The sequence below is a fragment of the Cryptomeria japonica genome, chromosome 7 (genome assembly GCF_030272615.1).
Source record: "Cryptomeria japonica chromosome 7, Sugi_1.0, whole genome shotgun sequence".
Classification (NCBI taxonomy): domain Eukaryota; kingdom Viridiplantae; phylum Streptophyta; class Pinopsida; order Cupressales; family Cupressaceae; genus Cryptomeria; species Cryptomeria japonica.
In genome coordinates, this window is record NC_081411.1 from 862,264,122 (window position 1) to 862,408,300 (window position 144,179).

At 37.9% G+C, this 144,179-nt stretch overlaps 1 protein-coding gene across 2 annotated transcripts; it reads left to right on the plus strand.

Moving 5' to 3' along the window:
• Positions 1-36,877: 36,877 nt before the first annotated feature.
• On the plus strand, positions 36,878-110,193 carry LOC131047042 (uncharacterized). 2 transcript variants are annotated; one of them, XM_057980841.2, is made up of 7 exons: positions 36,878-37,131; positions 44,603-44,680; positions 81,477-81,525; positions 81,767-81,872; positions 100,583-100,635; positions 100,754-100,816; positions 109,225-110,193. In XM_057980841.2, exons 1-7 carry the CDS (start codon positions 37,076-37,078, stop codon positions 109,552-109,554), a joined length of 735 nt encoding a protein of 244 aa, XP_057836824.1. In that variant the 5' UTR covers positions 36,878-37,075; the 3' UTR covers positions 109,555-110,193. The 2 variants fall into 2 exon arrangements, with proteins under 2 accessions (XP_057836824.1, XP_057836823.1); XM_057980840.2 differs by having other exon boundaries at positions 36,891-37,131; positions 81,477-81,558.
• The last annotated feature ends 33,986 nt before the right edge of the window (positions 110,194-144,179 follow it).

Consider the following 144,179-nt stretch of genomic DNA (forward strand, 5'->3'; position numbering starts at 1 on the left):
ATTTTGATATATATTGTAGTAAGCTGAAAAGGGTATCCAAAAAGATATTTTTTTTTGGAAGTTATTTGGGAAAAATTGGAGAAACTGAATTAATTCAGCCTCAAGTGGGCTAATTGGGGCTCTAGGGCTAGTAGCAGGCATAGTGGGGTTTAAGAGCATGGAGAAGTCTTGAAACCTTAAAAATAATTGAAACTTGTTTAATTGGGTTGGAATAAGTTGTTGAAGACACTAGGAGTCATAGTGGAGAGTTGGGTATTGATTTGCCCCTTTGAAGCCTTAAGGTGCCTTGGAAACACTAGGCAAATGCAAGGAGTGTGAAGCACTTGAAAACATATTTTATTGAAGTCACCTAAAACCCCTGAACCTCTACATCAACCTTGAACTGTGAAAAGAGGTTGATTAGGAAGAGGTGAAGTTGGAGAAGGACAAGCACCTTGGAAAAGAAAAAGTGGTTTGATATGTTCATTCACATTAATCATATTGATTAACCTTTTAGATGCATTATTCTTGTTTGAAAGTTTAGGCAAAGACATAAAGTCATCAAGGGCATCATCCAATAAATCATGGTCATAGTGATTGAAAGGCTTATCTTTGGACTCAAAAGGAGACATAACATCATAGAGGGAATCATGGGAATCGACTATGTTTCTAGATCTAGTGGAGGAGTTAATAGGAATGTACCCATGAGAGGGATCATTCAATTTATCTTTCTCATCACCACGAAATGGCATAGTAACAAGGTTGATTTTTTTTGGCAAAATGAGGGTTTAGAAGGCTTAGGGTTCAAAAAATCATCTAGAGATTCATCTAATTCATCCTTACTAAACTCATAATCAACAAAATTGCATACATCATCAAAAGCATGAACATCTTGCAAACAGAAATCTGACATTTTGAAATGAAAATTACATGAAATTTAAACACACAATGTAAGGAAAATGAAAGAAACCTATCTTCTTTTTTTAATGTTTTGAAAGCAAATGAAATTGGATTCACGTCGAGTTCACCAAAGATGTGTGGGGGAAAAAGTGAGACTAAGTATGGAAACCCTAATCCCACTCTCATACACACTCATGGAATATGAAAGAGCCTAGGGAGGTAACGCATGTCAACTACTTCTTATGAGAAAGAGAGAGTCATGGATTACCTCTTAGTTTTTCTATTCCTTTGTTGTAAATTAGAGAGAGGAATGATGCAAAATGCAGTCTAACCTATAAAGCAAGTAAGCAAGCAAATCCTAATCCGAGAATGCAGATCAAAGAACAACCGATACACTGCTGCAAAGTATAGATCAAAAGTCAAAATCAGAGGTGCACATATGTCTGAAATCTGAGCAGAAATGTCTTGGACCAGGGTGCCACACTACTATCTTGATTCTGCAATTCTGGAGCTGAAACTGAAAGGAGGGATTCTGATATCTGCAAAGTGTTGTTTTGTCAAGTCCTACTGACAGAGGGAAGGACCATGGCGCCATGACACTATCCTAGGAAGGAATAGGGTGCCATGCCCCTATCCTTGGGGTTTCTACCAAGATCTGCAACCCAGAACTGTCCCTGTGTGCTCTTCCGATCTTGAAACTTCCAGTGACGCTCGGATCCAAACCTGTACCTGAAACTAAAAAAGAGGGTTTGGGGTGGCTATTTAGGGTTTTACCTTAATCAAACCCCTGTGTTGGTGATTTACACCTTCATGAATAGTCGATAATATACTGAAAAAGTGTGTGCAAGAACCTTGTGTGTGTGCAAGTTCCTAAGGATGAAAGTAAACAACCTAGAGGAACCCTAAAAAGTAAACCCTAATTGCTTATAATTGACAAAGTAAATGCTCTAAATCCATGATGCAAAGTGATCTAAAGCATGACTGTGAATCAAAATGAATCTTATGCAAAGACATGAAAACAACATGAAACCATACCCAACCCCAAGGGAGAGGTACAAGCCAATCGTCAGTCGATGATCTCTTATTATTCTTTTACATCTTCCAAAGCCCCTAATTGATAAAATGATGCTTGATGAATGTTGAATGTTGTTGAAGACTTCAAAGATCTACTCTTTCACTACAAAGAAGGCTCTAATGCTCCAAAAACCTTCTCTTAGATTCTTAGAAATCAACCCTTTTAAATGAAGAAAGAGAGCTCTTAACATTATTATATCATAGGATTGTGCTCCCGAAATTTTGGGGAAAAGGCCATAGACCGTGTGCATTCCCGCCACAGTCTGACCAACTTTTCACCAAATTTTTTGGGGCCATTAGATATGATGATATTAGAGCATATCCCAAAGTTATAGCTAATTTTGAGATGTTTTGATATGTGAAATCGGGCCTAAACAGTCAAAATAAGACATTCCAAACTTTGTGTAGTGACTTTGCGCATGATCAAAGGTTGTTAGCAAAATTGTTTACTAGAACATTAAGGGATAGAGCTTTGCAATGGTATTGTTCTTTTCCTTCTTATTCTATTACTTCTTTTCAACAAGTGGCTAATGCTTTTATATAACAATTTCACAATAACATTGGTCCTAAAGTTACTTTGATTGATTTAATGCATTGTAAACAAGGAGTTAAAGAAAAAGTGACTGGTTTTATTGGTAGATATAAGCATTTGTATTCTCATATTTCTTTTCATGTGCATGATCAAGCCAATCAAAATATTTTCATTGCTAATTTACAAAAAGACATTAAGGATAAACTTCCTTTCCGCAGTTGTGCGTAGTACTTCACAATTATCAACTGATTGTGAGTCAATTGGAACAATCATCTTCTTCCATGGCTCTGAGTGATAAGGGTGATGGTTCTCAACAACCATTTTTTAATTTGAAACCAAACAAAGGATTCATCAAGTTCAACGACAACAAAAACAACAACAACATTCAAGTAGCAACCACTATAGGTGTACCTCCTTTGTCTAAATTCTTTAAATGAGAAAAATAGTTTACTCCTTTGAATGAACCTATGCATAGCATTATGTCTCGATTAATACAAAAGAATGTGTTAAAACTTTCCCAAATCAAACCAATTGATCCATAGAAAATAACTTCCCCTTATTTTGATGCTAAATCCTTTTGTCAATATCATTATCAACTGGTCATGATACTGAAAAATGTTTTTCATTGAGAAGTAAGATTCGAGAATTGATTGATAACAATACTATATATGTGGTGGGTGTGAATGATAAAGGAAACAAATACGTAGATCCTCCTAATCAAAATCTTCAAATTTTGATTGATCCTTTACCATCCCATTCCACTAATGTGATTGAAACTGATCATCTTGCTTTCTCTCCCAATGACATGACAACTGAATCTAATAGCATGGTGAACCTTGTAGATCAACAAGAACCTCCTAACGATTGCGCATAACATTTGATCCTAGTAAGACCATTAAAGCAACTGATGGCCCATTATACATAAGTGCAAAAATCAAAGGTATACTCATTAGAGGAGTCCTTATTGATCCCGCTTGCATGGTTAATGTGATAATTGAAGAATTTATTTATACTTTACAATTGCATCAAGTGATATATGATGATACTGATGTGATAATTGAAGTTTTTGATGGCTTCTCTTGTCCTGCTATTGGTTCTATAACACTTCCTATTGATGTTGGCACTAAATGCTTAGATGTTCAATTTGCTATCATTCCTACATCTAATCAATTTTGCGTGAAGTTGGGACATCCATGGCTCTCTTCCATGAAAGCGATCACTTCTACTAGTCACAAGTGTTTGAAATTTCCTCATAATGATAAAATCATAACTATTAATCATAGCATATTTCAACCTACACTAAGGCATGGAGATGTTTGTCTTGATTATTTTTTGTCCAAACAATTGAAGCCACTTGAACCTATAAGTGATGCTCTTTTTAGATCATATCAAAACTGGAAAAATGAAATGATTTTCTCCTCGAGTAAACCTAGAAATCCAACACTTAGCATTCCTCCTGATGAGCATATACCTCTTCTCGAGGATAAGATTGTTCTTCCTCCTAAGGAAATAAATAATATTCTTCCCAAGGAGGCATCTATTCCTTCTCCTAAAGAGAAGAGTGTCCTTTCACCCAAGAAAAGAGATATTCCTCTTCCTAAAGAAGAATCCATTCCTTCTCCTATGGATGAGTCTCCTCTTCCTCCCAAAGGTAGAAAAACTCTTCCTCCTAAAAAACAAACTATCCCTCCTAAGGCTAGACATATCCCTCCTCCTCGTGATGGACCTAGTGTCCTTCCTACACCTCCTATCCCTCCTTTATATGGTTTGGTTCCTCCTCCTTCATCTTATAAAGAGAAGTGAACGACCTCTCCCATTGTCCAACCTAAAAGACCTCAACCCATTCATCCTTCCTTAAAAGAAGAAATGAAGCTTATATTTGATGAACCTAAACCTCCTCAACCTTCAACCAAAACTAGAGGAAACCATTATGAGAGAGAACGTCGACAAAGACGTTGTGCTAGAGCTCATGAATTGCCTTCCCAAACCATTTCTTCTCCCAAAACACCAACTGTTGACTGTTGGCTTTTTGGCATTAAGTTGTCATTAATGTCAACTAGCTTGGCAAGGTCACTGGTAAGTAAGAAGGGGTAACTAATATGATGGCAATACACATGAGAGTGAGCAAATAGAAGGAAGGCTTACCGATAAGGCATAAACTGGGATGAAGGTTGCGTGTGTGTTAGCATGTTGAGTGGAAACCGGTAAAGCAATAAACCGGTTTGGAGGTTGGCTGCCTGTTTATAATGAAGAGGCAAAATGTTAAAGTAATCACAATCCACCGAAGGTGAAGATGTGCTATCAGTGTAGTGTGCACTACCGGTTAGCAGAAGGAGTAGGTATCACCGGCAAAGGCGTGTACCACTATGAGTTTGTTGAATGTTCAAGTATGAATCGACAGTGTGTCGGTGAGCTAAGTGATTGACCATTGTGATGCCATGTGGAGTTGAGGTGGCAAACATGTAGAGGTCGGTGAAGCCTCCATCGACATGGTTGTTGAAACATCTAGTCAACATTAATGAAACAACCACAAATCATGGGATTGTAACTAACTGATGCGGCTCGAGGAAGAAAGAACTATAGAGGAAGATCAGGGAGTAATCGGCACCCAGATCAATGCAAAGGAAATTAGATTGCAAGAAGACCTCGAAAAGGAAATAATTGAGCGCTTTATGAGTTGACAAATTTCAAGGTGGAAAATCATGTACGAGATTGCTATCTTTAGCAAGTATGCATTGGATAATGGAAAATATCTACAAATGCATTCCTGGAGTACAGGTGATCGATCCAAGATAGACTGGATCAGATCTCATGAAGATTGTGTCGGGTAAAGGAAACCCTAACCGCTTAGTGTTTGAATGCATTCTTGAAGGGAAACCATGGTGATAAATAGATGAGCTCGAAACAGAGCAAGGAGATGTTGAAGAGAAGAAAAAGAGAGAAGAGAGATTAAGTGCAAAAGAGGATCATTTTGCCGTAGAATTTATTCTAAGAAAGTTGCAGAGTAAGTGAGCAAGAAAACTGGTGAGAGGGTTTAACCAACAGTGATTGAGTACCGGTATAACTGTAGTATAACAATTGAGTAAACCAATGAGGTGTGGTAGAGAAAGATAGCATCCAAGTGTGACACAGTGTGTTGTGAGATTGTGTGTGTGTGTGTGTGTGTGTGTGTGTGTGTGTGTGTGTGTGTGTGTGTGTGTGTGTGTGTGTGTGTGTGTGTGTGTGTGTGTGTGTGTGTGTGTTAGAGAGAGAGAGAGAGGCCAAGAATCAGAGAGAGTAATCTCACAACCGGTGATATGAGATTCAGTGGAGGAGAAAAGACAATCAACCGACAGTAAGATATTTGATCAAGAGTTGCAGAATTCATTTGCAACAAAAAGCCTTAACTGTATCTAAATTGTATTTCAATATACATTGCCAAGTTGGAGATTGGTGCTCCTTGGGTTGGTGCCCTAAATCTTTGTAATCTAGTGTTTTACTTGTGAGGCTGGATTGGAGCAATAGTCTCCAACATCATTTCTCACCGAGATTTTTCCAATATTGGGTTTTCCTCGTATATCTGGTGTTGTGGGTTGCATTTGTGTGATTGATCTCTTTGGTTTTTCTTTTGCTTCACCAGTTTGATTGTTTAGTGCTTAAGTTAATAATCGGTATTCTAAAGTTACTTTGAAAAGTCAAAAAGTTTAGGAACCACTTATTCACCCCCTCTCTCAATGGTACTTTGTGTTCAACAATTGGTATTAGAGCCTAGGTTCCCAGTTATTTCTAAAAACTTAAATAGATTCTAGACTTAGAACACAATGGCAAGAAATGAGTCTGCTTCCTCAAAAGCCCCCATGTTTGATGGATCCAACTATGCCTTATGGAGCAGAAGAATGGAGACCTATATTTCCTCTCTGGGTTTTGATGTGTGGATGTCTGTCAAGAATGGGTATGTTGTTCCTTGTGTTCCTCCCACTGATCTGGATGCCAAAAAGGAGTATGAGAACAATGCAAAGGTCAAACATGCTATCTTGAGCGGGCTGCCTGATAATGAGTTTGTCAAAGTCATGCACTATGTATCAGTCAAGGAGACTTGGGATAAAATGCAAGGGTTATTTGAAGGAGATGCAAAAGTCGAAGAGGCCAAGGGGCCAACTTGAAGGCATCAAGATGAAAGATGATGAAAAGATTGTAGACTACCTTCACATATTTGATGAAACTATGAACACCATCAGAGGACTTGGAGAATAAATTGCAGATGAGATTCTTGTCAAGAAGGTACTTAGATCTCTCACACCCAAGTATGATACTAAGGTGTCTGCCATAGAAGAAGCCAAGGATTTGAGGACTTTTACAATGGATGAGTTATTTGGCTCACTGATAGCCTATGAGATGAGAACAATTGGTGATACTTCCTTAAGGAAAGAAGCAACATTCAACACCACCAAAAAGGGCAAAGAAGTGGCTACTCATAAAGAATCCAGTGAAGACTCTGATGCAAAAGTAGCAAACTTTGTCTGGAAGCTCAAAAAAGGATCCGACCGGTATAAAGGAAAGCTACCACTTAAATGTTTCAATTGTGGTAAGGTCAAACACTTTGCTGCAAAATGTCCCCACAAAGAAACCAATGGAGATGAGCCAAGAGAGTTCAACAAATTTGTTGGCAAAGATAGAGAAAGAAACGTCTACCGATAAGGAAGGAGAGGCTATCAGGAATGAGAACAACCTATATACTATTGAGGATGATACAACAAATGAAAAAAATGCATCAGAAGATTATTATCATGAGAATGATAGAAAAGTCAATCTCTTCATGACGCTTGATGCACCAGTTGATGAAGTTGAGGATATTGAAGCTGAAGTGGATTTGGAAGGTGAGATTATCAGTTCTCTCGAGGAATTGAGTAAAATAAGAAGAGAACTCAAAAAGGTCAAGCTTGCTGTAGTAGATAAACAATATCTCTTGAAGCAATCCTTGGATGAGTCCAGTCAAGTTATATCTGTATACGGTGAAAATGGATAAACAACAACATCGAAAGACCAAATGAATTCAACCATAAAACCCTAGCCTAACAACAACAAAGATCCACCATAACATATGAAGATTACCTAAGACAATGCAAATCAAATGAAATCATAAAGATTGTACCACCACATGTCGAGTAGGGTTTGGATCTTCATTCTTCCTATCTCCATTGATCTTGCTTTATATATTTGCTCTCAGATTTTATGTGCACAAGAGCTCAACAAAGAACGAAAGTGTGGTTGCAAGTAGGATCGCATATGAAAGTGCAAAGGCACAGTGTAGTCGAGTAATCAAGTAGTTAGGGTTTGATAATGAAGGAAGCATCTCCTTATATAGAAGACACTATAAGAAATGGAGGGATAAGATTGAGAGGTGTAAAAGATAAATGGTCAGCTATGATTAGAGGGTAGGTAGAGAAAATAAGAAAATAATGAGAGGGTAGGTAGTGTATGAATTAAGAGATAAATGACACGTGTCATAGGTAGAAAAGGTTAATGAATTAATTAAATAAATAAAGATTTATCTAATTAATAGAAGAAGTGGGATCAATTAAATAAATAAAATATTTATTTAATTTAGGAAAAGGGTAATTTAAATAAATAAATGTATTTATTTAAATGAGAAATAAGGCTAGAAGAGGATAAATGAATTAATTAAATAAATAAAGATTTATTTAATTAATAGAAGAATTAGGCTTAGATAATTAAATAAATAAAATATTTATTTAATTAGACTGAACAATTTTAGGTGTCTACATTTTGCCCCTCTTTGAGACAATGCAGCTTGTTGTGTTGTTTCAAAGAGGATAATATGAACTGATACAAAGTTGCCCCAAGATGGGAATGATATGCCCCCTCGAGAGATTGGATGAAAATGTCTGGAAAGATCGTGAACAATCTCTTGATAAGAAAGAAAGGCTAGAAAGGGTTGACCAGATAAGATAAAGTGATAGAGTCACGGGATAATGAAGACTGACTCGGGTGAGGGCTAGGGCAGTCTATAAAATAGACTATGAGGGGAATACATCCTCATTGTCATCTACACATCCAAGAGATCAGAGCACAGAGAGAGAATTGAGCAGCAGCAGTCAGCAGCGATGGCATTGGTGCACAGATTCGATCGCGTTCGTCGATTTCAGAGGCCAGCAAATGCAGGAGAGCTGGTAAGTACCACAAAAACCTCCTTGTACTTTGTCGCATTAATTGTTGTCATAAATCCATGCTAGGTAGTGAAATAAATGTGCTTTAGGATAATGTCAAAAACGTGTAGGCGCATTTGTGTTGGTGCCAAGCGCATCTATGTTGGCTAGGCGCGTTTGCGTTTGTGCCAGGCACGTCTATGCTGGGAAAAGCGTCTGTGCCAGATGCGAGCGCGTTTGCGTTGTGCAGGCACGTTTGTAAAATGTGGGTACGTCTGTGCAGGACAGGCACGTCTGTGCAGAGCATAGGCATGTGTGTGTATTTCAGGCACGTCTGTGCAGAGCAGGCGCGTTTGTGTAGTCTGTAAGCGCATTTATGTCATGAAGGCGTGTTTATGTCTTCAAGGTCAAATCGACAATTCTATGATGAACATACGTTGTCGATTGGATAAGCTGCTGAGAGGATACACTCAAGCAGGTCCTCTAGGGAAGACTAGGATAGATCGAGGCACTTTGTGATGAACAGTGAGTACCAAGACATAGTACTTTGTGATAAATAGTGAGTACCAATATGAGCAACACTTTGTGATGAACAATGAGTGTCAAATATGAGCAACACTTTGTGATGAATAGGGAGTGCAAATATGAGCAGCACTTTGTGATGAACAGGGAGTGCAAATATGAGCAGCACTTTGTGATGAACAGGGAGTGCAAAATACATAGTACTTTGTGATGAACAAAGAGTACCACTAGGAGCAGAAGCAACACTTTGTGATGAACAGTGAGTGTCACTGGGATAGATAGCAACACTTTGTGATGAACAGTGAGTGTCACTGGGATAGAAGCAACACTTTGTGATGAACAATGAGTGTCACTAGGATTGACATGATTGATTTGCTTGACTACAAGAGTACTTGCCTATGCTGGAGTCACGGGAGAAATTCCCATCGACTCAGAGGTTACGACCAAAGTTGACATTTGAGGACTGAGCTGCCATTGAGGTTATGGGTTTGAGATACATTTTGTATGTGCCTGAGTTTTGGGTGAACATGGGTTTGCTGACTGCGTTGGCTGAGAGATGGCACTCTAAGACATGCACATTTCATTTGCCTATGGGTGAGATGACAGTCACCTTGGAGGATGTTTACAAGATATTGAGGATACTAATCGATGGGGAGCTGATACCCTATGATCGAGATGGAGACAGGGAGGCCCTGAGATGAGTGTTCCAGGATTTGGGACTGGAGATGAGGGCTGGACACGTGGCATGGGACATGATGATAGCGACAGGACTGGCACTACCAGCAGTGTTAGGAGGAGTGATCAGTGGGTTCCAGTGTCCAGACAGGGCGACAGGGTTGGTTGTGGGCTGGGGGAGCATCTTGGAGACACTGGTTACACAACATACCAGATATGCCTGGGGACCGTGCGTGCTGACACACTTGTACTATGAGCTTCATCAGTTTGTTTATCATGGATCCATAGGATTGGGCTGCGGAGTTACATTATTGCAGGTTTGGGCATATGAGCATCTGTCAGTCACACGACCGATACATCTCAGAGGTCAGGGTCATGGACGTAGTTTTGTTCATTTATATGATATGATTACCTCACAGCCACAGATTGGTAGGTTGGAGCACTAGCGTCGAGTGATCGATGAGATTGACACTGTGATATGGAGGTTGTACCGCGAGTGCGAGCAGTGGGAGGATGATGCAGTGGATCTACCCTATACCTTCAGGAGCAAATATCTGATTGGGTGGACGCCCTATGTACTAGAGAGGCAGTTAGTGGACAGGGTATGCAGGCAGTTTGGCAGGATCCAGCGGATGCCACGGGGTTCTGGTATGTATGCGCGGACAGTGTGAGACCAGGCACACTTTGGGCCACTATTATCATATGATCAGGTCGTGATGCAGCTAGTAGAGATGGTGCCCATGTCATGGGATATGTGGCCTGAGATTGAGGATGCAGGGATGGATGCAGAGTATACTGCATATTGGGCTAAGCATCCATTTCCACGCCTGACAGACCTAGGGGAGCAGATAGATGGAGATGGTGGGGGAGATGAGGATGATGATGGAGATGGTGGGGGGAGAGGCTAACGGAGGAGGCGGGGTGTAGTTGGAGAGAGGAGGGTGGCTCCATGGAGAGAGGGTGGGGAGGAGAGGTAGGCTCGGGTGGTGAGGGGTCGCGGTGGATTGCCACTATAGGTGCCAGCAGCATAGGGTCCTAGATAGGTGCAGGGATAGGGACAGAGGCAGGTACAGGTACAGGCACAAGCACAGCCACCAGTACAGGGGGAGCCACAGGCACAGGCACAAGGGGTTGAGGAGGAGGAGGATGAGCTGTTTGAGCTGAGGGAGATCTACCAGGGACAGGTAGATGAGATCTAGGACCTGGAGAGGGAGACAGCTAGGCTCAAGAGATAGCTGAGGTATATTGAGCGGGAGCGAGATCAGGCTATCCAGTGCTATACTGAGGCTAAGACAGCACTGAGGGTTGGGAGGTAGGCGACAGAGGACACAGGGGCTGGATACGCCTATGTTCTGCGGGTAGGGGAGGGGATAGGTTATTGGCGAGACTTATACTACGGGGCAGTGCCACTAGAGCAACGAGTGAGGAGCTTCTGCAGACCATCACGGATAGTGATGGCTACTGGAGGGATTCAGAGGAGACAGGCGTCCAGCGGTGGGGTTATGGGTCCTCCACCACCACCAGATAGAGGGGGCAGGAGAGATGATCATGGGGTGGGTCCTTCTAGGGCTCAGACTCCGTCGAGGCCAGGCGGATTTGAGGGAGGGAGTTCATCATAGCCATAGAGGGCTCCCCATGTATCAGTTTTATACCATTTTGTATTATGATGTAGACACCTTTGGGTGATTGTAGCCATATGATTTTGACATCATTGTATCATGACACTTTTGTTTATATATGAGACGATTCATCCTTGCGACAACTATATGCATGTGTACCTATGTGATGAGATGTTTCATGATGTATGTTTCTATGTGATGAGATGTTTCATGATGTATGTTTCTATATGATGAGATGTTTCATGATGTATGTTTCTATATGATGCTAATGATATGGATGCAAATATGTACATGATGTAATCCAATATTTTTGTTCTTTTATGTTTTTTTATGCTATGCAAATGTGAATGTGAATGTATGAAATGCAAATGAATATGATAATGCAAATAACTATTTACATGATAAAAATGTAAGATGTGATAACATGTGTTGTGTGCAGGATGTGATACAATTGTGATATCTATATGTATGTATGAAATTCTTAACATGTGATAATGCAGGTGCAACTACATGAAATGCAATTTTTTTTGGTGTGTCATTATACTCAGTCATGTGATAACAGGCTACACGGACTCAAGAAGGATGATGGAAGTCGATCAAGAACGGGGGATGGAAGACAAAAGATATGAAAGTGAAAAGAGCTTCTTGTGCGTTATCATCATTGAGCTTTATTATGGCAAGTAGGTTATGACAATCGAGGTATATGTTCGACCCAGAAAGTCATTGTACCTGTTTGCATGGAGATAAGATAGTCGCAAACAAGGAATGCCCCAGTTCACACTAGACTCGCAACATCCTCATATCCTTGGACAAGTCATAGCATTACTAAGAGACAATCCATAGATAGCAAAGAAAAATAGGTGACGATACCCCATCCTCGCCTTTCTAGTCAAAGACATCCTAGAGATAGAATCTCTAGTCAGAGACATCCCGGAAAAGCTAAAAGACATGTCACCAAAAGATAAAATCAAAATAACACCAAGACTTGACACCAACATCCACTATAGTCCTCAAGTTTAGTGTCTCTTGTCACTTGTATAAGTTTTATTCGATTGTGGTCACAATGTTTACTTTCACAAAAAAGATAGATAGCACTGAACCATGATGTTGTCTAAGTCTGTTGAAAGATTTGATTTGTTCAAGCCCATTGTTACTGCTGTGTCCCATCTGAAACTGATTGAATCCATGAAACTGATACTTTATTGTGAAGAAGATGGAACTTTATTGTGGATTGGCGATGCAAATGCTGCTTTTATTACAGATTGTGCGCGGATAGATTGAAGAAAAGTAGAAGAACTGTACTCCTCAGAACGTGTGATGCTCTCAGTTCCACACCCATTACTAGACGGAGGATTTGCCTTGGCCATAGATAGGAGCTAATTTATTATGGATGGAAAGGGGTGAAAAGGGGGTTATTATGAATGATTTACCAATCTTGGGTAGATCAATAACAAGCCATGATGGGAATGGGTAAGTTTATTATGAATGAATAGGTTTTGAGTGTGTGCAAAGTGAAATGATGAAAGTGAATCCTGAAGGAGGGAGGAGCAATGTCTCTACGCATGACACTAGTGACCCAGTTTTCACCGTGGTACTTGTCTAGGGCGCCACTGAAGTGGTTTTCATCGTTGGACGAATTTGCCAGGTTTTCACCAAGTAACAATTTTTTTTATGTTTTATGATTTTTTTTTTGTATTTTTTAATTTTTTTAATTTTTTTGTATTTTTGTATTTTTTGTATTTTTTGATTTTTTGATTTTTTGTATTTTTAAATTGGGATACTCTGGAGAGCTATGTGTAAAACCTGCGAAGGTGCATGCTGTTGATAGAATCCTCCAAGGGTTCACCCTCTGTGGTTGAAAGTTGATATGCACCAAATCCATATGTTGTTGTGATGATGTAAGGACCAAGCCAGTTTGGTTCGAATTTGCCCTTCTTCTCTCTGTCTTATTGATTTTTAGGATTTTCTCTGAGAACCAAGTCACCTACCTCAAATGTGCGAGGCTTGACTTTATGATTGTAGCTGCGACTCGTTCGTTGTTGATAAGCTTTGAGATGATTAAAAGCAGTTTGTCTTCGTTCATCCAATAGTTCAAGTTCTTGTAAGTGAGAGACCTTGTAGTCTTCATCACTGATAATGTTTTGCAAAGAGACTCGTAAAGAGGGTAAATCAACCTCAATAGGCAAGATAGCTTCAGTGTCGTAGACAAGTGAATAAGGTGTAGCTCCTATAGGTGTGTGGTAAGCCCAAAGTGCGGGATTAAGTTGGATATGCCAATTACAGGCATCGTTGTCGACTGTCTTTTTCAATATTTTAAGGATTGTTTTATTAGACGCCTCAGCTTGACCATCACCTTGGGGATAATAAGGTGTGGAAAAATGATGGGTAATATGGAAGCTGTCACAGAGTTCATGAACATCCTGATTTTTGAAGGGACACCTGTTATCGGTGATGATGGAAACAGGAATACCGTATCGACAAATGATATAGTTGAGAATGAATGTAGCAACTTGTTTTCCAATGACTTGTATGAGAGGCACAGCTTCGATCCATTTTGTGAAATACTCTATGGCAGTAATGATGAATTTATGACCATTGGAAGATGGAGGGTGAATCTTGCCTATGAGATCGAGTCCCCACTGACAAAAGGGCCACAGAGTCGCAATTGGTTGAAGTTCTTGCGCTGACGCATGGATGAGGTCTCCATGAAGTTGACACTGCTTACTTGACAAACTGATATGAATCTTTTTCCATATTGGGACAGTAATATCCAGTCCTGATGAGTTTCTTGGCTAAGGTAGGACCACTGGAATGTGGAGGACATATCCCTTCATGTACTTCATGTACACAATTTGAACTTCGTTGCTTTCTAAACATCTAATAAGAGTGTCATTTGGACCTCGATGGTATAGGATATCGGCTAAAATGACGTATCAAGAAGATTGGCGAATGAAAGTGCGACGTTGGTTCTTGGATAGGTCAAGAGGTAGGATATTGTCACGAAGGTATGCAAAAATGGAATTGTATAACTAGGACTCAGGACCAACAACACATATCATCTCAGTAGGAGTGATTTCATATGAGGGAACCATTAGGTTATCCACCAAGAACTCATAGCGGGTCTCATTCGGTGGTAGATCAATTAGTGAAGCAATTGTAGCCATGACATCCGTAGCTCGATTCTGCTCTCTGGGTATCTGCTCTAAGTCTATCTTCGTGAAATGTTGTTTTAGGTCATCCACCATTCTTTTGTAAGGCATTAATTTATCATCCTTTGTTTGGTAGTCATTAGTTGCCTGACGAATTACAAGTTGAGAGTCCCCAAAAACACGAAGTTCCTAGATCTTCCACTGAACTGCAATCCGTAATCCAATTGTTAATGCCTCATATTCCGCTATGTTATTAGTGCAGGAAAATGATAATCGATATTATTTTGGTATAGAATCCCCTTGGGGAGTTATGAAGAGGATGCCAACTCCTGCCCCATGCTGTGTGTATGAGCCATCAAAGTATAGTTGCCAAGGCTTTGCATGTGACATTGTTAAAATGGATTCATTTGGAAATTCTGAAATTAGAGGAACATCATTTAACATGGGAGCATCTGCTAACTGATCTGCGATAGCTTGTCCTTTTATTGCTTTTCTGTCCACATACTCAATGTCGAATTCACTCAGGAGCATCGCCCATTTGGCAAGTCGCCTAGTAAGTGTTGCTTTATTGAGAAGGTATTTCAATGGATCGATCCTTGCAACCAACTTAGTCTTATGAGTTAGCATGTAATGTCATAATTTTTGCGAAGCAAAGACCACAGCGAGACATGTACGCTTAATTGGTGTGTAGTTTAGCTCATATCCCACCAATGTGCGACTGATATAATATACTAACTTTTCTTTGCCCTCAACAACTTGTTGTGCTAAGAGTACCCCCAATGCTGTTAAAGTAGCTGATATGTATAGTAATAGAGGTTGGTCCAGAACTGGTGGCATCAAAACTGGTGGATTCAGAAGATAATCTTTGAGTGTCTGGAAAGCTCATTGACAATTATCATCCCATTTGAATTTGATTTTTTTATGTAGCAAGTGTTGAAAAGGATTACACTTATCTACTAGTTGTGCTATGAATCTTCGTATGGACTGGAGTCTCCCTTGCAAAGATCAAAGTTGACTGATGTTTCATGGTGGTTGCATCTCTAGGATGGCCTTGGCTTTTGTTGGATCAGCTTCGATTCCTCTTTTTGATAGAATGAATCCTAAGAGCTTCCCGGAGGTTACTCCAAAGACACATTTCTTGGGGTTTAATCTTACTTTATACTTTTCCAAACGATCAAAGACGATTGAAAGTATGTCCAAATGTTTATCTATGTCTATTGATTTACCCAAGTGCTCGTCAACATAATCTTCCACAGTCACGTGCATGAGATCATGAAAGATAGTAGTCATGGCTCTTTGATATGTAGCATCTGCATTTTTTAGCCCAAAGGGCATAACATTCCAGCAAAAAGTTCCCCAAGGACAAGTGAATGCTATTTTGTGCTGGTCCTCGGATGCAATTTTTATTTGATTGTAACCAGAGAATCCATCCATCAAAGATAACATCGCATGACCTGCTATGAGATCGACAATCAAGTCAATATTTGGTAATGGAAAATCATCCTTAGGACAAGCTTTGTTGATGTCTCTGAAATCTGTACATATTCTGATACTACGATCTGGTTTACTGACAGGCACTAAGTTGGAGATCCATTTAGGATAATCAATTGGGCGTATGAATCCAACATCTAATAATTTATCAAGCTTTGCTTTGACTAATAATGTGACTTGTGGATGCATCTTTCTTAATTTCTGTTTCACTGGTTTTGCCCTCGGTTTAACTGTCAAATGATGCATTACCAAATCCGGATCCAATCCAGGCATATCAGCGTATGACCATGCAAAGTTGATTTGTCATTCTGTGAAGAAACTTATGAATTTTGACCTTTCTGACTCTGTCAAAGATTGAGCCAGGAATATGTTGTGTAGAACTTCTTCTGTGCCAATGTTTGTTTTGATAGTCTCCTTTACCAACATGGATGACTTTTCCTCATATGATGTTGGGAGAATGTCGAGCCTTCCATCTTCGGGTGCCTCAGAGAGATTTTCACCCTCAGATACATCCTTTCTTTTTACTTTTTTGGGGTCAGACAGCGCCACAATGTGGTTTTCGCCATAAGACCCTTGGTTTGTTTTTATTTTTATATTTTTGTGACTAGAAGGCCCGACACCCTCACAAAAATATGTCACACTATTGAGTTCTATAGTGTATCCCGCTTTATGGTCCCCAGGGGGAAGATCATCTCGTATGCCAAGATAGTCAATAAAAGCTTCATCATTTTGGAATGTGTCAAACTGTGCAGGTCCTTCGTGGTCCCAGTCAATAAGTTGGTGGTGAATAAGGGGAAGGCCTTTGATGTCTTCGTAGTTAGCAGGGCTAAGAGTGAAGATGCAGTTATATTCAAGTATGTCAAGGTAGTTATCAAGTTCATCGTTGGCACTCTCCTCATCAGTCTTGATCATGAATGAATCTAAATTATCATCACTAGTAGCGCATTCTGGGACAGGTGTTCTCATTCTATGTGATTTCAACCTAGGACCTAGAGGCAAGGACTGTATGGGATCCTTCGGGGTTGTTTCTTGACCAACTTTGAATTTTTCATAAAATTCCTTTTCTTCTGTGGGTTCATCAGGCTCTCTGAATGTCTTGGTGAGTTCATAGTCACTGGCGGATTTGTCTGAACCCCATTCCCATTAGTTGGAGTCTGTGGAATAGCCATTCTCTTGTTGAATTTTGGCAACTTTGATTTGTAATGCTTCTTCTGTCCTTTGAGTGTGGACCTTGGAAGTCACAAAACCAAGTCCCTTCAAGTGTTCCTTTTTGAATGCTAATTCAAGTTGTAAGGGTTCAATGATGCCTTCCTTTCTTAAGCCAAGAGGGCTTTTGCCATCATACCCAAATTTTTGTAGAATCTTGAATCCTTTGCCATACTTTTCACATGGTATGCTGATGTGATCTTGTGTATCATTTTCAAGGTCTTTGTAAAGCATTTTGTATAAGTCTTCCTCTTCCAGTTCACCCCATCTTTGAAAGATAGTAGGGTCCCATTTGAGTATAATGATAGATACCTGCTTATTAGGATGTGGTCTTCCATATTCTTTTGGTGAACTCATGACTTGTTGTAAGTACATGGTTTGATTCAAAATGTATTCACCCATGCCCTTGTCCCGAAATTTGCCTTTAAGCTCACCTTGTTTTGATGTCGAAGGTTTTAATGATTCGGGATCAATGTATGCAGAAGAAGGAACAACTTCCCTATTACTTGGGATGATCATTTTTAGTTTTTGGTCTCAAGTTATTCCAGTATATGAATGGATTAGGATCACTATTAACTGTTATCTCGACTCCATTGTGAGGAAACTTAATGCATTAGTGATACGTAGATGGGACTGCCCTCATTTCATGAATCCAAGGACATCCTAGTAATATATTGTATGTCAGATCTAGGTATAGGACTTGACAAACCACATCCTTCATAACTAGCCCAACTCTGAGAGGTAAGGTAACTGTGCCCTTGGATGAACGTTCTTCATCATCATATGCCTTGATGTTAATTTTGTTTGTAGAATTCACAGCTTTATCAGAATATCCCAATTGTTTAATAGTGCTCAATGTACAAATGTTTAGACCTGCTCCTCCATCTATCAGGACTCATTTTATTCGATGTTTGTGTATGAAGGCTTCGATGTGTAAAGGTGCATTATGTGGTTGGCTCATGGAGGCGTCGTCAGCTTCTGTGAATGTAAGGGAGTGTGGAATGGAAAGGTATCCCACCATGGCTTGAAACTGGTCCATGTTCAAATCAGTAGGGACATATGTGTCTCTTAAGATTTTGTCAAGAATAGCTTTATGTGTGGGGATATGCATAAGAGCTCAAGGATGGAGATAAGCGTGGGTGTCTTCCCTAACTATTCTACAAGGTCATACTCAGGCTTGGTTGATGACAAAGTGATGTTTTTAGCTGGAGCACCTTGCAAAGTGAATTTACCTCGATGAGTTGTAGCATTACATTCAGAGGTAGGTTCGAAAGAAGATCCAATGCCTTTTAGTACAATCTTGGGAGTTTGGGTAGAATTCTCAGGCATTTTGTCCTTAATGATAATGGTAGAGACATAATTGTCCACCGAGATGTGATTGATAGTTGAATCATAGTTATAAGATGCTCTGGTATAGTTGGTTTGGTCATCTGTGGCTTTAGACTTTCCCTTGTCATGTTTTGGGAATGGTTCCTTAAACATCTCATGTTCCTGGTTGGATGAATGTCCTTCAATCTCAATGTCACCTCTATCAATGGGATCTTGTATGATGTTCTTCAGTCTATGGTAATTTCTTGTCTCATGACCTTTTCTCTTATGAAATTCACAATATTCATCATCATTCCACCAATTTGGTTTGACCTTTGGCTCATATGGAGGAAAATCTAGAATTGTGATTACTTTGTTTGCCACTAGCTTCTTGAAAACTAACTCAAGTGGTTCTCCCAATGGAGTGTACTTCCTTCGTGACTTTGAAGTTGTTTGAGTATTCACCTAATTGCTTGTGGAGCTTGATCCAGAAAAAATGATTTTGGGTCGTACTGTATTGGCATCCACAACACCATCATTGACTGTGTTCTTGTTTTTATTCCAAAATCTTGGCTTGTCTTTTCCTTTAAAGTCATCTTTGTTTTCTTTGAATATCTTGATAATGCTTTGCTCAATTAGGACTTTCTCTGTTGCTAAGACTTTTTCAATGACGTCCTTGAAGGTGGGCAAACAAGCTTTTCTTAAGTCATAACCAATGTCTTTGTTAACGTTCTGAGTGAACATCTGTACCATTTGTTTTTGTGGAATTTCACAAGAGCATCTACTGGCTAGATTCCTCCATATTTGTAAAAATGATGAAAAAGATTCTCCATCCTTTTGCTTGGTGTTGCACAAGGTAGTGACTGATATGTTTGTCTCTATGTTGTATGAGAAATGTTGGATAAATGCCTCTGCTAAATCACCCCATGACTTAATTCCAGGTGGGAGCTGGGAGAACCATTCCATAGCTTGATCACCTAAGCTTTGTGGGAATAATCTCATCAAATATGTCTCTTCTGCTGCTACCTCAATGCAAGCTGTGAAAAATTGTCTTATGTGTGCCTTAGGATCCCCTTTTCCTCTATACTTATCAAACTTAGGCATCACAAAGTGTGTAGGAAATGGAGGCATCGAAATGCTCTTGTCAAATGGATAAGGACATATGTCTCTCATTGTGTATGTTGGCTTCGGTGTATTTATGTCCTCCATTTTCTTTTGCAAGTCCTTAATTTGTTGCTCCAAATTGTTCTTCGGTGGAGACCAACTTCTTAGACCATACCCCATGCCTAAACCATTGGGTGGAGGAGGAGCATGTTGCATATATGGATGATATTGATCATACACATGTTCATATCGAGGAGGTCTATAATGATGCTGCATATATGGACCACTTGGTATAGATTCATGATGAGGAATGGAATATCTGCTCTGTCCATGTATACCATACTCTATAGGAATGTCATGAGTTTTTTCTAGTGTGTTGCCCCCAAATTTGACACGGGGTTTCCTTGTGTCCAAATTTTGAGCATGCCTTTGAATGTCCAATTGCTTTGGTAGGTGATCCTTAGCATTGGTATGTGATTGAGTATATTTTTCTGCATAAGACTTCCATAATGGTTTGCAAAGATGAGTATCATATGCTTGACCATGTGCACGTTGGACTTCTAGTTTTTGAAACAAAGATGATGGTGATTCAGGCACCATATGTGGTCCTCTATTGCCTCCGCTATTAGGCCTCCTTTGATCCATGTTGAGTTGAGGTTGTTGCAAAGGTTGATTTTCCATTATTTGAGACATGTCAAAATCATGAGGGATCTTGGCTCCATTTTATGTCATCATTTGTAGAAAGTATTGTCTATCTCTCCTCATTATTTCCTCAACCAATTGATTGAAACGGGGATTCATAATGGTGTCTTCCACTTCTACTGAATGTACAAAAAAGTTGTCCATATTGTCATTGTGTGTATCATTGTTGTTTGTAGTGTCCATGTGCTCAACATTTGGAATGTTTCTATAAGCATCCATGTCAGGTAATGTGTTATGATCAGTATTGAAAAAGACATCATTGTCATACTCATAGACACTCATGTTTGCGGACTCTTGAGCCTCTTTAGTTTCTCTCCTAGATTTTTGGGAATGAGTTTCAACCATGAACTAGGTATTGACCAAGATGTGTGAGACTAGATGAAAATGGAAAGAGTATGGAAGACCAAAAGTTTGGATGGAATGTAAATGAATCTGAGGTGTACTTGCAATGTCCAAAGTGTAAGACCAAGTATGTATGTAGTAGAGTAGGTGTGACTTCCAAAGAGATGATAGTTTCTCTTGATGAGGTAAGTTGACCTTGACTCTAAGTAAGACCAAATGAGACCCAAAGGTGGTAGACCTTGATGAGGGACCACTTAGCAAAATGTTGTTGTATGTAGTATGTTGACAAAGTAAGATGAGGACAAGCAAGTGACCTTTTGACTCAAGTTTAGACAAATATGAATGTAATGTAAGGTGTACAACAATGATGGACTTTGTGAGACCCAAAGATAGGTTGAATGCTAGATGAAAACCTGAAGAGATAACCTACGAAGCTCAATAAGTCTGAAACTGACTGTTCTTGTTTGCTGAATTATGAAGGTTTTCAATCCTGAACACAGACGTGCCTGTATACTTCATAGACGCGCTTAAATGACACATACGCTATTCTGTCAGACACAGACGTGGTTCTATCAGACACAGACGTGTTTCTGAGATGCTGCAATGTTGCTCAAAAGACACAGACGTGTTTCTGCTCTTCACATACGCGTTTATATGACACAGACACGGGTCTGTCAGACACAGACGCGTTTCTGCAAACTTTGTGCAATTTTTCCAATCTGTGAAGTTTTGTTGTGACCAAATCTGAATGTTTGACTATTTTTCGTGAAAAGAGGGCACCGTGTTGATGAGGACTTAATGTTTGCAAGTGTTTAGACTCAAATGACTCAAAGAAAAGTGTGTTTTTTGATGTAAAATTGTTTTGCATACACTTTAAAACACAAAAGACACAATGTTTTGATGTTTGGTCTTGAATGTCTGATTGTTCAAAATAAGTCAAGCACAATTCTTATGGTTGGCCAAGACAATAGTTGTTGATCCCACATGGAGTTTCCCTTGAGGCTACGCTATTCAAAGCGGATACTTAGATGCTTGACCCCACTGGCTCCACCCTCGGCACTCACTTCTCGGGGCAGCCAAGCATCAGTCCCCATGAAAACTCCTCGTGGCGAACTTTGTATCTCTACTAAGAACCGTATGTGTGTGGGCCGCTACCAGAGGTCTGACCTCCTGCCCCAACAACTAGAAGGATTTTGGCTTCTAAAACAAAAATGTGCTAGTAAGGGCATCCGCTCACGTGGCCATACATGTGGCACTTTCAGCTCTGTAAATACAGAAGGCTCCCAGCCGGTAGGGGTTACACCCTATAAATGATCAAATAAATTTGATCAAATGGGTTTATGGGGAGACATAGTGTCGGTATGAACTAATCAGCACATGTTATCCATAGTTTTCACCATGGACACAATTATTTATAGTGGTTTGGAAGAAGATGGCTTTTCTTTTGCTACCACTTGGGTCGTTCTCTCCTCACTAGTAGTCCTAATGACCACATGGGGAGACATGCCCTCTAAAGATTAAACAAAAAGAGCCTATTGCTCAATACACAAAAGACAATGGTTCAATTTTAGTGCACCAATTGAAGTGTTTGCTAATCTATAAAAACAAGGCACATAATAAATATCAAAAACCTTTGCCAAGGTCCTGCAACAAAGATCTATTAGTAGCTTGGATTGTTTGAAATAATCACCCCTTCCTGCAAGCACACAAGTTAGGTAAATTTTAAATCCAAAAGACTTTGTGAAATAGGGGCCTTCAACAAAACAATTTTGCTTTCAAGACAAGCTGCACCAATTTCGTTAGCTAGATCTAAAAATGTTAGCTCAAAATAAACCAGATCTGAAATCCAAATGATGAAAAAACCGAATCAATGAAACCCAAAATGAAACACCTGCACACAGACTCAGTTATCAGAAACACAAACACTATAAAAATTCGCAGACACGCCTAAAGCCGACACAGACGCGGTTCCAAAACACAAACGTGGCTCCTGGACATAGACGCGCCTGAAAACTCCACAGACGTGACTAAGGCACACAGACGTGACTTTCAAAATCTGCAGAAAAATAAAATACTATCGAAGATGCAGACGCGATTCCAAATGTCGCAGACACGGCATAAATTCAAAAACGCGATCCGAAAGTACGCAAACGCGAAAATATCAAAATATTGTCGGAAATGTCAGATCTGCAACTTCAAAACACAAAATCTGCGACAAAAGATGTTAAATGCAAAAGGGACAAGAGTCCCACCGGGCGTGCCAAAATGTATACAATGAAAATGGATAAACAACAACATTGAAAGACCAAATGAATTCAACCACAAAACCCTAGCCTAACAACAACAAAGATCCACCATAATATATGAAGATTACCTAAGACAATGCAAATCAAATGAAATCATAAAGATTATACCATCACATGTCCAATAGGGTTTGGATCTCCATTCTTCCTATCTCCATTGATCTTGCTTGATATATTTGCTCTCAGATTTTATGTGCACAAGAGCTTAACAAAGAACAAAAGTGTGGTTGCAAGTAGGATTGCATATGAAAGTGCAAAGGCGTAGTGTAGTCGAGTAATCAAGTAGTTAGGGTTTGATAATGAAGGAAGCATCTCCTTATATAGAAGACACTATAAGAAATGAAGGGATAAGATTGAGAGGTGTAAAAGATAAATGGTCGGCTATGATTAGAAGGTAGGTAGAGAAAATAAGAAAATAATGAGAGGGTAGGTAGTGTATGAATTAAGAGATAAATGACATGTGTCATAGGTAGAAAAGGTTAATGGATTAATTAAATAAATAAAGATTTATCTAATTAATAGAAGAAGTGGGATCAATTAAATAAATAAAATATTTATTTAATTTAGGAAAAGGGTAATTTAAATAAATAAATAAATTTATTTAAATGAGAAATAAGGCTAGAAGAAGATAAATGAATTAATTAAATAAATAAAGATTTATTTAATTAATAGAAGAATTAGGCTTAGATAATTAAATAAATAAAATATTTATTTAATTAGACTGAACAATTTTAGGTGTCTACAATATCTAACTTGAAATTGTAGCTGGAAGAAACTAAGAGGATATGTGAAGCTACATCCTCTGATCTGAAAAGGAGCATCAAGAGTTGGAAGCATAAATAGTGAAGCTCAGAAAGGAGCTTGAAGAAAGTAAGGAAGAAATACAAGTAAGGAGCAAATATGAAGGCAACACCGAGGCTTTAGACAAGATGCTGAGCAAATAGAAACAATCCAAAGACACCGATGGCTTAGGCTTTGAAGAAGGTCAAAGTTCAACCAACAAAGATACATCTGACAAAGAAATAAAGTTCACCTCTTCAAATGAAGGTGAAGAAAAGAGGACATTCATGATAGACAAGGATACTGGTAAAAAGACATATGTAAATGTTGTTGGAAATCGCCACACAAACCGATATACACAAGCAATGAACTGGAGGCCACACTCTTCATACCAACATGCAAATCCAAGGAGAAATGCAACAGTTGACCATGAAGTAGTCACCAGAATCAACAACATGAAGGGAAGACCCCTGATGAGGCAGTCCTTTGCAGGACCAAGGCAACCTAACTGGTATGTTTCAAACTTTCATGGTTACTGTTACCGGTGTAACAAATTTGGGCATAGAATAGTTGATTGTAGATTAATCAATAAGCCCTCTACGAGTTATGAAAGTAGAAATCCATTTAAATGCACTTTGGGATATGAATATTGTCTATTATCATTGCAATGGATATGGTCATATGAGTTTTGAATGTAGGAAGAATAAACCGGTACCCTACAATAATTTTAAGGATTTTCCTTTAAATGAAGATGTAAAATGCTATAACTATCTAGAGTTTGGACACATCGCAAGGTTGTGTAAAAACATGAAGATAAAGAAGAAGAAGACAAATCCTGATCAAGAATCGGTAACTAAACCTAAGCACAATATAGTAGCTAACAAGAAGAAGGAAACCAAACTAGTATGGGTTGAGAAAGAAAAGGAAAAGGCAGAATCAAGTCTCATAGTGCAGACTGCCTTACATGCTGAAAGGAGAAATCTATGGGTTGTAGATAGTGGTTGCTCCAACCACATGACTGGTGACAAAAAGAAATTCATCAAACATGAAGACTGGAATGGTGGTTCAGTAAAGTTTGGAGACAACTCATCCATCAAAATAAAGGGAAAAGGCACTCTAAGTATTGATGGAAAATTGAAGGCGTGTGATGTATATTATGTGGAAGAGCTAAAGCACAATCTGCTGAGTGTGAGTCAAATGTGTGACAAAGGTTACAAATTCACCTTTGACTCAACCGGTTGCCAGATAAAGAAAGACAATACGGGTCAAGTTGTGGCAAAAGGAAAGAGAATGGATGGCAATGTTTATAATCTGAAGGAATGTTATGAGCCCCAATGCATGTTAGGACATGTCGATGAAAGTTGGTTGTGGCACCGAAGATTAGGCCACATAAACTTTGATAACCTAGTTGCGGTAAGCAGAAAGGGGTGTGTGAGGAATATTCCACCCATCATCAAACCGATAAGCACATTTTGTGATGAATGTGTGAAAGGTAAGCAAACTAAAGTGATCTTCTGGACAAAACAACACAACACCTCAAGACCACTTGAATTTGTGCATACAAATTTGTGTGGTCCAACTAGGACAAAAGCACTTGCAGGTGAAAGATAATTTATGCTCTTTATTGATGATTACTCAAGAATGACATGGGTCACCTTCCTAAAAGATAAGTCACAAGCATTTGAAAGATTCAAGATCTTTAGGAAGATGGTGGAGAAAGAAAGTGGGTGTAGGTTAAAATGCCTAAGATCAAACCAGGGTGGAGAGTTTACATCAAATGAATTTGAATATTATTGTGAAAAACATGGAATTAGAAGGCAATACTAAGCTCCTAGGACACCACAACAAAATGGTGTGGTAGAAAGGAAGAACGAGACAATTAAGGAGATGGCTAGAACCATGTTAAATGAGGCCAATCTGCCAGACACACATTGCAAGGAAGTTGTTCATACTACTGCATATATTTTGAATCGGGTTCAATTAAGAACAAACAACATAATGACGCCTTGTGAGTTGTCGTATGACCAGAAGCCATCAGTCAAATACTTCAAAGTATTTGGAAGTAAGTGTTTTATCAAGAAAGATATGGATGGTCTAAGAAGTTTTGACTCCAGGAGTGATGAAGGAATCTTCCTTGGTTACTCATCTAACAACAAGACCTACAAATGCTACTACAAAAGACTAAGAAGAGTCATTGAAAGTGTGCATGTAAAAGTTGATGAGGATATGCACAAAGGATGTCAACCGGTATGATGATTCCGACGATGAAAATGATGAAGCTCAGTCAAACAATGAACCAGAAGAAGAATCCAAGAAGGCTCCCAACCGATGTGTACAGCTGAATCACCCGGAAGAGCAAATTTTGGGAAATAAGAGTGATGATGTGCAAACTAGAAGAAGTCTTGCCCGGAATGATGAACAAGTCAACCTATGCCTCATGACTGAAGTTGAACCCAAAAAATTCAATGAGAGTAGCAAAAGACAAAAATGGATGGATGCCATGGAAGAAGAACTGCAACAGATTGAGAAGAACAAGACTTGGGAACTAATCCCTAGACCAGAAGACAAGAACATCATTGGCACAAAGTGGGTCTACCGGAATAAGATGAATGAAGAAGGGAAGATTCTTAGGCATAAAGATAGACTAGTGTGCAAAGGATACTCTCAGGTAGAGGGGATTGACTTTGAAGAAACATTTGCACCGATAGCTAGATTAGAAGCAATTAGAATGTTTCTAGCCTTCTCTGCCTACAAGGGTTATAAAGTATATCAAATGGATGTAAAATTTGCCTTCCTAAATGGAAATTTGAAAGAAGTGTACACGGAGCAACCAAAAGGGTTTCTGTTGCATGATGATGAAACATTTGTGTGTCAATTGAAGAAGGCCATGTATGGTCTAAAGCAAGCTCTTAGAGCATGGTATTCAAGATTAGATCAGTACTTGAAGGAGCAGAGATTCAAAAAGGGGAGTGTTGACAACAATCTGTACATAAAGAAAGATGGGAACCACATGATCATTGTGGTTGTGTATGTAGATGACATCATCTTTGGAGACAACAAGGACACCCTCTGCAAAGAATTTGTTGATCAGATGCAGTCAAAATTTGAGATGTCAATGCTTGGTGAATTGACATATTTCCTTGGTTTGCAGATACTGCAGTAAGACAAGGGAATCTTTATCTCACAAACCAAGTATGCAAAGGAAATGTTGAAGAAATTCCAACTGGAGGATTGTAAACATGTAAGTACCCCCATGGTGACCGACAGTAAATTGAGCAAGAATGATGAATCACTGGTGGTGGATTAGACTTTGTATAGATCCATGATAGGCAGTCTATTATATCTAACTACTTCTAGACTGGATATAGTGCAGGCAGTATGCATGGTGGCTAGGTTCCAAGCTGCACCTAAGTAGTCACATGTGAATTTTGTAAGTAGAATCTTTAGGTACCTACAAGGGACACTCAGTTATGGATTGTGGTATCCTCGACAAGGAGATCTTATCTTGGAAGCATACACTAATGCTGATTGGGCAAGTTGCATTGATGATTGAAAGAGCACACGTGGTGGTGAATTCTTTCTAGGTGACTAGTTGGTCTCATGGCATAGCAAGAAGCAGGACTCGGTCTCTCTATCTACTGCTAAAGCTGAATACATTGTTGTTGCTACATGTTTCTCTCAGGTGCTTTGGATGAAGCAGACCCTCAAAGACATATAGGTGGACATCACTGATCCTATTCTCATCCGGTGTGACAATTCGAGTGCAATCAACATAGTAAAGAATCTGGTGATGCATTCCAGAACAAAGCACATTCCTATCAAGTATCATTTTCTTAGACAGAAGGTTGAAGGAAAGGAGGTGAGGATGGATTATGTCCCTCACGGATAACAAGTAGAAGACATTTTTACCAAACCATTACTAGTAAGCCCTTTTGAGTACCTCCGACACAAGTTGGGAGTTGTGTCATCTACCTAGGAAGGATTTGTGTGGCTCAGGGGGAGTTCATAGCTATCAAAGGGGGAGCTCGGTATGGATCAAACGGGGAGAAATGTACTGGTATGAAGTGTCTTGCGATAAGTTGACATCAATGCCAAAGGGGGAGATTGTTGTTTTTTGGCATTAAGTTGTCATTGATGTCAACTAGCTTGGCAAGGTCACCGGTAAGTAAGAAGGGGTGACTGATATGATGGCAATACACATGAGAGTGAGCAGACAGAAGGAAGGCTTACCTGTAAGACATAAACTGAGATGAAGGTTGTGTGTGTGTTAACATGTTGAGTGGAAACCGGTAAAGCAATAAATCGGTCTGGAGGTTGGCTACTTGTTTATGATGAAGAGGCATAATGTTAAAGTAATCACAATCCACCGGAGGTGAATATGTGCTATCAGTGTAGTGTGCACCACCGGTTAGCAGAAGGAGTAGGTCTCACTAGTAAAGTCATGTACCACTATGAGTTTGTTGAATGTTCAAGTATGAATCGACTGTGTGTCAGTGAGCTAAGTGATTGACCGTTGTGATGCCATGTGGAGCTGAGGTGGCAAACATGCAGAGGTCGGTGAAGCCTCCATCAACATGGTTGTTGAAACATCTAGTTGACATTAATGAAACAACTGCAAATCACGAGATTGTAATTGATTGATGCGGCTCGAGGAAGAAAGAACTATAGAGGAAGATCAGGGATTAGTTGGTGCCTAGATCAATGCAAAGGAAATTATACTGCAAGAAGACCTCAAAAAGGAAACAGCTGAGTGCTTTATGAGTTGACAGATTTCAAGGTAGAAATTCATGTACAAGATTGCTATCTTTAGCAAGTATGCATTGGATAATGGAAAACGTGTACAGATGCATTCTTGGAGTATAGGTGATCAATCCAAGATAGACTGGATCAGATCTCATGAAAATTGTGTCGAGTAAAGAAAACCCTAACTGCTCAGTGTTTGAATGCATTCTTGGAGGGAAACCATTGTGATAAATAGATGAGCTCGAAACAGAGCAAGGGGATGCTGAAGAGAAGAAAAAGAGAGAAGAGAGCTTAAGTGCAAAAGAGGATCATTTTGCCTTAGAATTTATTCTAAGAAAGTTGTAGAGTGAGTGAGCAAGCAAACCGGTGAGAGGGTTTAACCGACAGTGATTGAGTACCGGTATAACTGTAGTATAATAGTTGGGCAAATCAATGAGGTGTGGTAGAACAAGACAACATCCAAGTGTGACACAGTGTGTTGTGTGTGTGTGTGGGAGAGAGAGAGAGAGAGAGAGAGAGAGAGAGAGAGAGAGAGAGAGAGAGAGAGAGAGAGAGAGAGAGAGAGTAGAGGCCAAGAATCAAAGAGAGTAATCTCACAACCGATGGTGTGAGATTTAGTGGAGGAGAAAATATAGTCAACCGACAGTAAGATATTTGATCAAGAGTTGCATAATTCATTTGCAACAAGAAGCCTTAACTATATCTAAATTTTATTTCAATATACATCACCAAGTTGGAGCTTGGTGCTCCTTGGGTTGGCGCACTGAAGCATAAGGGGTTGGTGCTCTAAATCCTTGTAATGCAATGTTTTACTTGTAGGCTGGATTGGAGTAGTAGTCTTCAGCAACATTTCTCACCGAGGTTTTTCCCATATTGGATTTCCCTCGTATATCTGGTGTCGTGGGTTGCATTTGTGTGATTGATCTCTTTGGTTTTTCTTTTGCTTCACCGATTTGATTGTTTAGTGCTTAAGTTAATAACCAATATTCAGAAGTTACTTTAAAAAGTAAAAAAGTATAGGAACCACTTATTCACCCCCCCTCTCAGTGGTACTCTGTGTTCAACATTGACATGATTCCATTTACTCCTAAACACAATATTCAACCTAATTCTCCAAGACACAAAATGCTTAAGACAAATGATAGTTCCAGTTGTATTCCTACTAGAGCTCCTATTCTTATTAATCTTGATGAAGAAATAGGCGAAAATGTTCTTAATGATGAAAATGTTAATACTAATATTTATGTTGATAATGACTTATCTGCAAAATTTTCAAAAACATTAATCCTAGCTTCTAGTAACGAACAAAGTGACTTATCATTAGAGCATGTTCATTGTTTGGAATGTGATAGCTCCATCTATTGTGCTCGATGTGGCTCCTCTTGTGTGTTGTCCACCTTCCCGAAATAATGATCAACAAGATCAAGGGGAGGATGACATTCTTGATTAGCTTCATTAGCATCGTAGAGTCTCTCTCTCTCCTCTCTTGCCTATTTGTGACATTCTTCTATTTGTTTCCCTATTCTTCTATTTGGTGTCCCTAGTGTTGTCTACTTGAGGACGATGCAAAGCATTGAGATCTCTTTTGGTCTCTCCCATGTTGACTCAAAAGACACTTGTGTTCCCTTCTTCCACGGTGGTTTCCTCCCTTTGGGGGATGAGGAAGATTCTATATATATATATATATATATATATATATATATATATATATATATATATATATATATATATATATATATATATATATATATATATATATATATATATATATATATATATATATATATATATATATATGAGTTATCATAAAAAGCATACTGACTCCAAAGTTGGGTGAAACCACCTCGTGCTTGTGTTTTGTGTTCATTATCCTTTGATTTATCCTCTCTTGGGGGCTAAATTATTGCGATAACGTGCTTGTCTTCTTTGGATGTATCCTACCTTAAATGAATTGCTCCTAATAAGGCATACACAATTGCTTTAACGTGGGGGCATACACTTTGCTCATGGTTCTCTTTTTTGATACTTAAAGTTACTTAGTGAACTTTGTCTTTGCTTTGTAATTTTTGGTGCTTCTTTTCATGATTCACAGTAAGAGAACCTTACTAGTTGTAGTCATGGTTCTCTATTTCTCTCATGATATTCTCTTTTACCTTATCGTTGAAGTCGTAAGATCCTAAAGTCCACTAGGGGCTTGGTGAATCTTGCATCCTTGATGTAGAGAAAGTCTTTCAATCTGAATTCCTTGTACTTTACCGACAACATTTGTGTAAGCTCCTACTTCCACTAAAGTGGGGGCTAAATGTAACGTCCTAAAATTGCACCCCTTGCAATTTTTTGATTGCATTTGGGTCTTCGCCTTAGTGTTTGCGCCCCTCGGCCCGATTAGAGACCTGAATATGATCATGCACATCAAAAATACATTGCAATTCAATATAGCACTCTGCCTGCACCTTCATTTTGCCCCAAAATAGGGCAGGAGCAACGCGTGGCGCCCTGGGATCCCCTGTTTGGGACCTATCTTAGGGTCCCTCCCTTTGGCTCATCTCAAATTAGAGCGGGAAAATCCTCCCCGTGTCGGCTCAAGTTGGAAAGCCAATCAATTAAATCCCATTGGCATGTATATAAGAGGGATTTCCCCCCTCATTTGATGGGTCATGAAATTCAATCAAGCATTCAGGCATTCAAGAGATCAAGCATTCGAGCATTCAAAACAGTCTTCCTTCAAGCTTTGGAGAAGCAATAGAAACAAGATTTCCAACATTGAAGAGGAGATCAACATTCTACTTCATGAAACCCTAATTCCATGTGAAGGCAAGCAAAAATTCAGAAGGAGGTATAAGCATTTCATTTTTAGTCAATTCAACATCCCCTCAAAGAGGAGGATTTATATTCAGTCATTTCATTTACATTACTTGAACCACTTGGTTAATTCCAAAACTGAGGTTTGATCTGAAGACAAACCCATATTCACAACACATTTCCCTTTCTTTTTGTGTGTAGGAAACAGGTATGCATTTGTACTTTTGGAATTAAGCTTTATTCGTAGAGACTGAAAAACCCTTTTCGACGCGCACAAAGTTCGGAGGATCGATAGGAGGTGATGCTCTGCAAAAAGGATGGTTAGGATGACAAACACCAACAAACAAGCAAGAAACCAACTGTTAGTGTTAGAAAATCAAAGATCAAACACTATCCTAAGCAAGCATATCAAGAAAGACACTAAAAGCAAAATAGAGAGCTTAACAAAGAAAATAAATGCTCTAAGACATCTCCAAATTCCTTCCACCATGCTTGTATCTTCTCCTCCCTTGTTCCTCTCCTCTCCAAGTTTCCAAATGAGTGTAGCTCTCACTAGCTTTTTGCACTAATCTGGATGTCTTATGGAGGTTCAAGATTGTAGAATGTATGATTATGAAAATGCAAATATGAACAAGTTAAAATGATATATTATCTAATTATCTAATATTAATTTTAGCCCAAAATGACAAATATAGATGATTATGCTAAATGCTCTCTAAATTTCACTATAAGTTAGATGCATACAAGATTTCAGGATCTGAATTATGAAGAAATGAGCTCTATTTATAGGTAAGATGGAGCAATGGATGGTTGAGATTGAGTAATCTCATCAAGGGTCAGGATTGATGGGTTTATGATCTATGTGAGGACTTTCAACCCAATCCCAGGATGACAAATGTCAACAAGAGATGGGTTGAGAGGAGAGGGAATAAGCATTAAATGCTTGACATGACTTGAGGGTTAACTTGGGAGGTAAGGTTAATGTTGAGTTGAAAGAATAAAGCCATTATCCAATAAATAATGTCTTTATCCAAAGGATAAACTCTTGTGCAAGAGTTGGTGAGGATAACCATGGTCAAAGCAATAAATGTTTGAAGAGACCCATGAGTCAAATGAGGGTTGATTTAGATGTAAAGTCTCTAACCATGGGGGCAAGTGGATTTAACCATAAATGGTTATGTAAGAGCCATTAATGGTCATATAAGAGCCATTGGTGGTTTGGAAGACTTTAGGGGTTAGCTTGTTGAACACATAAAACATTAATTGCTTTTCAAAGACTTTGGAGTATTTGAGAAGTGACTTCAAGTTGCTTAGGAATGTGACAATAATTAGGGATGGATTAGGCTAATTAAGAATGATTAGAAAGTGGTTAGAAGGGTCTATAAGGGGATTTATGATTGCAAGTGGATTTGGTGGGTGAGGGAAAATAGGATTTAAATTAAAATAAAATTAATTTATTTCAATTATGGTTGCAACTTGCATTTGTAGGAGAATGCAAGTGGGAGGATTTAATGATTTTAAATAAATATTTTATTTATTTATTTCAAAGAGGAAAAGGGTATTTAAATTAAATAAATAGGATTTATTCATTTAATTGATTGTGAATTTGGTTTAATGAATTAATTGAAATAAATTGAATAATTTATTTAATTAATAGGAGAATGTTGAGGATGAATTAATTAAATGTTAATTTAATTAACTGTTGGCTAGTGGGTTTATTAATCAAATAAATAGTAAATATTCATTTAATTAAATGGACATATTTATGTGACTATAGGAGGGTGCCCCTGTCTAGACACACGGTCCCTGCAACTTTTGTTGGATATCGCATAGAAGCTCTGAATCATCACTTATCAGATCCAGGTGCACAACTAAATCCTGAATTTGTAGCTCATTGTTTTCTCATACTTTGTTTTCATTTCCAGCACTTAATCTTAATTCAACTAGTCAACTTACAAAAGAGGGTCAATTGCACTCCAATCGCAATCGATCTACTTAGTATTTAGTCCTTACATCATTTAGGATTGGATCTAGTAGATTCATCCCCCTCTTTTGAATGTAAACCCCCCCTCAAGTGAAAATTGAACCTTAGTAAAGCTCCCACCTCTTCTCCCAAGTGGCAAATTGGCTAAGGTTCCCAATTTTCCACTTTACAACACACACACACACACACACACACACACACACACACACACACACACACACACACACACACACACACACACACACACACACACACACACACACACACATATACAAAAATGAAAAAAATATAAATACAAAAAGGATAGGAAGCAACAAAAACTTTTACACACGCACACACACATGTTTGTATATATGCATATGTGTGTACACACACACACACACACACAAAGCAAAAGTGAGTGTGTGAGTACATAATAAAATTAAGAAGGAATAAAAATCACACAACAATAAAATACACCACACTAAATAAAGAAAAATAAAAGTAAAAGTAGAAGAAATAGATCTAAATAGGAATAAAAAAACCAACAAACAAAATAAAAACCCAAATCAATAATGAAATAAGACAAGAGGCCACAAAAAACAACAAAGAGGAAGAGGCCAACCACCAATGGGGGAAGGGGGGGTGCAAAGAGTAAAAAGGGACCGGGGAGAGAGAGGAGTCAAGATGGGGGATGATGGAGGTTTCTAAGGATTGATAATGAGGGATGCCAAGAAAGACTTAAACTCCACCCTTCATCATGATTGAGGTTGGTGGGTTATTATTAATTTCAATTGCCTCATTGAGCTTCCTTTTAAAGAAGTTGTCCTCCTTAAATACTATTTGAGTGTCTTCTAAATAGATGTGGTGCTTGGTGGACACATAATGCTTAGCTAAAGCCAATTTAAGAATGCGCTCATGCTTGATGTCGACACCACACTCTTTGATTCTGGTGATGAAGGAGCGGTCAGTTTCACCTATATAGGGGGTTCCACAGGAGAAAACAACCTTGTAGACCCTAGACTCCAAAAAGGCATCCCTGGAGTCTTTAAGAAGGGGGATCTGTCATGCTTCCTATTGTTTCCCTTCCTTACATTGAGGGTATCTCCCACAAGGTCTCAAAAATTTTGCTCAAAAAAGGTCTTTGGTGTGCCTTCAAACCCTTGGCCACCTTAAAAAATAGGATACCCCCTCTTAAAGACTCTAGGGATGTCTTTTTGGAGTTTGGGGTCTACAAGGTTGTTTGCTCATGTGGAACCCCCTATATAGGTGAAACTGGCTGCTCCTTCATACTAGAATCAAAGAGCATGGTGTTGACATCAAGCATGAGCACATTCTTAAATCAACTTTAGTCGAGCATTCCGCATCCACCAAGCACCACATCTGTTTAGAAGACACTCAAATAGTGTTTAAGGAGGGAAAATTTACTTTAAAAGGAAGCTCAAGGAGGCAATTGAAATTAATAATAACCCCACCAACCTCAATTGCGATGAAGGGTGGAGTTTAAATCTTTCTTGGTATACCTTATTATCAATCCTTGGAGACCTCCATCATCCCCCATCTTGACTCCTCTCTCTCTCCGATCCCTTCTTCCTCTTTGCGCCCCCCCTCCCCCATTGGTGGTTGGCCTCTTCCTCTTCGTTGTTTTTCATGGCCTCTTGTTAACTCTTATTTCATTATTGATTTGGGTTTTTATTTTGTTTGTTGGTTTTTTTAATCCCTATTTAGATCTATTTCATCTCCTTTTACTTTTATTTTTCTTTATTTAGTGTGGTGTATTTTATTGTTGGTGTGATTTTTATTCCTTCTTAATTTTATTATGTTACCACACACTCACTTTTTCTTTGTATATATATATGTGTGTGTGTGTGTGTGTGTGTGTGTACACACACACACACACACACACTATATATATATATATGTGTGTGTGTGTGTGTGTGGGGGTGTAGTTTTTGTGTTGTTAGATTTCTTCATTTTTGTATATATATTTGTTTATGCATAGGTGCTCTTTAGTCTTTTTTTATTATTATACTTTTTACTTGTTTGGCCCTTCATTTTTTGAGTTTTTAATATTTATTATTATTTTTGGCCTTGTGTTCTCCTTGGTTTGCATGCTACACCTCTTTTTATTGATGCCTTGGTTTGCAAATCACTATCTTTCAACTCCTTAAACTCTCTTGCATCCTGATGATGAATCACAAAGTGTGATTTGAAATATTGATGGTTAAAAATCGCTCACACAATCTAAATCCACATTAATAGGAGCATTTATTACAAGAATACTTCAATTTAGAGCATTGAAAACAAAAACACATTTGTATTTAGAATTAACATAGAGGCCATTGCATTTTGTTTGTTGTTTTTGATCATTAGTCGAAGGCCACAAAGCCCACTCAATATGGGGGTTAATTGAGGAGAACTCGACACTTGCAATTTGGTAGCTTTTCTAAGTTATTTTTTAATATTGACATGCCGTTAGACTTTAGAGATAATACATAAGTAGGTTGTGGAAGTTTACTATATGCTATATTAGGCATTGACCGATTCCATGCTACTCGAGATTAACCTTGAGCCACCTAGAATCAACCTAAATTTTTTTTTAGATTTACAAGACACATTGAGATCACAATTTTCTAAACATTTTTGATCAATTCTACACATCTTAAACATCTATATTCCTTCATCAATTGTAAAATTAGACACTTATATTTTACACTTAATTTCTAAAACTAACATTTCAATTAATCATTTTCTTACTCAACTTCTTACTTAAAAACTAAATTAATTATACTTGGCCCGTCATCTCCAGGAACATTGAGTTCAATCTGAAAGCGACTGGTATACAAAGTGGTTTCACGTTGAATTGGAGGGCAATTTTTCTCTGTGGTGAAGATTTAGCAGTGACTGATGACCTCAGGATCCTTGAGAATGGTGATTTGGTGGATGGAAACGACTGGGGGTTTGGGCTGGGTGAAGAATGGTATCCAAATGACTACCGACTCCCTAAGGAGAAGGTAGAATCGACAACTCATTTGAATTGTGGCCTTGAATGTTCCATTGTCTTAGATGCGGCCAATGCGCTCGTGGATGATGCTTCCGATGACTCTCTGTGACTTCGATTGACTCTAAGCCCTCCGGTCTCTCTGCCTTTTGAGATTGTCTGTTTTTGTATTATGACCTCAGCATCTTTAAGAGGTCGATATATTGTTGTCCTCATCCAGTCCTGTGTTAATTTCTCTTTTCCATGGATTAGAGCTATGGTAGAGGGTTTTCTTCCTGATTCTTTCCCCCTACCGTTCTTACTAAATTAGACCTTGTATTCTCCTTCTTTTTTAATACAAGGGTGCTGCCCCTCTGCAGCTATTTACTTATTAAAAAAAACAAACTAAATTAATTATATTTTATTATTACTTAGATTATTTTAATTAAACTAATTTTTAAATTTTTTTTTTTACAATAATTAAAATAAATAAATCTTCTATGAGTTTTCAATAAATTCTCATAATATCACCACTCAAATGGAAAACTAGGTATAAGTTTTTAACCTTTTTGTGGACAAAGGAGGAAAGCGTTGTCATTACAACTACCATAATAGAAAGAGAGTAGTGAGGCAAACGAATACATGCTGGTTGAGTTCCTGCGGCTAATAGTTATTTGATCCTCTGTATTTTGAAAGAAAGGGAGTTCAATTTCTGATATTTTCCCTGTATTTTTTAAACAAAATCTTAAATCAACATGCAGCTTCCGCGGGAAGAATTGCCGGGCGCAGAAGCCCTGGCTTCATTTTGCAGGTATTATTGATAATTATTTTACTTTTCTTTTTCCAAAACCCTCGCGTTACAGGTAAAATAATCACTCAAGTATGAGTACTAACTAGATAGAATGCAATCATATGTATTCAATTCCATGCGCCATGCGCCGTGCGATCATTATGTTTTATTGACAACAGGAAATGTTTTAGCTGTATTTCTTGCTGTTAAATATTAATGTTCCGGTGAGAAGGTGTGGATGTTCCTGTAACTTTCAATGCATTCATTTATTAATAAAATAAATAAATCAGAAAACAAAATAACTGGAAGAAACTTTACATTTTGATGTTTTGTTGAAGGGTAAGGTGGAGCTATAACTATAGTGAAGGTTAAGGTTCAAAATTTGCTGGAAAAGTTTTCCAATCGTAGTAATTGGATTGTAAAGTTCTGGGTTGTTAAGGAAGGTATTTGAGCTTAGGTTGACTCTCGGTCGTTAGCTTCTAGTTGTGTGCGTTTAAATTTTAAAACGAGTTTCGTGAGTTTAGGATTGAAATGGGGCTGTTAGTTTTCTGTTGCCCTAATTTAAATTTTAAAGAGAGCTTCATAAACTTGAAATTATACTGAGGCCATTAGGCAGCAGGTATTTTAATTGAAAGAGGATGTTGTGAGTGTAGATTTGATCTGGAGCTGTTAGGAACTTTTTCGTTAGCTTAGATGTGAGTGGAGTCTCGGTAAACCACTAGGAAATCCATTAAAATTAACGCAAAGGAAAGTTATAAAGTGTTATAGAAATTTCATTAGCTTAGATTTGTGTAATGTGAATAGTTGTAAATAGCTGGCCTCTAAAACCTCTTAAAATTTGTTACAGAACAAATAATTGAATATTTAAAAAGTATTTCAGTTAACAAGAATTTAAAGAGCTCAGAATTTATAATATAAATAACAAGATAATAAAATAACTTAAATTAATTAAAAATAGTAATTAAATATTGTGATATCTTAACAAAGAAATAAAAACCTTACTTAGGTTTGAGTATGGTGTCAGAAGACAACTGTTAACAGCTGTAAAGTAATCGCAAGAGCATTGATTGTTAAAGTATCTTAGCATAAAGAAAATAGCAGATAAACTCATCACAAACGCAAGTAATTGAATGCATAGGTTTTAACAAACAAACAACTTGATGAGATCATAATTAAATATGATTTTAGTAGCAGGTATGCACCATTAACAGTATTTAGAAAGGAGGTATCTTACCAAATAGATGTAGATCACTTTTGCTCAGGTTTGAGCGTGTGTTATTAGTCGGATGATGAGCACCCCTTAATCATTTGCAGCTAGAATAATAAAATATTTCAGAGTGAAGGTATCTCAGCCCAGAAAAGGAACTGTATAGTTTATAAGCTTAGAATTGATCATAGTGTTAGTAGCCGGCTGGTAGCCCTCTCAAATTAATCTCGAAGTCATTTGATTGAGTATTTTAGGTATCTTAGCAAAAAATAAAAAAAGACACTTTTATCATATTAGATTTGTGTTGTGAACTTTTTAAAAATAATCACAAGGGCATGTGATTGAGACACAGGTTTTTTGGCAAACAAATTGGAACTTAGTTGGCTTAAAACCGTGTAAAGTTTCAGCAGCCAATTATAACTATATGCACTCTTCGTATGGCCCAAGGGCAAATAGTAATACTTATTAGCATGCTTATCAAGCCTCCTTGTTCAAGTTATCATGATACGAGAAAATGAGATTCATGGAAGTTACAGAATTCCTCACTCTTGAAATATCATAGGGAATTGGCATAAGAAACAACTAGTTAAAAAATAATTTTTTTTGGATGTTGAACCATACAAACTCAGTCAGAACTTTTGTGCAAGTCACTTGAATTGCTCTTGCAAAAGTTTGTTAAAGTTAAAACTTTAATAAACTAGAAAGATAAAATTTCATAAAAATAAGGAAGTTTTCCATTCCATAACATATTGACTCAAAAACATTAAAGATAAACATTAAAATATGTAATGAATAAGCCACCTTCATTGTAACCTAATAGTCAGTGTAAAGGTATAAATTGTGTAATCTACATTGAATCCCGCAATCTATAATTTTGTATGTACAAATTTTCTTTGATAGATTATAATTCCATTAAACACTTTCCATCTTAAGTATTGTTTTACTTTGAAAAAAATATGTAACCTAATAGTCAGTGTAAAGGTATAAATTCTGTAATCTACATTGAATCCCGCAATCTATAATTTTGTATGTACAAATTTTCTTTGATAGATTATAATTCCATTAAACACTTTCCATCTCAAGTATTGTTTTACTCTGAAAAAAAATATGTAACCTAATAGTTAGTGTAAAGGTATAAATTCTGTAATCTACATTGAATCCCGCAATCTATAATTTTGTATGTACAAATTTTCTTTGATAGATTATAATTCCATTAAACACTTTCCATCTTAAGTATTGTTTTACTAGAGAAAAAAATATGTTGCAATGAAGTGGCCATGGCTAAAAGACAGTAATTATGAATCAAACCTATGTCTGTGATTATTGTTTGATCATTGTTTTTGTTACTTTCTACAGTTTTTTTTGTTGCCAGGAATATACTTTGCTACAGACTTTATTGGCAATCATCATTGTTATACCACTTCTATTGTGGCATGCTATGACTGTCTTAAGACAGTGATGCAAGACAGGTCCTGCCTTCAAAACTTACAACGACCAAAAACCAATACAGAGATTCTAACACGTGGATTACAGTCTAGAAAATATATTCTAATTCCAATCAAATTCTTAACAAGCATACATTATTTCTGCAACTTAACATTTATAATCATGGCCTTCTATCGGCCTCTATTTTGTACAATCTTACTCCATGTCGAGTTTCACAATCTATTCTGCATTTGCCCACCCCTGCAAATGTCCCTACTATGCAGCCAACTTACTTCTCACCTCTCTTTGTATTCAAACCGAACACAAATTCCCCGTACTTGGTCCCGCTTTCCTTCACGATACCCTCTCCGCTTAACTTCTATCACAGCAAATAAGAACCCTATTCATCTCATTTGCAGCTTCCACCCTATTTTTCTTTCCTGCACAGCTCGTTCCTCTGCTATGTCATTTCTTCCTCTACCTTGATCGATACACTTTTACTATGCAACCCACACCATGCTGTAGTATCCCCAAATATGGGTGCTAAAAAAAGACAAAAAATTCTCCAAACAAGGGCATAAAATCTGGAATTTTTTTGGCATATAAATATGTTCATTTCAAACCCGGAATTCTGATCAGATTTCATATCTGATATATAGATATCAGATTATTTCTGAGCTTAGGAAAATACAACAAAAACCCTCATTACTGCCCAGAATTTTCAGAACTGAAATACATTGTCTTTCCTTAAACTTCTGAGAAAAAAACAGAGATTAATATGCAGATTTCAATACCAAAAATACCTCAGACCGGTTCAGAATGATTTCAAAACCCTAGCCGACCCTCAAAGTGGCTCTAAGGCTAAGCTCCCAAAATGGTCTATGCTAGGTCTGTTTTATGTGCTCCTTAGTAGCCTTCCACAAATTGCTCAGAAATTGATGGTTTGCAGCTGTAGATGATTCCAGATCTGAGTCTTCAGCTCTGAGATTCTCCTCCAATTTGGTCTCCAAACCTGATGAATGCTTACAGCCCAAAAATAATAATTAGCTAGGGTTTTACAATTTGGAATTCTTCCACCGAAACACAGTCTTCTGACTAGGGAGAGCTTGTATGTCTCACCGAAATCAGAGATACTTAAGGGTTTCAATCCTCAAGCCAAGATGCAGCAGCAATAAACAGAAATCTTCATCACATAATGATCTCAAAATGAGCCCTTAGGGTGTTTTATAACAACTTCTAAAAAGATGAATTAATCTTTACCCTTGATAGTCCACCTCTTAATCCAAGGCTCCAAAATAAAAACCTAAAATGTGCACCAATAAGAACTCTTGAAGCTGGGTGCCCACCACATTGGCTTTTGTCACATGTTTTAATTAAGTTACTTAAGTACATAAAAGAGGGGACAACTTAAGTCCCTTGGCTAGGCATGACTTAAAATTGCCTAAAAAGACGTGCCCAACTTAAAATAACTTAGGTTCACTTAAGTTGTATCAAAAGACGTGCACGCAGCTTAAAATTATAAATTAGAACAAGCCAAGGACTCCATATCTTACCCAATGATGCTCTACGTCTTCTTCCTCTTGGGTAATCCTAGGAATGGACAACCAAACTACGTCTAAGCGTCTTGATTTGAGTTGGGGACATTACACATGCCTCTTGGGTCGCAGCCGCACCCCTTCCCTAATTGCCTCCTCTGTATTTTGTTTGCATTGGTTTGCTGTTTGCATTCCTTCCATATTCTTCTCTCTTCTTGCTATTGGCATTACTATTGACTTATCAGCTTCATGGCTGTGTCTTTTCACTTTCTTCCATATGGAACAAAAGACCTGCATTCTTTTATTCCGCAACGCAGTTTTGGCTTTTCGATTTGTATTGAAACTGATGCAATGACCAATCCCATATTGTATGGGTATGCTGATACCAAGATATCCTGCAATCTTTCGTTTTGCCTTTTCGGTTCAATGCTTTTATCATTGCACTTGTATTCCCAGTTTTTGAGCTCCAAGTTAATTGGGCTTTAAATTGGTCATGCCAAGTATCTTGTTTAGAGGGTGAACTAAACGTGGCACTATAACTTTTATGGGTGATTATGAACTGTAATCGCCATTCGCAGTCCATTTGACCACATTTTGAGGCATTCTGTCAAATGTTTCATGCCTACGCTTTCACATTTTGCATACACGTATACCCAGGTAGTTGCAACTACAACATTTGACAAAACTTTTGTATGAATTGATGGAAGTCCATTTCCTGTTCCAAAGCTCACATTACAGGCTGCAAAGTAGCTGGTGAAGGTTGCGGAATTTGGCTTTATGCCCCTCATGAGTGTAGCCCATTTCTTTATTGGATGCGCAAACAAACTTATACCAAAGTGATGTGAGAGAGAATGATGGCAATCATTATACTTATGCTCATCCTTCCAAAGCTGTAATCTGCAACATGGTTATGAAGAGTGCCACTGAGAGCCTAGACACACCAAAACAAAATATCATTTTTTGGGTTGGTGCTGATTGCGGATACACCTACATGCTCCTGCACCAACCACGTTGAGTTTGAATTGCCAAGATCCTAAGACAAAAGGATCCAAAAGTCTCACGTATAATATTGTTTGAAACACAAGCTTGCCCATTATTGTGGTCTATAGATTTTTGTTACCTCAATTTTTGAAATTTTCATTTTCTTGCCCTAAGTCTAAAATCCTGGTTCCTATGTCGGTCTTTACCCCGACATGTTTACCCAACATTGCTAAGCCTTGTTTGCAGTCAGGCTTTTGTCGAGTCCTTGTACCCAATCGGCAAGTTAACAAGTTTTTGAATCTTTTCTTTTGGTTCGTAAGTTCAAGAAATCCCCGACTACCCTTAAAGCATATGCCTTTGCATCGGTCTTTGTAGTATATGAGTCTTTGTAGTTGGCTAGTTGGGAGATATTGGAACTTGTGTACCCTTCGCTAGCATAGTTCAGCAGTTCAACATTTCACCGACCACTTGATTCAAGGCATTTCCAACTCTCAAGGCGCTGTCTTTTTGTGACATCAGCTAGTTCAGTTCATTCATGACCATTGGGTGGTAGAAGACATGAGATGTGTGTTAGCACACTTTTCAAGAGAAGATGTAGTACCTTAGCTGTTAAAATGAAATGCAGTTAATACCTCAATCCTTAAAATGGTCGCCATCATTCTAATTTCTTTTTCATCCCAAGCATGCAACAACAAGAACTCTTAGTTTTCTGTGTCGTGAAAGAGGTTGCAGAGAAGCAAAGAGACAAGTTAGAATCAATTTACCTCATTTCTTTTACCTCCTCTCTTTAGGGCACTCTTTTCAGGTGAGCTGTTTTTAAGGTCTTAAATGTTTCTCTCATGGGCTTGTGTAGTATATTTACCCTCAGCCTTTGCAAACTCACTTGTTGAACTCTAGTACTACAAAATTTTTCTGGTTGATTGTTAATTGTGCTCGAAATTCTAATTCCCTCTAATGCCACCGGTAGTAGAAGATGGCCTTGATGGTATGAATAATGTAAATGAGGGAGACATATGTCTCTTGGATATTGGAGAAGAGTGCGGCATGGCTCTAGAAGGGTCATCTTTTTATTTTGAGATCTTGTTTAATTATCTTTATAACTGCTGTCCTCAAGAAGCCGTTACCCTTGGTGACAGTTATTAAAGCTTGGAATTACAACTTTAGCAACTGTATATTTTGTCTAGGGCCTTCGATTTTTCCTTAATCCTTTGTTATTGTACTTGTTCGTTCCAGTCCCAGTGATCTATTTTTTGGTCATTTGTGGACAGCAATATGTTTTTTGTCAGTTGTGGAATACATGTTCTTTCTTAGATTTTTTTCTGTAGAGTCAGTCTTTCCTGGCAATATATCTTAGTGTATTCAATAATATTCAGACACAATCACTGCTTAAAGACATTTGGAAAAGGCTGTACATTGTTGTGGTTTTGTAGATTTTCATGTAAGGTAACGACATATATCTTATTGCAAATGTTTGTTTTTGAGAGTGAATTGAACTAGAACATGTTCTTGTTACCTTTTCCCCCTGATTAACAAGTATGTTGCTGTACCATGTGGATGGTTCAAATTCTCCAGGTGATTGTGTAAGTGAATTTGATAGATCACACACTAATGCCAGAACATCTAACATGTGGATCTATGTTGTTTTCACCCATTTTCACTCACCACAAATGTGTTACCTGTATTTAACACTTGGTAGCATTTCTGTGCAGCTACTTGATAGTACATTTTGGTCATCTTGTGGACATTAATATATTTTTGGTCATTTGTGGACATTAATATATTTTCATTTGTGGGACATCAATGCATTTCTTTCTTTTCATTGGATCGGTTTTTCTTTGTAACCTAATTTTGAGTATCACAGAGTTGTTATGAATATGATAAAGATTTTTATATCCAGTTTTATATTTTTACTATGATACTATTGTCCTTAGGACTCCAGAAAATGCACTATTCAGTCTGAAAGCCTTTTTTATTTGTTTATTTTTGCATTAGCATAGTTGCAAAGTTGATGTATGTCCACTAGTCTTATAAATTGTTGTGTTCTGGTTTGCCCTCTTATCTGCATTTTTATTAGTAATTTTATCTAGGTTCCACGGGTCTTTTGAAAGACATCTAGTATTCTTTTGATGATTAAATGCTATGCTTCTGTTTTCCCGTATAGGGAATGTGAAATAAATTCCTTGCTTATTTTATTCATTGCCATGTTTTTCCTACAGAACAATAATTGTGGGGGAAACTATTATTTAGTTTTGGCTTTATGTGATCTTCTAATGGCAAGCTTTGTTTCATATTTATTAATTAGTAAGTGTTTTTATCATAATTATTTTTGTGTACTGGTCTTTAGGGAAGATGATGCAAAGTGTGAATTCACAGAGGAGCTCAGAGGTATTTTGGAGGTTATTTCTAGAACTGGAAAGTATTGGTATGTGCGTTTTCTTTTAGATAAAGAAAATTTTGATCAATAACTAATTCTGGGTGTCAGCTCATCTTTTATAAATATTTTAAAAAAGTTATCTTACAAAACAAATTGCACCGTAAGTCATAATGTTATTTGGTTCACAAAATACTTTCCAGTCATCTCTAAAACATGGTAAGCTGTTATTCAAAATGAAAATACACTTTCCATGATGTGTTTAATATGATTTTGACTATTTCTCAGATCTTTCCTTAAACTGGGCAATTCATTATCAAGTAAAAATCTTTCATATATCACGAGAACTCACTTTCTGAACATTTTTCTCTTAGAAGCTGCTGTAAGTGGAAAATTTGCCATGATAAAATGATTAAGGCCACATGATATGTGGGGACTTTCTTTAGGCTTGCACTTGTTCCAGATTCTAGGAGATTCCTGGGGACAACATTTTAAATTGCCACAACTCAAATGTGCTATATGCAGAAGCCAGAAACAAAATATCAATCAAGAATTCAGAAAAAGAATAATATTCCAAGATGATGCAGATGAACTAAATAAAAATGTAACATTATATTTATTGATGTGTAGTTGTAAATTTATGGCATTCTCTTGAAGGAGATGAATAGTTGTTTGTTGTTCTCAATCCTTGTCTGTTCTGTGATTTCTAATTGCCTACAAATGTGCATATAATCACACAATGCTACACAAGGAAGAGGAATTGTTGTGGAAGATGAAACGGTTGCTCTTCCATGGTTGATTCTTTGCCTTGTGTCAGCTGAGTCAAATGGGGGCTTGCCCCAGCCAAGATGAACAGGGACATTATCAGTACTCGGTGGTACTGCATGTGGAAGTTAAGTTCAGCATTTTGGACGAAACCAAGATACACTTAATGATGTTTGTTGCACTGTCAAGATAGTGCATGTGTTCAAGCTTTCCAGATTTTCTCATGCCACTAGAATTACTGTAGTATCTAGTGGAGCACCAAGTAGGGTGTTGTTGGATATAATATCTTGGTAATACCATAGGCCGCAAGAGGTAGTTTTACACAATCACAAATTATTCAAGATGATTGGGTGTTTCTGTAGACCATTAGATTAGGCTTAGCAGTTTTGCCAGCAATAGATCTGGAGCCACTATTTGGATCAGCTTTCAGATGGTCCCATTTATGTAACGAAATTGGGGGTTGTTTAAGCAATTTCAGAACATTTGATGTGTAATGAATATCATGACATGCTTTTTGATCTGACATGGATCAGACATGTTAGTAAAGTTGTCTAACATTAGTACCAAATGTACACTTGAAGACTTTTCCAATTGCAAGATCTCCATAAGACTCATTCTTAAGGCAAATAGCATAATTGGAGTTGCAGAGAACTCAGCAAGTTACAACTAGGACAGGAAGTTCCTTTGAGTGATTCAAAGACCCATGTGACTTCCAGAATGATAAAATAGTAGCACCAGTAATGCTTTTGATACCAACTGAAAATGTTATATTGTTTTGTCTGTGACCAAAAACATCACTGTTCAGTCTTCACATACAGTACAGTTTCATCTGCAGCAAAATTCTCCCAGATGAGACAAGAAGGCAGAACCTGTGGACAATAAAGAAGTTATAATGTTTAAGATTTTGTCTTGGTGTTCTGAAAGCTTTTTGGCAAAGTTGCGTGGACATGGATACAGATATGGTATCGGATAAGGATACAACAGTTTTTCAAGACCTATAATATGTATACAGCAAGATCCAACATTCATAAAACACACACACACTATATCGCAATTTTCTAAGCTATTAGAGAAGTATTTTATTACTTCAAACACAATGTAGACACATCATTGCTACATATTCCAAATCATTGATGTTTAAATATAGTTTTATCATTAAAATAAAATTCAAATAAATTAATAGTTTGATAGAATCACTTGCTATCAAAAATATCATCACCATTCTCTTGAAATTGGAGTTCTAGATCATCAAGATTCTCTGAAGTGTTAGGATAGTTGGATTGAGTGCGACCACCAACTAGACACTTAGAACCAAATGAAGATTCACCAAAGTATTCTCCTACCATGTCAAAAATTTCAACAATGGGATCGAAATGTGATAATGCATTTATGCATAGTTGAACTACTCGCCAAAAGCAAAAACTTGCCAAGGCCTGAAATAAATACTTGGCGAAAACGCGACAACTTAAAAAGTTGCTTAAATTTAATTAGAAATGCATTTGTTTAGCAAAATTCAATGAGGAGATGCATCCAATGAGTCAATTAATGAGTACACAAAAGAAACAAGCCGAGTCTAGATATAAATGATTGATTTAAATGCAAATTGGATACAAAATGGCATTCTCTTGTGGAATGCTGATGGCTGATAGACTGGAACAAAATGAAATAGCAAATTGTTTTTGTAAAACTAAAAGTAAATACTACATCAAATTATTTTACATCGACCTCTTCCCAGCTCTAGTGAAAACCAAGGGAGAAATAGAACTAGAGGGTCTAGTCATAGGAGTTCGATGTGGCTTCTCCACCTCGCCAAAATGGGATTGAGGAAGAGTGATAGGGAGATAGATACGTCTAAAATTTGGGGCAAATAAAGTGAGTGCGATAGAGAGAGAAAGAGAATGCTAATAGGAGCCTATTGATTATTGAAATTTGATTGTGTCTGAAAATTTAAAAGATCTTCTAAAACTTAGAATTTGCGTTATAACTCGTAGAGATTTGAAACCACTCTCAAATATCCTACCAATATATATATATATATATATATATGAAATATAACCTAAAGTATAAGAAAGGAAATGTGACTTAAATGTTATATTTCATGTATATATTTTGATGAAGAGAATGAGATTTACTTGAAAAAAAATAAATTAATTTTTGACATGTTTGGGCCTCTTTTTTTATGCAGCCGAGTTTTTGCCAGACTGGCCAAGATTTTTGATAAAACTCGGCAATTTTTTTTGTGCACGGCATAGATACTTACTGAGCAAAAAAACTCGTGAGTTTTTGAAAACTCGCCGAGTACTTTGCAAGTATTCCATCTATGCATTTATGGATACCTCAATGTTACTCATATCAGGTTTGTAATGCCCCCTTTTGGGAGGACACTAAATCTTGCCCACTATACTTGTAGAATTATTGCAGGTTATGTATTTTCAGTCTGTTGTGGTAATTTGGACAGGTTCAATTCGATGTTGTTCCCCTCTTTGAAAGTTGAACGTGTTGTCCTCATTTTTGAAATTCAAAAATTGAGGCAACCCCTATGAATTTTTCCTTAAAATTCATATTTTTATTCCTCTAAGGCATGTTTTTCAAGGCCGATACTTGTCTCGATTAGCCTCTAGTCATGTGTGCAAGTTTTGGTGGCCTTTGTCTAGGTTTCAGTTGTTTTTGGTTATTATTTTTGCCCTTTTTAGTGCGATTTCGGGTTTTGGAGTTGCTATATATTGCGAGTTAGGGGAACTTTTCAAAGGCATTGCAAGTTATTTCTCTTACTTGCAATTAGGTCCCTAGGACCTTGATAATATGATGAAACAATAAGGATCTGATCAACTACTGAGAGGGGGGGGGTTGAATCAGTAGATAGAAAACAAACTAAACTTTCACCAAATTAAATCCCAACTCAGAAACAACTTGCTAAGCTAACCAGTTTGGTCACTATATCAAAATCTGCAACTGCATTGTCGAACTTTACCGGTTGATCAAAACATCAATGATACAATGTAACAAATCTGAAAGTCACATACCATTTAACCAAAACATTAAACCATTTTACTAACATCAGTAATAGCTCATTTCAGATCACTTCCGGTCATCTAAACATATCTAAGTGGCTTTACCAGTTATTCAAATCAACCATATCAAAACATATCCACAAAATCATTCACCACTTGACACAATGATTTTTCACATGGAAACCGAAATGGGAAAAACCACGGTGGGGATGAATACCCACAAGTATTTTGAACTCTTTTGAAGTTCGCTCTGTTAGGAGCCAAGCCTTGTTAGAAGCTTATACAATAATGTCCTGTTAAGAACATATCCGGTTAGGGACCACCCGGTTAAGGGATTGACTACAATACCTTGTGGGAGGCAATACCCTATTAGGAGTAACCTCGGTAGAGGATTTCAAATCCAAGCTAATGGGTTACCTGGTTAGAGGATTTAAATAACACCTAGCCTGTTAAAGCTTACCCGGTTAGGGGATTTAACTGTTGTAATGGCTAGAGAACAACATGGTCTTTGCTGATCTTGTAATAGCATTGCTCTGCTTAATCAGATCCTTTTATGCTCCTATTTGCTTTCACAACATTCTGCAGACACTCCGTCTGGTTTGGCAACAATCACACTACCGCACTTAATCAAATTGCCAACGACAATTACAAACAACTCATCGACCTTAAATACAAATACAATGGGCCGGTAACACAACACAAAACATACAAATCTCATAGAGATTACAAACATATCGGTTCAATAATAACCGTTGGATTACACAACAATCAACTACACATTGTTCTAGACAACATCAACTGCTCCTGGATCACCGCACATAGGATCCTGTAGCTCATCACGCGTTTTCCACTTCATGCTATGCATTTGCTCATTCCCAAGATAAATGGTTATCTTCACGCGCCAAAACCACTTTGAAACTCATCACGTGCATCATGCATACATGGCATCTTCATCTCCGATCATCATTCAATCATAGATCATCACAACCGATTCACCAGGCTTCATCGGTTAGGGTTCTGCTTATCAACTGGTTAGGGTTACCGATTGATCACTTTGCTTGAATAACAATATCAATACCGGTTTCCATCACTGCTTTATTACCGGTTTGCATTCCATCACTGCTTTACTACCGGTTGCAATACAACTCCATTACCGGTTACTATTGACATAAATGACAACACTATACTTCATCAATGCAATCTTCATACAATGCCGACAGACCTAACTACAAGTAAGAGAGGTTTTTCTTTTTAAAAAAAAGAAAAGTTCATTAAAGTAAAAAGACTTGTAGTTGGGGTTCTAAGACCCGACTGCAAGTGAATAACTCTTTTCATAACATCAAATAATATTGCTTGTATTTGGGCTTTTGAAACCCAATTACAAGTGTATTTTTCGGAAGTGAAAGAAGTTGTATTTTGCTCTTGCGTTGGGCCTCCTAGAACTCGATGTTTTCCCTCTTCCTTTCTTATTGTCTTGCAATAAAGAAGGGTTTTGTTTCAGTCACATTTATAGTTTGTTTGAGGATGCATTTGGGTAGGACTCTTCTTCCTTTCCTATATGAGTCTTTCACGTTTGAGGTTTGTGCGTTTCCTTATCATCTTCGTGGGCTTTTCTCTTGAGGTGTAAGAGTTTATTTTGGCTCTTTCTTTTCGTTTCTTCTCTTTTATGTTTTTGCAATGCGTTTTTGTGATTTCCCTCCCTTGGTTCGCATATGTATGCCAAAAGTTGTTGAAATTTGAAATCGTCTTTTCTTGTGCATAGCCGTTGAACATCCATGTATTTGGGCTTTGTTGCAAGTGCCTAAGCATTCATAATAAGTGTTTGAAGCTTGTAGTGAGGGGTTTTGAATTCGATTGCAAGTGTTTCATTCACTTGTAAAGATTATTTTCTTTCCCACCAATGTAAGTTTATTCACTTGCAATCGGGTCCCTGAGGCCCGATTGCAAGTTGTTGACGTGGCTAAAGTCGTATTGCTACAACTCTCTCCGGCCAACGTAGAATAGAATGTATTCACTGAGTATCCTATCCTCTCTTGTATAAGGAAATCCCTAATGCCGTTTCAGTTGATCAAAGGGGGCAACCTCAAGGTTCCAAATGTCAGTTCATGATTGCGGGATAGCTCAATGGTTGATGTGTTTTGCTGGGAGCACAAGGGGACTTACGTTTGCAGCAAGCTGGTCTGCTGCAATTTTCAAACTGGGAAATAAAAGCAAAGGAGAAGGGTTTAGGAGATCCTAAGGACAACGATAAGAATGACTAGTGTAGCGGGTAGACAAATTTACATAAACAAATTTTTGTTTCACCAGAGAGACCCTCACAACTAGACAAGAACAATGTAATCTCCAAGGGATGAAGGATTTTCAGACCGGAGACACTCATTTAGGCATCCAATTCTGGTGTAGCCTAAGACGAACACCTGCAGTTGAACTAAGAACAGTAAGGTTGACCTACAATCAATAGGTCACCAATGGTATGAACCAAAAATGCATCAAATACCCTCCCACATTTTGTCATTAAAAATCATTGAACTCTAAAATTAATTAGCTGAAGGAAACCATGCAAACAAAAGAAAACAAAGACAACAAACACCATATTTCAATGTTCATATATTTGCTTCAGCTGCCATAACAACAATTTCTGCAGCATTTCTACTCTATTCCTAACTACTAAATTCTAACCTTATACAAAAACTCTAACTATCTAATTGGAATCTAACAATCTAACTCTAAAAATCCAACCCTTTACAAGAGAAAGGCCTCTACCTTTTATAGATTTTACAATTTTGAATCAAAGGCCAAAATTGACTGCATCGAAAAGCCCTGATCTGCCTTCTAGAAGCCTGACAACTTTAACCCATGCCTACTCAATTCTCAGCTATCCCCCCAACCACATTTCCAACTACCTACAACTGTTTGGCTTTAATCTGGTCAATCAGGTAGTTGGACACAACTGATATGTGTCCCTTTTATTTAAAATAAATTAGGTGGGTCCCACAGGTAGGTGTCTTTTTACAATAAACAATTTCAGTTTTTTAAACTGATTTTTTGGAATTTCTTCCAGCAGTGTATTCCCAAGAATGCACATTTGGTAGCATTTTGTGTTCTTGGTCTTCAATCTTGTTGGTAGATTTCGTCTTCTGGTCTAGTGATGGCGCGCTTCCCCGTGCTTCGCCGCTTTGATTCTGCGCTCCGCAATGCGTTCTTGGCTTCGATCGCAATTCTATCTTCTCGACGTCATTGATCTGCAAATAATCAATTTCGACTTGGATTAATCATTTTGAAAAATTAAATAAATTAATTTAACAAACATTAAGTTTAACTTTAAATGACCCTCTTTTCTAGTGAAATTCGGCCATTTAACTTGTAATGGGCAAAGTTTGGCTTTTATTAAAATGGCAAACTTTAATTTAAACGACCCCCTATATAGATGAAATTTCGGTCTTAGTTATGAAATGCGAGACTTCCATTTCTTCCCTTTCACTTTATATCATGATTTTGAACTTTACACTAAACTTAAGGGAGAAATTTGGTTGTCTCAGGTAAAACGCGAGATATTGAAATGGGCCCAAACTCGAGTTTGTTAGGTAGAATAAATAAATCGACCCCCTCCCCATTTTTATTTCATCTTTTCACTTTTTAGGGAGAAATTCAGGCTTTGAGGGGGAAATGAGAGAACTTTATTTCTCTCTCGCAAAACCTAAAGGAGGTCCGAGCTTTCTAATATGATTAAATTCTTGAATTTTTGTTTTGCAATCTTAATAGTCGCCAAATTTATAAAACGCCCCCTTTGGTTTAATTGCAAATTCGGTTACTTGGTTTAGAATGCGTTATTTTGTTTTGCTTCTCGCAAAACATTCAATGGGCCCAAGTTTGCCGTTTAATGCCCCCCTATTCACTAAATGAAGCTTCGGTCATTTTGTCAAAACAACGTGATTTTGGAGCTTGCCTTCATTTTCGGTTTTTTGAAGCTTAAAATGTGCACTTGATGTCTTCTTATTTTTGGCCTCTAAAGCTAGATTGCGTTAATTTGCACTCTTAGTTACTTTCGGCTAATTGAGGGAGTGTGCGAATTTAACCTTTTCATTTCATTTTCGGCTTAATGGGCGATTTTGTGAACTTGAACTTAGCTAAAGTTTTGACTAGATGAGGCCCTCTTGTGGTCTAGTGATGGCGCGCTTCCCTGTGCTTCGCCGCTTTGATTCTGTGCTCCGCAATGCGTTCTTGGCTTTGATCGCAATCCTATCTTCTTGACGTCATTGATCTGCAAATAATCAATTTCGACTTGGATTAATCGTTTTGAAAAATTAAATAAATTAATTTAACAAACATTAAATTTAACTTTAAATGACCCTCTTTTCTAGCGAAATTCGGCCATTTAACTTGTAATGGGCGAAGTTTGGCTTTTATTAAAATGGCCAACTTTAATTTAAACGACCCCCTATATAGATGAAATTTCGGGCTCAATTATGAAATACGAGACTTCCATTTCTTCCCTTTCACTTTATATCATGATTTTGAACTTTACACTGAACTTAAGGGAGAAATTTGGTTGTCTCAGGTAAAACGCGAGATATTGAAACGGGCCCGAACTCGGGTTTGTTAGGTAGAATAAATAAATCGACCGCCTCCCCATTTTTTATTTCATCTTTTCACTTTTTAGGGAGAAATTCAGGCTTTGAGGAGGAAATGAGAGAACTTTATTTCTCTCTCACCAAACCTAAAGGAGGTCCGAGCTTTCTAATATGATTAAATTCCTGAATTTTTGTTTTGCAATCTTAATAGTTGCCAAATTTATAAAACGCCCCTTTTGGTTTAATTGCAATTTCGGTTACTTGGTTTAGAATGCGTGATTTTGTTTTGCTTCTCGCAAAACATTCAATGGGCCTGAGTTTGCCGTTTAACGCCCCTATTCACTAAATGAAACTTTGGTCATTTTGTCAAAACAACGTGATTTTGGAGCTTGCTTTCATTTTCGGTTTTTTGAAGCTTAAGGTGTGAACTTGATGTCTTCTTATTTTCGGCCTTTAAAGCTAGATTGCGTTAATTTGCACTCTTAGTTACTTTCAGCTAATTGAGGGAGTGTGCGAATTTAACCTTTTCATTTCATTTTTGGCTTAATGGGCGATTTTGTGAACTTTAATTTAGCTAAAGTTTCGGCTAGATGAGCCCCTCTTGTGGCCTAGTGATGGTGCGCTTCCCTGTGCTTCGCCGCTTTGATTTTGCGCTCCGCAATGCGTTCTTGGCTTTGATCGCAATCCTATCTTCTCGACGTTGTTGATCTGCAAATAATCAATTTCGACTTGGATTAATCATTTTGAAAAATTAAATAAATTAATTTAACAAACATTAAATTTAACTTTAAATGACCCTCTTTTCGAGTAAAATTCGGCCATTTAACTTGTAATGGGCGAAGTTTGGCTTTTATTAAAATGGTGAACTTTAATTTAAACGATCCCCTATATAGATGAAATTTCGGGCTTAGTTATGAAATGCGAGACTTCCATTTCTTCCCTTTCACTTTATGTCATGATTTTGAACTTTACACTGAACTTAAAGGAGAAATTTGGTTGTCTCAATTAAAATGCGAGATATTGAAACGGGCCCAAACTTGGGTTTGTTAGGTAGAATAAATAAATCGACCCCCTCCCCATTTTTTATTTCATTTTTTCACTTTTTAGGGAGAAATTCAGGCTTTGAGGGGGAAATGAGAGAACTTTATCTCTCTCGCAAAACCTAAAGGAGGTCCGAGCTTTCTAATATGATTAAATTCCTGAATTTTTGTTTTGCAATCTTAATAGTCGCCAAATTTATAAAACGCCCCCTTTGGTTTAATTGCAAATTCGGTTACTTGGTTTAGAATGCGTGATTTTGTTTTGCTTCTCACAAAACATTCAATGGGCCCGAGTTTGCCATTTAACGCCCCTATTCACTAAATGAAACTTCGTTCATTTTGGCAAAACAGCATGATTTTGGAGCTTGCTTTCATTTTTCGGTTTTTTGAAGCTTAAAGTGCGAACTTGATGTCTTCTTATTTTCGGCCTTTAAAGCTAGATTGCGTTAATTTGCACTCTTAGTTACTTTTGGCTAATTGAGGGAGTGTGCAAATTTAAACTTTTCATTTCATTTTCGGCTTAATGGGCGATTTTTTGAACTTGAACTTAGCTAAAGTTTCGGCTAGATGAGCCCGTCTTGTGGTCTAGTGATGGCGCGCTTCCCCGTGCTTCGTCGCTTTGATTCTGCGCTCTGCAATGCGTTCTTGGCTTCGATCGCAATCTTATCTTCTCGACGTCGTTGATCTGCAAATAATCAATTTCGACTTGGATTAATCATTTTGAAAAATTAAATATATTAATTTAACAAACATTAAATTTAACTTTAAATGACCCTCTTTTCTAGTGAAATTCGGGCATTTAACTCGTAATGGGCGAAGTTTGACTTTTATTAAAATGGCGAACTTTAATTTAAACGACCCCCTATATAGATGAAATTTCGGGCTCAGTTATGAAATGCGAGACTTCCATTTCTTCCCTTTCACTTTATGTCATTATTTTGAACTTTACACTGAACTTAAGGGAGAAATTTGGTTGTCTCAGGTAAAACGCGAGATATTGAAACGGGCGCAAACTCGGGTTTGTTAGGTAGAATAAATAAATCGATCCCCTCCCCATTTTTCATTTCATTTGTTCACTTTTTTAGGGAGAAATTCAGGCTTTGAGGGGGAAATGAGAGAACTTTATTTCTCTCTCGCAAAACCTAAAGGAGGTCCGAGCTTTCTAATATGATTAAATTCCTGAATTTTTGTTTTGCAATCTTAATAGTCGCCAAATTTATAAAACGCCCCCTTTGGTTTAATTGCAAATTCGGTTACTTGGTTTAGAATGCGTTATTTTGTTTTGCTTCTTGCAAAACATTCAATGGGCCCAAGTTTGCCGATTAATGCCCCCCTATTCACTAAATGAAACTTCAGTCATTTTGTCAAAACAATGTGATTTTGGAGCTTGCCTTCATTTTTGGCCTTTAAAGCTAGATTGCGTTAATTTGCACTCTTAGTTACTTTCGTCTAATTGAGGGTGTGTGCGAATTTAACCTTTTCATTTCATTTTCGGCTTACTGGGTGATTTTGTGAACTTGAACTTAGCTAAAGTTTCTGCTAGATGAGCTCCTCTTGTGGTCTAGTGATGGCGCACTTCCCCGTGCTTCGCTGCTTTGATTCTGCGCTCCGCAATGCGTTCTTGGCTTCGATCGCAATCCTATCTTCTCAACGTCGTTGATCTGCAAATAATCAATTTCGACTTGGATTAATCATTTTGAAAAATTAAATAAATTAATTTAACAAACATTAAATTTAACTTTAAATGACCCTCTTTTCTAGTGAAATTCGGCCATTTAACTTGTAATGGGCGAAGTTTGGCTTTTATTAAAATGGCTAACTTTAATTTAAACGACCCCCTATATAGATGAAATTTCAGGCCCAGTTATGAAATGCGAGACTTCCATTTCTTCCCTTTCACTTTATGTCATGATTTTGAACTTTACACTGAACTCAAGGGAGAAATTCGGTTGTCTCAGGTAAATCGCGAGATATTGAAACGAGCCCAAACTTGGGTTTGTTAGGTAGAATAAATAAATCGACGCCCTCCCCATTTTTTATTTCATCTTTTCACTTTTTAGGGAGAAATTCAGGCTTTGAGGGGGAAATGAGAGAACTTTATTTCTCTCTCGCAAAACCTAAAGGAGGTCCGAGCTTTCTAATATGATTAAATTCCTGAATTTTTGTTTTGCAATCTTAATAGTCGCCAAATTTAAAAAATGCCCCCTTTGGTTTAATTGCAATTTCGGTTACTTGGTTTAGAATGCGTGATTTTGTTTTGCTTCTCACAAAACATTCAATGGGCCCGAGTTTGCCGTTTAACGCCCCTATTCACTAAATGAAACTATAGTCATTTTGTCAAAACAACATGATTTTGGAGCTTTCTTTCATTTTCGGTTTTTTGAAGCTTAAAGTGCGAACTTGATGTCTTCTTATTTTCGGCTTTTAAAGCTAGATTGCGTTAATTTGCACTCTTAGTTACTTTCGGCTAATTGAGGGAGTGTGTGAATTTAACCTTTTCATTTCATTTTCCGCTTACTGGGCGATTTTGTGAACTTGAACTTAGCTAAAGTTTCGGCTAGATGAGCCCTTCTTGTGGTCTAGTGATGGCGCCCTTCCCCGTGCTTCGCCGCTTTGATTCTGCACTCCACAATGCATTCTTGGCTTCGATCGCAATCCTATCTTCTTGACGTCGTTGATCTGCAAATAATCAATTTCGACTTGGATTAATCATTTTGAAAAATTAAATAAATTAATTTAACAAACATTAAATTTAACTTTAAATGACCCTCTTTTCTAGCGAAATTCGGCCATTTAACTTGTAATGGGCGAAGTTTGGCTTTTATTAAAATGGCGAACTTTAATTTGAACGACCCCCTATATAGATGAAATTTCGAGCTCAGTTATGAAATGCGAGACTTCCATTTCTTTGCTTTCACTTTATGTCATGATTTTGAACTTTACACTGAACTTAAGGGAGAAATTCGGTTGTCTTAGGTAAAACGCGAGATGTTGAAACGGGCCCAAACTCAGGTTTGTTAGGTAGAATAAATAAATCGACCCCCTCCCCATTTTTTATTTCATCTTTCCACTTTTTAGGGAGAAATTCAGGCTTTGAGGGGGAAATGAGATAACTTTATTTCTCTCTCGCAAAACCTAAAGGAGGTCCGAGCTTTCTAATATGATTAAATTCCTGAATTTTTGTTTTGCAATCTTAATAGTCGCCAAATTTATAAAATGCCCCCTTTGGTTTAATGGCAAATTCGGTTACTTGGTTTAGAATGCGTGATTTTGTTTTGCTTCTTGCAAAACATTCAATGGGCCCGAGTTTGCCGTTTAACGCCCCTATTCACTAAATGAAACTTCGGTCATTTTGTCAAAACAACGTGATTTTGGAGCTTGCTTTCATTTTCGGTTTTTTGAAGCTTAAAGTGCGAACTTGATGTCTTCTTATTTTCGGCCTTTAAAGCTAGATTGCGTTAATTTGCACTCTTAGTTACTTTCGACTAATAGAGGGAGTGTGCGAGTTTAACCTTTTCACTTCATTTTCGGCTTAATGGGCGATTTTGTGAACTTGAACTTAGCTAAAGTTTCGGCTAGATGAGCCCCCCTTCACATGATTTAGACTTTTCGGCCTAATGAGGCGACTTGCACGATTCAAATACTTGTGAAATGCTCGTTCTTTGGAATTTCGGGCAATTTGAGTTAAAATGTGAGATTTTCCCTTTAAGTTTTTAACACCCCTTTCGCAAACTTCAGGCATTTTAGTGTTTTTGAGAGATTTATTTTTGCCAAACCCGTAGGATGAAAAATCATGATTTTGAGGAAATGTGTGATTTAACCTTTTGTTTCTCTGCAAGAAATAAATCACGCGACCTTGCCTTTGGGTTATTTTTGGGTATTTTGGCCCAAATGGCCTATTTAGGTCTTATTGAACGCTCCTTTTTGGTTCGACATTTTCACCTAAAATGGGCGATTTTATGCCCGCAATTCATATTTCCTCATTTCATTTGTGATTTTTCGGGCTTATTGGTTGCCTTGCACGTAGTTTAGGGTTTAGCTTGCCTTGCTACTTCGGGTATTTTGGACGAAATGCATCCACCCCTCTTTACCCTTCATCGCGACCTGATTAATGGACGAAATTCGCTTCCTAAAGCCGAAATGCAAGAGTTTTCAAATGCCTTACCTTACCTTCTCTTTAGTAATTTCGGGATTCTGAGAGACATTGCGCATATATGAACTTTTCAATCTCGGCATTTGAAGCTTGACTGTGCGAATTTGCTTGATTTTGACTCAGCCTCCTTAAGCCGATTCTCTCTCTCTTTACGGACAGGCAGATTGCAACAACAAAAAAAACCTTGGGGTTCTATGTGAAGTAGGGTGATGTGTGCTTAACGCACAACACAAGCTTTTCCTTCCAAGCAAGCTTATGGTTCTTAAGGAGCATCCACTTGCAATCGGGTCTCTAGAACTCGATTGCAAGCTCTTTTCATTGTTGCAAATCTTATTCACTTGCAATTGGGTCCTAGAGATGCAATTACAAGTGCCAAGTGTTATGTTTTTCCCCCATTATGCCTTAAAGGATGCATTTTGGATTTCCAGAGCGTGAGAGCAAATTCATATTCTCCTTTTGCAATTACAAAATTTACTACCATTTGTTTGCAAGCTATGTGCACTTGCATTTGGGTCTCATAGACTCGATTGCAAGTAGTTTCCAAATATGTAAAACTTGTTTTCTTGCCATCAATCGCAAAGATCCAATTTCGAGAGCAAATTTTGAAGACTTTTCCTATTGTCACACAAGCTTGCTTACTTGCATTCGGGTCTTTGAGACCCAATTGCAAGTAAGAGTTTCATCATTGCCATCAAGTCACACATCCTAAGCTTTCTTTTATTCCACTTGCAGACCATCCTTCAAGATCCGAATTCCACCCTTGTCGTTGTCCAAATCTTATTTGTAAAGCATCTTTTAAGTTTGCCCACTCTCTTTCATGATAAATATCCAAATAGGTCTAGGGTTGAGCATTGATTTTCCAACCAAGTGTCATGGCATCCCCAATAGCTTCTGAAGATGTCATAATTCTTGAGTTTCCATCGTAATTTTGCAGATTCCTGTTCAGTGACAGAAGAGCTGACATCTCCTACCAATAAGAAGACGAAATACAAGTATTGTAAGTACCAAAACGAGATTGCTCCTTCTCAGGTGAGCTCTTCTGTGGATGAGATTAAGGACACAAAGATTGGACATGTTGACATGTCTGAGTTTCTCAAAAGGGCAGAGGGATCATCAAGCCATGGTATGCAATTGCTCCTAAATAGTCACATCCATTTGGTTTCAACTTTCCCAGTGGCTGCCTTGGAGCTAGAGTTTGTGCTCGCCCGCGCTGCTCGGTTTGACAGAGGATCCAGAACAATCAAGGATGATGACGACAATATCATTATTAGATTGGATTCGGGAACTATTGACAAGATCTTCAAGGTTCCTACTGCCCCGGTGTATGCAGATATCTCTATGAAGAGTGCTCTTGATCATATAACCAGAAGAGGTCAGGTTTCATAAGGCATATTAACTCTAAATGGCTCAAGACTCCCAGAACTTGTTTCTCAAGATTGCCCAAGTTGTATTGGTCTGATTTCATTGAGGAAGTCAGCGATATGATTACACTTCTTAGCAGAATAATGGTATTGAAACACTCCAATGTATTTGAGATCTGGATGTACAAGTATATTGTAGTCATGAGGAAAGGGCAGTCTCATATCTTCTGGGGTGAAGTCATGAATGATAACCCGTGTGAGCAGCTGTCACAAGTTTCAACCACCCTCACCTTCTACATGAATTCCTACTTGGTGTACATAGCAGCGTCACTTAGACAATTTCTTGGTCTTTCTACCAAAGGTGACAGATCGCTGGTACTGGTATGGAAATACTGTTTACCCCGTGGGTTGTGTTAGTAATATTGCATATCAATAGTCAGATAGTAACCATAGGATAGAATAGTAACCAAAAACTAAGCAATGCTTTTATTAATGCCAAAATGTCTAGTACAATAATCATTCTCTGCATTTGTGTCTCCAACAAGAAGTACAAGAGCATATATAAAGACACGGTCGAGGGTTGCGGTTACCACCCGTGGGGAACCGTTGTGCAACGGACAAGTACCCACGACGACACTAACATACTTAACCAACGTAGCTTAACAAGTAGTACAAAGCCCATTTTACGACCAACATCATCCCCCCCCAAGAAAAGTCGTCTCCGGATGACAAGGACAAAAATCTGGGATTAACAAAACAAAATGGAGATGAAGTACACTGTATACAATAAGGAAATCATTGAGAAGAAGGCGTTGAGGGGGCGTCCTTGAAGGAGGTAGTTGCACCGCCGATGAAGAAGATGTAGGAACTGCTGACGCCAGTCGTGCCCGGAACTCATACACCTGCTGCGTCCTCGCCTGAAAACCCTTTTCTGCTACCATCCGATGCTCAAGTGCGGATTCACCATTATTGCTTCTGCAAGTAGTTCTTTTTTTCCTTGACATCACAGTCCTCCTGTGCCTAAACCAAACTTGTTTGCAAAACACGCTTTTCAGTCTCAGCCTCCACCAAATGCTACTCAAATGATATCGTCTCCCTAGCCAATTTGTCCTCGATAGCCATCCGCGCTGCCCTCTCGGCATCCAACTCCTGGGTACTGTTGTGACCATTTCACACATCGCCCCATTAGAATGGGGACCCCCTCTTTTTTGCTTTTGTTTTGCTTGTTTTTCTCTCTGCTTTGAGGGTTTTTGAGTGAGTAAGTGGTTTGTCTGGGCTAGGGCTAAACCTTAAGGGTCCCTTTTGACGTTATTCAAGCTAAGTCCAGTCAAATTTTGGAAAATTGCTAAGTGTCTTCCTGAAGAATTGAGATTGTTGAAATAAGGTAAGCCTATCAGGGGAGTCAAATTGGTCTCAGGTAAGTCTAGACTGAAGGTCTTTACGGTAAGGTCCAGTTGTTTCCTGGTCTAAGTCAATTAAACACAGTCAGTGAAGAAAGTGATTCTAGTGGGCTAAGTTAAATAAGTGAGGAAATAGATCAAGAGCCTGATAATGCAAATTTCGCTCTTGACCTTATCTGAGGACCCAGGGCGAAAATCCTTGTAGACTGGATTTCCTTCACAATTTTGGCGGCTAAGTGTTGAGATGTTTTAAGAGGATTTTGGTGTTCGTGCCTGGGGATGTTTTGATGAATTTTTTGAAAGCAAAATGATGCTTGAAATAGAGAAGTCGCTCCTGACCCTTCCTGAGGGTCCAGGGCAAACTGCATCCTAAAACACAAATTCTTGTTTTGAGAAGGCTTGCTAACTGGTTCCTGGCCTTGAGAATGACCTAACTTTGCTTCGTGAAGTGATTGGAGACTTAAATTTCGAATAATTTAGCCAAAAAGGGTGAAATCGCTCCTGACCCTTGCTCAGGGTCCAGGGTGAAAATGTTATTTAAGGCATATTTGTCACTGACTTTTCTAATTTGTTTTGTGCAAGGTCTCCAAGAGAGATGATTGGACGTGAATTGATGCTTTTGAAGATTTGAAGGCATGAAAAATGATGAATTTTGAAGGCTAAGGGAAAAATCGCTCCTGACCTTCTCTGAAGGCCCAGGGCGAAATTTTGATTTCCCTCCACTTACAGTGAAAAAAGGACCAAGTATTGGGCATGAACGGAAAATGAATGACTTTCTCCACCCACCTGAAGGAGTTTTAACTTGAGATGATGAAGGATCTTGTTGGAATCATCAAATTCGCTCCTGACCCTCTCTGACGGTCCAGGGCGAAAAAACTTATTGAAGTCATTCCTGGCCTTGTTTGGTCAAATTGAGATATCAAAGGCATGGTAGAGGATGAAATGAGCGTGATAAAGTGTCCAAACTTGATTGGAGATGATGAATTGAAGGAGTTCTGCCCAAGGGGAGTAAATTCGCTCCTGACCCTCTCTCAAGGTCCAGAGCAAAATTCTTTATATGCACATTTTTAGACCTTTCTTGGACTTGAACTTTTATTCATAGCGTGAAACAAGATGAAATCTTCCCTAGTACAGACATTTCATGATGAAAAGTGAAGCATTTTGGTCTAGATGGCAAAATTCGCTCCTGACCCTCTCTGAAGGTCTAGAGCGAAATTTTCAAAAGGCACATTTCTTGCTAGGTCAAAGTGATTTTTATGATTGGAATAGATGAAAGCAAGTGTGTTTTACCCATTGAATATAATTTGGAGGATCAACAAGGAAGCAATCAAGCCAGGTTTGAAAAGTCGCTCCTGACCCTCTCCGAAGGCCCAGGGCGAATTTCTAAGTTTCTCTCCTTTCTTTGAAGAATTAAGACAAAATCTTGCTTGAATGAATGAAGAAGGGTGTGTTTTGCCCGTTGAAGATAACTTGGAGGGCTAACAAAAGATGGATAAACTTGAATTTGCAAAATCGCTGCTGACCCTCTTTGAGGGCCCAGGGCAAAAAACCTAATATCCGACCTTTTTCTCCAAAATTGAGCAAAGCTAAGCTTAGGCACAAGTTAGAAACGGTGTTTGAAAGGCCTTGAAGTGGAATGGAGATGCTAAAAGTGCAAATTTTGATGACAATAGGGAAAATCGCTCCTGACCCTCATTGAAGGTCCAGGGCGAAATTTCCAAGAATTCTCACTTCCCTTGTATTTTGAGATGGTATTTTGTTTCCAAGACTTAAAAGGGAGTGAAGAATGATATTCTACGCCTTGAGGGTAATTTGAAGTTGAAGTGATCAAGAATTTGTGCAAAAGACTCAAAATCGCTCCTGACCCTCACTGAAGGCCCAGGGCGAAATTTGCAAAACCAACAACTTCCCTTCAAGATTGCGCTAAGGCAAGGTTGTGCTAAGGTGGAGGGGTCCTCCAAAACGTGATGAACAAGGATTTACCTCCAAAACTTGATGATCCTAGCCTAAATTGCAAAAGTCGCTCCTGATCCTCACTGGAGGCCTAGAGCGAAAATCTTTGAAGCCCCTATTTTGCATTGCAAAAGCAAATCAAGCATGCATAGAACGAGTGAAGGAGATCGTTGCTTATCCCGCAAGGAGAATTGACAATTAAAAGATAAAGGATTAAGAGCAAAATTGAAAAATCGCTCCTGACCCTCTCTGAAGGTCCAGGGCGAAAAAGTCCTAATAGCACTTTCCTCTTAGAGATCAAATGAAATCAAACTCACAACTGCAGTTATAAATGCCATTTAAATGCCTAGATGAAGTTTTGGACGAAAAAAGGAGGTATGCAAGGACTAGATTGAAAAATCGCTCCTGACCTTCACTGAAGGTCCAGGGCGAAGTTGGTGATATCCTTCATTTTTTACATTATTGAGCATTGATATTCCTTAAAATGATCGCCAAAATTACTAATTTTGAGGCATTTGAAAAAATTAAACTTAAATTCGCATTTAGTAAAAGACATTTTGGCATTTAATAAATTAATTTTAAGCCTTAAAAAATTGAACTTTTATTGTGAAGGCATTTAAAATTAATTTTTTATTAAATTAAAATTAAATATGGAGCGCTTGAGGTCTTATTTTTATTTATTTTACCAAGTCGGCCCCTCCTTTTTTGGAATTTTATTTATTTTTTTAGCCCCTTTTTGCCAAGTCGGCCTAGAGGAACCAAAGTGGTGGGCGCTCTATATGTTGGAGGTGTTTTTTCACCATTCAAATCATTCAATCATTGCTTCAAGTGCGAATTTGGAAGGCTAATTGGAGGTGCGAAATCTGGTTTGTTTGGAGTGATTTTCTTTCAAGTGTTGAAGGCTAGAAGGGAGTGGTCTTTTGAAGGCTAAAGGAGGCGCATTTTATTCAAGGGAGAACTTCGATCTACATTTTGCCTAGTGAAATTCACCTATTTTTGCATCATTTCTTAGAGTTTAATACTCAAGAGGAGGTATGGCGAAATCATCTTGACACCATTGTTGAAGATTTGAATTTTGAACTTTTGTTTTGAAAATTCTAAGTTTGGCATAATTAATTAGGAAATGATAACTCAGGATTTATCATGAAGTTTCCTAATTAAAATCTTAAATCTTCCTTTCTACTCTATATTTCTACACTTCAAGATATATTACTAATTATGAAATGTTATGTAGGTGTCAAGATGGTGACTCCAAAGGCAGGGGCATCTACTAGTCGCTCGGCTCTCATGAAGGAAGATCAGAAGAACGAAGAATTGGAGACCAGGATCATGTCCAAATGGAGCAATATTGGAGATACCAACTTGGGAAACTTCAGTATGAAGAAGTTTCGAGAGGTCCCCTACATTGGCAAGCCATCACCTGTCGCAAAGAGAATAATTGAAAGTGGCATCATCAAGGTGGCCGGTTTCCCTCTAGCAGTTCAGTGTCATGAACTGATGATCGAGTGTGCCTGCCATTATGACTCACAATCGAGATCGATCGTATCCAAGGAAGGAAACACTTTGGCTTACCTTTCAGAGGAGGCTATAAGTGAGGCTCTTCATCTTCCAGAGCATAAAGATATGATTTACAAAAGTCTAGAAGGAACCCGGTCAATGTATGAAGATGATCCTGACACTTGCTTGAATCTCATCAATAAGAATTGGTTGCTCAAAAGTTGTCCTCGCCCGAGCAAGATTCCCAACACACCACATAGGATCGACTTCCAGGAGGAGTACAGAGATTTGATAACTTTGCTCAATCGAGTTACATGGGCTCCTCAAGCCTTCTACTTCGAAAAGTGGATGTTCTTCTTCATCCAAGTGATAGTCCAAGGAAAAGGAATGATTCATTGAGCTAGAATTATTAGCCATTGTCTGGATGTGCAGTTGAGAAGACTAAGACCTACTAAATCATTCCACATGAGCTCATATGTCATATATGCACTGATTAGGAGTTTCGAATATGCAGGGCTACCTCACAGAGGAGTGATCGGAAGAGGACTCGGAGAAGTGAGAGTTTGTGACTCTTATGTTCATTTGCATCATCCTCCTAGAGGTGACTACAGGTTAGTCAATGATACCTTCATGATGAACATCACTAGGATATTGCAAGGTGGGATTCACAATTGACTATCTCTGGATGCACAAGAACTTGTGAAGAAGTATGGTGCATGGTTCATCTAGTTTCAAAAGTTTACATATATCAGAATTCAGGGGTGTCCTTCACCTCCCTACATGTTGCCAAGGTATCCGACAGACAGGATAGTGCTACTTGAGGTGACCAGACAGTTGGCAACTTATGCAAAGGCATTCAGACACAAGCATGGAAATGGAGTTCCCGTGCCCATCATATTGGGGAATTCAGTTGAAGTATGTCCTAATACTCAAGCCTTGGAAGATGCGGAGAAGGAATTGGCTTTATATTCATTCACATTCTTTGCCTCGAGGGAGAATTTCGATCCTCATGGTTATATGGAGGAGACAGTTGGCAAGAAGTACAAACACAAGTTTTAGGTAGAGGACTTTTGGATGAATCTCTCAAGTGATTTAGAAGTAAAAAGAAAGATGCATTCCAGATTACCTTTAGATTTCATCAGGAAATACAATGTTTACAGAGTAGCCGATCAAGCTCAGGACAGTGGCAGACATCTCCAGTCATCCTATGACAAGGAAGATAAGAGAGTGAAGATAGATTGGAGCGAGCTTGAGATTTCGGACTTGAGAGCTTTGATGGCTCCAGTTTTGTCATGTACTCGCAGATGGGTGGGTGTACAACATCAGAAGTTAAGAGAGCAGAACATACCAATGACTTTTACTTTGGAGGAAAGGCCAGAAGAAGGAGGAGCGAGCATAAGTGAAGACAATTCTCATCCTAGAGGCGCAAAGAGGAAAGAAAGACCTGAGAAAAGAGAACCTTCCAAGAAGAAGCAAGAGGCCAATCAAGATCGCCCATCAGGCACATCTTCTCGACATGGAAAGAAGGCAAGTCAAGCTGAAGGTCAAGAGAAGATGGTACCTGAGATTGATGAATCTATGGAATCCATGGTATAGAATGATAAACTAGAGAAGGGACAAACACCTCAGCATTCATCAAGTCAACCGCTACAAATTGATGAGTTACAGGAGGATCAGGAAAATGATGATGAGGCGACATCTCCTCTCCGAGAAGATGAACCGTTACCTAAGGAAATACAAGTTAGAGAGACGAGATCCGCCATTCCGGATTGGTTAAAAGAGAGACCGACAAGGGTGATTGTGATTGAAGATGAAGAAGATGTGATTGACTTAGAGAGTCTTATAGGAAATTCTCAAGAGGTAACGGAAAAGAAGAAGGCCACCAAGATGTCCAAGGTGATCAAAGATGAGACAGGATCCAGGAAATTGCAGATAGCTACGCTAGTAGTGGACAAGTATGAAGGTGAAATCCTTGCAGATGAGTATGATGTAGAAACATTTGAGCTTGGTCCGCTCACTACTGAACAGGCATTGGATGAGGCAACCGATTCATTTGAAGCACTTAAAGACAAACTTAAAGAAGAAATGGAAAATAATAGAAAGCTTGAGAGAGAAGTCGGTGCTTGGAGAGGCTACTTTAGTCATCTCAATCAGCCCTTGAGACGTCAGGATCCGGCAGTATCTCCTGTGCAAGCACTTCCCCTTGAATTAGTCAGCGAGGCAGAAAGAGTCAAGAGCTTGGTTCAGCTTATGAGCTCTTGGATTGACAAATCCCACACAGTAGTCGTTGAATTTACAACAAGAATGATGAAGACAATCCACCGAGCTATCCAGGTCCTTGAGATCGTCCACAATCTAATGATAACGGTAGCCGCTTTCGCTCACACTAGAGATGTTATCATTCCTGTTCTGCAAGTAATCAGGCAAACACCAAGGAAGATCCCAGCACAAGAAAAGATAATGGATGGAGGAGCTCATAACCTACTTCAGTGGTCAACTCTACTTCAGATGAAAGAGGTTCTTTTTGAGGACGTCAGCACCAAATGCAATCAAGTTGAAGGTGTCATCCATCCAATTCAGGATAAGGTGTTTGAAGTGTTGTGTACCATTCTTGGCAGGAGGATCGAAGTGGAGACGGATGTGGACCTCCAAGAGTTGGAAGAGAGAGTCAAGGTCATCTTTTGCAAAGATGAGAATGTCATCACAGATGAGCAACGGGATCTAATGTTCACTACTATGCTCCTGATTGAGAAGATCAAAGAACTCGAACCTGGATGGGAAATGGCTCTTCTCACTGCCTTTGATCAGGTTATCCACTTGGGGGAACGAATGAGGAATCTTCTCGAGATTCCTATTGTTGAGATTGAAGGAATTGTGTCCAGATTCGTTGCATATGCTAAGAAAAAACATTGGAAGGGGAACAAGGTTCTGGAAGAACGGTTATTATAGAATGATGTGGCATCTTAATTATCATTGGTCTATGTTTCCTCGATTGTTGTGCCAATTAAATATTTGGCTATGCATTTAATAATGTTCATCTAAAAAGGGAACTTTTTGTAACAAACCCTAATTAGGGTTTAGGTGTCAGAATCTCAGCCGTTGATCTTCTTTTGATCTGGGCCGTTCATTGTAATTGAGGATGCTATATATACCCTCACTCATTTTCATTTTGTCATTAGATATTAAGGAGATAGATAATAGTTAGAGCTTTGGAGAGAAGAAAGTTATTTTGTAGCAAGATTGAGTAGTGAAGAAAGAATTTCGAACAATTGTTGTCTATTTTGGCTTTGAGATCAATAAAATATTGAAGTTATGGTGTTTTATTGCAATTCTTGTGGCTATCTTCATGGTTGTTTACTTTCTTGAATCATTCTCAGTCGAAGTAGTATTTAAGTTTGAAGGACTAAGTGTTGTGCTTGATCTTTGGTGAGATTCACGTTCTAAACCACTAGCTTCTTACTGATTGTAAGGACGCCTTGCGTGGTCAACTGGAGATACTGAGATTGCTTGAACCTTCAATCGTTATTGAAATATTGATATGTATCTTTATGATAGTATCTATAATTCTTGATGATTTGAAAATCACTAATCACCTTAGAAGATCGCATCAATTCCAGTAGAGTTGTAATTCCTTGGCAATACTGAAATTGGTAGAATCTTACCAAGTCTAGCCTACATTGAGTCATTCTTAGGATTAGAGTAGATTTCATCTCTTGAAAACCCTATCTTTTGATCTTTTTTTAAGAATTTGTTAGTGTTAGGAAATTCTTGTTCCTGCAGTCAAGTAAGTGTAACACGGACCAACTTTTAGAGTGCGTAAGACCCCTTGAAGAAACAACATTCACAACGACCACTGGTGCTTATCCACACGTAGAGATCCTACAACAAAGAACCTTGAAGTCACCCTGATTGATCCTTTTCGCGATATCTTCAGTATTCAGAGGCTTTACTCAAGAGAGGATAAGGTACCCTTGGGTATTTTATTCTGTGTTTGATAGTGTACAAAATACACGTCAACAGGTACAAAATACACGTCAACAGGTACGCTGAGCTAAGTCTCATGCTACTACTGCCTCCAACCTGGTGGTCAACTCCTCCCGAGCCCTCTGTGCATCCACCAAGGCAACCTCATGTCCAGCCGAGACATACTCCGAGTTCCTCAAAGCGTACCATTCATGTCTGGAAGTGGCCACAACCCTTTGACACAAAGGCTAGGAGATGCCTCAAATCCTCCATCACACTCCCCAAAGGCTGATAACTGAACTGAATAACTCCCTGGTGCCATATGACTTCGCGTTCTTGCAATGCCTTCCCTCAAACTCTGTTTATTCGCAACCTCCAAATCCGTCTCCCTCTACGACTTATGGCTTCCCCGCCAATGCTTAGCTTCAGGCTTCTTTATCACAGTACAGAACAACCCCAACACTTACTGTGACTTCTCTGATGCCCTTCGCCCAACTCAAAAAGTGTATTGTAGCTCAAAAATAAACTGGGGGTCTGGGGGTAGTGCCCCCAGCAGGGATGAGGGGCAGCGGCCCTTGCGGGGTCTGGGAGCAGCGCCCCAAGTGCGCTCCCTTTAGAACCACACGGAAGTCCAATTTATAACCTTAACCACACGGAAGTCCATGGCGCACATCATTTTTTGTGATATTTTAAGATGCCAAAAACCTTCTTCTCCACTCTAATTTTTTTCAGCGTCCTGGCTCCAGACTCCATCGAATGATTTTTCAATTTGGTCTTTGTTTTTTTTTCCTGTAATTCACCCGATGGCACCCCCAGCCATACAACAAACTCCTTGTACAGTCAATAATAGCACTGAAATTGACCCTTCACACCTCCAATCGTACGACCACCTTCCCGTACTGTCAACACCCTCCTTACCGTATGGACACCCCTCCATCGCATAGACCACCCCCTCCACCGTACAGACCACCCTGTACGGACAACACGACCAACTATCCACCATACACACTGTACGGTCCTCCTTCCGTACGCCCAATGGTGACAGTTCGGTGTTGCACAAAGAAAGGGGAAATAATTATACTTTGTCCAACGCAAGTGACAGTTCGGTGTTGGACAGAGAAAGGGGAAATAATTATACTTTGCCCAACGCAAGTGGCAGAAGGAGATTTTACTTGCCCAAGAAATAACCTGTGGATTCACACTGGTAAAAAGCAATTATATTGATAATGAACGCACAATAGATTACACCAACTTCGACAAAAGCAGAATAGGGTGAGGAGCTGTCGGCGCATTTTTTCTTTTCCTGTGCCATTACCACCATTTATCCCTGCCATGCCGTGGTATTTTTCCTTTCACCCTTTTTTTTAAACCACCGCCACCGTTGCCGTGCTCCTTCAGGCCTATGGTGGTATTCCATCGCCGGTGACCTCCGTCAATGGTGGTCCACCGTACGGTGGTTCCCCCGATGGTGGTTCCATCGTACGGTGGCCCCCCAATGGTGGTTCCATCGTGGCCATCGATTTTTTTTATTTTTTTTTAATTTCCTAATCTAATTGTCTAGGGAGGCTTCAGCTTGGGTCTCGTGCCTATGGGATCGCCCTTCATCCTTCTGTGTTTGCCTCGCTTGAGAGTCTCCCGCTTTGGTCCCGTGCCTCTCGAGTCGCCTGCCTGGCCTCTCAAGTCCTCTTCCATCCTCTCGGGTGTCCTTTCGGCCTCTTGGGTCCCCTGCGCGCTTCTCGTGGTAGGGTTTCAATTTGGATCCGTTGATGGCAACTCTATTTTCAATGGCCATCCGAAGACCTGGAACCATAAATTCTACAGGGACCACGGTCTCCTTCCTGTACAAAAGAAGAAGAAGAAGAAGAATAAAGATTTTGAAGGTTGCGGCCTTCCACACAGGGTTCCAATTGTTGCTGACACAAATGATCTTGGGATTATCTACGTCACCGAGGTTTGTCTCCTTCAATTTTACCTCTTGATGCTTGATGGGTTCTTCCTTCAGGAAATGGTGTGTGGTGGTGTCACTCACATGGGCGTCTCCCTTCCAATATTCTCTGTATTCTGACAGGTACACCTCCTCTGCTACTTGCTCTGGTTCCTCTACTTTGAGCCTGTAGCTCTGGAACATTTCGTAATCCTCCATTTGCTAGTGGAAGAGCCCGTTCAATGACCCTGTCTCATCCTCGGAGCACTCTCCTAGTTTGAGAATCTCTTCGTCATTGGGCTCCATGCAGCCCCGTCCTTCGTCCCTCAGGTCGCCTTCTCCTTCACCCTCCGATTCCGAAGATGATGCCAGTTCCTCACTAACCAAGAGCCCGTTCAATGACCCCGTCTCATCCTCGGAGCACTCTCCTAGTTTGAGAATCTCTTCGTCATTGGGCTCCATGCAGCCCCGTCCTTTGTCCCTCAGGTCGCCTTCTCCTTCACCCTCCGATTCCGAAGATGATGCCAGTTCCTCACTAACCAACTGCGTCCCAAGGTCTATGATAAACTTCCTTCCTCCATTCTCCATAGACAGAGTCTTCTTCTTCCAGTTGTGGGTGGCCTTGGTTGCCACCAGCCACCCTCTCCCTAAGATCGCATCATACCCTTTTTTCTTTAGTGGGATTACCACGAAGTCTAGTATGAAGGGTTGCGCCCCGACGGTAACTTGCTGGCCCATCAGTGTCCCGATGGGTTTGATTCCATGCTGATCTGCTCCTAGCAGATTGAATGCAGATGGCCACAACGTCGGCTTCCTCAGCTTTTGCCAGGTGTCTTCTGGAAGAACATTCACTCCCGATCCACCATCGACGATGGTATCGGTTAGAATGGTGCCAAGGATACCCATGTCCACAATGGCTGGGTTCCTTCCAGTGTTAACTGCCAACACCAAGAACATCCGTGCGGTGGTTGGTATTGGTGCATGGTTGGGAGAGATTATTCAGCAACGCCGTTGGTAATTGAGGCATCGTCTGGAGGAGATTGTGTACCTTCACAGGCACCTCCAGTTTTAAAATTTGATTTAGTATAGCCTCCTCCGCCTCTGGTCAGTTGGAAGTACCTGTCGTACCCTTCGCCTTCGCCCTCTCTCGTATCTCTTTCTCAATTTCTTCCTGTGCTTCTCGTACCCTTCGCTTCTTCGTCTCCGGGTCTGGGCACGTTGCTTGTCTGGCTTTGGCGCGGGTTATGGCCAACACTTCCTCTTCTTTGGTTTCCTTGATATTGAGCAAGTTGACGCTGAACTTCGGGCAGGTGGCGTCTTCGTGGTCTCCCGGTCCACACCATTTGCACAAATATTGTGTGGCCTCTCCCTTCAGGTAGTCTCGGGCGAAGTGCCCCCACTGGCTGCATGCTCTACATTGTATCATCGGTCGACCTTTGGAGTCGTATTGGATCCGGCTCCTTGTATTGTTATTGTTGTTATTGTTGTTTCGTCCTCCCCACCGGTTATCTCGATAGCCTCCCGATGTTGCATTGTTGTTCGCCTGGGAGCTGCCGGTACCGCCCGCTGTAGTTGGTTGCTCTTGCGTAAGCAATACTTGTTGGTTTCGTGTTTTCATGTTGTAGGGGCATTCCCTGGTGGGATGCCCCATCAACTGGCATATATCACAATAGGCCTTCTTTGGGCAGGAGCCTTTCGTGTGGCCGTCTGTCTTACATTCCGTGCACCAAAGCTCCCCTTCGTCGGTCTTGCTCAGACCTCCCTTCATAACCTTTAGCTCTTTCATCATCCTCAGCATGTCCTTCTGCAGGGCTTGCACCTTTTTGCCGGACTCGCCATCGCTGCTGCTTCCCTCGGAAGAGTCATCATCCTCGGACGAGCTATCCTTCTTCTTTTTCATGCATCTTCGTACGAGGTTGGTGGAACAATTTTCATCTTCTTCCGGAGGGAGTGTTTCAATCCCTCCACGAACCATCTCTTTTTCAACCCATCCGCTGGTTGACTCTCCATTTTCCCCAACAGTTCCTTGAGCCGTCGACTATAGGCTTGGACCGTCTCGTTCTTGTTCTGCTTTGTGCCATAGATTTCGGCTACTATTTCATTGTCGTCTCTAAGGAGGCGGAACTCTATCTCGAACTCCTTCAGGTTGGGCCATGTGTCGACTTTGGCCTTATCTATATCGGAGTACCAGTTGATGGCCACTCCCCTTAAGGTTGCTGGAAATTGTGTTAACCCATTCGTCCTGGTCGGTAACACCGTTCACTGACCATATTGTTTTGCAAGTGCGGCAATGGCGGATGGGATCTTCCTTCCTGTCGCCGTTGAACTTCGGCAACTTCTGTTTACTGGCCATTGATGGGGGTCGTGTCGCCTATCGTGCACCTGCATCACTCCCACCTATGCCGATGGTGTGTGCTGTTTGAGTGACTGAGGGTACGGTGGTTTGTACCCGCGTGCTTGGTGTGATGGGTCCCAAGAGGGGTTCCTGCTTGCTGTGTGCCTGTGCCTCCTTTGCACCTACGGTTGTACGGTTGCCCTCCCCTCTGTTCTCACCCTCGTCGTCTGTTCGCTCCCTTCGGTGGTCCTCCGTGCGCGGTGTGAGGGATAAATTCCTGAATTGATCTTGGGTCTCTTCAACCAGATTTCTTTGTAGCCTTGTTTCCTCCAAAAATTCTTCGTAGCTTCTCACCCTACGGTGTTCTGGTGACACGTAGAAATCTCCTTTGGCTTCTGCTTCTGCACCTTCTGTGACACCTCCTTGGTTCCCTTCGGGCAACCCTTCGGTAGGTTGTCCTTCGGCAAGTTGCCTCAGCCTCCGTCTATGTTCTACTTGTTGTTCCAGAATCAGGGCTCTCTGTGCGGCCTCCCACTCCTCACTTTGTCCCTTCTTATTTCTATCCTTATTTAATAAGTTGGGCATTAATTCCCGTACATAATGTAGGAGTGTTCTTTATTCTGCCCCGAAGGCTCAAGGTTCAAGTTTCCCGTTGTCGCTTGCCATTACGCTCCTCTTCCCAGCGACGGTTGTTTTCTTCGTACTACCAGAGGACTTATTGGCGTCGCTCCTCACACTGGGTTTCCTCCCTTCGATGTTGGTGGGCAAGGGTTGCTTGGGCTAGGAGACGCGGGAGTTGATGCAACAACCTATTTGTTGCCGGACTGACGTTGAGAGTGTCCTAGACTACACCCTCGGGTACCTCTTCCTGTGTAGCCTCCCCTCGTACGAAAGTCTCTATAGTCGCCTGGAACCGGATCACGAAGTCGCCCGTCAATGCATTCTCCCCTTCGTAAAGTTCTCTCAGTCGGCTATCATCCCCCTCGATGCTATTTCCAATGGGTTGGCCCATTATCCTCCGTAGGCCATTCACGCTCCGTGGCTACCCAAATTCAGATGGCAATGACGCCAGATGTTTACCCCATGGGGTGTGTTAGTAATATTGCATATCAACAGTCAGATAGTAACCCTAGGATAGAATAGTAACCAAAAACTCAGAGCAATGCTTTCATTAATGCCAAAATGTCTAGTACAATAATCATTCTTTGCATTCGTGTCTCCAACAACAAGTACAAGAGCATATATAAAGACACGGTCGAGGGTTGCGGTTACCACCCGTAGGGAACCGTCGTGCAACAGACAACTACCCATGACGACACTAACATACTTAACCAACGTAGCTTAACAAGTAGTACAAAGCCTATTTTATGACCAACAAATACTACGAGCAACTCACTTTGAGACCCAGTAGGATTCACTACAGGAGGGTGCAGGATGCCTTCTTTGGTCATTTCATGTGCTTGTTCGATAGAACACTGAAGAACAATAGAGTGTCTGAGGCAGCCTGGAAGAAGGTGAACGAGTATGGATGCTTGTTCTTACGGTTGCCAACTTTTGCTTACATGAGAGTTGGATGTTTTGAAGATCAACCATACATGCTACCTAGATATCCTACTGACAAGATCATCCTGATGGAGTTGGCTAGGCAGTTGACGGCAGTTCATGGAGTCCATTTAGCCAATCATAAGCTAGGCATCAATATATCCTCACACAATCCATTTCTGATTGGCCGTTATTCCTTGACAACTTCAGCAGGAGCCATGGCAATGGAAACTGAACTTCAAGAAATCAAATTGAAGAAGCTCAAGGCCAGGAAAGATTTTGATTATTGGGGGACGAAGGACAAAATCAAGAGAGTCTTCACCCATGTTCATTGCCTTGAGGATATATGGGTTGATCTTCGCACAGAAGAAGATGTCAGGAGAATGGATTACAGTAGGCTCACCTTGGAGCAAATTGTGGATTTGGATCTAACTAAGATTCTAGAAGGAATGATAGATGAATGGAAAACTCTTGACCCGGAATATACAGAAGAAAGGGTTGTTGAGCCTCCTCTTTTGTCTCCTCTGTGGTCACAGATTTGTACCTCTATCCTTGACAGGTTTCAGCCCATCCTTGCTAACACCAATGCTTGGCTGAAGAACAATAACGTCAAAACCTTTAAGATCAAGGGTGGAGTGGAAAGTGATTCAGCAGGACCAACTAGGCTTAAGTCTGAAGTCAAAGTCAAATCCAAAGAAGGTGCTTCTTCCTTAGGCACAATAATCAAGCTAAGAGTGAGTAGAGCCTTAGTTATCCCTCCACAAGAGGTATCACTAAAAGGAAAAGAGAAGCCTCAAGTGCAGATTCATGTCATTGGCCTTGAAGATGAAGCACACAAGAAGAATACAACAGGATCCCCCCCTACTATGGACTCAGATTCTCCTCACACAATCATTCCTCAATTGTTGTTGGATGTACCTATGTCTCCAATTGACACAAATGTGGATTCTTTCTCTATAGTCCATGTGGATCCTGTTATATCGAGTACATTTGCCTGCACAATTTTATCATCACCAGTCGCAGATACTTCTCATGGCAACTTGGAAAGCATCTTTGATGTAAATCTTTTGTATGCCATTCTTTCCAGCATATCAATTGCAGAAATTGATGCTTCTATTGTGAGCTTTGATAAGTTCATGTTTGAAGCCAGTCATGATTTGCCATCTGAGCAAACACTTTTCTCTGTCCAGACAAAGGCTTCTCCTAGAGTGACAATTGTGGTACAGGCAAAACCTATTTCTTCACAAACCACAGTTGTTGCTACAAACATGAACTCATTAGATTTACCCTCATGGTTGAATTCAATCACTCCAGAAAGGAAGAAGTAGGAGATCTTTCTCGATATATTTGATTTCCAGAAACTGAGGAAGCCTAAGCCAAGAGTCGCTAAGAAGGCAAGATAGTCTCATGAGTCATTGTGGAGAGCAATAAGACCATTGCTCATTCTTCAGTCGAGCCCACCCACCTCCTTTCTATTTTCTGTTGAGTGCTCAGCCCAATGTAGACCAGTACTTTAGTGATAATGATTCCCTTTTTGCACGGGCATTTATGGATAGTTTGGTTCCGTAGGTACTTTACCCTTCGGGATAGGGTAGGTAGAAAACCGAATTCATGACATGGGGATGGGCTATGAAGTATGCAGAAGTGGCAAAATCTTTAGCTGAGAAACCGCTAGAAGAAATGCAATTATCTGATGATAGGCTCACAAGAGTGGAACTAGGAAAGCAGATGCATGTTGGGATTATGTATGATGCTTAGGATTCGGTGGCTTCACTGGTTTAGAGTTATGATGAGCTCTTGGCAAAGAAGGATAGGCTCAAGGAGGAGAATGCATAGCTCATCTCAGTGATCCAAAAGATCACTAATTCTTCAAAAAAGGTTGAACCCTTAACCTCCTCTAGTTCTGAAGAGTCCATCAAACAATTAGAGAAAGCTGCTTGGAAGGCCAAGACAATTGATTCTTGGGTAGATCAATTGGTTGATCAAAACACTTAAGTGGTGAAGTAGGCATTGTATGTGTTAAGCAATGTAAGAGCAACAAAATTGAAGTTGAATCAAACTTTAGATGCCTTTAGCCAAAGTCTAGAATCAATGGAGAAAGATTTGAAGATCTGGCATGAGATGGATCAGGTCAAGTTGGAAACCCCATGCAGCAATATGGTGATACCAAGTAGATTGGTACATCGAATTTGAAGAGGTTATGGTCAACACGTCGTTGGTTATTAAGGACCTTATCAAAGATGTATAGGTTGCTCTTGAAATGAGCATTGAGGTGGAGCAAGATGTCATCTCTAGTTTTGAGAGAATCTCTTGTAAAATCTTAAGTCAAGATGAAGAATTGCTCCTTGAAGATTTGATACTTTCTGAATTAGTGTCAAGGCTTCGTTAGGAAGTGGAGTTAGAACAATTTACAGTGGCCTCAATCAGTAGGTTTGTGGATTGCCAAGTTTTCTTTGATAAGATGTAAACTGTTCTTGAGGAACATAGAGTAGCAACAGTGAGGTATTTCGATGTCATCATCAAGACTGTTGCTATTGCAAGGAATATAGTGGGTCTAGATCCTGACGAATCGCACAAATCAATTGACAATTTTCAATCTTTCATTTCTAGAGATAGAAGAGAATAGGAAGTGTCCCATGACACTTTTATGTATTTTCTTTTCGACAAATTACATGTAGTGTTGAGACTTGTAATTATAAGTAGTTTTATCACTTGTAATCTTGTAACTTGTAATTGCATGTAATCAAATTATGAGTTGGTTAGCAATAGAACTAAAATTTGAATAAGTCATAGTTAGTTGTGGAAAATGTCTTAGTTTGTTAGACTTATCCCACATTTTGCTCTTAGCCCCTCTCCTATATATACACAACGGTGCTCTTTGTAATTGTTATCTTTTCAGCTAGCAAGAAAACTCTGCAGAAATTTATAGTCAAAGACTTTGTGCTTCATACTTGGAAATTGTTCTCTCAAGTAATGTCAAGAATGTTTTGGGTTTCAGACTTTGTGTTGAGGTCATACCCCTATATCCATTGTGTTCTTGTGTCATAGTGGCATATTTTCCTGCATTCACTTGAAGTTATAACGAGGGTGTTGAAAGTAGCTTTAACCTGATTTCTTGCAGATTTTGTGTTGCAAATAGTGAGGGTTGAATTAGTGTAGTGAAGTGTTAAAAGTTAAGAAGAGTAGCAAGACTTTGTGCTTGTGGTTATTCCCATTTAAAGTAGTGCATCATACTTGCAGACTTTGTGCTGTTATATGCTGTGTATTGTTCTTGTTTTAATCATTTTGGAAAGGTAGATAGGATAGTGGGAATGAAAGACTTTGAACTTTGTTTTTATTTTATCGTCCTGGGGAAGTGACGGAAGACTTTGAGCTTTCATGGAAACTTCACGTCCTTTTTTGTATAAGCATTCTTGTTATTATTAAAGTTCCTTAAGTTGCTGTATTAGTTTTCTTAACTGCTATTTCTTTTCTGGGAAGAGAGAAGAGAAAAGAATATCATCTTTTCTGAAAAAAAGAGAAAAGGATGTTGTCCTACCCAAGTTAGATTAGTGTTTAGTCATTAAGAGTAGAAAAGGGGGAGCCTCCCCTTAAATTAGGAGAGTTTTACACCCACACGCTATGGTTGAAACCACAATTTTGCACATCTTCCTAGGTGTACAAAATTTTCAACCAATAGAACGTTGCTGTCTTGGATGAGTGCTATTGCTGAATGGTTAAATCTATATCTAATTGCTGAAGATTCTTTGCTTTCTTAGGAGAATTGATGTTAATTGTATTGATTTCCTCCATTGATTGATAAGTCCCCTTCAATGCTTGGAATGAATTCTCCTTTATACTTTATTGGTGGAAGGGTTAACACCTTTCATAAGAATTGAGTCACCCCTTTTCATTGTTGCCCTTGAGAGTAATATATCATTCCCCAAATTGATATCCCCTTTTTTTATCTCCTTAAATGAAAACTTCACCCCTTTATATCCTCCAATGTGAGGGAGAGTTGCACCTCTTCATAATGGTCACAACCTTTCACAATTCTCTCCCTTCAAGAGGGTCACAACCCTTCATCATTGCTGCCCCTTTGAAAGAGTCACTTCCTTATCTTCTTCCCATTGATGCTTCCTCAATTCCTTTGCTCCCTTCTTTCTTCCTTCATCTTTTTTCTCCTCAAATGAAGTTCTTTTCTCTCCCTTTTATATCTCATGTTTGAGGGAGTCACAACTTTTCATTTCATGCCTTTTGACCATTCATTAAACTTAACTAAATTTTAATTATATTAATTTTTTAAATTATTTTATATTTTAATTTATTATTATTATTTATTAATAAATCCTATTTCAAGGTTGTACATCCCAAAGTCTATAAGGTTCCCTCATGTAGTTTGTGGAGGAATGCAACAAGAGACAAAGATTGGAATAACATATACAAAGTCACTTGCTTTACTTGTTGCCAACCTATTGTGTTCCATAAAATGAATGAAGCCATATGTGCTCCAATTTCTTTCGGAAGTAGAAGAACTTGAAACTTGTAAAAAAAATTAATATTATAAGTTACAAAGATACAAACAATCAAACAAAAAATATTTATAAATAATTTAAATTAGAATATAACTCATGTTTGATAGCTAGTTTTTGCAAATGTGTAGTCGTAGCACCATAGAAGTTCCCCCACTTCACAAGGTCCGTTTTTTTTATTTGACATTGCATCAACATTTGTATATGTCCTTTATAAGTATGCAAAAGTTCCAAACTCATTTTGAATTTCCACAACAACTCTAAGATCTATAAACATTTTTTGAAGGATTTTTTTATTTTATATTCTTGAAGTATCTCAACATCCATATTTGTTGTTGTCCTACTTGATGATGCCAACATATCAACATGATAGTATTTGGGGTTCAAATCAGATGCCAAAAGTTGCAAAGGAATTGTAGTTTTATCCCATTTCTTCTTTATTACCTTATATATCTTCTTATAAAAAAATTGAAAAGGGTTTTGCTCATTTGGTCTAATAATGTCTCTAACATGCTCCACCAGTGTATCTAGCAATCATAGATATAATTCAATATCGGCTTATTAGTGAAAGCAAGCAAGTATTTTGTTTGAGCCCACCAATCATCATAAAAAAATAGTGGTCTGATATTATTTGCTATATTTGTTTGAGATTGCCTCCAAACCACCCAAATATTACTAATCACCATACTTTCCAATGCTTGTTTGACATCGACAAGCCTTCTAAGAACAATATAGTGTGTGGCAAAGCAAGTCTTAATGAACCTCAATTAAAAGCAATAATTTTTAAAAACATATAAATATTTTACCAGTGTTCCACTGGCGTTGGGGACGGGGGGACACGGGGACGGGTTTCCGGGATGGGGGGACCAAGGGCCTAAGTTTGGGGATGGCGGGGGGTGGCGGGGTGGTGGTGCTGATATGGTTATACATATACATATAGTACTTGAAAAACTAGTTTTGAAAAGATGTATGACAGTATAATAGTATAAGAATTACATTTCAAATGAAACTATAGGAAATTTGAAATACTAAATCTAAATACCAAGATTTCTTAAATGCTAATTATGTTGTTATATGGAGCCTAATCAGACTCGGAGGTAAAATTTTCCCTACTTCCATCAGCGCGGTTTCTTCCTATCTTTTTCGACGGGGGTTTGGGGACAGTGCCCCAAAGTTGGGGTCAAGGGGCATCGCCCCTTGTGGGGTCAAGGGGCAGCTGGGTGTTATTTTTCTACTGGCCCACGTCCAATTAGGGTTACCCTTTAAAGTTTAACCCTTCAAAAAAGTCAATTTTAATTTTTTTTTTTTAAATTTAATTTTAAACATTGCATATACGTGGGGGCGACGGGAGACGTCTGGGTGTCTCCCTGTCCCTCAAGAGACGTGAAGACATCTCTCGAAGGACGGGGAGACACCCATATGTCTCCCAAGGAGACGTGGAGACATCTTCATGCCTCCTTGGGAGACACAAAGCGTCTCCTTGTCTGCGGCGGCGCTTGGGTGGCGGTGGCGGGACGATGAGGGCGTGGGGACGCCCCCGTCCTGGAGACGTCCCCGTCTTCGAGACGTGGCCAAAAATGGGGGGGGGACGCGTCCCCGTGGAACACTGTATTTTACTTATATCTAAAAAAATAACATTTTATAAAAAAAGATATATTTGAATATTTATAATACAAAAGAAAACTTACTTTTAGCAATTCCAACTTCGTGAATTGTTTATAAATGGTTGGAGAAATGCGATGATTACAAATAAACATTTGAATTTCTTTGGTTTTGTAAATCTTATGTATCAATTGGATTTTGCTATTTTTTTGTAGCATTAAGTTCAAAGAATGAATTACAAAAGGAGTCCACCAAATGTTTGGAAATTGCTCTGCATAGTTTTGCATTATTTGTGATCACTTGAACGACATTTTTTGGCCCCACTAACTCAGTTGACGATAAATTGGGTATCTTTTTCATTAACCTTTCATTCCATTGCTTTCAAAAACATTGCCCCTTTTGGGCTCATTGCAATCACATTGATTAGTGATTATTTCAGCATCCGTCCATCCATCACAAATGATAGAAACCCCATATCTTTTCGATAAATCTTGAATCATCTGCAATTGTTTGATAATAATGCCTGTTTTTTTTCTTTAGTAGAAAGAGTGGTACGAATCTTCTCATAGCCTAGGCTTTTGTATCCTTTTGGTGGCGCATTAATTGACCTAACTATCTCTTGTCAATATGGAGAACACACCACATTAAATGAAATTTCATTTGTATAGAAATGTCGAGCAATATTTTGATCTATATCCTTTTGAATTTGTAAATTAAACGCTTTTCGAAGAGGTTCTAAATTTCTCCTCTTATGACTTGTTTCTAAATTCAATTCTGGATGCAATGGAGTTCTATTTAAACTTAGAGTTGACCTTGTTTTGATGCCTGAATACTATTATCAACTTCATCTTGTTCTTTTTGATTATTGTTATCAACTTCATCTTGTCCATATTACTAGTATGTCTAAACTGTATGAACTATCTCAAACTGGATTATTGTTATGTATACCAATGCTAAGTAACTGTGCTCTTCTGCATTTATTCTGAAGTTTAAGATATCATTTTCAATTTTGAGATAAACATTATTTTCCCAATGCATGTTGCATTCTCTTGAACTCTGTGGCTATGGACACTGATTAGACCATGATGTTCTTGCTTGGCATTTTGCCCTTTTATGTCTTTTATGCTAATGCACTTCATATTTGAGAATTAGCCAAAGTCTATTTTCCTTAGATTCTAGAATGTTTACAGACTGACTGTACTTAATATTCTGATTGCAGGCATAATTGGACTATGTTGAAAAAATTGTTATCTTTCCGTTTGAAGCAGGTATGGTGGAGGTATGATTACATCTTGTCTTATGTAAGACTATGCTCAGCCATTAATTATAGATTATTACTGTATATATATATGCACTCTAGTTTCTTTTTGAAATAATTCCTATGGCTTATTTATGCCTGAAAAAGTTGTTTAATCAGTGGGGTGTTTTGTTTCATGATCCTGCCAGTGTGATTCACTATATCTGACAATGTATCTAGCATTTATCTTGCATTTTTTGTTCTTGTTGAAGGTTTTGACAGAATATCACGAGTCTCTTATGGCTGTTGATTCTGCTGCATGTGAAAACCTCATAGCAGGGGAAACATATCCAGAATTAGTTAGCAGGCTTGAGGAAGGTATAGTGTATGAATCACTCAGTTTATCAATTTGGTAACTATAGTTGGGCATTAGGAGTCCTTTAGATGTTTCTTATGTTCAATATTCCATCGTTGCTCTGTATTCCATCAGGTTGGGCTACTTAGTTTATTCTAAGGGTGCAGATTATACTTATTTTTAAATTTTATTGCATGTTTGCTTAAAGGAATTAAAATGACATTGATGTTTGGATTGCAAGGGATGCTTAATAGATGGACCACAATTTTTGGATCGCGTTGTTTTCATGATGAGACAATAATCAGCCACACCTAAAATGTAAAGACCTAAACTACATGCACACATAAAACAAATTCTACCTGTTTAATTCAACTAAAAGTCTGATACAACTAAAAACACATGCCTTCAAATTGAACTATGCCAGCCTGATACCCAGAAATATGCTAACAATAGATATTTTGTTTTATCTTTTATTCAAATACACACATTCATTGAAATTCGCTGGACAGATACAACTTACTGGGCTCACCCAGTACGCTTCTCAGTATTCTGATGATGCCCTGCAATATGCAAGTCTGAATACTTTGATGATTCTGATGATGCTCTGCATGGTCCTGCTGGCACTCTGTATCACAGACCTCTTTCTAAGGGTTTCTAACCTTAATAAATCAGTATCATGAATTGCTTCTTGAGGGTTTCTATCCCCAAGAAATCAGGTTGTCTTGGTTGGAGAGTTCTGTCTCCAAAAGCTACCAGCTGCTTTGACATTGTGACAAGCTTGAGATTAAAGTTGATTGTTGTTTTCAAAATTGTGAAGCATCTTTTTATTTTTCTCCAAGTGCTATCATGTTGGTAGTTTGACTAACAAGTTCCTTTCTCAATCGATGGCAATCAAGTGACAAGTCTTCTTATTTAACTGACCCTAACTGGCCCATCTGCTTTATTTCATTGTTTAATTGACCCCTATGCTGCCAGTTCGCTCACTCAATGCTACTTCTAGTTGCTGGTTCAAAAAAGGAGACATTATAAACCCCCCCTTCCGAATTTGCTTGCCCTCAAGCAAGACAAAGCTGGTTGAGCTAAAATATTAGTCGAGTCTCTTTAGTGACGGAAGACCTATTGGTAATGCCTCATCCTTATCTAGATTCAATGGCTTTGTGCATGGGAGGGATGGCTTGGTTATCCAACATCATGTTGGAAGGCACTTAGAGGTTCAACAACAAGAATGACAATACTTGGAAATAGAGTATGCTCACATTTATGAGCGCCGATGCTTAGATCAGATTTTTATGGGTAATTTTGGTCGTTCCACAATAGCAGGCGAAGACCAGGAAAAGTTTGATGATCGTAATCGTGAAGTGATTATGATACTCAATTTATCAGTCACTGATGAGATGCTTCTAGAAGTGTTGTCTAGTAAGACTGTTGCACAAATTTGGACCTACCCAATGGATCTGCACGATACGTCAGATGAAGGCAAAGCTTCTTCCTTAAAAATATGTTGTTGATTATGATGGATGACAAGATGTCTTTGTAGGATCATCTCATAATGATCAAAGACATTTGTGATCAACTGGAGGCCATTGGTTGCAAGATGGAAGAAGAGGATATGGTGGTTATCACGTTGAAAAGCTTACCACGATCTTATGAGCACTTCATCAAAACTCTCAACATTACTTCCACCAATGTTGATCTGAAGTTTGATGAATTGTGCAACAAGCTCTTGTAGTAGGATAGGTGGAAGAAGCAGTTTGGTAGCAACAATGAGACAACCAGTGTGGAACAGGCTTTTATTGCCAAGGACAAGGGCAAAGGTGAGTCCACTCAGCAGAAAGGACAAGGCAAACTTGATGATTCTTCAAAGAATCCGAAATCTATCACATGTCCCTATCATGGTAAACTTGGTTATTTAAAAAAGTCTTTCAGAAAGTGGTTGGCTGATAATAAATCCAACTAGGGAGGGTCTCAACAGCAGGCTCATGTCGCAAAGCATTTAGAGGAGAAGGGGTTAGCCTTCTATGCATTCATGGCCAAAAGACCAGTAGATCATGACAGGTCTTTTGCATGGTAGTTAGTAGAATGACCATCAAGGGAGGGTATTAAAGTAACATTGTAATATTTAGCTTATAATGGTTAGTTAGTTAGTATTTAGAATCTTTCTATTATGTTTTTAGTTCTCGATTGTTTCCGATATGGAAAGGTCTTCTATAATTGCTTATACAAGGAGTATTCCTCTCCTTTGTTAATATAACAATCAATTATTATTTCAGTTCTCTTATCAATCAATTGCAATTAATTGACAAATCCGTCCTTATTTATCTAACCTTAATTGACCCATTTGCATTATTTTTTGATTTAATTGACCCTAACTATTCCTATATTAAAAAAATCAGATTTCCACAATCCATAATAGTATTATAGCTGCTTCTGGATTTGATTGTGTAACTTTTTTTTGCATCAACATTTCGGATCACATTCTGTGATCCATCATCAGGATGTTTAGAGAATGCCAGGAATTTACCTTATTTCATATCCTGGCATTCTCTAAACATCTTGATGATGGATCACAGAGTGTGATCCGAATCGCTGATGCAAAAAAAAGTCACACAATCAAATCCAGAAGCAGCTATAGATATTCCTATATTGCTAGTTCACTTAATGCAACTCCTATGCTGCTAGTTCAGAATGGGGACATTACATAGCTTTGTTAGCATGGTTTAGATTCTTGTCCATAACCTCTCGTGACAACCCTTATAACTGTTGTGGCTCTATTCACCCATTTAAACATGGATGAGGATAAGTGGTAAAAGTAGCTAGCTGCATCCCCAAGTAGCCATCGAGGCATTGACAATATGTTTGAAAACAATGTGGAGTTGTACTAATTCTAGTGAGATAGTGTTGTTATTTTCACTTTACATATTCACCATGCGAACTTGATGTCATTTCAATAATTAGTCTCTTCAAGGAATGACTTGTATTGACAACAAAAAATGAAATTATATTAGCGTCCACAAGTTAACAAAGTAGGTCAGTGGGACTCAACAAGTACATCCATCTATAATAACATGGGGCGACCTAGAAAGAAAAAACACAAGAATCAAAGTACAAACTAAGAACTAACTAGAACACAACAATCTATATACTAGAGGTGAGCCTTAAAAGCCACCCCTCAAGTGCTTGCGAACAAACTAATCTGAATTAGAAATGGTGCAAATAACAGAAATATAAAAGAAACTTTCGTATCACAAATGTCGAATAACAAGAGAAAGTGCATGAGGATCTTGGTTGGTGTTGTACTAGGTTGTAATATGCTGCCCTGTTCTGGTGAATTTTATTTAAAAATACTATGTGAATTTTTTTCTTTTTTGAGTGATCTTTCAGACTAGACAGAAGATGCAGAATGGTTTCTCAGTTTTTAAGAGCAGATTGTTTCATTAGCACAAAGATATTACAACTTTTGCAGTGAGATAGAATGCTGATAAAAATGGCATTTTAACAAGAAATGCTCAGCTGAAAATTCCAGATTTATACATAGGCTGCAATTTCACTTCAAAAACAAAGTAAAAACCACCCAGATCATAAAATTCATCAACAAATTTAAATCAAAAAATCATCATGGAAACCCTTCAAATCTGAACATACTGTCTAGAAATGCAAGTGTATAGTCAAAAAGAAAGAACGGCCGTGAACACCAGCCCTAGGCACCTCAAGGACAACCCAAAGGCTCCAACAGGATCCAAAACCCACTAAGAAATGCTTCTCAAACTGATAGAAAATGTCTGCAAATCAAACTATGACCAACTGTGAAAGCCCAAATAAGTTTTCTGAGTGAAAACTCCACCAAACCTCCAAACTGTGTCTTTCAACAGCATGCAAGTTGTCATTTGAAGGGGATTTCGTCCCATCAAACCCTGTAAACTGCCTCAAAGCTGCTCCAACAAATATCCATATTCAACCCCCCTCCAAAAAGAGCTCAAAACTCCTTATAAACTTTCCTCTTTGGGCTTCCAAAAGTCCTAACCCTAAACCCACGTCCAAGGTTGGAAATAAAACATTTGACTCTAATAAGTTTGAGACTTATAATCTCAAGTTGGGTGCTCACTCCGAGGAGGCCCACCTTTTAAAACAACTTATGATGCCCATGGGCATTTTTAACTTGCCTTTATGCAATATATTTTTTTTTTAGTAACATAAGTTCAATATTAAATATTAAGCTTTATAACTTATGTTATTAAATTGATCTCCAAGCCCAAAATGAATGAAATAAACTTTGCCACTGATCAAGTCAATTAATTGCCGAATATGGAAGGGATGAATTGGCACTGCTGTACCCCCCAAATTGACTTACTAAAAATATTAAGTGCTAAAAATAGCCTTCAAATTGCGTGGCAAGAAAATTGGAGCTCAACTGGTGACAAGTAACTACCACTAGAGTCCCTTAATCTCCTTTATTAGCCCATGGTACTCGATATGAATAGGCTAATAGTTCCCCAGGATCAATGACTAGGAATGGGACATTACATATGTCAACATTTGAATTAGAGTATGGAATATGAATCACATTGCTTGGACAACTTAGACTGTGCTTGTACTTAATGGATATAAAACATGATTTTACATCAGTCCAATACTAGAATAACATGTGTCAAATGAGATGAGAGTTATAGTGGTAATTAGGTAAATTACCACTTCCAACTTGCTAGGTATAATGTGCACCAATGGAAGAGACTAGGTGCAAGTCTTATGTGAATTTGATGGAAGAGATTTTCCTCAGTTGTGCGAGTTTATGGGGATAAAACATGAATAATATGCAGTTATGCATTAATTTAAAACTAAAACAAAGAAGCATTATCGACTAACTTGAAGATGAACTTCCAACTCAAGAATCAGTGCGTGCCTTTTCTTTTTATCTTACCCATGTCACATGCTGTAATATTTCCTTTGTACAACTTTGGGGTGTGCTTTCACTTTATGATCATAAACTATGTATTTGGTTCGTGCCCTATAAGCCTTGTATATGGGTTCGGGTCAAACTTGGTTCAGAGTCTAGCTTGATTTGTGCGGGGCTTTTGGTAGGGTTTGGTTTTTTGACACTAGGTTTGCCTAGGACAAACTAGGGAAGAACTTTTCCAAACCAAATGATACTAGAGTGAATCCATAAGGAAAAGGCGAAGTTGTTGTCTTGCTATGGGTGTGGGTAAGGGTTTGGATTCGAGTATGGTTATGTGTTCATATATATATATATATAATTTTTTTTTTAAATTATAAAATTTGAAAACAATAATACTCATAAATTCTCACAATATGATAATTCAATTATTTATCAAATTTCAATACAAAATGGGAATTACAATCAATGTTCAATAATTTTCATATTGCTATTCATTAAGAGCATCAAAGGTAGCATTTATTTCAATTTCATTTGAACCATAATCAGCTACAACACCACACTCAATAGTCATGTCATGTGCAAATGCTGCCTCAACTATAGAGACTTCAACAAGTTGTGCAACTATAGCCTCTAAGTGAGCACACTTAGGAGTTAGACTCCAATTCTTTATCAACCCCTCATTGTATTCAGCTCTCTTATGTGACAAGAGATGCAAGTTGGAGTGCGCAAAGTCCAATCCTCAATTTTTTTTGCATCCAAGCAGTTGCACTTTTCCTAGTGGAGAAAAGAATATGTTCATTGATTCTTCTTAGCTAAAAAAGAACTTGTGAATTGTTGAATTTGTATGCAACATTTATAATTACAAAATATATGTTTAATTTATAATATGTAGTACTGAATGAAAACTGAAAAAGTAAAAAAATTAGAAAGATGCATTCTTGAGAGGGAATTTTTATTGCAATAGACTACAATTAAATAGAACCTTGGCCATGTATACACAACCATCATTAGCATCTATTTTGTTGTTTTCCCCAAGAGTGCAAACATCATGATTTTGAAGTAATGAATTGGTCAAATTCACCGAAGACAACACTCTATATATCTATATTTAGTATTACACAGATAATTGATAAAATAATTGAATGAATTAAATGAATGATCAAACGTTCATTTATAGAGTTACAAGATCGATGTTTCCATTATGAAACAATCGATAACAGAAGCAAAATTAGAAACAACTAATATTTACAATAGAATACAATATTGACTATTAGTAATTAATAATTAAGATATTATTCTAATACACTCCCTTAATGGTCAATCTGTCTACTACACCAAGTTGCCCCCTAAATTTAATAAACTTATCCGGATTCAGAGACTTGGTGAGGATATTGACAGTTTGATCCTCAGGAGGAACATACTGCAAATTCACGGATTCATCTTCAACAAGCTTGCGGATGAAGTGACAATGAAGCTCAACATGCTTGGTTCGCTCATTGAAGATTGGATTTTTGGTGAGTTTGAGCACCCCTTGATTGTCACAGAAGAGGGGTGTAGGGCCTGCTTGGGACATTTGGATGTCTAAAAGTATCCGAATTTGTGAAACCGACGAGTCTGGGATCTTTGGTTCGTCCATAGAGGATACCATAGTCTGAAGTGCCTTTGACAACGCAGAACCTGCCTCACTGCAGCCCAATGATCTGATGTAGGAGTTGTCATGAAGTGAGATATGTAACTCACTGCAAAGCTCAGATCAGGTCTAGTGGTGGTGAGATATATTAGACTGCCCACTAGTTGCCTGGAATTGGACTCATTCTCAACTGGAGAACTGGATTTGGCTGACAACTTCAGACCTTTCTCCATAGGTGTAGATAAAGGTTTGCAGTCCTGCATTCAGAACTTGTCTAGCAAAGCCCTGACACATTTGGACTGAGAGATGAAGATGCCATGAGACTGTTGCCAAACCTCAACACCTAGGCAGTAGTGCAGAAGCCCAAGGTTGATCATGTCAAAAGACTAGCATAAATTTTGCTTGATTCTCTGAATCAAAGATGCCGAACTGCCAATGATGATTAGATCATCAACATATATAACCAGAAGGATGATATCATTGCCAGTAGTCTTGACATACAGATTTGAGTCAGGACTCCTCTAGAAACTTTGATCTATGAGGCACTTATCAATTTTCATGTACCATGCCCGAGGAGCCTATTTCAGGCCATAGAGTGCTTTCACCAATTTGAGTAGCCAGTGTTCTTTTTCGGCAACCTTGAATCCAAGAGGTTGCGTCATGTAGATCTCTTCCTGTAACTCACCGTTCAGGAAGGCACTCTTGACATCCATCTGATGGACCTTCCAGCCATGCTAAGCTGCCATGGCTATGACTAATCTGATGGTGCTCATCTTTGTTATTGGAGCAAAGGTCTCCTCGTAATCAATTCCTTCCCCCTGAGAGAAGCCTTTGGCAATGAGATGAGCCTTTGACTTATCCAAAGTACCATCAGCCTTGTATTTGACCTTATAGACCCATTTGCATCTAATGGGTTTCTTCCTTGGAGGAAGATCTGACTGAACCCAAGTGTTATTCTTTAGCAAGTTGTGGTACTTAGTAGCCATAGCTTGTTCCCACTCAGGTATCCCTTTCACCTTTGTGTATCTCTGAGGTTTAGACACACTGTGAATGTTGGCCATGAGATTAAAATTGGCATAATCAGGTTTTTTTCTCCTTTCAAGTAGTTCTACCCTTAGTGAGCTCATCATCATGAAGATCAACAATTGTCTTAGCCCACCATTCAAGTCGGAGAGTATAAGTGCCAACATTAGATGCAGGAGGTGCAATAGGAGCAAATTCATCAAACAAAAGATCAGATGAATCTTGAGGAAAGTTTGGTGGTGCAGCTGCATGTCTAGGGGATCTTGCAGGAGAAGGAACTGGTGTAGGTGCAAGAATTGGAACAACTGGAGCCCTCCCATGAAGTGGATGTAATTGAAGAGGAACACCCAAGTCTGAAGCCTTAAATGGTTGATCCTTTGGATCCAAAACTGGAGGTGAGAGCTGAAATGGCCTTCGTTCCTCATCGAAAAGCACATCATGTTTGAAGATGAGACAATCTGTCTTGATGTCAACCAATTGGTAGGCCTTGTGAGTATCACTGTAGCCAGTTAGCATGAGTTTCTGGCTCTTGGCATCCAACTTGGTGTGTTTAGCCTCAAGGATCCAGACAAAGGCAGTGGAGCCAAAAACTTTTAGTTGACTGATTCTGGGCTTGCGGCTTGACCAAGCCTCTTCTGGAGTCTTCTTCACAACCATTGTAGGAGATCAATTTAAAAGATAGACTATAGTATTAATTTCTTTAGCCCAAAAATTCTTTGGAACACTTTTGTGTTCAAGCATAGACCGAGCCATTTTAATTATCGTGCGGTTTCTCCGCTCAACGACACCATTTTGCTGAGGGGTGTAAGTTGTAGTGAGTTGGCGCTTTATGCCATGTTGTTCATAGAAATGGGAGAAGGCAAAACAAAATTCTCCCCCATTATTAAACTAAAGAGTAACAATATGTTGACCTGACTCTTTTTCTACTAATGCTTTGAACTTTTGAAACAAAACAAACACTGTTGATTTCAATTGAAGAAAATACACCCACATTTTTTTGACTAAAATCATCAACAAAAAGTAAAAATTACCTGGATCCAATAATAGTGGTAGTCATAGGTCCACATATATCAGCATGGACCAGTTGTACTACCTTAGAAGCTCTCTAGGAGTCGCCATTTGAAAACGGATTTTGATGCTGCTTCCTAGCTTGACATGCGCCGCAAACTCTGAGGTTCTAGGTCTGGATCTCTGGCAGTTCGGTGGCAAGATCTTCTCAAACAAGTTGAGAAAGATAGTGCACAATTAAGTGCCCATAACGCTGATACCAAAGTGTACTAACAATGGAGTGTTTGGCTGCCATGGCAAGCCCCTGAGAATCACTAAAATCAACTAGTCTAAATAGACCATGATCCTCAAGACCCACAACAACAATACATTGAGTCTCCCAATCAATAATATTGCACTGATGTGAACTGAACATCACATCAAGCCGAGGAGAACGTCTCAGAATTTGACTGACTGAGAGAAGGTTGAGCTCCATTCCTGGAACGTAGTACACATTGAGGAAAATCAATTTCCTCCCTCCAGATTGAATCTGCACATTGCCCTTTCTGACAACGGTGTACTCTTCCCCTCCAAAAATAATTGAATCCGAGTACGGCTGAAAATCAGTGAACCAATCCCAACGATGAGTGAAGTGGCGTGAGGCACCTGAATCTATATACCAGGGAGAAGATTTCACATGGTCTGCAAGTCTTTTAGTCATGAAGGCGTAAAAGGCAGACTCAGTTTGCTTAGTGTGCTCCAGCCATGAACCACTTTGCTTGGCCTATGCAGCCAAGCGTTTACGACACTCAAGTTTCATATGACCAAACTTATGGCAGTAATTGCATTGAACGCTTTTCTTCTTCAAGCATTCTGATGACGAAGTAGAGGGTTTCTGCTGAGAAGATTGAGAAGATTGAAATTTGTCTTTATCCTTATGAAAGCATTTGGCTGTGAATGCTTGTTTTGTAGAGGATGAGCTTGTACTGCTGCCGAACTACTACTTCCATCGGTCTTGCTGCAGAAGTTTAGTGCAAAGATCAACGAACTTAAGATCAACACCAGTTGATGTGATGTTGAGTGTTTCAACAAAATGCTCGTAGGACTTTGGCAAACTCTTCGAGGTAATAACGACCATCTCCTCCATATTCTGCCTGATGGCTTCTAATTGGTCACAGATGTACTTGATTCGATTGAGATGCTTTTGAAGGGATTTTCGCTCATCCATGACTATAGAGAAGAGCATATTTTTTAGAAGGCTCTGCTCTTATCAGATGTCTCATGTAGTGTCTTGAGATGCTCCCATATCTTGACAGTTGTTTTGTTAGTAGGTATCTGAGGAAGCTGATTGTCAGTCATTGAGAGCTTCATGAGCATGACAGCTTCACGATTTTGCTCATCAAACTTGGTTTGATTAGGACCGGCTGCAGAGGGATGAAGGACCTTTCCAAGGACCAACTGATTGATGACACGATACTTGAAAATATTGAGCATCCATTGCTCTCAGGTATTATAATTTCTGCTGTTGAATTTTCAACTCCCCTCAAGCAAAATATTCGTCAAAGATGCCATCACGAAAAATTGAGGTCAAAGATGGTTGATCGAATGATGGCATGAATATCAAGGTAGGAGATTGTCAATGCTTGAAATTGTCTAAACGCAACACGTAATGGACAAAATCGAGGCAAAAAGTTGGCACAAATTTTGAAAAATAAATTGAATGAATGATTCAATAATTGGATGATTACATTGAACGATATACACACGTATATATAGAGGTTACAAGACGATGTTCTATAATTAGAACATAACGTTAAAGTAAAAGATTAAAGAGCTAAAAGCTAAATTAAGCTTAAAAGCTAATTAACTAAAAAGAAAAAGCTAAATGCTAATTAAAGCTTAAAAGCTAATCAACTAAAAAGCTAAATGACCATTAAACAAGGAACTAAATATAGGTGACTAAAATATAATTAAATATTCTAATACCCTCCCTTAATGGTCATTCTATCTACTAACTACCCTACAGAAGGCACTGTAAGTCTTTTGATCACAAACGAAAAGAGCACTCTGCTGCAGTGGAGACCCTCCCTGGATCTGAAAAGTGTTAATGACCAAGAATACCAAAATCCATCCAACTTGACGTTGGGTAACCAAACTAAAACTTGAAAGCATGATTTTGAGGAAAATCGGCAAACCCTTTTGCAAAAGAGTATCGACTCCAAAACTGACTGCAAGATATCACGGTTGCAGATGTTCGCCCTGGCAGGTGCGACCCAAACTAACTGCAACAAAGCATGATTTTGAGGAAAAAACTGTCAAACCTTTAAATAGGAACCCTCGAAAAGAGAATTTACGATTTTGAGGAGAAAATCGAAAAACCAAGAAATCTGAGGGTTACAAATCATCGTTTTTGTGGAAAAAAACAGTAAAACCTAGATAATTAAAATCTTACGTGAATATCACGGATTGCAGATGAGATAATTTTTTAAGGGAAATTTATAAACCCTGCGAACAATTTTTGAGGAAAAAATCGTGAAAACCCTCCCATGATTTTTTGTGGAAAAAATCAGAAAACCGACGGACAATTTTTTAGGAAAAAATCGTGAAAACCCTGGGACCTGTAAGACGAGGTCTGGCCTAAATCAATCTGATCAAGGCAACGATATTCAGATATCGTGAACATGCACTGTTTCCAGGTGTTGTGGTAGTTGAACTTTTGACTGTGTTCCAACATGATGTTGGTCAAAGATGCCATCACAAAAATGGAGGTTGAATGGGGTCAACCTAGTGAAAGCATGAGACAAAAGAATTTGATTCAAAAATCAGAATAGAAGCAGTTGCACAAAAAATCTGAAAGCCTGGAGGAGAATTCTGGCACGAATTCCAAGGCACGAATTTCGAGGTTTGGAAGAAACCCAAAAATTAAAATTTTCTACAAAATTAACGTGAAATTTTTCCTGAAAATAATAAAAAAAAAATAACAACTTGCAGAAAATAAAAAAACACCTTTGATTTTTTTGTTAAAAAAAAGCAGAAAAATATTGACAATTTTTTTTCAAAAAAAAAGCAAAAAAGAATAGGGCAGAAACCCCAGGTCGGATGTACAACATAAACAGTGCCCACAGAATTAGCAGAAATCACTGACTGTTTTTAAATTCCAAGGCAAATTCGCTGGCACAAAATTTGAGGCACGGAAAACGAGGCAACTAGAAAAATTTGAGATCGACCTAGAAAAGCTCTCGAAAAACCCACCAAGAATAAAAAATCAGAATACAGATCCGATGGCTCAAAAATTGAGGCATGGAAAATGATGCACTCAGAAAAATCTGATGATGAACCAGTTGAGGTCTCGAAAAACCCACCAAGAATCTATAAGCAAAATAAAATTTTGACTTGAACTGAAGGGTTAAAACCCTAGTCGAAAATTGCAGAAATTCTAGGAAAATTTTCAATCTGCAAAAAAAAATCTGCTTAGCACAAAGAAATTCGCCCACCAACCAGAAATCCTTGAAACCCTCAAAAAGCCTTAAAAAAAGCAAAATCGTTTTTTTTATTAAAAAACAATTAAAAAGCCAAACTTTAAAGAATCCCATCGACTCGCTCTGATACAATTAAAAATAAATTGAATGAATGATTCAATAATCGGATGACTACATTGAACGATATACACACGTATATAGAGGGGTTACAAGACGATGTTCTATAATTAGAACATAACGTTAAAGTAAAAGATTAAAGAGCTAAACGCTAATTAACTAAAAAGAAAAAAATAAATGCTAAATAAAGCTTAAGAGCTAATCAACTAAAAAGCTAAATGACCATTAAACAAGGAACTAAATATAGGTGACTAAAATATAATTAAATATTCTAATAATTTCAAGGTAGAATAAAGAATTTATGGGCACATATCCCAATGTATGGATTTCTAAGGACCCATAAAATTTTGACAGATGCCCTAAAGAGTTTTTGAAATACCCAGAAAAACCTAGAAAATATTTGCTTGAGAATGAAATTCCAAAAAACCCTAGCCGCTGAAAAAACATTGTGGGTTTGTAATAAACCCTAAACGGAAGTAGGAACATAAATTGGCAGAATACACACCCAAAAGATTGCTAACAGGTGGTCGCAACTCACGGGAGAAAAAAATACGACCCAAAAAATCCTAGAACACCTGGTGCCAAAGGAAAATCGCAAATCGCAAGTCAAGCACATAGGAAAACCATGCACGAACAAGGAACATAAAACGCGATTTAAATCCGTCATGAACAAAGAAGATCTGTCGAAAATAACAAATTTTTTTCTCTTGTGAAATTTTTTTCTCTTGTGCTCTGATACCATATTTCATAGGTAATTGGTAAAATAATTCAATGAATTAAATGAATGATCAAATGATCATTCATAGAGTTCCAAGATCGATGTTTCCATTATGAAACAATCAATAACAAAAGCAAAATTAGAAACATCTAATATTAACAATAGAATACAATATTGACCATTAATAATTAATAAGTAAGATATTATTCTAATATTTAGAAATGTTCTTTTGAATTTAGTCTCATAGCCAACTCTTCTTCATCCCTATATGGTGCCACCCTCCTTAGAAAGATAGCCTTTTTAAGCTATATATTTCAAGGACAAAGCAAATGTTAGGAGATGCAATGAGTGTGGTAAGTCTTGTTCTAATGTCAACAATGATCTTTTGCAACCTTTTGAAATTTTTTTCTATGTCATTATCTTTGCCTTCTATTATGGTCTTTATCTTTTCAACCATGGAGTCCATGCCATCATAGATTTAAACCAAATCGGGTGATCTGTATCAACATACCTAATCGTGCTAATGATGGGCTCAATGAAAAAATGTAATCCACATGACCCACCACTCATCATCTAGTATCATGCTTCATTTTCTTGGGCTCTCTCTGTAATTGATTGCCTCTATACACTCCAAAGAATGGTGATGACCATAGTGCTCAATGCATCTCACATCTTCACAAACTGTCTTAAGATGAATGTGTCTGATGCAAATTGAGTTTTGACAACCTAGCATGGTGTCAAAAATAAAAACAAATTAAAATATTAAAAGTTACATGGCATATCAAATAAAAAACAAAAAAACTAAAAAATATGATAAAAAATAAAATTTAAATTCTTTCAAAACTCCAAGTTGGAGGTCTTGAGATGGCTTGTGGTATATTATGATTAGTCACAAGCATTTAAATCTCTTTAGCCTATATATACTTTTTCTCTGTGCTTATCTTTTTCAATATCAAGTTGACTGGACAGCACATGGTATCCAAAAAATATGCCTATATGTACCCTCCACTATTGAACTAGTTGCCCTACAATTTTTTGCATTGTTTATTATGAATTGGACAACACTTTTGGGGCCCACCATCTCAATGGAATGTATAAGGATATTGACAATGAAAGTTGTATTCTTCACTTGCCCTTTCACAATTTACTACCTTCAAAAACATTGCCCCTTTAGGGACATTGCAATAGCATTAATTAGTGGTCTTTTTTTGCAATCTTTCCATCCATTAAAAATGTTGGATACACTTGTTTTGGGCCATGTATCATTGATTGCTCACAATGATGCCACTATGAAAGATTTCTCCATGGCCAATAAGTTGGTGTGCATCTTTTCATACCTAGAGTAATGTAATTAGTAGCTGCATTAGCAATTGACATCACCAAGTTCCGCCAATATGGTGATCAAACAAATTTGAAAGGAAGCCCACTGCCATAAATGCAACGAACAAAGCTCCCATTTGTAATCTCTCATGCCTCATTTTTGAAGGCCTTTTTTGTTGGACCTTGTTTATGTGAAAGAAAGGGGTATGCTATTCTTAGGAAGGTGGTGCCATGAAGGGACGGGGGCTAGTTGATTGTGATAAGCCACTACGAGGTTTATGCAATCCTTTCTTGGAAAGAGGATGTGTTCTTTCATTTAATCTATTACTTACCTTGTTGACATCCTCGTGTTCTTTAACATATCCCAGTATTTGTTGCTTTGACAACCCTTTTTTATTTGGCTTTGGACAAATTCTTATTCCCAAGTTGGAAATAGCACACAAGTGGGAATTCGCTTGATTATATGAGCTGTTATATTCATTTCCAGGTTGGCTACAATGCTAAGGATAACCGCCACCACTAGTTCAGTCATTGTTGTATGTTGTCAAAGAGGTGACACAACATCAAGTTTAAGTGAGCTCTTTGCATGTGGGGCAATTGAACTAGAACTATTGGCCATTTTGTATGAACATAATAAAACAAAAAATCATTATAAATTTACAATCATACAACTTTAAAAAAAATTGGCTTTATAACTCTTGTATATGTATACAATGTTTTAAAGCCAATTTAAAACATTAAAAAGAAGTTTTCAAAAAAATTGAATAGTGTTCAATTTTTGTTTCAAAATTTGAAAAAATTATTAGATTGACTCATTTTTGATAGATAAATCATCTTCGTGCAAATCTTTTTCTTGTGTTACTGTAGGTTTTTCTTTTCCATGGCCCTCACCTTAAAAAAGTGTAGCGACTTAAAAAAAACAATGGCCGCTTGGAGGCAATTTTTTTTGTTTTTGTCACATGTGCTTGTCAAATGAGGGAAAAAAAAGTCACGTGCCCTCACTTGAGGGCAAAAATATGTATTTAGGATACTTTTTTATTTTAAAATATGTTTTAAAAAGTGTGTTTTTAAAAAAAAATTTCATTTATTGCTGGTTGGGCCGTAGGTCCTCTTGGGTTCACCCGGGCCCAGCCTAGGTGCCTGTCAGGTGAACATAGAGCAATTTCAGGACAAACTCCAATGGGTATGGGGGGCACTAGAAGAAACCTGCAAGTTAGGGAAAGGCAATTTTTTTTGTTTTTATTTTAACTTTTTCTAGTCACGTGTTTGTCAAATGAGGGAAAAATGTTATGTGCCCTCACTTGAGGACAAAAGTGGCTATTTAGGATACTTCTTGGTTTTAAAAATATTCAAAAAAGTGTTTTTTATTTTTCAATTTCGTTTATTGCTGGTTGGGCTGTAGGTCCTCTTGGGTTTGCCTGGGTCTGGCCTAGGTCCCTGTTGAGTGAACCCAGAGCCATTCCAGCCCAGGACAAACCCAAATGGGTATGGGGGGCACTAGAAGAACCCTGCAAGTTAGGTGAAAGGCAAAGTTTTTTTTTTTTAATTTTTTTTTAAAACTTTTTATTTTAATTATTTTTGTACCTAGATGCAACATGACAGTGTGGATGGGGCACAACTCGGCAAACCAGTAAGGGTGGTTGTTTTTTATTTATTTTTTGATTCAAACGCTCATGCTGTCCAAATGCCCAGCAGGGAACCGGATGCAACGTCATCCTCAGTTGCTTTTGAAGAATGGCAGGGACAAAGAGGAGCTCAAGATGGAGGAGACAGCCTTTTCCTGTCAGTTTGGTGGGTGGTGGATATTGATCATATTTTGGGTTATGCTAAAACATTTAAAACACTTTATTAAAACATGCCACTTGTTTGGCCTACAATGTCCTGGAATTGATATGATTGTTTGACTCTGTCTTCTCGTGAATGAACAATTAGTATAGATGGGGCTCTTTTCAACAGCATTAAAACACTTTATTAAAATGTTTTGGCCTTATAAATGCTGAAATATGTCTATTTAATTTTTAATAAACAATAAACATATTAAATGTTTCATGGATAAAGAAGTTTAAATATAAATGATTAAAATATGTATATGTTATTTATTTATTTATTAAAGAAAGGCTTTTAAATCTCTAATGGTTTAACTAAATAAAAATATATAAACCAAGGATGTCTTGAGCTAAGTAGCTCTCATTTAGAGGATGTCATTGTGGAGAGTGAAGATAGAAAGGTTAAGGTTAAATAAAACCAAGGATGTGCTACAAACCTTTCAATTAGTCACTAAAATAGCAAGGTACAGTGCCATTTTGCTGGGTACATAATAAGATTTATCATTGGAAATCCACATGAATAACTCAATATTAGATAGTTTTATGTAATCAATAAATTAATTGGATGATGCATATGCACATCTAGAGTTTACATTCATCTAAATATTTGAAATCAAATACCGTCAAATTCTTATCTTAAATCTCAGATTCTTTCTTGACCTGCGGCTGAAGTGCACTTTGCAACAACATTTTCCGTTACTTTGGACAAAATAATATTAACAAAAGGAGAAGTAAACTATGTTGGGTACTTGACACATTCATTAGTGCTTCTCCAAATTTTGATGTTTTTTTCTATATGCCCTAAGTTATTTCCAGTGAAAATAACATCCACGTTGTGAAGAAGATGAATTTCTTTTCTGGCTTGGGAAAGGAAATATTTTACTTAACACAATGCAACAGACAAGTACATTGAATGCATACAAAATCCAAGATAGCAGAGTGCAATAAAACAGTATAAAATTGGTTTAGGAAGGCTAACAAGAGAAACACAACAACTTTTAGACATCTGGATAAAATATATATCAGTAACTGGCAGCAAAGCTTGAAACTGCCATAACATCAAGGAATTATGCATCACAAAAAAGTTAAGTTACGACTAGCAAGAAGGGTTGATTACAGCTTGAAGATGGTGGGAATGCTGTTTTTCACAAATGCTCTAGAGGATCTATAAGAATTTGATTAATTACACTAAATTGCACAGGCAGTTCTCTACCTTATAGGCAAAATGCTAAATGTTCCTTAAATTACATGTAGGATAAAATTTGACAAAACTAGTTTGTTTCCAACAACCTTATTGTGGATGGAATTGTGAAAGAGATAAAATGCAATATGCATAGTGCAATATTTTGGTTTAGAGGAAAGGACTTCGGGTACCACTGTTGATTGTAACTAGGTAGAATGTGGATTCCAATTGCCTTAAGGCAACATTGGAATCCGCCAATGGCTGGGCCCTTCTCTCCCCTCTCTCACGCCACACTAAAGGGAAACGTGTTCCCTCTAATAGGGCCGACCCTATAAAGTAATAAAATAAATAAAAGGATCAACACCAAGCCGACCTCAAATAGGTCCTCTTGCCTCATATAAATAAACAACTACTTGACCTCATAACATACAATGATATCACATGCAATAATCATTCTGCAAGTGCGAAAATCAGAAAGAAAGAATTCTAAATGCGAGGTGAAGGAAGTGTGCATTGAGGCGACTGTTAATATAAGGGTGAACTTCAATAGAAGATGCGAATGGCAAGACATATGTGAAGCCAAAGACAATTTCCAGATCTGTTCATCTGAAGGTCATCTTGCTGTCATATGCAAAGCAGATTCAAGAGGTGTATTGCTGTGTGAAAGGCTTAGACAAATTGGTGTGCGACATCAAAGCTACCAGCTAAGTAATGTACTGTTACAATTGGATATAATTCATAGTCATACCTGAGGATCTGTTGGCTGGGTTTTTCTCATAGGAGGTTTTCCCAGGGTATTTGTGTGTCGTGTTCATTTTGCTCAATTTATGTTTATGTTTAAGTCTGAAAGTAATTAAACTAAACAACAAATATATTGATTTAGTAATTAACTCCAGTTTTCTAAGTATAGTTTAAATCTGAAAGTCTAAATCTCCACATGGTATCAGAGCTAGGTTCGTACTAACCAGTGATCAGGGTTAATCATGTAATTTCAGTCTCTTGTTCCTTCCTTCTTTGGTGACAGGTTCAAATAGAAATCAGATCTGAAGCAACACTGAAACCAAAAGAAAGAATTAAGTTATGGCATGTTGATCAATGAATTAGGTCTTCAAACTGTGATCAGCGAACCTAATGCAAATGAGGGCGCAGTTGCAACAATTAGGATATGATTCACCAATAGGGCGCAGTTTTCTGAGTATAGTTTAAATCTGAAAGTCTAAATCTCAACAACCACCACGTTGCTTCATTCTAGTTAATATTGTGCCATTTCAAATGTAATATATGTGATTAGAAATAGATATTTCTAGTTGACTTGTTGAATATTGTGAAGGCCTTTTGTTTCAGTGCAACTTTTAGACGCTATTTAAAATACTATTTCCATTTTTGGGTGCTTGTGGATTTTCAGATGTCAGCTTGCCTCTGATTGATTGTTTCAATGAATTCTTAGCTACTGCAATACAGAATGTATATAGAATATATAATTTTAAATTTGCTTGTCGAAGGATTGTAATTCTCTACTGTAGATTTCGGAATGAACTTGTTACACGTTGATTTTGCAGCTCTTGATTGCTTTGTTGAGGGTCCTCCATTTACCCTTCAACGATTGTGTGAGGTATTCCTATCCATCAAGACAGATGGTCATATTTTTGAAATACTACAAACAGTAGAACGTTTTTATTGGTTGTGGTTATGTTTTTTATTTTGAAGATTTGTTGTTATGTATTGTGCAGATATTGTTGAAGCCACAAAGCATCTATCCTAATATATCGAAGGCATCTCTTGCATTGGAAAAGGTAAACAGTCTTAAATGTTCTTGTATTAAATTGGATTATAGGTGTTTATTTTACACACAAACACCCATACACATCCATGCACACTCACACATGCACAAACACATGCTCACATGTAAACTTGCACTAACATACACACATTGATACAGATACACGTATGTATATACTATTAGAATATTTAATTATATTTTAGTCATCTATATTTAGTTCCTTGTTTAATGGTCATTTAGCTTTTTAGTTAATTAGCTTTTAAGCTTTATTTAGCATTTAGCATTTTCTTTTTAGTTAATTAGCTTTTAAGCTTTATTTAGCGTTTAGCTTTTTAGGAGTTCACTTTAAACGACTTGTTCTTAATTTAGAACGTCGTCCTTGTAATCTCTTTATATACATTTGTATATTGTTGAATAGATCATCTGATTATTGAATCATTCATTCAATTTATTTTTCATGGTATCAGAGCAGTTCGATGGGATTCTTTAAAGTTTGGCGAATTTTTATTTCTGGAATATTTTCCAGATTTTTTTTTATTGTTTTTTATACAAAAACGATTTTTTGTTTTTTTGAAGGTTTTTGGTGGGTTTCGAGGGTTTCTTGTTCGTGGGCAAATTTCTTTGTGCTGGGCAAGAGTTCATGTTTTTTTTAGGGTTTTGCAGATTTTCGGGCTTGCAACCTCGAGTATTTTTTTGCAGATTGAAAATTTACCTAGGGTTTCTGCAATTTTCGACTAGGGTTTTGACCCTTCAATTCAAGTCGAAATTTTATTTCGGTTGCAGATTCTTGGTGGGTTTTTCGAGACTTCAATTGGGTCGTCGTCATATTTTTTTGGGTGCATTGTTTTCCGTGCTTCAATTTTTGAGCCATCAAATTTGCATTTTGTTTTCAGATTCTTGGTGGGTTTTTCGAGAGCTTTTTTGGGTTGGTCTCATATTTTTTTGGGTGCCTTATTTTGCGTGCCTCGAATTTTGTGCTAGCGAAGTTGCCTTGGAATTTAAAAACAGTACGCGATTTCTGCTAATTTTGTGGGCGTTGTTTATGCAGTACATCCGACCTAGGGTTTTTGCCCCTTTTTTTTGAAAAAAAATCATCTATATTTTTTTGTTTTTTTTACAAAAAAAATTAGAGGTATTTTTTTATTTTCTGCAAATTATTATTTTTTCAGGAAAATTTTCAGGTTTTAAGTTTGCAGAAAATTTTAATTTTTGGGTTTCTTCCAAACCTCAAAATTCGTGCCAGTATCCTCCTCCAGGGTTTCAGATTTTTTGTGCAGTTGCTTCTATTTTGATTTTTGAATCAGATTTTTCTGTCTCATGCTTTCATTAGGTTGACCTCGTTCAACCTCCATTTTTGTGATGGCATCTTTGACCAACATCATGTTGGAACACAGTCAAAAGTTCAACAACTGCCACAACACTTGGAAACAGTGCATGTTCACGATATCTAAATATCGTTACCTTTATTAGATTGATTTAGGCCAGACCTTGTCTTTTAGGTCCCAGGGTTTTCACGATTTTTTTTTGAAAAATTGTCTGTCGGTTTTCTGATTTTTTCCACAAAAATTCATGGGAGGGTTTTCACGATTTTTTCCTCAAAAATTGTTCATAGGGTTTATAATTTTCCCTTAAAAATTATCTCATTTGTAATTTGCAATATTCGCGTGAGATTTTAATTATCTGGGTTTTACCATTTTTTCCCACAAAAACAATGTTTTGTAACCTCAGATTTCTTGGTTTTTCGATTTCCTCCTCAAAATCGTAAATTCTCTTTTCGAGGGTTCCTATTTCAGGGTTTGACGGTTTTTTCCTCAAAATCGTGCTTTGTTGCAGTTAGTTTGGTTCGCACCTGCTAGGGCGAACATTTGCAACCGTGGTATCTTGCAGTCAGTTTTGGAGTTGGTACTCTTCTGCAAAAGGGTTTGCCGATTTTTCCTCAAAATCATGGTTTTAGGTTTCAGTTTGGTTACCCAACATCAGGTTGGATGGATTCTGGTATTCTTGGTCATTAACATTTTTCAGATCCAGGGAGGGTCTCCACCACATCAGAGTGTTCTTTTCATTTGTGATCAAAAGACCTACAGTGTCTTCTGTAGGGTAGTTAGTAGATAAAACGACCATTAAGGGAGGGCATTAGAATATTTAATTATATTTTAGTCACCTATATTTAGTTCCTTGTTTAATGGTCATTTAGCTTTTAAGCTTTATTTAGCGTTTAGCTTTTCCTTTTTAGTTAATTAGCTTTTAAGCTTTATTTAGCGTTTAGCTTTTTAGTAGTTCACTTTAAACGACTTGTTCTTAATTTAGAACGTTGTCCTTGTAATCTCTTTATATACATTTGTATATTGTTGAATAGATCATCCGATTATTGAATCATTCATTCAATTTATTTTTCATATACAACTTGCTTCTTACATTGGTACTTTGTTTAGGGGAAATTGAATACTAACTTGGTGTTGCCCTATAGAGTGACCCTCTATCGTGCTAGATCTGACTAACTCATTGATCTTTGAAATAGATAAGAATAGCTTGGTACTTGCCATTCTCTGTATGTTTACTTGATAACCATTTTGTGCAAAGTGATGTTTCAGAGAAAGCAAATAACTTTTTATGTTTGTTGATTTCTATCAAAAATTTGTGTTATTATGTATGTTGGCCTAATTATTTGGGTAGTTCCAGTTTTTTGGTTTTTGCTTTGTGTTGCACAACAATTTCGCATACATGGTATTTACACACCATTCTTTGTGTAAATCTTGTACTGAAATTTTGTTAGTAATTTGTTTTCTGGAAGGAGCTCCATTTATTTTTGCGTGCTAGGTAATAGGCAACCTTTTAGGGGTGCTTCTTTCCAATTTGTGAATTAATAAGTACTAGAATTCTAAATGTGAAACGCAAAAAAGTTGTTTTTTAATTGGATTTAGGTAGGGGTTTTAAAATGAATTGATAGGTCTTTCATATTAGATAGGAGAGATGTTAGGAAAATTGGTGTCTCTCCCTTGCAATTACATAAGGTTATTGTTTATAGTAACTATTCATTTGAGCACAGATTGACCCGAAATTTTCTCCGAAGCTGTGGATTGGCTAAATAAGGAATGCTAGTAAATTTTTGTTGGAAGATCATGTCTAGATTTGAAGATGTTAGTTTCTATTTTTAAAATTTTTTGAAGTCTAGTTTGAATGCCTTTAGAGGCATTTTTGGGACTCAAAAGTGGTCATAAGTAATGTAATAGTGGGTTATAGTTTGATAGAGCATTTCACAAGCTTTCCAACAATTCAGTTTTTTTAGTTGGACTTCGAGATCAAAGTTATGGCTTGTGATAGTTGGGTTTGCTAAAATGGGATATGTAGAAATGTATGAAACACATAAATGAGTTATAAGGGGGAGTTACATGCGTTGGTGTGTGTTTTGACACATCATGGGGCATTTTGGATTGGAGATAATTTCGGTGCCACTTTTTGGGTGTTTTTTAGCTCGTAGTTTTGTAATACTATTTGATGGTTTCATGTATTGTATCTCCTATATATTAGGTGCATGAGATGGAGGTTGTGTAAAAGTCTTATAGCTGTTGAGTTACCTCTAAATCCTTGGTTGGTGATAATCTTGTGAGAAACATTCTTTGCAAGTATGTTGTAATCTTGTTGATTTGGCGGCTTTTGGGAGTAGGGGGTTTTTCCCATGTAAATTATTGTGTGGTATGCATGATATTTATATTTATTTCTGATTAATTTTTGTGATTATTGTAAAGATCTGAAAAGTTTTTGCAATACCTTCCTCTCAAGATCAGTGTAGGAAGTTGCTCTGTTACCTTAGCTTCGTTTCAAGAGATCTTGCAACCATGGTTTTATAATTCAGAGCTGAAAAAGTGAAAACAATTCAAGCATGGACATGTAAAGCGTAAAGAGCAATGGATAAGAAACAAGTTAGGCCATTGCAACTCTAGAGCTTTTTTGTTATGCTTCTTGTTCATATTTTTCTTTTTTCAATGTGTAATAAAGTTTTATATTTTGATACCAGTGGATTCACATGGTTATTTTTGCTTCTTGTACTTGGCACTTATGAACCTATGTATCTTATTGAATGCCAAACGCCTAAATGAAATAAATGCTTGCTTGTGAAAATTTTAGGCAAACAAGTGAGGACAGCGTTGTAATAGCCTGGCTTGTAAAATTGGTTAAACAAAGAACCAAATCTCCAATATAGAAATTTAAACACAGATGATGTGTACTGAGTTAACCATTGATTGCAGAATCCAATAAACAACAGTCATAGTTTCAGATTTTATTTTTAGTTTCCATCCATCCATACATATAGCGATTTGGAATACAATTAAGACTGATACATTTCAAATAGCTAATCTATGATAAGATTTTACATACAGATCAGCTAGATCGCTCCAAGTATCTAGGAATTGATGTCCTCCTAATGCTTGCGCTTACAGTCACAAGCAATATACGATAGGTGTGCACACAGCTTCTGATAATGAACTCAACCTTCTCCGATTCCTTCTTTCTTGGTCCGACCCAGCTATATGTGTTGTGTTGGTTTCCTCTGTCGCGGCTCTTGTGTGCAGTTCTGTGACTCTTCTCCCCTATCTGCCAATATTGGCCTTGCTTGTCGAAGACATAGCAAAGGCCTTCAATGCTTTCCTTGAATATCAATTCAGATATTGCCTTTCAGTGCTCTGCATTCTCTGACTTTAAATCGGTGAATTCACCTAGCTTTACCTTCTTGTGCATGGAGTCTGTAATATGGAATATCTCTTGCAAGCTTGCGCCGAATAATGTTTCCAGATTTCTGCCTATCAAATAATTCTACCAAGTGCCAATATGAAATCCCAACAATAGTCGTTACCTTTGAAGCCCCTTATACACCAGTCTTTGATAGCCCGAATTGTTGTATTGTTTGGCGAATACTACATCAATTAAGTTTCATGACAACCACAATCACTGATGCCTCCACATACAAACTTGGCAAAAATTAAGATATATGGCTCCTTAGAATACACCGACATGAAATACAAACATATGGAGCCTTATAAATATTTCCCTTGATATATCAGCTAGAAAGAATGAGACATTTATGTAAGTTGGCCTCTTTGATTAATTCCAGCAAACATTCACGCTTGAGCCACTACTTCAAATGAAGCCAAATAAATCGAGACCCCCAAATATTACGCTGGTGTAATGCTCTAAATAAACAATGATCGAGCAAATAGACAACCAGCTTACAATCATATAAAGTGTCCCTTTGAAGAAATTATTACAAACAATATTGAACCTCAATATCTGCAAAGATCTTAATTAAATAAACTTATCTGCAAATTTGTCTCTAAGACACACTTCACAAATTTGGCACTGATGTAGACTCCGTCACAAATCCACCCCTTTGGAAGAACTAGGTTTTCATCGAGCCCTTCTATCAGAGTCTTGAAAGTTTGTCTCCAGAAACCATAAATCGTTTATCAAATCCAAAAGCATGCCTTCCTTACTACCTCTAGTCTCCTTATAAAGAACTCCAGGAAGCTTCTAGAATATTAGGCCAACCACATTTGGAGAACTTTATTTAATAAAGTGACATTATGATATTGTTTTATTGTGTATAAATTAAATTAATTAATATTAAGCTTTCATTGGATATTTTATTTATTTTTGACAACTTAATAAAAATCAATTTAATTAACTGTCACCTTTCAAATTGGGGACATTATAGGCCTTGTTAAAGGTAAGCATTGGTTAATATGAGGATTAATATATAGAAAAAACATTGCCTTATTGATAACATGCATTATGGACCTGACATACCTCTATCTTAGAGCTTTAAGATGCTTGTAAACCTTTTATGGACCTGACATACCTCTATCCTAGATGCACCTTTTTTGTGAAGTGTGCATCTGTTACCATATCCGATTTTTCTTGTACAAGTCCTTGTCCCAAAGTTTATATGCATTCTTTTATGGTTTAATTATGAAAACCATTTCATTTAAGTTGTACAAGACCAGTCAATTGGTTTGGGATAGAGCTTGTTAAGTAACCTATTTTTTTTCAAAAGAAGAGTTGGCATATTCATATTGGCTTAAGAAGGTTTTCTACCCATGTCTCAACCATTTCTAACTTCCTCAACATGTATCAAAATCATAAATGGGCACGAGGGGGTTGACAAAAACTTGGCAAATGAGATATAAAAAATTATTTGAACTGCCTAAAGTTAAAAATATTGCGATTTTTGCATTTTGGGTGACAGTGGGTTGCGACTTAGGGCATGCAAATATGTAGGCTATCGTTGGATTTTATCTGTCACTTTTAAACGACTTTATTCTGAAAATTTCATCAGTCACTTTTAAATGATTGTATTTTGAAAATTGTGGAAAATGTAATCTGTGCATGTGATTTTAAAATGATCAGCACAGTCACTTTCGAAGTTTCAAACAATTAAAAGAATTTATCATAATGTTCGCTGTATTCTGAAAATGGTAGAAAATGCGAAAATATAATCTATGTGACTTTAGAACGACCAGCTCTGTCACTTCCAAAGTTTCAAACAATTTAAAGAATTTATCATAATGTTCGCTGGATTCCTTTGTATGTAAGTTGTACTTTTCACATTTTAATATCCTTTGATTCATTTCTATAGTGAAACTTCAGAAGTCTTGAAAACTTGAAAGTATTGGATTTTCACAGTTATAATTCTAGTCTGTAGGTCTATGGACAATTTTAATTAAATAACACTTGCAGGCTTAATTTTCCTAGTCATAATTCTCAAAATTTAAGTCTGCAAGTCATTAGAACTTGTGATAAGAACGAAATTTCAATTGAACTACCTGTAAGCCTGAATTTTTACAATTATAATTTATAACTAGGGAAATTCAAGACCGCAGGTCACTTAAACTTGCAATCTGAACAAAATTTAAAAAATTTATATAATAACCACGTCCAACATTCTATTTATCTCTGAATCAACACTTTCAGGCTTCAGCACAGAAATAATTTATCCATGGTCTCTTGGCTCCTTTAAAATATAAACATATTACACATTTTTTGTTTCTTTAAAATGGATTACATTGGTACTCATTCATAGGAGAATGAGAGTAAAGAATATTTTAGCTTTAGTTGTAGACAAAATTTATGATTTTATAATTTTTATTCATATTGAAATTTGAATTTCATATATATTAAGATGTTGAACTTGTTTTTTGGTCTATGATATGTATTAAACTGTAATTTTGATTTATACATGATGGATATTAGTAGTATATTCCACAAATTCAGTAGTAGGTGTGTTTTTAAGAATATTTTTAAAAAATTCTATATTTTCAAATGTTTGCTAAATTTACTGAGTTTTTGGCCGAACTTATGATGAATCTTGAGTTTTTCAATTATTTGGGCCTGCCGTGTATGAGTTTTTCAACTATAATTAATATGTATTACATTAGCACCACTACCTTGTTTTGTATAAAATCTGGCATGTAAGTTAAATTTTACACCAATGGCATCGGAGCGGGCCAAAAAAATTGACTTGAGATGGTGGGAAGCATTATGCTTTCCCTAATTTCAAACACTATGCTTTCTCTAATTTCGAACGGAGCACTTAGCTGCTTATCGATTTGGTCCATTAACGATGAAAGAGTTCTTCTGAAATGAACTATATGAAATAATAATGAACAATAGTCATGCTTTGAAATATCGGACTGAAATTTTTGGGTTTGCAAAAAGTTTACCAGTTTGCTCAGTTGCATACGTATTACCTGCTATTACAAATCATATATTGTGAAGCATTTCGATGTGTTGTTGCGTCGTTGTCTAGATGGAAACAATGTAATGAACTAATATGTAGCTCACAGGAACTGACAATTGTTTTCCGAGTGATTAGATGATGTCACGAGGATAAAATGTCCCGTTGAACAATTCCTGTAAACTGCTCTCAACAGTACCAAACCTGCAATGCAAGTTTCGTGCATGAGACTACTGTCTCCAGCAGTCTGACATTGTTTGTTGAACTTTCATATTCGATAGCATCTATCAATTAAGGCAGGCCAATACTTGGGTAGACATAGCCACCACCTGCATCACCTATATTAATCATCACGAGCGTGCAGGAAATAATTCGATGTGGCTTTAGATCATTCCCAATTAAAATCTGATTTGTTAGACAGAACCATAAAAGAAGCTTGTTGCCACGGTTATGAATAAATGCATGCTTTTATGTACTATCGAGTATTGGAATGCTAGAGATAAGAATTTAATTTCAAAAATAGTTTACTATATCCGTGGGGGTTTTACTTCATTATGGTGCTTTTACATTTTGTTCTGTTTGAACTTGATATCTGCATGTTTTAAGCCATATTAAGTGGTTTGAACTTTGCGTAGTTGTAAGTCTGCATTGCTTCTCTCTGATCCTATTTAAGTATTGGTTTTCTTCTACAGATTTTGCTGGTGACATCCACCCTGCCAGTGAGTATTGATCCCTATCCATCATTTTCTCTCTCCAGTTCATATGAGAATGGTCCCAAGCAAAATGGAAGTCACGACACTGCTGCCAATACCAATGAAGTTCCTAATACCACTGAAGTTGCCAATGCTGCCGAAGCTTCTAATACTGCCGAAGTTGCCAAAACAGTTGACGCCATCATTACAGATGAAGAGATGATTGATGCTAGCATGGATGTTGATGAGAAATCAGAGACCAATGAACGAAATGGTGACTTGGATGCATTTACAAAAAAAACTCCTGAGATTCCCTGTAATGGTGACTAGACTCCCGTTTCTGAATCTGTTACATATGAGTCCTGTTTCCATGTTTTCTTGTTAAATATGGGGAAATATCGATCGTTTAGCTCTGACATTGTTTATTCTTTATATTTTCAAGGATATTTTTAAACTTCTGTCTCCCTCTGCTCCTTTCAATGGAAAATATCCTCTGAAAGCTTGTGACTTATGAGAAATTTTAAAGAAAACAAGCAACAGCATATTTGGGTGCGAATTAAAAAAAATCATCGAAGGAGCATACTCGGACCCCAAAAGATTTGTGTCACGTATCATGTTTTTGAACTGTAGATGATGGGAAGTTAGCATGCTCCATGTTTCAGTTCAACGAGGCAATGTTGTATCTTATTCTAATTATTATATCTGCCCTTCCAGTGAACTGGGAAATGAATGGATGCTGAAACAGTAAGACTGAATTTTGGGAACAGATACCCTTATTGTAGGAACTTAGCAGGCTATAGAATTAACGACAATTATAATCATGGTGTCTAAGCTCGGACCTTCATACTTTTGCTGAAATGCATACAACTTGAAATGCATTCAAACATAAGTCAGGTTCAAAATGTGTCGATGAACTTTTATAAAATATGGTGCTCGTGTAAAAGCTCCAGTGCTATTTTGCTTACAAAATTCTTTTCATTCGTTTTGTCTAGCTAAGAATCTTGTTGATTTATGAACGTTCTTGAGATTTTTTGGGGGCATTATTGTTTGAGGTCAGAACCATTTGTAAGGCTTAACATCATTTAAATTGATTTAAAAGTATTTGATCTCCGTTCTGGTCTCGTCTAAAACTCCGCATCCTCTATGAGGCAAGTTAAGCTGTATTCTTCTTATCTGCTATTTAAATAGAAATTTCTGCAAGTTAAATAGAGTTTTACGATAGCGTATATGTTAAAAGAAGTTGAGCATGTCAGATCTAGTATACAACTTTGTGATTCAACTGGTCGTTCCTCTAGAAGTTAAATATAGTGAATCTTGGTATATAATCTAGTAGAAATGATTAATGAAAAGGTGACCATTGGGTAAATAAGATTTCAAACTGTTCCCAAAGGGAAATAGGATTCCAACATTTATACATTGAAAAAGTGTGATTAAAAAAAATGACATTGTCATTGTCCCGTGTGTTGTTCCGGAAATTCTCAAAATTCCACCGAATTCAAAAAATCTTGAAATTAAGGGTGCGTGAGTAGCCGAGTTGGTGTGAAGGCGAGTCGTGATGCATAGTGTTAGGCTAATGATTTTAGTGCTATGCATCAACTCCGGTTTGATTCTCGGCAGGATTACCACAAACCCTTTTAAAATTTGAACCTAAAGAACGGATGATGGCTCTCTTCAACGACTCTCATGTCTCGCCGAATTTGAATGCGTCGTCTGCTTCTTGTTCTAAGGATGGCAATGGCCCTTTGGCTTTGCTGCACCCATCTGGGCGGCTGTAGAACACGAGATATCACTAAGAGGGGGTTGAATCAATGATCATAAACAATTTTCAAATGTGTGGGTGCAACTGGTAAAGTAATGAAAACACTAATAAACAATCTCACACAATGAATGCATCACACAACAATGGATATACGAAGAAAACCTAATGTGGGAAAAACCTCGATGAGAAATGTTGTTGGAGACTAGTGCTCCAATCCAGTCTCATAATGGAATAACAGTTTTACAATAGTTTAGGGCACCAATCCAAGGAGCACCAACCCCTAGCAATTTATGGGCACCAACCCAAAGGAGCACCAACCCCTACACTATTTTGAGCACCAACTCAAGGAGCACCAACCCTTGCACCAAGCAACCACTCAGTGAAATACAATGAGATAAATTTAGATATAATGAAATCTCCTTGTTATAGATGAAATTTTGTAACTCCTGCAATCGATCTTTTTTGACGGTTTTAACTCCTCTGTTTCATAGTTTCTTTTACTACCGGTTATCTATTTACTTTCTTTGACCTCTCTTTCGCTTAGCCTCTGCCTTTCTTGACTTCCTTTGATCCTCACTCTGCACTCGTTCACTCTTTGCTGCCTTCTTACCGGTTCAGACATTGTCGGTTCACTTGATTGTTAAACTTTGGGACAACTTACCGGTTACTCTGTTTCTTATCGGTTAAACCTCTCTTACCGGTTCTTTCTCCAACATCCTCAGTTGCTTCAAAGTTCAACACTTAACGGCTCAGACTGTTTAGCCCTCTGTTTTCATGATCACACACTCTTCACTAGCATTTGGCATCTAGCATCACTATTTTAGATCTTTAGTCGACCGATTTATACTTGTGCTTTCCTGCCAACACATAAATTCAAACTTCGCGCCCTAGGGTACTCTTCACCGACCCAATCTGTATCAGATCAAATCGGATCTCATGTCTAAGATTGACGACTTGCAATAAATCAAACAACATTGCCATATTTTATTCTTCCAATACACGTTTACTATCTTTAGTAAGACATTAACCCTACTCTTGTCCATCACAATAAATGATCTAGCTGTTTGCTTCTCCAAATCCGATCTGCAATCTGATGTCCTTCATCGATCATTGCATCACAAATCTGTGCCTTTCAATCTGCTTCGAGCCGCAAACCTCTGCAATCGATCTGTGATTTCCGTAGTGGACATTAATACGGACTTAGTCGACAACTACCTCACCGACGCACCATTCACCAACCATTGCACGTTCGCCACCTGGAGTCCGCGCGTTATCACTGTCGGCATCCAACTCAGTTGACTGTGTCAGTTCAGGATGAGTCACTGACCAAACATACAATCGGTGTTTACCTATTGGTTCACCTTCCCCTATCGGTTATACAATAACCAGTTAACCTTCAAGCCATGCTCTTCTCTGATCGACCGGTTAGGACACAATACCTTTTCATTGCATATGACCCGATGCCATGTTCCTCTATGTTCTGCTTGTCCCTTGCATGCTTACCGGTGGACATGTTACCGGTTGATACAACACCTACTTGCATACCGAACTTGCATACCGATACACCGGACTTGCAAACCATACATACCGGTTATGCTATACTGGTTGACTACACCGGTTGACATCAATGACAACACAATGCCAACAATCTCCCCTTTTGGCATTGATTGCAACACAGTATTACTATCATATTGGTTCTTTCTCCCCCTTTGACAACAATGACAAAGAGCACAAACATAAAACTTTCTCCCATTTTCTGGTTGAACAGACCACAAGACTCTTCATTTACTCAACGAGTACAATCTCCCCCTGGGTCAAATCTCCCCTTTTTTGTTCACAACCGGTTGAGTTAGCACTTTTCTCTACCTTTGTAGGTATTTCTCCTGGTAGACAAGACAATTGTTCCTTTCATCCGTCATCCCTTTTGTGATTTTAATTAAGTACAAACTGAATAAACACTGAAAGAAATCACAAACAAGGACCGATGAGCACTTCTCAAAGTCTCAAACCAGCCGGTATACTGTTACACAAATACTGGATCTGCCCCTATGTCCATCAAATGGTCCAAGAATCAAAAGATATGGCAGTGAATTCCCCCCTGAACAATCGATCTCCATACACATTTAAGTGCATGAAGCTGGTGAAACCACACCTAACTTGTGGCGTAGATACCCAAATGAGAGCATTGGTAGAGGTTTTGAAGATACTAGCCACTTGTTTACTTGTAGGGACGTATTTTACCTTAACTTCTTTCTTTGCCACCTTTTCCTTGAGAAAATGGTATTTGATGGCAATGTGCTTTGTCCTTGAGTGCATAACCAGATTCTTTGATACGTTGATTGCACTTGAATTATCACATCGGATAGAAATAGGGTCAGATATGTCTATCTGAATATCCTTGAGGGTCTGCTTCATCCATAACATCCGAGAACAACATGTAGCAACATCAATATATTATGCCTCAACAGTAGATGGGGAAATTGAATCCTGCTTCTTGCTGTGCCATGAAACCAATAAGTTCCCTAGGAAGAATGCACCACCACTTGTGCTCTTCCAGCCATCAATGCAGCCTGCCCAATCAACATCAATGTAGGCTTTTAAGGTGAATTCTCCTTGCTTAGGATACCATATTCCATAATTAAGCGTTCCTTGTAGGCCCCTGAAGATTCTCCTAATTGCATTCTCATGTGACTATTTAGGTGCAGCTTGAAATCTTGCCACCATACATATTGTTTGCACTATATCCGGTCTTGAAGCAATAAGATATAACAGACTGCCAATCGTGGATCTATACAGTGTCTGATCCACTACCAGTGACTCATCAACCTTGCTCAACTTGCATCCGGTCACCATGGGGGTACTTACCAATTTGTTGTCTTCCATCTGAAACTTTTTCAACATATCTCCGACATAATTGCTTTGAGAGATAAATATCCCTTTATCTTGCTGTGAAATCTGCAAACCAAGAAAGTATGATAGCTCTCCGAGCATTGACATCTCAAATTTGACTGCATCTGATCAACAAAGTCTTTGCACAGAGTGTCCTTGTTGCCTCCAAAAATTATGTCATCCACATATACAAGCACAATAATCACGTGGTTTACATCTGCTTTAATGTACAGATTACTATCTGCACTTCCCTTTCTGAAACCCTGCTCCTTTAGATACTTATCTAACCTTGAATACCATGCTCTTGGACCTTGCTTCAAACCATACAAAACTTTCTTCAACTGGCACACAAATGTTTCATCATAATGCAACAGAAAACCTTTCGGTTGGTCTATGTAGACTTCTTCTAAATTACCATTTAAGAAAGCAAATTTAATGTCCATTTGATATACCTTGTATCCTTTGTAGGCAAAGAATGCTAAAAACATTCTAATGGCTTCAAGTCTTGCAACCAGTGCATATGTTTCTTCAAAATCTATTCCTTCTACTTGGGAATACTTTGCACACTAACCTTGCTTTATGCCTAACAATCTTACCTTTTTCATTCATCTTGTTCCGGTAGACCCATTTTGTACCAATGACATTCTTATTCGTCTGTCTAGGAACTAACTCCCAAGTTTTGTTCTTTTCAATTTGTTGCAGCTCTTCTTCCATTGCATCCATCCATTTCTGACTTTTGTTAGCTTATTGAATGTTTTGGGTTCAATCTATGTCATGAGGCAGAAATTTACTTGTTCATTGTTTCAGGCAAGTCTTCTTCTTCTCTATACACCATTTTTATCACCTATAATCTGCTCTTCCGGGTGATTTTTCTGCACATACCAGTTAGGGGACTTGTTAGGTGCTTCTTCTGGTTCACTTTCTGACTGCATTTCATCTTCATCACATGAATCATCATGCCAGATTACTTTTGTTTGTTTGCTTTTATGCATATCTCCATAACTCCGATATGTATTCTCTCAATGACTCTTCTTAGTATTTTGTTGTAACATTTGTAGGCTTTGCTGCGAGTTGAGTAACCCAAGAAGATACCTTCATCACTCCTAGAATCAAAGCCACCTAAGCCATCCTCATCTCTCTTGATGAAGCATTTACTTCCAAACACTTTGAAATATTTGACTGATGGCTTCCGGTCATACCACAGTTCATAAGGTGTCATTTTGCTATTTGTTCTCAGTTGAGCCCGGTTCAAAGTGTATACAACAGTATGAATTGCTTCCTTCCACTACATATCCTATATGTTTGCCTCATTTAACATAGCTCTTGCCATTTCCTTGACTGTCCTGTTTTTCCTTTCTACAACACCATTTTGTTGTGGTGTCCTTGGAGCTGAATGCTGTCTTCTGATTCCATGTCTCTCACAGTAATCTTCAAACACATTTGATGTGAACTCTCCACCTTGGTCAGATCTTAGATATTTCAACTTGCATCCACTTTCCCTCTCAATCATCTTTCGAAAAATCTTAAATCTTTCAAATGCTTGAGATTTGTCATGTAGGAAAGTGATCCATGTCATTTTTGAAAAATTATCAATGAGGAGCATGAAGTATCTTTCACCGGCTAGAGCTCTTGTTCTGGTTGGTCCACATAGATCAATATGCACAAGTTCAAGTGGCCTTGAAGTATTATGTTCTTATAGTTTTGAAGGTCACCTTAGTTTGCTTTCCTTTTACACATTTATCACAAAATGTGCTTGTCGGTTTGATGATTGATGGTATATGTTTCACATAGCCCTTTTTGCTTACTTTAACCATATTATCAAAATTTATATGGCCTAATCTCCCGTGCCACAGCCAACTCTCATCCACTTGTCCCATCATGCATTGGGACTCAAAACATTCCTTCAGATTGTACACATTTCCATCTGTCCTTTTTCCTTCAGCTACAATCTGTCTGGTACTCTCTTTTCTTATCTGGCAACCGATAGAGTCAAAAGTGAATTTGTATCCTTTATCACACATTTGACTCACACTAAGTAAGTTATGCTTTAAACCTTCCACATAATATACATCATGTGCCTTCAATTCTCCATCTATGTTCAGAGTACCTTTTCCTTTTATCTTGATGGAAGAGTTGTCTCCAAATCTTACTGAACCTCCATTCCAATCTTCAAACTTAATAATTTTTTTTTTTCTCTTTGGTCATGTGATTGGAACATCCACTGTCTACAACCCACAAGTTTCTTCTTTTTGCATGCAGGGTAGTCTGCACAATCAAACTTGATTCTGCTTTATTCTTGTTCTTCTCAACCCAAACCGGGTTGCCTTCTTTCTTCTTGTCTGTTGCAATTTCATGCTCCAGTTTTGCTACCAGTTTTTGATTCGATATTGATTTCTTTTGTTTGGTTGTTCTGAGTTTGCAATGTGCCCAAACTTTTGACAATTATGACACTTCACATTGACATTAAATGATGAATTTGAAATCCTATTGTAGGATACCGGTAGACTTTTCCTACATTCATAACTCATATGACCTAAATCATTACACTGATAACACATAACATTCATCTCCCAAAGTGCAACAAAAAATTTTCTACTTTCAAAACTAACAAGAGGCTTATTCATCAGTCTACAATCATCAATTCTATGTCCAAATTTATTACATCGGTAGCAATAACCATGAAATTTGGGTGCATACCAGTCTTGTTGATTTGGACTGACAAACCTTTTTCTTACCGGATGTCTTCCTCTCATGTTGTTGACTCTAGTGAATTCTTCATTATCTACCTTGGGCTCGCCTTTATGGTTTGCATTCCAGTATAATGTGTGACCCTTCCGGTTCTGAGCATTTCGGTTCATAGGTTGATTTCTTGTAGCTTCAGCATAGGTCCTCTTTCCGGTATTTTTGCTGATTGTAAATGTTTGTTTCTCTTTACTTTCACTTGAGGAAGTGAGTTGTATCTCCTTACTGGATGTGTCTTTGCTGTTTGAACTCTATCCTTCTTCAAATCCTATACCATCGGTATCATTTGAATGCTTCTGATTGCTCAACATCTTGTCTAAGGCTTCAGTGTTGCCCTCATACTTGCTTCTCATCTTCAATTCATCCTTGCTCTTTTAAAGCTCCTTTCTGAGTCTTACAATCTCTTCTTTTAATTTCTAATGCCGCTTCTCCTTCTCTAATGCATCAGAGCATGTGACCTCACATATATCCTTTTAGCTTCTTCCAACTGGAGTATCAGATCAGATATTGTTTTCTTGGATTCCTCCATCTGTTCTTGTTCCTCTGTAGTAGCATGCTTAACCTTTTTGAGTTCTTTTCTTGCTTTACTTCACTCCTCGAGGGCACTTATGAGCTCACCTTCTAGATCCACCTTAGCTTCAATGTCTTCATCTTCATCAACCTCATCAACTAGTTCATCTAGAGCCATAAAAAGATTAATTTCTCTTTCATCCTCGCAACAATTATCTTCTGAGGCACTTTCTTCATCTGTGGCATCATCTTCAAAAGTATGCAGGTTGTTCTGCTTCCAGTAGCTTCTTCTTTCTTCCCGACAGACCTTCTTCTCTTTATTCTTGCCCAAGGGTTTGCTAGTGCTTTGTAGCTCCTCTCCACCATTTTCACCATAGGGACATTTTGAAGCAAAGTGTCCAATTTTACCACAGTTAAAACATTTGAGAGACAAGTTTCTTTTGTATTTACCAGATCTTTTGAGCTTCCTTACAAAGTTTGCCACCATTGTATCCGAGTCTTCACTAGATTCTTTATGAGTACTTTCTTCCTTACCCTTTTTGGTGGAGTTGAAAGCAACCTCTTTCTTGGAAGTTCCTTCGCCGGTTGTCCTCATCTCATAAGCAGTTAGGGAATCGAATAACTCATCCATTAAAATTTCAGATCCTTGGCTTTCTCTATAGCAGAGACCTTTGTATCATACTTAAATGTGAGTGATCTAAGTACCTTTTTGACAATAACTTCATCAGACATATCCTCTCCAAGTCCTCTAATGGTGTTCACAGTTTCATCTACTCTCTAAAGATAATCTGCAATCTTTTCTTCATCTTTCATCTTCAAGCCTTCAAACTAACCTCTTAGTGTTTGCAGCTTGGCCTCCTTGACCTTGACATCTCATTCAAATAATCTTTGCAGTTTATCCCAAGTCTCATTGGCAGATGAGAAATGCATAACCTTAACAAACTCAATATCAGACAACCCACTAAGAATAGCATGTTTAGCCTTTGCATTGTTTTCATACTCCTTAGCATCTAGATCTGTAGGAGGAAGACTAGGGACAATTTACCCATTCTTAACAGACATCCAAACATCAAAACCTAGGGAGGACAAATAGGTTTCCATTCTTCTGCTCCAAAAGACATAGTTGGTTCCATCAAACATGGGTTCTTTGGAAGAGGAGGAATCATTCCTTGCCATTGTGTTCTAAAACCATAATCTACCCAAGCTAAAGAAAGCTTTAACCAATAGAGAACCTAAGGCTTTGATACCAATTGTAGAACACCAGATATCACTGAGAGGGGGCTGAATCGGTGATCATAAACAATTTTGAACTGTGTGTGTGCATCCGGTAAAGTAATGAAAACACTAATAACCAATCACACACAATGAATGCATCACACAACACTGGATATAAGAGGAAAACCCAATGTGGGAAAAATCTCGGTGAGAAATGCTACTGGAGACTATTGCTTCAATCCAACCTGACAATGGAATAACAATTTTACAATAGTTTAGGGCACCAAACCAAAGAGCACCAACCCCTAACAATTTATGGGCACCAACCCAAAGGAGCAACAACTCCTACACTATTTTGAGCACCAACCCATGCACTGAGCACCCACTCGGTGAAATACAATGATAAATTTAGATACAATGAAATCTCCTTGTTACAAATGAAATATGGTAACTCTTGCAATCAATCTTTTCTGTCGGTTTTAACTCTTCTCTGTCTCAGTTTCTTTTACTACCGATTATCTATTTACTATCTTTGACCCCTCTTCCGCTCAGCCTCTGCCTTTCTTGACTTCCTTTGATCCTCACTCTGCACTTGTTCACTCTCTGTTGCTTCTTACGAGTTCAAACACTGTCGGTTCACTTGATTGTTAAACTCTAGGACAACTTACCGGTTACTCTGTTTCTTACCGGTTAAACCCCTCTTACCGGTTAAACCTTTCTTACCGGTTCTTTCTCCAACACCCTTAGTCGCTTCAAATTTCAACACTGAACCGCTCAGACTGTTTAGCCCTCTGTTTTCACGATCACACACTCTTCACTGACATCTGACATCTAGCATCACTATTTTAGATCTTTAGTTGGCATATTTATATTCATGCTTTCCCGCCAACACGGAAATTCAAACTTCGTGCCCTAGGGTATTCTTCACCGACCCAATCCGTATCAAATCAAATCGGATCTCATCTCCGAGATTGACAACCTGCAATAAATCAAACAACATTGCCATATTTTATTCTTCCAATTCACGTTTACTATCTTTAGTAAGACACCGGTCTTGCTTTTGTCAATCACAATAAATGATCTAGCTGTTTGCTTCTCCAAATCCGATCTGCAATATAACGTCCTTCATCGATCATTGCATCACAAAAATGTGCCTTTCAATCTGCTTCGAGCTGCAAACCTCTGTAATCAATTCGTGATTTCCGCAGTCGACATTAATACGAACTTAGTCGGCAACTACCTCACCGCCTCACCATTCACCAACCATTGCACGTTCGCCACTTGGAGTCCACGCATTATCATTGTCGGTATCCATCTCAGTTGACTATGTCGGTTCAGGATGAGTCACTGACCAAGCATACAACCGATGTTTACCTACCGGTTCACCTTGCCCTACCAGTTATACAATAACTGGTTAACCTTCAAGCCATGCTCTTCTCTGTTTGGTTGGTTAGGACACAATACCTTTTCACTTTATATGACCCGATGCCATGTTCCTCTATGTTTTGCTTGTCCCTTGCATGCTTGTCGGTGGACATGTTTAGTGGGTGATACAACACCTACCTGCATACCGATACACCTTCCTGCATACCGATACACCTTCCTACATACCAGACCTGCATACCAGTAGCATACCATACACACCGGTTATGCTATACCGGTTGACTACATTCGTTGACATCAATGACAACACAATGCCAACATCGACGACATAATGTGGCGGTTGGAGTGGTGTAGAGCGGTGGCTCTGCAAAGGGGAGCTTTTGCAAACAAAAAAATGAGGCCTTATCAGAGATGGGGAGGAAGGATCAAAGGCATTTGGCATCGCCCTTGAGAAATGGGAAAAAAGTACAAATAGCTAATCGATTGGCCTCTGGTATTGGGGTTGTCCACATCAGGGACGCTCGTGGGTGTGGGGAAGAGGATATTGTTGCTAGGGCAATAGTAAATTTGGATGCAGATACAACCAAGGAGGTTTCTGAAAATGAAAAATATTTTGCTAAAAGGGGTTTGATAGGGAGGTTTCAAGGATTTTGGCCAAGTCTTGGGGATCTTCACAATTGGATTTTAGAGACCTAGGCCTTGTTATGGAGGGTAATGTGCAGGTCTATCTAGGAGCTTGAGGCTTCTTTGTGGTTATCTTTGACAAGGTGGAAGATATGAATAAAATCTTCTGCACTTCACTCTGGAGCTGGGAGGAGAAACATACTCTGCTGCTCAAACCTTGGTAGCCAACATTTAACCCAGTTATTGAATCTTTTGATCGGGTTCCAATTTAGGTAAGACTTCCTAATTTACTACTTTAGTTTTGGCTCGAATCTTGCTTTAAAGTTGTAGGTGATTCTTTAGGGAAATTTTTATGGATTGATAAGGGCTCTTTGGATTATCTTCATACCACTTATGTACGCATCTTAGTGGAAATGGATTCATCCAAGATCCCACCTGCATAACTTGTTTTAAAACCTGTAAATGGGACTTGGGTGTAGTCAATAGATTATGAAGGGATTCCTTTTAGATCTAGGAAATGCTTCCAAAGTGGGCATATGGCAGCCAAATGTGAGAAGCAGAATAACAATAGGAGGGATGTCTCCCTTCATCATTATTCGGTGGAGAAGGATGAAGGAAACATCCAAAAAGCGATTATGGACAATGAATTTTCTGCGGATGGACAGGAGAATTCATATTTAGATGCCTTGAACCAGGAGATTGGCAAAGGCAAAAAGGATAAACAGTTTTTAAACTCCTCACCTCCAAACCTTGGAAGGGTAGTGTTGTGCGTATTGCACACCTCGCCCCATTTTCTTCAAATAGGGGACCCCTATCTTTGAAATCTTCACAGTTGAAAGTCCAGGTCAAATGCTGCTAAAGCCAAATTCGGCCTCTAAGGACAAATTGCAAACTCCAACCCCAAAATTCGCATTAGGAGCTAAAATTGTGTGAGAAGCCAAAATTGTGAGGAATCATTTAAAAAGAAATCATGCGAGAAAGCGAAATACAAACTAAGTTTCACAAAACACGCTCATAGGCCGAAAAGAGGGTTAATGCTCTCAAACTCATGAAATCTCCTCTTGAGCTAAAAGTGATAAGAGGCTCTCAAAATCTCCCTTCTGGCCAAAAACTTTAAAAATCGCGCCTTTTAGTCATTTAAGTCGAGAATAATAAGTGGCACCCGAGTTGTGAATTTAAACTCAAAGTCTAATATCGCACAAATACATCATTCAGACCGGAAGACGTTAAGTCAAAAGTCGCACACAATTGGTGTACAGGCCGAAAAAGGAGGCAAAGTCCAAATCGCATCAAAGTTTGCACAAGGGTTGTCCAGCCCGAACATAGCATAACTCGCGAAAAGGCTTTCTGAGCCGAAAACCCCCAAACTCGCGAAATTGGCATTTAGGCCAAAAATTCCAAACTCACAAAGTAAACCAACCTCCCGAAGTTGGCTAGTAGGGTTTAGATCGCGCCAAAATGACTCTTTGAGTCGAAAATTATGGTCTCAAAAATCGTGCATTTCTTCTGTGAGGCTTGAAATTCATTCTCTCCCCCAAAATTGTGTATTACAAAGGCTCAACTTGCCCGCAAAAGAAAAGCGCCTAAAGTTAGCAAAATGTCTTTTCAAACCGAAAATAAACAATAGAAATCGTGTCATTAACCCTTATTTTAAGTTCACGAAATTAGTCAAGGGGAGATCAAACTCGCTCAGTATATTGTTTTAAGCCAAATAGCTCAATGAAACCTGAAAATCATAAATTTTCAAATTCGTCTTACAGGCTGAAAAAGGATAAATGAGTTTAAAATTTGCCAAAAGGTTCAATAGATTGAAAAAGTTAAGATGTTTAGCCCCGAGAATCATCAGCAAAGGCTGAAGTTCAACATTTTAGAGAAATTTGCAAAGTACAGCCTTAGCCTGAAATTGGCAAAGGGGGGGCATATTTAAACAAAGTCAAAAACCGCGCAAGCCTCCTAAGTAGCCCGAAATTGTCATGAAAAGGCATTTGAGCGAAAATGAAAATAACGCAAAAAGCTTCAGATAGCTCGAAAATCATTAAGTTTGGTGAGGTCAAGTAGAAGTCTAAACTCCACGCAAAATTGTCTTCTTAAATGGATCCAAATCTCACAAAAGGGACTACAAAATCCAAAGGAGAAGGCGAAAAACATTTAGAATTAAATCTCACAAAAGGTGTCTAATGCCCAAAATTCATTGTGAGAGAGGCCCAACGTTAGTAAATAAAATTTAATATTTGTCAATTTAATTTAGTTGATTTTTCAAATGATTAATGTGGGTTAAAATTGATTGTTCGTAGGTCGAAGGTGTCATCGGGAAAAAACCAGGAGAAAGCCTCAAATGCAAATCGAGGAGGGATCGCAATCAAAGCCAAGAGCACCTGATTGGAACCAAGCATTGGGAAGCATGCCGTTGAACAACAAGCTAAAGTCCACAACCGGGACCAAAGACCAAAGAACACTCTGAATGCTACAAGTCTATGCATTCTCAAGAAATACACAACCAAATTTAATTCCAGAAGTTCAGTTTCTGAAAACTGAAACTATTTTATTGTAAAACTATCTGTGGGTCCCGCTCAAGATATTTTGAAACAAAGGGGAAACAAGTCAGTTATGTTCAACCACTAGGAGGACCAAATTAATGTCAAACAGTTGTAGGTAGTTGAGATAGTGGTTGAAGGGATAACTGAGAATTAAGTGGGCATGGGTTAGAGCTGCCAGCTTCTGGAAGGCAGGTTGCAGCCCTTAGATGCAGTCAATCCTGGCCACTGGTTCACATATAAAATCTATAAAAGGCAAGATCCTCTCATTGTAAAAGGTTGGAGTTTTGTAGTGGGATTTTTTTTCAGAAGTTAGAATAGGCTAGATTGTAGAAGGTTCAATTTTAGTAGCATAGAGATGCTATAGAAATTGTTGTAATGGCAGCTGAATCAAATATATGGGCATTTGTTTGCATGGTTTCTTTCAGCTAGTTAATTTTAGAGTGCAGGGATTTTAATGGTGAAGTGTAGAGGGGTAGTTGATGCATTTCTGGTTTATACCATTGGGGGTTTGTTGATTGTAGGTCACCGTGCATGGTTAGTCTGAACCCAAATTGTGCTTAGTTGAATTGCAGGGGTTCGTCTTAGGTTGCGCTATAATTGGGTGCCTAAAACAAGTGTCTCCAGTCTATAAATCCTTCATCCCTCGGAGCTTGCACCATTCTTGTTCAGTTGTGAGGGTGTCTTTGGCGAAACAAGAACTGCTTTATCGAAATTTGTCTACTCGCTGCATCAACTGTTATCATCCTTGTCCTTAGGCTTCCTGAACCCTTCCCTTTTGATTTTATTTCACAGTCTGAAAATCGCAGCAGACCAGCTTGTTGTAAACCGTAAGTCCCCTTGTGCTCCTAGCAAATCACATCAGTCACTAAGTTATCCTCCAGTCAAGATCTGACAATTGAAACCTTGAGGTCGTCCCCATTGATCAATTGGAACAACATTAGGGATTTCCTTATCTCAAGAGAGGATAGGATACTCGGCGAGATCATTCTATTCTGCATTGATTGGAGAGAGTTGTAGTTCCGCGACTTTAGCCACATCAACAGGTAGTAGAAACAAATCGACAAGAAGTATTGAGCCCAAAGGCTAGGACCAAGACATGTTTTTCAAGCAGGAGTGAAGAATCAATCAAGGATGGGGTGTTGAGCATGGGACTTTCAGGGGTCTCCCTTTTCTCAACACATGAAGCTCCCTCCCAGGAGGGAGAATGGCAGGAAGCTAGAAGAAAGAAAGAAAGGAAGGTCCCAAAGGAGATTCCTTCCAGCTTAGGTCCAGAATTGACACAATTTTCTGGGATGGCTTCAGATGGATAGCTGATTGAGCTCCTGCCATTTTTCCAAGCTAGATCAAGCCAATTTTAGAAATTTCAAACTCTGCTTGAGGTTTTTGAGTTTTCTTTATCATTTTATCTATAGCTATATGATTAAGTTCTGATTTATTGTTTGGAACCCTCTGGGTTGAGCAATTATATGTAATTTTCTATAGTTGATGATGTTTTGGATCACAGTTCAGATTATGTTGATTTGAAAAATGTCTAATGTTGAAGATAAGATTAGAGATCCTAGTCAGTTTGCTTATGATGGCTAAAACTATTTTGTTTTTCGCGGTTTAGCCATCATCTTGGTCAGCAAGGACCTTTTTTGTTTAAATTTTGTAAAAAGCAACTTTTTCTTATTAATATAAATCTCTTGGCTCTGCCTTTATCGATAAAAAAAACAATATCTTGAATTCAATTCCACCTTTGAGTTAGTATGAATGTTGTGAGAAAATTTATTAAATTAATTGAATAAATAAATAAGCTCATAAAACTCAAAATTTTACCTTCAAAACTTTTGTGCTAAGAAAAATCAGTGTTGCTAGAACTTTTGTTGCAATTTATTGAAAGGAATCAATATAAGTGCAAAAATAATGGATGTCCTCTTGTTTATCAATTTTATCATGAAAAATTGTACGCTTTCTACTTGTAAATCTGAGAGTTGGGACACGGTTCTATTTTAGTTTGTTTTTGAGTTTTTATAGTTGAAATTCATCTCCACACTTGCATGATTGATTTTGTTGACACCTATATGAGTCTCTACAAAATTGCCTCTATAATTGTATATACGAGTCTTTCACAATTTTTTTTTTCAATTTGTAATTTCAATTGAACTTACTCTTTAAGTTCTATATTTTGAGTTGGTCTCGCAAAAGTTTAATGAGACACTAATCAGATGAATAATGCCTCTTGTAGCTCGTTCACCCCTTGGACCCTCCCCTTGCGTCATAGACGCCCCTTTCTCTAGAATACCATTTGATTTGGCTTATCTTTTTATCTTGGGTCTTATTATTCAAGATTCTTGAACTCTATTCTTGGTTTCACTTATTCTTTTTTCTTAAACAACATTATTTGTGATCTTTGTTCATCTAAAGTAACACTTGTTCTTCATCTTCATACAACAAGAAGGGCTCATAAAATTGCTAGCATTGACAAATTAAACTTGAAATATTGATTTGGAAAGCATTTTCAACTCTAGCCTTAAAATATTGAAAGATCTAAGTTTAATTGGCTTTATTTTCTTGGCTTGTATCTATAGTCTTTGTCTACTCAAAGATAACGAAACTCTATCATTCACCTTAATTATATGCTTCTTTCAATGTTATTGTGTCTTTGTTTATATAAATTTTGAGATCTTTCTAATTGTTCTTTCAATTGATTTGTCTCAACAATATTTTATGCTTCTTACTTCCTCTTCTAGCTATTGTAAAGCTACATCAAGTAGATTTAAGGTAAATGCTTCAAGTGTGCTTGAAAATGAGATTGTTTTATAGAAAAAAGAATTGTAGTGACTCATCCTAAATTTTAGGACATTCATTATAGTATTCTCTTATGAGCTACACCAAAGTCTTGTTGATTGTCTCTTTTGGCCTTTTATTTGTCAATGAAAAACAATACGCTTGTCAAGCCTCATATTCATTATGTTCCACAAAGTGTGTCAAAATTTCTCAAAAAATCTTTCTCTATTTAAATTAATGGAATAAAATTTTGCTCATTTATTAGCAAGTAACATCTTAACTTCTTTGCCTATAATTGTTTTGCAAAGGTTTAGTATGCATGTCTTATTGAACCTATCTTCTATCACAAACAAATAATCATGTTCATGTCTATTCATAAATGATCCTCCTATAAGATCTCTAGGAATTGCCTATTACAAAAACATAACATAGATTACCAAGATTGCATAATAAATTAGTTATGAAATAAGGATCAAAATTATCCATATATAAGATTACAAACAATAGAATACAAAAATATTATCAAGATTGCATTATTAATCAATTATAAAATAAGGATCAAAAGCATCTTTATATAGGATTACAAACAATTTATCCAAAGAGGATAAGATTGACAACTAAAAGGATAAGATTGACAACTAATAAAGCAAAAAACAATAACCTACTAAATTAAACGTGATTTTATTAAAGAAGTTTCCTAAAATCTATCATAAGAACTAATTGATTATTATAAACAAAACATTACTTTAATACCCTCCCTTAATGGTCAATCTATTAACTACACTAATAAACTTATCTTGAAATTTTATAAATTTGTCGAGACCAAAGGCTTAGTAAGGATGTCTATAGTTTGATCTTCTAAAGGGCAAAATTGCAACATAATTGATCCACCTTCTACAAGTTGTCTGATGAAGTGATAATGTAGTTCCGCATATTTAGTACACTGTGGAAGATTGGATTCTTGGCAAGTTTGAGAACCCCTTGATTGTTACACAACGGTGAAGGTTCTAATTGAGGCAAAATGATGAAGGGTAATCTGCTTACACAACCAAACACATGCTCTGATACCACTAATGAAGGGCTACACCATCCAACACAAAAACACAAAATAACAAAAAAAAATGTAAGAAAATACTTGTTTTCTATTACTAAAATGAAATGGAAATACATTATTCAAAACTTACAAAAATTAGCCACATGGGCTTTACAAATTTGCAACCAGGATCTACAATCTTCTTAAACTTTGAAATGAAGGACTCAACTATGAATGATCCTCAACTTCAAATGATGAAGCTACAAGCTGAACACTCCAATTTATAGTAATTTATCAGAGGGAAACCAAGTGCCAATAGAAGACTCTTCCAACCAACAAGGGTGCGTAAGAAAGTGATTCTTCATTTATGCTTTGTAATCCCCAATAATGTGTAATCAAGAGGCTTTCAGTTCCCAAAGTGAATGCCAAGTTGGGAAATTCCCCACTTTTCTTTATAATTATCGTTGGCATGTGTCCACTAGTTGCCTATAAGCTAACTCATTAACTACTTGAGTCAGTTTTGGCTAAACGTTGTAGCCCTTTCTCCATATGTGTTGATAATTTTGTTGAGCATAACTTAACATATTTGGACTTGTCACTTGTTTGTTGAATTTCTACACCTAGACAATAATGTAGGAGGTCTAAATAGGTCATGTCAAGTTAAAATTACATCAAATTTTATTTATTTAATAACACTTGCCTCACTACCTGTAATAATTATATCATTTGTATATGATGAGAAGAATGAGATCATTACCCACACTTTTTTGACCTATAGACTGCATTCGAAGGAGCCCATCAAAATCCCCGCTCAACAAAATACTCGTTGATTTTGATGTACTTTGTCTTGGGTACTTGCTTCATTCCATAAAAACTTTCTTCAATCTACATAAAAGTCGCTCCTGTCCAACTTAAAAACCATATAGTTTAGTCATGTACACTTCTTCCTCCAAATTTTCATCAAGGAAGGCACTTTTTATGTCCATTTGAAGGACCATTCAACCAAATTGAGCTACAATGGTTAGAACCAACCAAATGGTCATCATTTATATTGTAGGAGCAAAGGTCTCCTCATAGTTAATGCCCTCTCTTTGTGAGAACCCTTTAATGACCAACATAAATTTATACTTGTCAAGTGCACCAATTGCTTTGTACTTGACCTTGTACATCCATTTGCAATCGATGGATTTCTTCCTTTATCAAAGATCTTAAAGATTCCAACTCTCATTCTTCATAAGACTCCTACGTTTGATTTATATGGCCTTTTCCCATTCAAGTTTTTCTTTTTCTTAAGTAAACACCTGAATATTTGATTGTGAGAGAAATGTTTATTGTATTTGTCTTGCTCTTGCCTCTCAATGATCTATACTGGGTCATTTCACTTGAACATCTCCAATGGTGCTTGTTGGAGTTGATTTTTGAACCCTACATCTCCCAAGGATTACCTACAATAAAAAATCTTTCATAGAGAAAAAGAAAAGCTATGAAGGTCAAGAGTTGATTGATCCTCAAAATCAATGAATCATTATGTGCTTGGATTTATGAAACATCACGACTATGTGAATGATACAAATTATTCTTATAAATGAAAAAATTAACCCTAGAGAAACATTAGGTGAAGATAAAAGATCATGAAATGTGTCCTCATCCAATGACTTGAGACATAAAAAACACATGATCTAAGTAAAGTTTAAGTAGAGTGAAAAAGAGACTCGAGTAATTAAACAATTAACTAGGTAAATACCTTTTTACTCTAACAACCTCCTTAAGTGTAGATTAGGGAGTAGCTAAAACCTTTAAATGCAAATGTATAAAATGCAAATGATGGGTCTTGACAACAAAAGCTTGATGAGGTACGCATGCAATTAAAATAAATCTCTCATAACCAAAGAAAAGGAGAAAATCTCATGGGAAAAAAACTCCTCTCTAAAAGAGAGATATATAGGTGAAAGATTGAGAAGCCTCCAAAAGAATGTCCCAAAAAGAATAGGAATATGAAAAACACCATGGAAGCATGGAGCAACTATAGAAAACTATCTAAAAAGGATTGCTATAGTGTTGAAAATGAAAAACCTCCTCTACAATCAAGATGAAGATGAAGATCTAGAAGACAAAATTTGCATTAGTACTCCAAATGAAAATGCTCAAATGACAAAAAATGGAAAACTTTTGACAGTCAAATATACAAATGGCACATGAATTTACACGAGTGACCCCAAAAACACTACTCAATAGATACAGGAAAAAACTAAAAGTAAAAAATACAAGTACCACTATCTCAAATAAATTGATCAACTGAGGATAGAAGGATACCTCCATCAAATAGGAATGTGAGAGTGCTTATATGGTAATTGATTCACTCACAAAAATACATGAATAATTAACCACTATATTTAGCGAGTACATAGGATAAAATACTAAATAAATAGTTCACTCCAAAGTGAAATCAAGGAAGCAATAATAGAAACAATGTGAAACTCCCCCACAATGTTGATAAAGGAGAGAGATAGAGGATCACTAAAATTTTGTGCCATCATGTTGCCCATGAAGGGGAAGAAACCACATATAAATGTGCATAAGATAGTACTTGCAATTCAAAAAGGGTGTGTAAACCAAGGCACACACCCATGAAGGTAGAGAAGGTTGCGATTGTAAATAAGAAGGCACACACTGCAAACCCCTCATAGCACTTTATAATACATTGTGAGTGCAAAATATGGCACAACATGGTGTGTAAAATCCTCAAAAATTACACACAAGAGTGACACTTTATTTTAGTGCATCTACAAATGAAAGAGTGCACTTAAAAGATGCCTGCAATGCCTTAAAAAAACATGTTAGAAATACATAAAGAATAACTCAAAAGAAGCCACCTCGCACAAATAGATTTTTTCCAAGTTTCAAAACATCTAATAAATTATAGTGTGAAAATTTGAAAAATCAAATAAAAAATACAGGGAAATTTTGAGAAAAGTGTAGGTGTAATTATGTAGAACTCTAAAAGACCCTTCCAATACCATAAAAAATTGTGAAAATATAGGAGCTAGTCAAAAGATATAAGCTAGAGAGTTGAAAATGAACATTTGATTTCAACATGCTATAAAAATCACCAACAAAAAATAATTGAGAAAAATACCTAAGCACTTGAAAGTACTCAGAGCTAACTTTCTAATTATATTTTACTTGCTAAATTTTGATATTGTATGACCATGTCAAGCCATAAAAATCAAGCTCTACCATGAATTTTTCCATAAAATTCAAACCCTAAATCGATAATCAATCCATACCAATGTTAAACCCTAAACGAATACTAAATGCATACCAGTAAACCATGATTAATCAAATACCATACAGGGCAAAAAATTGAGATACTACAAATTGACATGCTTCAAAAGTAAAGAAAAAAAACATGTATACCTTTATAACCAACTATTGGAGACTCAACACTCATTCTTTAAACACTAACGTTTAAGATAATACAACAAAAATAAAACTTGTTATTATGAATAGAAATGTTACCAGCTCTTTCAAAAGAGGAGATCCTTGAAGTATACCTAATCTTTGAGGCAAGAAAATAAATCTAGGTTATACTCACCAATAGAGTCTTCAATTTTATTTCGACCTAGGTAACACTTTAATTTTGACATCACATCAAGTTATGCCAAAAAGATTTCTCTTGAGCAATAATACCATTTCATTAGTTATCGAAACCATGAGTCCAAAATCCTAGAACAATTCTAACCTTCATGGGTAAGGGTTCTCATCAAGAAGCTAAAACAAGGGTTCATTAATAAACTATAGATGGTTAAATGCTAATGAATAATGGTGGGTATTCTCTCATGCCCTTTGATATAAAATTATACCTATGAGGGTATTCTTATAGGTGTCCTTAATATTGTTTTAAACCGATTAAGATGTGATATGGTTGTTGTGGATTAAAATCCTTATCATCTCTTTGGGCTCCTTCTCCTTGTTTAATTTTGCTACGCCAACTTATTAAAGGCCTTCCTTCTGCTTGCACCATGTGTCAGCAAGGCACGTTTTTCAGATCGACACCCTCGCCTTAGCGCCGCCAAGCTCTGCTAGGCTGCCACTTGTCCTTTTCCCACATTCTATCGTAGACCCTTGAGTAAAATTGAATCCCTCATGTTGGGCCCGCCACATGTTGCACTAGCGAGATTTTCTTGGAGAAGGAAAGCGAGAGGCACCCAAATTCTCCGCCAGCTCGCCAAATGTCTCGCCCACGGGTTTTTCAAGAGAAAGGGAGATGAAGGCAAGAGGATTCCCCGCCCAAATGCCATGTGTATATCTAGCAAAACAATCAGCCACGCGTTGGCATGAAAAATACCGATGGATCACTACTGCTTGAAAATCAACCAGAAGCAGGATTTAGTGCCAAGCGTCCTTTTCGAAATTTATGCAGGTTGATTTAGTGAACTAGTTCCTTGGAGTGATTAGGATAAAATGATGATCTAGAATGATTGGGCAGCTCTTGCATAGAAGTAATAATGTTGTTCCAAAGGTAGACAACCACGTAGACATGCAGAGGAATCTTTTTTGTTTTCTAAGATATTTCATATTGTAACAGGGGAGGCTATATAAGGGCAATTGCTTTTAGTTTTAGGGGGTTCATTCTCATAAAAAAGTTTACACTATGCTGAGACCTTAACACTTCTTAGTTTTTACAAATAAGCTTTCAGACTGTGCTTATTTCAAACCTTTATGTTGTTTATTTGCATGGATGTTGAGGCATGTTTTATGTCATTTTGAGCAAGGGTTGAAAACTTGTCATCTATGGGAGCTTTTAAAATTTTGAATATAACTTCTACTGGCTGAATCATGTTTAAGTCTCTTTCAATTCAGTAGAGGTGCATTTAAATCACATTATGCTTGGAATGAATCTATGAAATGCGTTTGTTCTGTTTATTATCATTATTGAGTCTTTTAATTATGCATATGATGTGTAGTTTTTTGTGTCATTGAAAGTTTAAATCGTAAATCCTTGGCGTATTGCCTTAGTTTAATTTAAGTATTTTCTTTCTTCCCTTTTCCCCTTTTAGATGAAGAGTCAAATTTTAAAATCCCGGAGGTTGTTCAGTGAAGCACAATAAGTCCCCCATTCACTGAACTTCACATAAGGTTGTTGTTCTAAAAGCAATTTTAGGCATCAACAATTATTTTTCTGGCACGCTTAGTGAGACAATAAACATCTTAGTTTTAGCGGGTGTATGAGTCATAGGCCTGGTACTAGATCTCAAATCGCAATGAATCCTAGCTTGGTAGTACCATTGTTGCTAACAATCACTCAAGTGAGAAGTACATGAGGAGGTGCACAAATTCAAGCTCAGATCCAAGCTCTAGTACAAATGGTTGCTCCTCATAATTTCATTATGTGGAATAGCAGGAGTTCACATATCAACCTTTAAGGCCCTTCCAAAACTTATTGGAGAGTATTCTAAGGCTCCAGTAAAACACTTGCAAGATGTAGTTGATGTCTTTATGGTGCATAATGTCACACAACAAAATGTGGCATTAAGATTGCTAGCAGCTTCATTCAAAGGCAAGACATAAGATTGGTACCATTCCCTGCAGCCTAATTCAATCAAAGATTGGGATCAGCTTGGAGATCGTTTTTTTGAGTGTTGTACTGAAAAAGAAGATAAATATTAGCTATTACAGTAATTGATAACTATCAATTAGGCTCCTTAAGAAGCTATAACTAATTTCAACACCAAATTTCACAAGACTTGGCAAAGAATTCCAACAATGACACGTTTGCCCTCGGACATGGCTTTTGTTTTTTATCTTGAAGCTTTTAACTCAGATATATATATGTCATGATTCAGTCTCTTGGCAAAAATACTCTGTCAGATGCCTATAGTCTTGTGGTTCGAGCTGAAAATAATCTAATTGATGTTAGGAAGCTTCTGCCTAGGCCACCTATGCTCGTATTTCTTGAACTGTTAGTCTAGGCACAAGAACAAGCTCTCCCTAGTTCATCTCCACTTCCACAATCCATGCATGTGTATCCTAATGCACAACAAAATAATGTCGCTACTTCCACTTCCCTGGCAGCAGAGATGAATGACATGAAGAACTTGTTGCAGATGTTTCCTAATGAGATAATTAATACAAAGAGGCAGGAAGCTACACCTGTGAGGCATCCATTTTAGAGTTATCAAGGCAGAAAGTCTTGTTCGCATAGCTAATGGTGTTGGCACAAATCAGTTATTATTGTCATTGATGACTAACACTTACCCGTGAATAAGGCCAAGCTCATAGGCAAGGAGGTGTGGTAAACCCCAATGGTTTACTCATGGATGCAAATGGTATGGAGGATTCAGCGCTTCCCAAATATGCATTATTGACACACTTAAGAAGTGTGTTGGTAGAAGACTAATCAGTTGAAGGATATACAGAGTAGCTGACCGGTCAGTCAAGCACTCGATGGGTGTTGAGATCAATTTCTTAAAACTGGCAGATGAAATGATGATGCAGTCACAAGAGGTGACTCAGATTGCAGTTTAGCAGTCTTATGCATGACCGGGACACTTTGGACAGACATGTGATCAGTTTGATTGTTGATCAGTGACTGGTGGCAAAAGATGAAGAGTTACACAGATGAACCAGTGATACAGGTTGAAGAATGCTATCCACCGAGAATCTCCAAGCAGTGATCGGTAAGTTGGATGCGATGACCAAAGGTGAGTCAATCATGGCGAGATATCATCAAACACACAACTAGTGAAGTCTACAACAGTTAACAAATAGTTAAGGTGAGATTTGTGTGGATTTTCAGGCTCGCATTAAAAAGACAGAACATGACCTAGAGGTTGGTGAAATTATGAGTTGCGGAGGCAGATAAGGATGAGTTGCTGGCGAGATTGATGGAGAGCGCGTAGAGAAAGTGTGGGAAGATTTGGTAAGATTTGAATTTCAAATCTATCGAGTGTTATGTAAACTCATTGAGCAATCAACGGGTATGAGTTTGCAAAATATGGTATAAAGATTTTTGGCGAAACCAAAAAGTTTGATCGTAAAAATTGCGAAGTGCAATTTTGAAGAGAGGCGATCCAACAAGGTGAGAAGAGGGCAAAACTGATAAGTGAATAGCAGAGTGGTGAAAAGAGTGTGCAGATCTCAGATAGTGTGAAGAGTAGAGAAAGAATGTAGAGCACCAGTAGAGTGCAGAGAAAGTGGAGCCAATTGTCAAACTGAAGAGCTTAGTTTGGATTTGATTAAGCTAAGAGTAGCTATTACAATAGATCATTCTCTCTGTTGTTTTCTAATAACCACAATAGTAAAATCCTTTAACCGGGTGGACTTTAATAGGTCCCTTTGTAAAATCCCTTAATCGGGTGACATCTTAATTGATGTCCCAAAGTCCTTTAACAAGACTACGTCTAACAGGTCTTAAAGAAAATCCCTTAACCGGGTGGCACTTGACAGTGTCTTTGTAATCTCCTCACATGGATGGCTCCTCATCAGGCGTACTCCAGAAGAGTACATATTTTTTGAGTTTCTACTCATACCATGGTTTTCTCCCATTTGGGTTTCCATGTGATAAAGCTTGGTAGTCATCTGTGTGTGTTTTTATATGTGCATGTTTCTTATTAATGCTCCTTATACTGATAAGTATTAAGTTTGAATAGAAACTTTGATTAATGTTAAATATGGTAAAACTAGTATAGTGTTGATTCACCCCTCTCCTCTCAGCACCGGTTGGGACTAACAATTGGTATCAGATCCCTGGTCCTTAGATTCAGAAGAGCTTAACAACTTAAGGAAAGATCCAAGATGATATGAAAGGAAGGCCCCAAGTTCTCTAAGGAGAACTACACATTATGGTGTGGTAGAATGAAGTTCTACCTAAGGACCCTAGGAGACCAATACTGGAATCATGTAAGCATAGAGTACAATGAACCTACAAGGGTTCTCACTGCAGATCAGATCAAAGAGAAGCAAGATAACATCACAACTATGGAGGTGATTACTAGTACTCTATCTGATAACGAGTATGCTGAGATTCAAGATTTGAAAATAGCCTATGAGATGTGGAATAAGATGAAGACTATTTATGGAGGAGATCCTCATGTACAAAAGGCCAAGGCGGAGAGTTGGGGAGGCAAATTTGATGAGATGAAGATGCAAGAAGGAGAGAATATAGAACAATACAACAAAAGAATAAAGGATGTGGTAAATTTGATCAGAAATGCTGGAGGAAAACTTGAGGAAGATTATGTGGTCAACAAAATCTTGAGAACCTTGCTACCACAATATGCCATAAGGGTCCCTGCAATTCAGGAAATCAGATCTTTGCGAACAATTAATGTTACACTTGACTCCCTGATCAATAAGTTTAGTGCCTTTAAACTGAGAAACTATGATAACAGTATGCCAAAGATTGATGCTGCCTTCAAATCTTCCATGACACTTGCACCAACAATGAGAAGAAAAGAAACCAGAAGTAGTTCTACTACAAGAACTGGTCATTCTCATGAACATGACAACTTGTTATCTGAAGAACGAGAACAAGATGAGCTTAAAGCTCTAATAGCAAGAAGGCTGCCAAGAGGAAAAGTGAAGTACAGAGGTAAACTACCCCTGAAGTGTTTCTCATGCAATAAAATAGGTCATATTGCATCCAGATGTCCTGACAATAATAGGAAGGATAAATTTAGAAGACACAAAGAGAAGAGAAAGGAGTGCTATCTTGTAGAAGGACTTGTCGATGAAGAATCAAAAGGAACTGATGGAGAAGGGATTGCATTTGTAGTGGTAAAGGAAGATAACACATAGGAAAGTGATATGGCTGACACTGATTTCTAGTTCAAACCAGTGTGGAGACTGGGTAATTGACATTGGTTGACTCACCACATGACTGGTGACAGGAACAAATTCCTTAGCATGGAGGACTGTCATGGAGGATTGGTGAGATTCGACAATGATGCTCCCTGTGTAGTAAAAGGTAAGGGATCTATATCCCTAAATGATAAAACCAATTGTGAAGATGTTTACTGGTTAGAAGGGCTAAAGTATAGTTTGTTAAGTGTTGCACAACTTAACAATAAGGGCTACTAGTTAGAGTTTAATGAAGGAATATGCAAAATAAGTGATAAATCAGGAGGTCTGATTGCTACTGGTAAATAAACTAAAGGTAATTTGTTCTACCTAGACACCACTATAGGAAGTTGCCTAATGGAAAAGGTAGAAGAAAGTCGGCTGTGGCACAAAAGATTGTGTCATATTAATTTTGATAGCATAGAAAAGGTTAGTAAAATGAAGTCTGTTAGATGTATGCATGACATTATGAAACCTGAGAATGCTATGTGTAAAGATTGTCAGCTAGGAAAGTTGACCGGATCTAGTTTCAGCAACAAATCTTATTCATCTGAGAATGTGTTGGACTTCATGCATATAGATTTGTGTGGTCCTATAAGGACTAAGAGTTTCTATGGGGACCAGTACTTCATGTTGTTTGTAGATGATTTCTCAAGAATGATGTGGGTTGCATTCTTGAAAGAAAAATCTGAAGCCTTTCACATGTTTAAGGTCTTCAAGGATCGAGTGGAGAGAGGAACCGGTAAGAGTATGAAATGTTTGAGATCGACTAGAGGAGGAGAGTTCACCTCTCAAGAGTTCATAAATTACTGTGAAGAATAGGGGATTGTGAGGCAAATGTCTGCAGATAGAACACCTCAACAGAATGGGGTTGCTGAAAGAAGAAATGAAACTCTAATTGATTGTCCAAGGACTCTAATGATTCAGAAGGATATTCCACATGTCTTCAGGAGAGAAGCAATGAGTACTTTTGTGTATACCTTGAACCAGATACAGGTGAAGAAGGGGACAAATAAGACTCCCTATGAATTATAGTGTGGATACTCACCCAATGTGAGTTACTTCAAGGTATTGACCAGAAGAAAGGCAAGGGAGAGTACATGTCTGCTCTCTAAAATTGAGCCCAAAACAACAAATGAGTCTCTGAAAGATGAAGATTGTATCAAGGCTATGGATGAAGAACTGGAGAAGATTGAGAAAAATGAAACCTGGACCCTTGTGCCCAGACTGGAGGACAAAAATGTGATAGGCACCAAGTGGCTGTTCAGAAACAAAATGGATGAAATTGGTCAAGTAGTAAGAAACAAAGCAAGGTTAGTCTACAAAGGGTATGCACAAGAAGAAGGTTTAGATTACGAAGATACCTTTGCACCGGTGGCCAGACTGGAAGGGTTAGAACCTTGCTTGGTTATGCTTCTTACAAGAAGTTTAAGGTCTACCAAATGGATGTCAAATCAGCATTCTTGAATGGTGTTCTAAAGGAAGAAGTGTACATTGAGAAACCACAAGGGTTTGCTTCAGAAGATGGAAGAGATATGGTCTGTAAGATGAAAAAGGCTCTATATGACCAAGAGCTTGGTATGAGAGACTACACTCATAACTGATAAGTATAGGGTTCATGAGAATAAGTGACAACAGTAACTTGTATTTGAAGAATGGAAAAGAAGGAAACCATCTGATTGCAGAGATTTTATAGATGACATCATCATTGGAGGAGATGATGAAATGAGAAAAGGTTTTGCAGAAGAAATGAAGAAAGAATTTGAAATGTCCATGATAGGTGAAATAAAATTCTTCATTGGTCTGCAAGTTTCTCAGCTAAAGAATGGTATATTCATTAACCAGACCAAATATAAAAGGGAAATATTGAAGACCTTTGGAATGGAAGATTCCAAACCTATTGGAACTTCGATGGTTACAAGTTGCAAGATTTCAAAAGATGATGAGGCTAATGAAGTGAATGAGACACTATACTGATCCATGATTGGTAAGTTGCATTATGAAGTGCACAGTAGATGGGACATAGCACAAGTTGTTGGCTTGGTTGCTAGATTTGCTGCAAATCCAAAAGAGACTCATATGGTGGCAGTTAAGAGGATATTCAAATACCTTAAGGGGACTGATGAGTATGGTCTCTGGTATCCACATAAGGGAAATTTCAACTTAAGTGTCTTCACCTATGTAGATTGGGCAGGGAACATTGATGACAGAAAGAGCACTAGTGGAGGTGCATTCTTTCTTGGAGATAGGATTGTGTCATGGACAAGCAAGAAACATAATTGTATCTCTCAATCCACAGTTGAAGTGGAGTATGTGGTTGTTGCAATCAATTGTACATAGGTAGTATGGATTAATCATATCTTGGAAGGTATCCAAGAAAAGGTGTCTGAACTAGTGGTGATACAGTGTGATAATACAAGTGGCATCAACATATCAAAAAACCTAGTAATGCACTCTAAAACCAAGCATATTGCAATAAAATATCATTATCTTAGGGAACAGGTACATGACAAAGAAGTTACACTAGAATATGTGCCAACCAAGGAACAGGTTGCAAACATATTCACCAAGCTACTACCTAAGGATACTTTTGAGTATCTCAGAGGTAAGCTAGGGGTAATTCCCCTACATGCTCTAAGGTGAGTGAAGATTGGAATAACATCAATCCGGTACGATTTTCTTGAAAATTTTATGTATTTGGATTGATGATTATGGACTAATCCTGTTAGGGGGAGCATTCATTGCAGTATGTGAAATAGGATGTCTAGACTACACCTTTGGCATTGTTGTCAAAGCGGGAGTGCAGTCAGATGGAACATGAATGAAGATGAAGCTAGATGTGACATGAATGGAAGCTAGTGAGAGGGGGAGATTCAAACAAAGCAATTGATTGGTACAACAGAAGCAGAAGTGACTGGTTGCTAAAAGAGAAGTTTGAAGTGTTGCCATCGATGCCAAAGGGGGAGATTGTTCATATAACTAATGGTGTTGGCACAACTGGTTCATCAGTTAGTATTGTCATTGATGACTAACACTTACCGGTGAATAAGGCCAAGCTCATAGGAAAGGAGGTGTGGTAAACCCCAATGGTTTACTCATGGCTGCAAACAATATGGAGGATTCTGTGCTTCCCAAATATGAATTATTGACACACTTAAGCAGTGTGTTGGTAGAAGACTAATCGGTTGAAGGATAAACAGAGTAGTTTACCGGTCAGTTAAGCATCCGATAGGTTTTGAGATCAGTTTCTCAAAACTGGTAGATGAAATGATGATGCAGTCACAAGAGGTGATTTAGATTGTAGTTTAGTAGTCTTATGCACGACTAGAACACTCTAGATAGACAGGTGATCAGTTTGATTGATGATCAGTGACCGGTGACAAAAGATGAAGAGTTACACCGGTGAACCAGTGATACAGGTTGAAGAATGCTATCCAATGAGAATCTCAGAGCAGTGACCAGTAAGATGGATGTGATGACCAAAGGTGAGTCAGTCATGGTGAGATATCATCAAACAAATGGCTAATGAAGTCTACAGCAATTAACAAATAGTTAAGGTGAGATTTGTGTGGATTTCCTAGTTCACATTAAAAAGACAAAACACAACCCAAAGATTGGTGAAATTATGAGTTGTGGAGGCATAATGATGAATTGCTGGCGAGATTGATGGAGAGTTCATAGAGAAAGTGTGGGAAGATTTGGGAAGATTTGAATTTCAAATGCACTGAGTGTTAGGTGTAAACTCATTGAGGAATCAACGGGTATGTGTTGGCAAAATATGGTATAAAGGTTTTTGGTGAAACCAAAAAGTTTGATCGTAAAAATTACAAAGTGCAATCTTGAAGAGAGGTGATCCAGCAAGGTGAGAAGAGGGTAGAACTGCTAAGTGAATAGCAGAGTGGTGAAGAGTGTGTGCAGAGCTCAAATAGTGTGAAGAGTAGAGAAAGAATGCATAGCACCAGTAGAGTGCAAAGGAAGTGTAACCAGTGGTCAAACTGAAGAGCTTCATTTGGATCTGATTAAGCTAAGAGTAGCTATTACAATAGATCATTCTCTCTATTGTTTTCTAATAACTACAATAGTAAAATCCCTTAATCGGGTGGACTTTAATAGGTCCCTTTGTAAAATCCCTTAGCCGGGTGACATCTTAATTGATGATCCTAATTCCTTTAACAAGGCTACCTCTAACAAGGTAAAGGTTCTAACGAGCCTCAAAGAAAATCCCTTAATCGGGTAGCACCTAATAGTGTGTTTGTAATCTCCTAACAGGGATGGCTCCTCACCGGGTGTACTCTAGAAGAGTGCAGATTTTGTGAGTTTCTACTTACACCATGGTTTTCTCTCATTTGGGTTTCCACGTGATAAATCTTGGTAGTCATGTGTGTGTGTTTTTTATATGTGCATGTTTCTTATTAATGTTTCTTATACTGATAGGTATTAAGTTTGAATCGAAACTTTGATTAAGGTTAAATTTGGTAAAACCGATATAGTGTTGATTCACCCCTCCCCTCTCAGCACCGGTTGGGACTAACAAGTCTCATCAACAAAATCAGTTTCAAGGGCGTGCAAAAAAGACTTCTCTGACTTAGTCGAATAACCAAATTGTGTTAGTCCCTACGCCATTGCAAACTATTCCTCCTAATCAAAATAAGGAGCTGGTGGTAGGGCAAAACAATCTTGTTGATGATACAAACACCTAGTGCTTCCCTTGTAATGAAGCACCTATTCCTTGGAATTGCCCACATGGCAACCTGCAACAAAAGGTAGTGGAGCAATGTAGTCAAGGAATTACATCAGATTTATGATTTTACACTTACTCATCCCCTATGATGGATAATGCGGTGCTTACCGTGCAAATACAAGGTATGTCCTTAGAGCAAGAAGTAGAAACCGCTCTTGATCACACACTCTTTTCATGGATGGAAGGAGAGGAAGCAGTGTTCGCTAATGAGGATTCAACCTCAAAAAATCCTCAAGTGCAGTCTGATTAAAACACCTTCTCAAAGCGTAGACTTATAGGGGAACTTTAAATCCAACAGCCTAAGGTTGGTGATGCAGAGAGTCTTTGAGCTAATCCTATTCACCTTCTTGGTTTACTTGTCTTACTCAACCCTCTAACTCCTCAAGCCCATCCAATGGCACTTGGTAGGGGTTTTTCTATTTATACCTCCAAGGTCTGGTCCACTTTGGCTTTCCTCCAAGGTATAGCCACTAATATTTAACAATAAACACTTCCTATTGAGGCTTCCACGTCAATCGCTAACACCACTCTTAAGTGCTCCAACCACCTCTGCAAAGGATCCCACTTCACAAACTTGTTTCAAGAGTGCAGCATGAAGTTACACAATATTTTTGGTGTCTGGAATTAGTTTGGTCACCTTCAAACCCATCGCCAAGCTTTCTCAACCCCTCTTGGTCTCTACCGGTTCCAAATAGGCCTAATACAATTAGCCCTCCGATGGCGGTTTTCAGGGCTTAGTTTGAAATTTTCCCACACAAGGTCACAAATAAATTGCATATTTGAGTACCCTTTTCAGAGTTACAAACAATAGTGAAGAATTGCATCTAGGTTCTTCGCACACATATGGGAACCAAAACTGTCCTATTTCAAGGGTTTAGACCTACCCGGGTGACTCACAAACTTGGTCTTAAAACCTTCACCGGTCAAATCATTTGCACAAATCAATTAGGGATTATTTATAGACATTCAAAGTGATTTCCAATCATGTCTCATTTTTGGCTCCACCATAACATATGTGCTCTTAAAATGCACATCTCTTGTTGTCTTGGACTCACCAACTCCTAGTTGTGAGCCTAGGATTTCATTGTAGCTCCTCCACCAAGGCCTAAAAAATCACACAACCTATTCTAAACCTATTTATAAACCCTAACCTATAATTCTACATGATTACAACTAGTGCCATCAATGGATGCTCAGGTTAGAGCCATTTTTGCCCTTAAACCCTACTTTGCAAGGGTTTTACACCTAGTCACAGAGAATGGACTAGATCCTTGCAACCAAACACAATTAAACTTGATAGTATACCTTGCTGGAAAGAGTATTCAACAAACTCTCATGCCCTGCAATGAGATTCTTTTGACAGGTCCGTATTGGACCGTACAATGCAACCAAAAACAAAGAAAATTGTCAAAACGATGAAAAGATGAGATTTCTTCTTGCCACAAAACTTGCTTTTTGCATTCCAGATCCTCCAAATCGTACAATGAAGTTTTTTTTGTCTTATATGACCATGATTTAGTTTTTTGAACCAACTTTTCAATGCCAACATCCAAAAATGAAACTTTTGCAAAATGTTGCTCAATGACTTTTACATTTTTTGACACTTAGGATGCAACTTTGCACTCAAGTGCATTCCAAGGATCCCAAAGGCCCTCTAAGCATCCTAGAAGACATAAAATCAATACATTAAACCCCTATTACATGATGACTCTTATTTAGAGTACTACACCTGTGCTCAACATCGACATTACAACTTCCTAGGATATCAACACGCTAAAACATATCAAAGCTTGGACAACTCAACCATGGCTCCACTGAGTCCCAAATGGTTGGTCCATTATTACAACTTGAAAGACAACACAAAACTTAGAACAAAACCAAAATTGCTTACTTGGAGTGATGTGTTCCCTGCATCAGTTGGTCTAGATAAATCTCAAAACCAACCTAAAGTGGTTCCACCTTTTCAAAACCCTAAAATGACCATGCCTTACAAGCCCAAAGAACCAAAACCGCTACTCCCGACATCTCTTAATTGATAGTTCTGATACTTAATATAAGTACAGATCCAATAGCCAACAAGATGAGAGGGGGGTGGTGAATCATACAAACTTAATCATCAATAAAAACATCAGATTCAACCTCGGTAACATATATCAGTCATATAATAAAAAACTGTCAAACATGCAAACTCAAAAGCATATGAACAATATAAACCTCATAACACCAGATTTAACGTGGAAACCCAAATAGGGAAAAACCACTATGGGATTTTGAGTCCACTAAGAAATATACTCTTCTAGAGTATGCTCAGTTAAAAGCCAATCTTGTTAAAGATTACAAAACACATTGCTAGATGTGACCTGGTTAAGGGATTTCCCTTAGATCTGTTAGGATCTTCACTTTGTTAGAAGTGACCTTGTCAAAGGATTTCAAACACTCAATCAGAATGTCACCTTGTTAGAGGATTTACATATAAGACTATTAAGTCCACTCGGTTAAGAGATTTCCTGTCACTTTCACACAATAACAGTAATACAATCTATCTGCAATTTCACATCTAAAATGCTAAAGCAGATTCCTATTTGTTCAATACAATCTAGACATAGAACTAATCTTGTTTGTCTGTTGGGCATCAATACTCTATTATTCTAATAGGTCTTCAAGCTTCTGTGCTCGGTAATAACTATGTAGCATCCCTGTGCATACACTTGCCCGCATCCATTGTTTATCAACAATTCCTTATTTATAAACAATCTTCTAACCGCTTAATCTCCTTGATCACATTTCCCATGATCAATCATAGCCATCAGATCTTCAATCTTGTTTAGGTTCATTGTATCTTTCGATCTAAAAATGTTTTACCCCACCTCGGAACTTGCACATTCATCTTGGAACTTGTGTTAGGGTAATGCGGTTCAATCTGAGCTGTAGATCTTCTTGCCTACTTTCCATTGCCTTAGATTCGTTAACAAACTTTTTCTACGGCTTGCCAATCATTGATCCATTCTAGCTCATCAACATCTTTCATTAAGTATCACATGTAAACATTTAATGCATTCTATTATAGCTCGGTTACAACTCGGTGAATACTAAACTTTACTCGGTAGACATTCTGTCTTCATTAACCGACTACGATAACCTTAGGGTTTACCGACTAGGTTCTTTGTTTGATAACATAGTATAGTATTAACCTTTACATTTTACAACATATGTATGATGTTAGAACAATCTAAAACATCAAGATCTCATCATTGTCTGACTCGGTAGAGTTTCCCATTGAATAACTTATCCCTTTATTCATCATATTCTTTCCTGTGTCTTTACCGACTTCTTTATAATCTTCATATCATATTTCTTAAGATATGGCAACACCATACTGAATTAGAAAATCAATTTCTTGACATCAATGACAAAATAATAATATCAAGATACTAAAACATCTTTAATCAGTTATGTCCATAATCATCAACAAACTTCTCAATATCCTTGTAATATTGCCAACAATCTCTCCCTTTGGCATTGATGGCAAAACCAATTGATTTGACATTTAAAAATTCGGATTGCTGTGATTTTGAAATGCTGAAATGCTCTCCCCCATACATCAGACTTCTCTTCTATTTTCAGTCTTTATTTCAGTCTTTTTCTCAGTTTTCTCCCCCTGGGTAGGTCTTCTCCTTCTTGGTCTTCTCCTTGGTCTTCTCCCCCTTTGACAACAATGCCAAAAAGAATAGAACTAAAACATAATTTCTTGCTGTAAGAAGTTATTTCTTGCTGTTGTGTATCAACTGAGTCTCGGTCAGAGCATTTGTTTACAATTCTGTATTATCCCAATATTATTTCTTGTACACTTTCAGAAAAACATTCTAAAGTGTATCACTCTAGCATCAGCTCCCTAAAAGGATATTCAATAGA

Excerpts from the sequence above, each read along its gene's own strand:
- LOC131047042 (XM_057980840.2), top strand. The coding sequence starts at position 37,076 with ATGCAGCTTCCGCGGGAAGAATTGCCGGGCGCAGAAGCCCTGGCTTCA. Across the intron at positions 44,681-81,476 it reads TCTAGAACTGGAAAGTATTG|GCATAATTGGACTATGTTGA; the intron begins GTATGTGCGTTT and ends TTCTGATTGCAG. Across the intron at positions 100,636-100,753 it reads CCCTTCAACGATTGTGTGAG|ATATTGTTGAAGCCACAAAG; the intron begins GTATTCCTATCC and ends TGTATTGTGCAG.